A 144,179-nucleotide genomic window follows, 5' to 3' on the forward strand; every position below is an offset into this window, starting at 1 on the left:
TTTAATTATATGGATGAGTTTGAGAGATTAGCAGTAATTAAGCCCTGGAAAAATATTAAGTTCAATCTCGATAGAGTCCTCAAGGACACACCAAAAGCGTTAATAAACGATAGAACCCTGTTGAATAAAATACGCGATTGTATTAATGAATTCAAGCGTGATGGTGCATCTCATAGTTGGTCAACATTTCGAATTGATGGTGTTGTTGATGCAACCATGAACGACAACCGCGCAGCAATGATAATATCACAACTTGACGGTAAAAAGTATTTCTTCAGAGTAAAATTCATTGTCCGGGTGGAATCAGGTGATTGGATCATACGTGATAAATTTGAACCAGTTCTCAGCGACAAGAAAACAGTCATTGTCAGCCGCGACTCCAAGCCGGGGTTGTTAACCGGAATTGACAGACCATACTATGAACGAGCGTATCCTGAAACAGCAGTTGTTTATGGAATATACCCGTTAAATAAGAAACCTGATATCGGAAAACTGAAACCGATGAAACAGTCAACGGGGATAAATTGTGTAGCAGAACGAATAATAGAGCATTTTACAAATGCATGTCGAGGAAACAAATTGACTGATTTACGACGTAGCAAAATCAACCAGTGGGAACTAACCGTAAAAGAGCGTGGAGCGACCATCAGCGACATAGCGAGATTAGAAACGTCGTTGAGATTTCCAATAACCGTTACAACGATAACCGGTGAAGTATTATACGAATCGAAGTATAAATCGAAGGGAGCCCCAATCAAAATTATTGATCATAACGAACATGCATGGACGCCCGCGATCACAATATTTCCACGGGATAGAACAGTAAAGTATATACCCGAAGAATTCTCCCGGGATGGTTTTCTCGCGGAGAGGAAACTATTTGATGCTATTGCCTACTTGTGTAAAAACGACCCTGTATCAGTGTGGTTACTTCGCAGCGCTGAAAACGATGCGGATACCTTTGATCAGTTTGTAAGACCAAACGGCGAATTATATCGTACTGAAGCATTTCAGAACAGGATGAAAAAAACCGCCATGGAATTTGAAGAGCATGATGAACAACTGCTAACAAATTGTTTTACGATTCCATCGGTTGTAGCTCATGTTGCAGCAAGGAAAAATGCGTGGAGACCAACGCGCAAGGAATTTCTGCCGGATGTACAATCCAGTTGTTTGGAATACTATCACGGTGGACTATGGAACACTGAATACAGCCGCGACGCTATGATCTCGGTTGATATGGTTGCCTGTTATCCAGCGAGTTTTCTCGGGTATGGATCCGCAGCTGAGTATTTCAAACGATTTGGACACCCCAGACATGAAATGACTCGTGTTGCTATTAATGGACCACTGCCTGATTTTGATTTAACCGGATTCGCTCGCATAGTATCATTTGAATTCGCGGCAGGACTCCATCGCTGTTGCTATATTTGGATCGGTAGACACATGGCTGAAAAGAAGTGGTTGCCAATAGCGCTGCTACGGTATATGATTGATTGTAGCATGCTAGTTTCGTTGATTGTCAGTGACGCAATAATATCATACCGGGCGCAGACTGAAGTCTGGTTACCAGAACCAGAGCGTCTAGATAGCATAATTGATGAATCCAGAAAACACATTGATGCCGACGAGGAATATATCATCGAATGGTCCAAAAAGATATTCAACCAACGAAACCGCGAGGCAAAAGATCTCGGTAGAAGAATAATCGGTAAGTTCACACAAGGTGGAAAAAACCACGACTACAAACGATATTGCTCACGGCTGATTATAGATGACGCAGAATATGATTTCGTAATCAAGGACGCAGTGGCAAAAAATAGATACGTGAACTGCAAAACAGCTTTCTTGTCCAATGGAACGAGGTTGGGTACAGTTGTTACCTACAGCGATGGAGACAGCCCAGCATACCCGCATTTGAGGGCGTCTATGCTGGGTTATGCTTGCATAAATTTATTCTCGATGATAAATAAATTTCCCGACACCGCGGTTAGAGTAGCCGTTGATTCGTTTTATGTTGACGTAGCGTATAAGGAAAACGTAGCCGGGTTTACTAGTCCGAACGAGAGTTGAGATACATGGAGAATTAAAAATGAAATACGACGCGATTATTCCCCGTCAGCAGATGTCACCGTTGAGAACAACTACTTACGCGGTGATAAATTGTCAGAATGGTCTAATGCACCATCGTGTTCTGATCCAATTTGTAGACACAAAACAGTTTATTTAAGCGGCTGTGGCGGGTCGGGAAAGACGACTCGGGCAATTGAGTTATTTCGAACGCGGGCAAGTATAATCGTGCTTACACCGACCCATAGACTAGCGCGAGAGATAAAACAACGAAATGTTGACGCCGTTACTTATCACAGCTTTTTTCGATACAGCGGCGGTGAGTGGACTCCTGATCGAATGGGTGAAAAATTTATTCCTGAGGTTATCATCTGGGACGAAATATGTACTGTTTCGTTAGATGTTTTACAAATGTTTCTTGATTGGTTGCTGCTCGCGAATACAGCGGTGATCATGTGTGGCGACCATGGTCAACCACCACCATTTGTCGGCGAGGGTCCACATGATTGGTTAAAGGGTTTTGTGGACTATTATGAAGAAACCGATACTGATTACCGGGCACTTGATGAACAACTGCGCGAGGTTAAAAAATTAATCAGATTACAGCCGGATAGAATTCAGTGTGAAATAATCCGCGAGGTGATTCCGGAAACGCCGTTAAATGAATTCTGGGAAACATGGAGACCAAATGATTTGATTGTAGCGAGTAGAAAGATAGTCAGAGACACACTTCAGCGAAAGTTGTTTACGTTGCATAAGGAAAAGTTTCCAACGCGCCCAGTGCCGTTATGTTATAGACCCGCGGACACACGGCGGCAGAACACTGAAGTTGAAATCCCGGCCCCGACAGCGTCAGGGACAAAAAAACAAATTCTCGTGCTGAATGATATCGTGCTCGTTGATATCAGCGTCGTCGAGGACGCGCTACGTGCTGATAAATCCCCGTGGACGCTAGGATACGCAACAACAATACATTCCTCGCAGGGACTAACCATCACGGACACAATTGTTTGGATAGTTGATAATCGCATCGAATGGTCGAATCTAGTCTATCTTGCAGTGTCCCGAGTACGAAGGATAAATCAGCTTCTTCGAATTGTTATTGACGAAGTCAGTGACAGAGTCACCAATGACAACGACATCATCGATGCAAGCGTCATTGATAGAAAACTCTCGGGTTACCGTCAACAGGATAAAAAAAAACAGCGGCGTTTTGATATTGATGCCGAATTAATAATCTCGCTACGACAACAACAGAATAATCACTGCGCGAGTTGTAATTGTGTAATGCGCTGGCGTTATTCGGATAAAGACGCTCGCCAATTTACCGTGGACAGAATCGATAACAGTCTCGGTCATGTTAAAAACAATGTGAGGTTGACCTGTCTTGAGTGCAATAGACGCAACGGCGCTAGTTAAGACCACGCGGGGGTAATTGAGTATCGTCAGGTATCACTTGTAGTTGCTCGCGTGTAAATCCGCGCTGAGGAGCAGTTGAATCCAGTCTGTTGATCGGTGGTCTACCAGTTGATCGTGTTATCGTTGATATGTTATGCGTGGTAACACTCCAAATAGGATCAGTAGCTCTTTTTTTACCACCTTCAAGCTCTCCTGGTTCATATAGATATCTCACGGTGACATCGCCGAGAATCGGCTTGGAAACGCTATCTATTTTTGATCTTTTGGGTATATACTCGTATTTAATCGCGTCGCTGGGCTTCATGTTGATTGCTCGGGTAATCTCGTTATTTAACGCTGCAATTACGCCTGGCAACCTTTTGACCCATTCACGAGATCGTTTTTCTTGTATGAATTCCTTCGCGTATTGATATCCAAATAACCGTTCAGCAAGAGTCCGATTGAATCGTTCAACAATTGCCTGATCACGATGTAGCGCAGTATGACCTCGTCGTATCGCGACGCTATGATGTTTCAGCGTTGATAAAACAGCGCCGCGAAATTCACTACCAGGATCAACTTGTAATAGATTTGGCCAGCGCAGAGGACCTCTTTGATAAATCCGCTCAAACGCAGCGGCTACTTCAGTTGCTGACTTTGTTTTTAACGGCTCCGCTTGTTTGTATCGACTCGCAACATCAACTACGGTTAGCGCGTATTTGTAACCGTTGTCATGCGGCAAAAACAGTATATCAGCCTGATGAACTTCATTCGGTACGCTGACATCAAAGCGCGAGAAGTTGATTTGTTTAGGCGGTGGTAGATAGATTTGCCATATAGCCTGTTTGGATAACCAATTAGCCGCAGTGGCCTTTGTTACTTTTGCAGCGCTTGCAAGCTTACCAATTGCGACCTTCCCCTTCCAGTATCCTCTCGGAGAATAATAGATGGATTCCATGTTGTTATTAATTACCAGCGCCCATCATTAATTTACCTTTCATAGCCGATTTTACCAACCATGAGGCCAATTTTTCTTTGACGGATTTATCAGGAATAGCATTTAACGCGTGAATTAATTTTACGTCCGCGATATGACGCTGTTGCAGATCGCTACTTTTGTAAGCAACATCATGAGCATGACACGCCTTATCGATAGCGTTTATTGGATACTCACCGGGTTTGGGCTGATTTTGATCATCGAGTCTGATATCTAATCGTGTTCCGGGGCCACAGTAGCTATATCCTGGGAGGTGCTTTTCTCCTGGATACTTTGCCCACGGTGTTCCGGGGAGTTTTGATAACCTGGCTGCAATATCACCTCCTCGCTTTTTTTTAAAACATCCCCGGGTTTAATAGAAATAAATCTAAATTTCTTTGTACCGCATTGTGCACACTTACCAGTAAGGGCCGATCTGTTATTTCTTGTTGTAGCGGTTGTCATATCATTTGTGCCAGTACGTACTCTACACTTCACACAATATAGATCCATAATTTATGTATAGAGATATGAATATAATTGATTTTTCGGCGACTAAAACAAGAGAACCAGTTAAGCATGTTGCAGCGTTACCAAACTCGATCCGGATGATTATCATCGGACCATCTGGATCCGGCAAGACGCAATTGTTACTCAATTTAATAATGAGATGGATGAAGTGGGATAAGTTGTATTTGGTTGCTCCTAGCGTAGATGATCAACGATGCTACGAGGTGTTGAAAGATTTCAACGAGAATGCATCAGCGATCGCTAAAAAAAATGTTATTGAGTTTATTACAGATATCAATGATGCACCAGGTATTGATGATATTGATGGCGACGTTAACAATCTAGTCGTGTACGATGATGTTATGTTAGACAATCAAAAAAACCCAGCTAGGATATTTTCCAGAGGCAGGCATAAAAACACTGACGTGATATATGTCACTAAACGGTATACTCAGATTCCAAAAGTAATCAGAGATAACTGTAATATTCTTGCTGTATTCAACGGCGTTGATACACACACGCTACGAAATATTTGGCAGACATGGTGCGGCGGTGACATGGACTTCAATGTTTTTCGAAACTTTTTTAGTCATGCTCAGTCGACCCCACATGGATTCGTAACGATAAATTTACATGATCCTCGGACATGATATCGTATCGGACTTGACCAAATATTCGGTTAGTTGTAAATAATTTTCATTGTAAATAGCCACTTAGCAGCAGGGGGGGCGATGACATCGACGCGGTCGTCGATGTGCTTACCGGACGCTGACGACGCTGGGGATCGGCGCGCAGAAGGTGTTAATTAAACCAAATGACGTCACCATCGTGTAAGATGGACCGACGTCGTTTTTTTTTTACCAGGCGCTGACGACGCTAGATCGTTGAGTGCAGAAAGTAATAATTAAGCAAAATAACGATTGGACAAAATGTCCGATTCGCCCCCCCTGCTGCTATATGTTACAATAATATGTAAAAGTAATCTTTATTTCATAAATTTTTATTTTTCTTTATGACCGGAGGTGTTATGTTGGCATTTATATTGTTAAAACTATCTTTATTATAATTTATAATATAGCTTTATTTAATTCATCTGGGTTTATGATGTTTATATTTTAATTCTTTAAAGTCATTGGCTGGCTTGTGTTACAGCAAAAATACATGTACATGGAGAATTTCATTTATAAATCAAGGCTGACTGCCATGGTCAACAACCATTTCTGTCAAGTACACTATGCACTGATTCGAATGGAGGTCAGAAAAACATCACATCAAACTAGGAGTGCATTTGTCCTGTAGAGATATCATGCATGCCACTGTTGACTGGCCCAACACTTGGGAATATAAGAACATGAGTTAAATTATTTCACAATCTAATAATTTAAATGTTCAAGAATCTTTTCAGTGATACGGATATTGTTGATTTGGCGCATACATAGAGACTATATAAGAGAATTAAAGCAGCATATTAGGATTCTTCAGTTGAGTGTAGTTTTTGTAGGAGAGAGGATGTTGTGATTTATTTATAATTGCTTTTTGAATTTAAAGAGCTGAAAATATTTATTCTAAAACAGATAGTACCTAGAGGATTATGCGAAATGACTCAAGGACTTGAACATTTAAATAATTCTGTTATATTATGTGAAATTTTCAAGGACGTTAATGACATTTTACTTTCATGTGAAGTAAAAGCTTTTAGATTTAGAACTTTGATTCTTCAGTGGTGCTAGCATGTTAGCACATATGCATAGCAGAATAACCCTGAAAAGTTTCAGGATTGATGTGAAATTGATAATTAATTTTAGGATAATATTCTAGGTATTCATACACTGTGCATTATTTTTAATTCTTTCATTTTGTTTGATTTTATAGTATAAGCCTGCAGATGTAATATTTACTGGCTTTTTTAATGCTTATATGTTACATACATCTGTATTTTGTACCCAACTTTGTCCTAATTTAGATATTCAGATAATTATATTTGGAAGTAAACATGTTTACTTGAATATAAATAAAGGACATTAAGTTTTTCACTTGGAAATTCTAAAACCAGTTGACAACTTTGAATGTTTTACAGAGGAGGCTGCCCTACATCCTGGCTCTATTATTGTGTCTTAGCTTTTCATATAATGTTGTTTATGTGAAAAATGACTCATTCTTGCCTTAACATCTGAAGCTGAATCAGTGTTATTGTTGTGTTCAGTTTTAAATTTGGATGGTTTTGGTTATTCAAATGATTAGTTGCTGGATTTACAAAGTGCTCAATAATATTCCTGGAATGGAACAATAATTCAGAACTATAGTGAATTCAGATCACATTCTGAATTACATTATTGTGATACATCAAAAGAGTATTAATAAATCATTACACTCCAGGCCACTGGCACATTAGCATGTTCAAGACTACAGACATATCAATATATTCAATATTGTAACTTATGTGGAATACCACTGGATATCATACATTTCGACTTGTGCTTGAACGTCTTGGACTATTTGGGATTTTATTCACAATACTGTAAGTCTGGTTGAAATTTTCACTTTCTATTCTAGAGAAATAAATTATTTGTTGAATTTTTTTTAAATTGTTGGTTTTCACACTTTTCTTTTACTTACTTTAAGACCATAGTCATGTGTGGGTGTGATTTAGATTTTTAATGTAGCTTTAACAATTTTTGAGTCATATCGCTACGATGTCTGCAGTGTGACAGTTTATTGTGATGTCTAGCACTGAGGCATCATGCCGCAGACAATAAGCATGATGTCCCACCCAGTCACATTATCCTGACACCAGGCCAACCAGTCCTAACACAAACTTCTTAATGATGAGCACCAAGCGAGGCAGCTGTTAGTACCATTTTTGTAAGTCTTTGGTATGACTCGGCTTGGGTTTGAACCCACGACCTCACACATCCGAGGCAGATGCTATAACCACTAAGCCACCGGAGCGGGAAGACCATTGTTGTAACAACGTATATACTGTGGTTTCACTTTTGGTGTGTCTCTAAAGATTGCATATAATTTATAAATAGGTAATGACAGTATTTAATATTAAATGTAATAAAGAACCTGTTGACAAGTTTGGGGTAATTTCCCACTGGATTGTTCAGTCAAAGTTGTGATGTTGGGTACTGTGACAAATGTCATGTAGTAAGTATTACAACGTAAGAGTTGCAATACTGCCAAGGTGTGTATAGAATGAGAGAGAGCTGATCAATTCATTTATTCTTATTTCCCATGTTCTTATTCTAATATCAGTTGCAAATGTGTTTAATGTTGTCTTTTGATGTAATCTGAGTGGAAATCATTTGTCAGGATTATTAATTGGAATTACAAAGTGCTCTTTGACTCTGGGCTTAAATATTATTTTGGAACTAATGTGAAATGACTCAAAGGCTTTGTGTATAATGTGATCGTGATTCATCAAAACTGTAGGCATACCTGCACATTAAAATGACCTGGATTTCATGTGCAACACTCAATCCTTTGGGATTTGCATATAACTTTTTATGATAATTTTGGATTTAATTCAAAATACTTAAAGTTCCTCTAAAATATTTCATTTTATAACTGAGAGAATTAAATTACTTAAGTTTTACACAAACCCATTGTATTTGCTTCTTTCAAGTTTAAGACCACATAATCATATACAGATTTAAAACAATAGCTAAAGTATGTTTCTAAATTATTCAGTTGAAAAAAGACAAAAACATTTCTTTTTATGCTTTAATTGCACTGAAAATACTGTTTATGAGTGAGGTGTGATCATGGCACATTTAGCTGCCTGGCCCCTACAATACTATTCCTTTCTTAATTACATGACTGCCATTGTTTATCTGGCTTTGTCATGTCAGGTGTTAGAAACATTATAACTGAACTAGTTTCTCAAGTGGACCACACAAATCGAATGCTATAACAAACTAAATATTGTAACAAAGGAATGTTATAACAAAGCCTTTAAAATTCTCACTAATTAGAAACTTAACCTGGGAAGTTAAACTACTACACTTTAAGAGAAAATATGTTGTATCCAAAAACATAATAAATAATCTTTACTGTACACTAAAATCTGTTTCATGTAATATTTCATTTGTGTCCTCACTGGCTTCTAAAATACCACTTTTATTCTTATACTGGAATGATTCCATATAAAAGCTGTTGTTGTTGTTGTTGTAGGGTTTAACGCCATTTTTCAGCACACGATAGGCTATAAATGGCAGCCAGTATTAATGGTGAAGGAAGAACCCAGGAAAACCCCGGAAAGAACCACCGACCCACGATAAGCTACTGGCAAGCTTTCTCACTATAAAAGCGGGGCCCCGAGTGGCCGAGTGGTCTAAAGCGCTCACCGTTCCGGATCACTGCCATCTCACCTCTGTCTGCGTATGTTCGAGTCCAAGGCTCGGCTAGCGTGGGTACGTGGGAAAGCCTGCCAGTAGCTTCTCGTGGGTCGGTGGTTCTTTCCTGGGTTTTCCAGGGTTCTTCCTCCACCAGTTATACTGGCCGCCATATATGGTCTATCTTGTGCTGAAAAATGGCGTTAAACCCTAGAACAACAACAACAACACTATAAAAGCTGTCAAACCATATCAAGAGAGATAACCACTGAGTATAATCATTTACTCACTGGGATAACAGTTAAGTTATGTCCCTTTATCACCAAGACTTACTTTTCAAGGCTAAAAAAGCTAAGTAGAGAAAAGTGTCAATTATTAGAACTACAAATTATTCTCAGTAACTGAAGCACACAGCAAGATAAAGGCCTGAGAGAAGTAAATACCTCCAAGCCAAAGATTCTCTTTATTTCATTTAAACAAGTATGAACTGACCAGCAGTCAACTTCAATAATTAATAATATAAAAAACCAATACCAATATGTGTGTGTGTGTGTATATATATATATATCCAGCATTTTATAGGAAAATATCAAAACGCAAAGAAATTTTCATCTGTATCAAAACCTTTGTTTAAAAAAAGTGAGTCACATGTAATACATGTATATTTCTAACATTTCCCATGGCCACTAGCTTAAACTCATTAAACAAGCATAGAAATGCCAACACTAGTCCCAATCTATAAGGATTTTATGTGTCTATTAAGGTTTCTTCTCCAAGAAATACTGAGCATGACTTTTTGTAGTGAAATATAATAATATCTATCCTTCATAAGAATGTTCAGATAAAATTACCTAAACCTGAATGCTAATAGAAAAATGTGAAATTCTGGCAACCAACTGAAAATGTCAAAACATGATCCTTTATTCAGCAAAAGTGTTGTTGAAGCAGACCATTTGCTATTTTTTTCCAGATTCACTGATGATCCTTACTGATTTGGCACATACTTCTTTATGAATTATTTACTGCTTGGCCTCAGATGCAAGAGGTCACAGCTTCAAATCCTGGCCGAGTCTTACTAAAGATTAATAACAATGGCAATATCTGTTGCCTCACTTGGTGTTTTACTAAACAGTTACAACAATGTTAATATCTTTTGCCTTGCTTGGTGTCTTACTAAAGAGTTATAACAATGGTAATATCTGTTGCCTTGCTTGGTGTCTTAATAAAGACTTATAACAATGGTAATATCTGTTGCCTTGCTTGGTGTCTTACTAAAGATTTATAACAATGATAATATATGTTGCCTCGCTTGGTGTTTTATTAAAGATTTATAACAATGGTAATATCTGTTGCCTTGCTTGGTGTCTTACTAAAGATTTATAACAAAGGTAATATCTGCTTGGTGCTCATCATTAAGACGTTTGTTTTAGGAATAGTCAATCTAGTGTCAGAACAATCTGACTGGGTGATGCATGATGCTACATGTCTGCGGCATGATGTCCCATGGTAGACATCACTACAACCTGCCACAATGCAGATAATGTCTAAAAAATGTGTAAAAGCTACATTAAAAATCTGAATCACACGCACACACACTGCATGAATTATTATGTACAATTTTATACATCATTATTAAGTTACAATTTTTAAATGGGACCGTTTTATTTATTATAATGACAAATTAATCTTATTTAAAAACTTACTGGTAACATAATCTGCATGTTCACTCAAGCTATACAATTTCTCTTCTGTATATATTTTGCTATGCATAAAAGGACTTCTAAAAATATGTTATGAAGATTGCAGCAAAGGCATTGTCATATTTAACCACTCCAATGACTATTTTGTTTGTGTCATAGAAAGCTATGATCAATTTGTCCATTATAGAATTCTATCTATAATGGGCATTGATTGATCGCCCAATCACTAGCCGTCGAATTTCACTGGTTCCTGCCCCAATCTCATACAATTTGGCATCACGTAGAAATCTTCCGGTGGGATAGTCATTTATGTAACCATTTCCACCTGTAACGAAGTAAAATTCAGCATAAAGCAAATGAGGAAATTAAATCTTAATCCAAATAATTAATGCAGGAACAATATCAAAATACATAATAATCAATATAAATGGCTCTCATGAAAGAAAATTGGCATTAATGTCTTATTATACCTCTTCAGATTATTCAAAAGAAGGGGAGTCAACTCTAACTTAGACCCACAACTAATAAGCACAACTTTCCCCTCAATCTCACTCATATAATGCAGTAATTTTGCTATAAGAGTATAAAATAAAAGACATAACTCGCCTTCAAGTATGTTCCTTGATCATATTAATGTTAAGAATATAGCCAAACTACCTCCCGAACCCAGTCCTATAAAAGACAAAAAAATTGTCTTTTCAGTCTACATTACATAGAAAAAAGACAATAACTCATGTCCATAGCCTCCCCTTTCCATCCAATTCAACAAAACTCAGGTGGAGTAAGTTCCCCTGCATGTCCAAGGATGGTCTTAAGGCTTTTGGTCCAGGAAGATGGTGTTAATGAATCAGCTGTGCCACACCTCAGGTTTGATGCCGCCTCAGTTGATAATTGTACCATCTATCCATCTGACTCTCTATCCCATTACACGATGTTCTGCTCGGCTGAGCACTGCCTGTAGGTGGCATTTGGAGTAATGGGCAAGAACATTCCTCTTTGTCTATATAATATAGACTGAAAAGACAAAATTTCGTCTTTTGGATGGCTGGTGGTTGTTGTTGTTGTTGTTGTGGGGTTTAACGCCATTTTTCAGTACACAATAGGCTATACATGGCGGCCAGTATTAATGGTGGAGGAAGAACCTGGGAAAACCCTGGAAAGAACCACCGACCCACAAGAAGCTACTGGCAAGCTTTCTCACATACCCACACTGGATGAATCCTTGACTCGAACCGCCACAGACAGAGGTGAGATGGCAGTGATCCGTAACGAAGAGCGCTTTATACCACTCGGCCACTCAGGGCCCCATTTGGATGGCTGGATTCAGGAGGTAGAAGGACTTATATTTGTAACATTAACATGATCAGGATCTAGAATAAATGTAATTTACTGAAATTTTTAGCTTTTTAATACTTAGCACAATGCGCTATTTATCCATTCGCTGAGAACACTGAGCCATTTATGTTCTGCAATAACATTTTAAATAATGAAAGGCCAATACATTTTAAGTATAACACTGTGTATTGAAAGTTTCTATTTTAAATTAAGGTAACATCTGGCAGAATTGACTTTATACAATAGTTACCAAACAAATATAGATGAAATACTTTCAATAGTTAATTGAAGATTTTGTTTTAAATTTTTAAAAATAAGTACCTAGAATTTGTATTGCCTGTAGGGCCATCTGTGTAGCTGCTTCTGCAGTATACAGGATCACTCCAGCACAGTCCTAAATGAAGAAGAAAAAAAAATGAAAAAAAAAACTCAGTGGCATTTTGAGTATAGTACACTGAACTTAAATCTCCATGGCAATTCAAGATGCACAGTTGGTAAAGTAAAGGATTCTAAAGATGCTTGGTAACTATAGAAACAACTTAATGAAAAGCAAACATAAAACTAGAGTTCTATGTGATACTATTTATCTCATTCTTATATGTGTGTGATACATTTCCCCATGTAAAAAGCTATGTGGGATACATCTCACAGGAGTACACTTGGTGAAATTGTAGATAACATCATTATATTTATGATGTCAGGAATGCCTGCAATGTTTTTAGAACTGAAATAAAATTAGTTTTATAAGCATTTATTCTTAAACTCTCAGCAAGGGAAATTTTGCAATATGGTCTATATCAAGAAAACTGGAAAATCAAACCATTTGGAAATTTCTCTATGCAGTGAAACCACACTGTAACATGCTTCATTATAACATGAATTTGGATTCAACAAGGTCATGGCACAGCTCAATACTAAATGCAATCATTTAAACAATTTACCACAAACCTTCAGTGCCAGAATAAGCAAGAACTTGATATTAAATTTATAATTTGACAAGATGGGTTGTGTTTTTGAGGATTTTTTTATTGCAAGATGTGTTGTATTCTTGGAGAAAAAAGTATCTGACCACTGCCTCTTATTAAGATGTTAAACTGTCCATGTTGACTATATTCATTCAGATTCAACACCAGATGCTATGTGAAAGTTCTGGTCTTGCATTTATACTTATTTGGACTATCATGTCACCTTTAAAATATGCAATGTCCTGCGTTTATACTTATTTGGAATATCATGTCACCTTTAAAATATGTAATGTCCTGTATTTATATTTATTTGGAGTATCATGTCACCTTTAAAATATATAATGTCCTGTATTTATATTTATTTGGACTATCATGTCACCTTTAAAATATGTAATGTCCTGCGTTTATACTTATTTGGAATATCATGTCACCTTTAAAATATATAATGTCCTGTATTTATATTTATTTGGACTATCATGTCACCTTTAAAATATGTAATGTCCTGCGTTTATACTTATTTGGAATATCATGTCACCTTTAAAATATATAATGTCCTGTATTTATATTTATTTGGAGTATCATGTCACCTTTAAAATATGTAATGTCCTGCATTTATACTTATTTGGACTATCATGTCACCTTTAAAATATATAATGTCCTCTATTTATATTTATTTGGACTATCATGTCACCTTTAAAATATATAATGTCCTTCATTCATACTTATTTGGACTATCATGTCACCTTTAAAATATGTAATGTCCTTCATTCATACTTATTTGGACTATCATGTCACCTTTAAAATATATAATGTCCTTCATTCATACTTATTTGGACTATCATGTCACCTTTAAAATATATAATGTCCTTCATTCATACTTATTTGGACTATCATGTCACCTTTAAATTATGTAATGTCTTGCATGTATACTTATTTGGACTATCATGTCACCTTTAAATTATACAATGTCCTGCATTTATACTTATTTTGACTATCATGTCACCTTTAAAATATATAATGTCCTGCATTTATATGTATTTGGAATATCATGTCACCTTTAAAATATATAATGTCCTGCATTTATACTTATTTGGGATATCATGGCACCTTTAAAACATATAATGTCCTTCCATTTATACTTTATTTGGACTATCATGTCACCTTTAAAACATATAATGTCCTGCATTTATACTTATTTGGACTATCATGTCACCTTTAAAATATGTAATGTCCTGCGTTTATACTTATTTGGACTATCATTAAAATATGTAATGTCCTGCATTTATACTTATTTGGACTATCATGTCACCTTTAAAACATATAATGTCCTGCATTTATACTTATTTGGACTATCATGTCACCTTTAAAATAGATCATACCTCTGAGTCCAAATTAGAATTTACCAAGACAATGCATTGTAATTGTTTGGCACATCAAAGCTTTAGCTGATGATGATTACTTTTATTACTCACTGTATTGTACCATACTGTGTCAATTAAACATTACTCACTGTACTGTACCATACTGTGTCAATTAAACATTACTCACTGTACTGTACCATACTGTGTCAATTAAACATTACTCACTGTACTGTACCATACTGTGTAAATTAAACATTGCTCACTGTACTGTACCATACTGTGTCAATTAAATATTACTCACTGTACTGTACCTTACTGTGTCAATTAAACATTACTCACTGTACTGTACCATACTGTGTCAATTAAACATTACTCACTGTACTGTACCATACTGTCAATTAAACATTACTCACTGTACTGTACCATACTGTGTCAATTAAACTTTACTCACTGTACTGTACCATAATGTGTCCATTAAACATTACTCACTGTACTGTACCATACTGTGTCCATTAAACATTACTCACTGTACTGTACCATACTGTGTCCATTAAACATTACTCACTGTACTGTACCATACTGTGTCCATTAAACATTACTCACTGTACTGTACCATACTGTGTCCATTAAACATTACTCACTCTATTATACCATACTGTGTCAAATTAAACATTACTCATTGTACTGTACCATAGTGTGTCAATTAAACATTACTCACTGTATTGTACCAAAGAAGTATCAAATGCTGTGGTTTAAACAAGAAATAAGACAAAGAACCTAGTTTTGTATTCTTCTGAAAAGTAAATAAATTACAAATTTACCTAGACAAAGTAACAGGACTTTTTAGCACATCAAAGCTTTAGCCAGCACCAATTATCCTGAAAGACCATAATGAGTCAATGAAATGCTGATCCCAAGAGTGACCAATATAAAATACTATGATTTTAAGTGATAAACAAAAACAAATAACAAAATTTATTTTACAAAGAAAAAAGTCTCTGCCAATTCATACATGAATATCTTAATCTGTTCCATGACAGAATAACATACAAACCATAGTCCCAACTTGAAAGACATGCCCCCCATAAATGTGCCCCTGATCTTAACATTAACATGGCTTGCATTCTAAATACACCTCTTCCTCGATAACTCGCGCACAATGGGGTCCACAAACAAAGACTGCACTATAAGCGAGGCGCGAGTTACCGAGGGACCTCCAAAAATCGGCGTTTGGGAACTGGGCTGTTTAATGACTGAATCCTCATTTTACAATCACATCGATAATAATTTTTAATAATGCGCTTTTCTAATGAAGTTGTTCGTTATTCTGTTTGAGTAACTTTTTCCTTCAAAATATCCAACACGTGAATGATAGTTCCAACTGGTTTCAACAACCATCACGTGTACGCAAAAAATCTGTGTATTACATCTCTGCTGTTTGTTTTCTTGATGAGTCTGGTTCCCGTAGTGGTATTTAATAGTATCTTGCCAAACTGGTAGTCCACAATTTGGGAACTAGACTAACTGTTGATACACCACCAAACAAGATTCCTTTTTTTTTTCAAAAACATGCAACATTTATTTCATGACAGGTATACGTCGAAACTCAATTTTTTATTTTTCAATTAGTACAATGTTAATGTCGTGATTTCAATGGAAGTAATAATGAAATTTCTTATCATCCCTGAGGATATCTCTAAATGCCAGTTCAAGAATTCTCTGAAACTCACTTGCCCACAATGGTCCGCATTTGTGACATCAAGCTCTTTATTTTACGAAGTATTCATTTCGCTTTGCTGCCTTGATCTCTTTGATCACAGTTATGAAAGAGTCGGTTAATTTAAGGTAGTTTCTGTTACATACACAATAACGTTTATTACAGTGTTCGATTGATCAAATGAAGTGAGTTCACCCGACATACAACTGAGGCCACTAGATTTTAAGTTAGTCCGATTTTTTTTCCTTTTAACTTTTCTTTTATTTCACCTTCTTTTCTTTATTCAAAAGACATAATTAACGTGATAATATAAAGGAGGACAGCTTTTAATTTAGTGCAACAATACAACAAATACTTCCACAAGTCAGTTATCAAAACACGGTCGGCACTTAATTAGGTTCTCAGAGAAATGCTTGCGGACATAGCTGTTACGGTAGGTTGACACATTTTACGTTTAATTACAAGAGGACACATTGCACTTATGATGATTACATTTAAAAGGAACTAAAAGATGGAACTAGAACACAAATTTCAATTGATAAAATAATTATTTAATTTGTATTTATTTATTAAAGTACGGCCTCCACTCTACGTAAGTGACATTTTTATTGATTGAAATTTCCTTACATATCATTAATTGCTGTGTACTGGGAAAGTTGTTTGGAAAGAAAATGTAAAAAATTGTAAGAGTTATTTTTAAATTTGATATTTCATTGTGTTGATTAAAATTTCCAGGTCCTATCTACCGTTTTCAACGATAAAACGAGCAATACATCAAAGTTTCCATTACCAATTTTTGATTGCGATTTTCTTCAAGTTCAACAAATAGGGATACATTTTTGGGGTATTTTTGGGTTTAAAAAATGGGATCCACGCCTGACGCCGCCTTATAAGCGGGTTTGTGAGTTATCAATGCGCGAAAAATCGAGGGAGTGGTGTATTATATTAAAATTCACACAATAAATAAATTCGTAAACAGACAAATCTTAGCAGAGCCATGGTTATCAAATACTAAATTCTTAAAGGTCTGGTAATCATATATTTGTTCTGTTTCAATTCAGTACTTTGCAGTTTTAGAACAAGAAGTTGTTATGACCATGTATTTCTAGTTGAGTCATGAGTTTATTGATGCAAGCAATCAAAGAAAAAGGGCTATCAAAGTTTGTATACATTTTTTCATTAAGGCTAGTACCAATCAAAACCTGTTACAATGCAATGTGCAATGGATGATATATTTCACAAGGAGTGAATGTAACATATGCAGGCAGATTTAGCAAGTTCATACTTTTATCAGATTGACTGGAATTTTTTTTTTTTAGTTCTTTGATAAAATGTGCTACCCTTCATAAAAATGAGAGAATTAGGTAATACAGTCCTGTCCTACCTGGCATCCCTCTCCAACGAAGAAGCCGGGACTAACCTTATTAACTTCCACCAATGCAAATAAGATCACTGATCTCTTCTCAACAGTCTTGGAAGTAAGAGGTAGCCTGCCTCGTTATTGTTGGACAAGACTGGAGGTGACTGAGCATATCTCCAGCCTGCTGCATCCTTCACACATTCAAACCAAGGCAGGTATATCAATGATCACATGGGCAGGGGAAAGAAGCCTTACTATCTGGAAAAAGGGGTCCTGACATTAAATAGGGATGAAATGGGGACACAGGGAAGGGTTGGGGGAAGTCAATTCAATCCCATTTCTGTAAGGCAGGCGAGAAAAACCAAAGGGATTGGACAGTAATGTAGGCCAATGATCAAAGCCTGGTTTCTCACTTCTCAATTGCTGTGATCCAGTAGCCAGCAGTCAGTGACTGTCATCCAGAGCCATGTGACCAATAGTTGACCAGTACCTGGTGCCCAGTGGCTGATTACTGGTGACCAGTCACTGGACATAGACTGGTATAAGGACAAATATCTGACAAGTACAACTCGGATTTATCAGAACAGGAATTCTCTATTCTGCTATTCTCTGTCACTGGGAAGGTATAAACTGTTTATACTGGTTACAGGCACTCAGTTACCTTGAGAGAATAATGCATCTTATTTATAAAAACAATACATACTTACAAACATCACAAATGATACATACATATAAAGTTCACAAATATTTCGTTGCCACTTAAGTTTTGGGAAAATATGTCCATCGCCACAAAAAAAGCCCCAGCCAATGACAAAGTAATGACTGTAAATGCCATGCTACGTAACCTCAATCACTCTCATGGAAGGACAGGAAGCCATGTGACTCAAGCAAACAGCTTGTATCCATGAAATTTTTTTATGTTACTATTATGTTTTTATGACAGAGACTGGAAAAATCAATTAAATGCCTTAAATTGATGGCATGACTCATTTCCTGTTTTTTGTTTTTCTTGAATTGTAAGCAAGTCAGTTTAATATGTCTTGTGATGTCAGTAGGTACAAAATGGTTGTGTCTGCTGATTAGAAATGCTGCTAATAAACATTAAAATATTACTTACAATTTCACCAGCTTAGCACTGTTTACATTTCACTGCATTTCTCTTATGTTTGTATTTTGTCTATCATCTCATCATTTTCATTTCTGTTTTCAAAGATTTTGCACTTATATCTTTTTACCACTATATTTTTCTTGCTTATACATATTTGGAATGAAATGGAATTTACAGTCTGGTCTTCTGTTTTCTATAGGAAGTGGACTACAGCTCCATATCTTGCCTCATTTAAAGCATGAATAGCAAATGCATACATTTCAAAAGACAGCAGTGAGTTGATGATAAAATATAACCACAACTATTTACAAGAATATCTGTCAACAATTTTTTCATTATTATGTATTGTCCGAATGATGACTGTGCAGACTCAGCCGGTGACGACATCATCACATAAATGGCAGTTGTTTCTAATTCTGCCTCAACATAACCAACATCCCAGTTTAAAGGTGTGAAAAATAATCTTTAATTGTAAATATATTAAATTTAATAAATTCATTCTATGTTTGTGTATCAGTCATCATTCTATTTTTGTGTATCAATCTTCATTCTATTTTTGTGTATCAATCATCATTCTATTTTTGTGTATCAATCATTTCTATTTCTGTGTGTCAATCATCATTCTATTTTTATGTATCAATCATCATTCTATTTTTGTGTATCAATCTTCATTCATTTTTGTGTATCAATCTTCATTCTATTTTTATGTATCAATCATCATTCTATTTTTGTGTATCAATCTTCATTCATTTTTGTGTATCAATCTTCATTCTATTTTTGTGTGTCAATCTTCATTCTATTTTTGTGTATCAATCATCATTCTATTTTTGTGTGTCAATCTTCATTCTATTTTTGTGTATCAATCATCATTTCTATTTCTGTGTATCAATCATCATTCTATTTTTGTGTATCAATCATCATTCATTTTTGTGTATCAATCTTCATTCTATTTTTGTGTGTCAATCTTCATTCTATTTTTGGGTATCAATCTTCATTCTATTTTTGTGTGTCAATCTTCATTCTATTTTTGTGTATCAATCATCATTCTATTTTTGTGTATCAATCATCATTCTATTTTTGTGTGTCAATCTTCATTCTATTTTTGTGTATCAATCTTCATTCTATTTTTGTGTATCAATCATCATTCTATTTTTATGTATCAATCATTTCTATTTTTGTGCATCAATCATCATTTCTATTTTTGTGTATCAATCATTTCTATTTTTGTGTATCAATCATCATTCTATTTTTGTGTATCAATCTTCATTCATTTTTGTGTTTCAATCTTCATTCTATTTTTGTGTGTCAATCTTCATTCTATTTTTGTGTATCAATCATCATTCTATTTTTGTGTATCAATCTTTATTCATTTTTGTGTTTCAATCATCATTCTATTTTTGTGTATCAATCTTCATTCATTTTTGTGTATCAATCTTCATTCTATTTTTGTGTATCAATCATCATTCTATTTTTGTGTATCAATCTTCATTCTATTTTTGGGTGTAATCTTCATTCATTTTTGTGTTTCAATCTTCATTCTATTTTTGGGTGTAATCTTCATTCATTTTTGTGTGTCAATCTTCATTCTATTTTTGTGTGTCAATCTTCATTCTATTTTTGGGTATCAATCATCATTCTATTTTTGTGAATCAATCTTTATTCATTTTTGTGTTTCAATCTTCATTCTATTTTTGGGTATCAATCTTCATTCTATTTTTGGGTATCAATCTTCATTCTATTTTTAGGTATCAATCTTCATTCTGCATTCTACATTAGTGCTCTCCAATTCTTTCATAAAAAGTCACCATCTGTTTGCATTTCTGTTGTACTTCATTTGTGTTCCTTCTGAATTTCATTTGCATTTATTTTGCACAGTTTTCCACTGATAAAATTACTCTTTTAAGGTCCATGTATATGACTGGTTACTTACAGTGGGACCTATTTTACCAGCACCAAGAGCACAAGCCATACCATACACATACTTAAATTGGGACCAATTTTACCAGCACCAAAAGCACTAGCAACACCATAAACATACTTACATTGGGACCTATTTTACCAGCACCAAAAGCACAAGCCACACTATACACATACTTACATTGGGACCTATTTTACCAGCACCAAAAGCACAAGCGACATACATACTTATATTGGGACCTATTTTACCAGCACCTAAAGCATAAGCGACTCTGTATGCATACTTAGACTTGGACCTATTTTACCAGCACCAAGAGGGGCCCCGACTGGCTAAGTGATCTAAAGAGCTCACAGTTATGGATCACTGCCATCTCAACTCTGTCTGCTTCGGCTGAAGTATCGGGCTTGGCCAATGTAGGTACTGTATGTGACAAAGCTTGCCAGTAGCTTCTTGTGGGTCGGTGGTTCTTTCGGGGTGGGTGGGTGGGGGTGTCCAGGTTCTTCCGCTACCATTTCTACTGTCCACCATGTACAGCCTATCTTGTGCTGAAATATGGCATTAACCCTACAACAAGAACAACAACAATCAGCACCAAGAGCATGAATCACACTGTAAACATACTTACATTGGGACCTATTTTACCAGCACCAAGAGCACGAGCCACATTGTACACATAGCACCTGCTTGCATTAAGGGTCACATACATATCTGCTAACTTTGCTTGTATCATCTGAAAGAAAGAAAAAAGTCACATAGGTATCAGTCATACCCGACAGTTAGTTTGAATGAATTTAATCTAACGACACCATTCTTAAAGACACAAGTTGAACTTGTATAACTGTGATAACGGACTGTCAATCAAAACAATCACAATGAGTTCTCATTTAACACTCCTATTATACACCCTACTTTGTATTGATACTAAACTTGTTGTATCAGTTCATGTCATACTATAAGTACTTACAAGCACATAATGTACTGGCAGATGTGGGTCTGCGATTTGCCAGAATCAGTAAAACATTTGACATGGTCATTATGGTGCATTATGCAACAGCATACTAGGATCAATGTTGCTTGCAGTGGAATTTAACTTTAAACAAGCACAGATGGTGGATATCTATGATGGGTGATGACTTTTACCTTAAAGTCATTTAGTTTCTTCAAAAACAAATCTGCAAATTTTATGTAATTTTCTTCCCTGTTAAAAACTACAATCTATAACTAAAGATTTTTTATTTTTAAATAATGACAGCTGTAGAGTGCAAGCTTCCCTGAGTTTCAACCCTTGAGCAGAGAATTCACATATACAGCCAGTCTAGTATAAATAGATAAAGTGTGACCCCGCTATAACACGGTAGGTGGGAGCCGTAAAACCTGACCGCATTATATACCGAACTGTGTTATATGCAACCAAGTCTGTTAACTGAAGAAAATGTACCCCAAAAAAAATTGTGGGGTGGGGTGGGGAATAAATGTGGGCAGTAAAATACGTGCTTAGTCAGCACAGTTACCATCTTAAACTGATGCATATTAAATGAGATATACACCTGTAGTGATAACAGAGAAGACATAATATAATGGTTTACTTTATTTAGAGAACCATAAATTGGTATATATATGTGAATCCTGTTTACACATAAATGTCTAATGTATAGCATAAATCAAAATATCAACACAGTGTACTCACCTGTGAACCTCATCATATACAATGAATCCACAATACAAGTGATTCCATCAAAAATATGCACACACGCTGCTTTAAAGTATTCATTAATTTTGTAACAGGTCATATTAGTCTGAATTTAGTGGAAAAACATAGCACAATCACGTAACGAATAACGAAACTCATTTATTTTAAAGTACGTTCCAAGTTGGTAAAAGTTAGTTTGTGTTTTAAGCCGCCATTGGTAGCGTTCGTAAGCATAAACTTTTGTCCTACAAAAAGGAAACTTTCACAGCACAGTAAACATGTTCGAGTCACGTTGGACAATGCCAAAATCCATCAGATTCCATCACTTTTATTTAAGTTTGGTACTAACTTCCTTTGAAGAAAAGTTCTTTGCTGTTATTGAAAGATTGTAGTAGGCTTTCTTTGATGAACGGTGCATGTGCTATTGAAGTCACCGTTAAAGAACAGCTTTGGAGAACCAAACAAATGCCCATTTCTTATTGTGGCAGCAACATCAAATAATTGTATTGCATGATTGAGACTGGTATTTTTTCCATTTGCTGAATATGTTTTCATAACAGTCGGTGCTTCAAAGGTAATCTGTTTCCTTTGAAATTTCAGCAAACTATTTTATCTGGGTACATTTTTAAAAAGGAATTGGCCGTCATTTAGACTATTCTAGTTAATGTCCGTCCATGCCTACTGAATAAACCAATAAGTAAGAATTTCTGCACTCCAAACTAATGGTCATATATAAAATTCTAAACAGCCAACATGGTCGTCAATAAATAAAAAGCCACATGGTATGTTTTGCAGCCAGTAAGGAAAAACAATCCAAGTTTGCAACATTGGCGAAGACCTATGCGATCCCAGAATAAACGTTTCATGCGCTATTTTCTTTCTTACTTTTAAGAAGAAAAAAATACTTTTTCGTGTACAAGAATAAAGCATACAAAATTACAGGAGCCAAGCCACGATCGTCTTGTGTTATTCATATGCGATCTCTTTCCCAAAATGATAAGCATCCTTTTACGTTTTTTTCGTACTTTTTAAGAATTTTTCTTTTGTGCACAAGAAAAATACACATATAATGAAATTTCGGGAGCCACGCCATGACCGTGTTATATCTGAATTCGCGTTATAACGGAGCGTGCTATAGCGGGGTCACACTGTACTACCTTTTCTTCAATAACTACATATTAATCTATGTCTTCCCTCATCCAGACATTTTTCCATCCTGTCAATGGCTGCTTAAATGAAGTTACACTGTATTCACAACTCAATGCAGCACCGACTCATGATCACACCCTTCATCATCATGTGGTTTATGTTATGATGTATTGTGATGGATTCCATTTAATTATTCAGAAGCTGACTTACATGTATTATGTGTTTCATTATAGTGCAATCTCACTATAAGTCAGTATACTCTATGGGTTTCATTGGACAGAGTACTGTATCACAGGCTTAATTACAAGGTTACTATAATCAATGGCTCTCTTGGACAGCATTATGAGTGTATTGTACATATGGTCAAAAGATTCTAAAGAAATCCTGTTCAAATACATGCTTTATCTTTTCTGTGATACTTATCGTAAAGATTTTTGTGATTTTTTTTAATCAACTTTTCTAAACCTTCTACTTCTGTTAAGGAAGTGAATGATGAATGCAGAAGAAAATTTTTCGTAATATAAATATGAAGTAAAATCTATTTCCAGCCACTACTTCTTTTTAGAACCGAGCCACACAATAAGTTTTGTTTTATTCTAGAATGTGATAATGAGAATATCAATAATGTGTCTATTGAAGCTTCCTTTCTACAAGGTAGTAGTTAGTTTTCCTTCTCCAACATGTGTTTGCATGGACAATGTTAATGTATAATGAACTAGAAATGTGAGGTAACATTCTAATTGGATCCAATATCTCATCTATCTTCTATGATTTTACATTTAAGTCAAAAATAGTGATAGATATTACTTTCTGATACAATACCTAAATAAAACCTTTACAGAATAAAAACAATTTCAAAACCTACCATAGCAATGACAAGTTCTTTCCATTAATAACACTATCAGCATCACTGTGCTTTATATTTTATTTCACTGTATCTTCATTTGATTTAATTTAATTTGTCAGAGACAAAATTCAATTAACTGCTGCTTGTTTTGTGGATTTAATGCCATTTTTCAGCACATGATAGGCTATACATGTCAGTCAGTATATTTGATGGAAGAAGAACCAGTGATCTTTTACTGACCTACTGGAAGCCACTGGCAAGCTTTCTCATCTACCCACAATGTTTAAACCAAGACCTGAACCCATATTGACTGAGGTGAGACAAAAGTGACCTGTAAAGGCAAGTGCTGTAAACCACTTGGCCATCCTGGTCCCCTAATTCCTGGTCCCCTAATTCATTAAACTATCAACTCTCCTTCCGAAAACCCCTGAAATAAAACCACAATTTCACTGGCCCAAATATTTGGTATTAATTTATATGAAATTTGATCTTCTAAATTGCAACCAACACTATATTCATAATTATAATTGTGATTTTCAGTCTCAATCACCCCTTACACTCTACAATTACGGCAATAAGCAAATACAAAAACCCTAAATCCAAGCTACTTACAAAGTTTTGTAATGGTAGATGGTTGTATCCTCAAGTTGTGTGGAATGAAACATAAATGAACAGAAAGACTAAAATACATGCATGATAGATGGATGCAAGGACAGATGGACAATATCATATCATGATACACAAGGCCTTTTGGGAGGCACATAAAAAGCAATATCATTTCTGTATATACCTGGTAATGTCCTATTTTCTCACCAAAGCACTCTCTTTCATGAGCATATTTGAAAGCCACATCACAGCAAGCTTGCATGAGTCTGAAACAAAGAGATTTGTCATATATGATATCTGCTGTTCCTTGCATCGTCTTCTATTATATAAAATACACACTGCTAAGGTGGCCTAAGTGGTTAGAGTGTATACCTCTGATGCAGGAGGTTGCAGGTTTAAACCCCAGCCGAGTCACATCAAACACTTATAAAATGGTACTAACAGCTGCCTTACTTGGTGCTCAGCACTGAGGTAAGTGTTCGGACTGGTCAACCTGGTGTCAGAATAATGTGACTGGGTGGGACATGATGTTATATGTATGCGGCCTAATGCCCCAATGCTAGATAGAACCTTCAACTTTTTTATCATCAGAACTGAAATCAGAAGTTCAAAACTGGCCGTATTCTTTTGCATCATCGGAACTGAAATCATAAGTTCAAAACTGGCCGTATTCTTCTGTATCATCAGAACTGAAATCATAAGTTCAAAACTGGCCGTATTCTTCTGTATCATCAGAACCGAAATCTGAAGTTCAAAACTGGCCGTATTCTTCTGTATCATCAGAACTGAAATCAGAAGTTCAAAACTGGCCGTATTCTTCTGTATCATCAGAACTGAAATCAGAAGTTCAAAACTGGCCGTATTCTTCTGTATCATCAGAACTGAAATCAGAAGTTCAAAACTGGCCGTATTCTTCTGTATCATCAGAACTGAAATCAGAAGTTCAAAACTGACAGTAGTCATTTGCAGCTATTTATATTATGTATCCAGATGTAATAAACGTAAACAAAGACCTGCCGCTGTAAAATGCACCAGCAGATTTGGGTCTAGGCTGTTCATTTCTAATCAGAAGTAGAAATATAGGCAACAGAAGAGAATTTCCAAGAATTGCTCTTTCTTCTTGTAAACTGTTGAGCACAGAAACTATATTAGATACTGCTGACAAAGTCCAACTTATCAAGTTTGGTAACGAAACATTTTTTTTATGTTTGAGTTCACAAGATACCATATTAAAAATATGGCATCCATACTTCTGGAGTGGCAATAACAAGATTTATAAAATGGCCCCATAGCACTCATGTCAGATCAGCATAATTTTCATTTCGGACTAACTAGACACCATAAGATATCTTTGACTGAAAACTCCATGATGATATAACCATTTGTTCAGGTATAGTGGCAATAAATGTTCAAAATGGCATGTAGCCATACTGAATGTCTGAGGGACAACATTTTCGTTTCCATTTGGACCAAACTATAAGTTTGCAATGAATGTGCTTGCAAAGTGGCATTTAACAAAGAAAAAACTAAATTTGTCTTTATGATGGAGAAAGAACTCCTCTGACATGGCATATATGGTATTGAAGTTACAGATAAAAAGTAAGATTAATCAGTCTCAGGATTGGTCAGAATAAACTGACTGTAAGGGTCTGACATGGCATATATGGTATTGAAGTTACAGATAAAAAGTAAGATTAATCAGTCTCAGGATGGGTCAGAATAAACTGACTGTAAGGGTCTGACATGGCATATATGGTATTGAAGTAACATAAAAAGGAAGATTAATCAGACTCAGGATTGGTCAGAATAAACTGACTGTAAGGGTCTGACATGGCATATATGGTATTGAAGTTACAGATAAAAAGTAAGATTAATCAGACTCAGGATTGGTCAGAATAAACTGACTGTAAGGATCTGACATGGCATTTATGGTATTGAAGTTACAGATAAAAAGTAAGATTAATCAGACTCAGGATTGGTCAGAATAAACTGACTGTAAGGGTCTGATATGGCATATATGGTATTGAAGTAACAGATAAAAAGGAAGATTAATCAGTCTCAGGATTGGTCAGAATAAACTGACTGTAAGGGTCTGACATGGCATTTATGGTATTGAAGTTACTGATAAAAAGTAAGATTAATCAGACTCAGGATTGGTCAGAATAAACTGACTGTAAGGGTCAGAAGGGTGTTTTTTTTAATACTCCGCTACACATCAAATTTTAATTTAACTAGTCAACATGAAACAGTAAGAGCAATCTGGATAATTCATCAACAACACCAACCCCAGATTCAGTGCCTTTCAACCCTCCAATGATTCTAATTCCAGAAAAATTCTAAACTCTATCCACAAAAGCTTAATTTTTACAAGCAACCCTTTTCTCTAAAGTCACAGCTGTGTGTGACTTGAAAAAAAAACACAAGAAAAATCGAATTTTAACTGACCATGGAAAAATAAAACTGTATGATATTCATATGAATAGAAGAATTTTTTAAAATTATTTTATACAAGTCATTAAAAACCAAAAATCCTGAGTTTAGAATATGTACTAAAAAGCATTTCTAAATCCAAAGCACCCGATTTACCTATAAAGTAATCAACAATACATTTTAGCCAAATGTTTTCTTTCCATTCTGGAAATGTTTTTAAATGAACATATTTTAGGAATATAATGAGGAAACATACATTTTTGCATCAATATATGATGTCCCAAAAACACCATGATGCCAAAAAACATTGTAATGCCAATGCCAAAAAACCACCATGATGCCCATAAACACCATGATGCCCCAAAACACTGTAATGCCAATGCCAAAAAACACCATGATGCCAAAGAACACCTTGATCCAATGATCTTTTTGTCATATTATTTTTGTGAAAACAAAACAATTTCATTTGTACTTAAATTATGGATTTGGAAAGGAGTTCAATCAGCATATGTCAGTCAAACCACAATAAATCACCAATACTAACGCTAGCCATGGAGTAGGGCATCACATGATTTACAGGCACACTGGAAGCCTATTGGACATTTAGACCCAGTGTTTGCCACCTATCCAACTGCCAATATATTTCAAAAATTATCCACTATATATCATAAATTATACAAATTACATTCTTCATAAGTTCAATATTCTGAACTAATTTTCATGCAATTTTCAATATACACAAAAGACGAGTCACTCAAAGAGACTGTTACTATACTGGTGAAAAGGAATTTCCAGACATCCATGATAAAGTCCATTTCTTCGTTTCAACTGTGGAGTACTGCTTACAACCAATAAGATATCACAAGAATTATTTCAGTGGAATGTCAATACGACCATTCTCATTCAGGCTGAACAGTAATAACAATATTTTCAACCAAGCAAACATAGTGATGATATTTGATGTTGGCTGGCAAATGGTCAACAACTGGATGTATTGAAGTAAATTTTCATGTTGATATAACTCTTTTAAGTCAAAACTCTTTTAGTGAAAACTTCATGTCAACACAATCGTTTGTTCAGGAGGAGTAGTAATAGCAATATTTTCAAGATGGCTACCAAGGCAGCTATACTGGCAGTAATTCTGGCACCATTACTGATATGCTCTACATCACAGGAAGTCAATTAGTGAAAACACATGTTTATACAACTATCCAAACTGGTGGAGTAGCAACAAAAAAAATCAAAATGGCCACAATGGCAGCCATACTGGATGTCAGGCTCCTTAAAACAATAACAAGAAAAGAGTGAAGACAACAAGCTTTGCAGAAATTTAACAAATAATTTATTTCCCTATAAAACAAGGTAAAAATGAGAAAAAGGTCTTATGGTTTTACAAATCAAATCCAAAAATAATCCAAGAATTAAAAAATAGAAGTCCTTGAAATAAAAAGTCCTAAATGAATCTGAGCTGGAATCCTGAAAAAAATCCAGGATGGAGGATGATGATGTATGCAATAGTCAGTGTTGTCCTGATATGTCAACAGTTCCTTGCTGAACCACAGAAAATAATATTCCAGTTTTGAATAAAATTTCAATAAATGTCTTTGTCCAAGAATTCTGTATGAGCACTTAAATAGTTCCAGGGAAAAGAATAAAACATTTCATAAAATAGAACTGGTCACAACAAAAAGCCTTTAAGCATCAATGATTTATAGCCCAACTGACTAAATTCTCTATAGAAAATAGTTATACACTAATTTAAGATGCAAAACAGATTCCTGTATGAGGGTCACATGATCATGTTTCTAGAAAAAGACAGAAGCTTTATATGCCGAACATTATGTACTCCCAGTATGGCCTCGATTTCACTTTATGAATCTATACTAAAAAAGAAAAATAAAAAGAAAATAGTAGTTTACTTCACTCTCACTGATTCTAAATCAAGATCAGGAACTAGGTCAGCATTTTATACAAAGTTTCTATCATTAGTTGTTTACGAAAAAACAGTCATATCAAACTATTACTTGAAAAATGTCAAATCCAGTAAATAAAGTTACATTACAATATCATGTAATGGAATAAAACAAAAACTTAAAACTAACACACAAACAATGAAATTAAATCAAATATAAATTAAATCAAAAATACATATCAGGGTCAAGAAGACATGATAAGAAGACTTTTAGAAAAATCATATACTGATATGACCATTCTTAAAGGGTATTAACAATAACAATATTTTCAGAATGACAGGCATGGCAGCTATACTGGATGTCCTTAGGCCAGATGCCAGACAAAACACCATTGCATACTTAACAATAATTCATCTCAGGTAAGTCTCAATATAATACACTCTTATTTTAAATAATATCCTAGAGGTAAATTTGTTGCCAAAGAATATGTGTTCACTGGGTCTTACAATTTGTCATTTGTAAAATCCACAAATTTAAATCCATGAAAATTAGCAAACCATAAAAAAACAGTAAATTTAACTGAATAATATATTTAGCTTAAATAAATTTGCAGACTTTTACTTTGCAAACACACTGATTGGACTAGATTGCAAAACTTTCATTATTAACACAAAAATATAATGATTTACAATAACTGGTGCATTCTGAAATAAGTTTATTTTTTACTTACCCAATAGGACCGGCAGCTAGAATACATCGCTCGATGTCAAGGCCACTCATCAGTACATAAACACCCCGATTAATTTTCCCTAGCATGTTCTTTTCTAGCAAGACAGGAAAGAAAAAAGGAAAGAAAGATATAAATTTCATTGCTATAATGTATTTAGGCAAACATACTGGCTGACTTGAAATCCATTTTAGTTCCAAGATGTTTCAAGTAATTAATGGTCAAAACTCAAATGTGCTCCAGAAATTAAGACTTTTATGTCAAGTAGTTGTTAAAAAACAACTTCCATCCATCTTCAGTGATTAAAACAGTGCAGTGAGCTTATTTGAACTCTGGACTGCTTTGTCTAAAACTAATATCAAGGTTAAACACTTTATAAAATTGCTTCAAGATACAAACATTACCAAAATTATAGAGACTACTGTATATGCTCACTATCAAGTCCACCTGCAAATGGCATGGACCCAGTTATGCCATCAAATAATTCACCAGCAGATCTTAGTCGCTGCAGTTTGTTAGAAGCAGTGAGTACATACAACAACACAGACCCTGATGTGTTGGCTAATTAAGTGATGGATCTGGGTCTATTTAGTTGGTCAGAAGCAAGCAGTACAAAAACACAGACCCTGACATGACAGCCCATTATGTAATGGCAGATCCAGGTATACTTAGTTTGTTGTTGTTGTTGTTGTTGTTGTTGTAGGGTTTAACGCCATTTTTCAGCATACGATAGGCTATACATGGCAGCCAGTATTAATTGTGGAGGAAGAACTCGGGAAAACACCAGAAAGAACCACCAACCCACGAGAAGCTACTGGCAAGCTTTCTCACATACCCACATTAGCTGAATCTGAGACTCAAACCCTAGCAGACAGAGGTGAGATGGCAGTGATCGGTAACGGAGAGCGCTTTAGATCACTAGGCCACTTGGGGCCCCCATTTAGTTTGTTAAAAGAAATCAATACAACAACACAGACCTTGATATGTTGGCATTTAATGTGATGGCGATGTGGGTTTATGTTGTTAACAGTTGAACTCAACTTACAAGCAAATATGTATGATAAGTAATGGAGTCAAGAATAGAATGCAATAGACTTGTTGATAAATATCTGTAACTAAGTCATCATGCTATTGTTTATTACACTGGGTTTCAGTAAGCCTTAACGATGCAGGGCAATATGATGCATGTATACATAGGGCAGAGTTTAATGCCATTTCAACAATTCCATCATGCATGTATACATAGGGCAGAGTTTAATGTCATTTCAACAATTCCATCATGCATGTATACATAGGGAAGAGTTTAATGTCATTTCAACAATTCCATCATGCATGTGTACATAGGGCAGAGTTTAATGTCATTTCAACAATTCCATCATGCATATATACATAGGGAAGAGTTTAATGTCATTTCAACAATTCCATCAATAAAACAATTAGTTCAAAATATATGTCGGTTGGGAAGATATATGTGGAAAATGTAATTAAAACTTTTTCTTCAGTTAAATTATTTTCCATATGAACTGGAAAAAAGTTTCAATTATTACAGTGAAATTACAAATAATGGGCTGTATGTAACTCATTTTAATCCTTAACGAAGATAAACAAAAGCTTATTTCAACGCAAATAGGTATACCGTTCAAGTTTTTAAAAAATACACCCTTCCCCAATGATAACAATAAACTTTAAGAAGACACTTATATTATGCAGATAAAATGAAGTTCAGTTTCAGTTACAAGTATATCTAGATAATAATAAATGAAAAAATTTGTGCAAAAATCTACCATTTTTTGCAATTTGCTGTGGACAATTTGATGCAAGACATTGTGAATGATACGATGATATTCTTGTCTAATTCACCCATATACTAATGACAGCTGACTGCTTCAGCACCAGTGATACCCATACCAATTTGCAGAAACAATTACCCACAATGACTGGTAAACATGGAGTCTGTCTAAACTGGAATTTTCATAAAGTAGCTCATCATCTGCAGAAAGTCATTCTTCAAGCTCAAAATGAGAAAAGAAAGCTAACATATTGTTTAGGTCTGCAGTAATCATTCTAAATTGGTGAAAAAATGAATGGATATACATGTATCAACTTGATCATGCCATAATTTTTAGGCATTCAACCAAGTACATTCTTAAATTGAACATTCAAATGTCACATGCTCAATAACTAAGACATTCAACAACTCTAAAGTGGAACAAAGTGTGTGTGTATTTGGCTTCATTCACGAGGTGTAGTGACAAAACCATTTTCAAGATGGCTGCCATGGTAGCCATACTGGATATCAGATTGGCACTACTTTCGTTCTGGGCCAACCAGACATAATTTTAAAAAACGTTCAGTGAAAACTCCATGCTGAAATGACTGTCCATTCAGTGAAGTAGCAATAACAAGATTTTCAAGATGACCAATGTCTTGACTATACTGGAAGTCTGAGGGGTACTATTTTCATTTTGGAGAAACAAAACATCATAAAAAGTCCTCTAGAGGAAACGCTATGTCAATATAATTTTCTGTTCAGGAGCAGCAATATGATTTTCAAGAAGACTGCTGTGGCAGCTATATTTGGACATTAGGTCAGCACCATTTACATTTTGGGTCAAGAAGAGGTTATCAGAGTTCTATGAATGAAAACCCAATGTTGATAGGACTTTCCATTTAGGATGAGTAGCAATAACAAGATTTTCAAGATGGTAAGTGTTGGCTATATTAAATGTCTGAGCAGCAACATTTTATGTAAACCAACCAGACATAAACCCCATATCAATTAGGCCTTCAGGTGTAAACCCCATATCAATATGGCCTTCAGGTGTAAACCCCATATCAATATGGCCTTCAGCTGTTAACCCCATATCAATATGGCCTTCAGGTGTAAACCCCATATCAATATGGCCTTCAATTGTAAACCCCATATCAATATGGCCTTCAGGTGTAAACCCCATATCAATATGGCCTTCAGGTGTAAACCCCATATTGATATGGCCTTCAGGTGTAAACCCCATATCAATATGGCCTTCAGGTGTAAACCCCATATTGATATGGCCTTCAGGTGTAAACCCCATATCAATATGGCCTTCAGGTGTAAACCCCATATCAATATGGCCTTCAGGTGTAAACCCCATATCAATATGGATTCAGTTGTTGTTGTTGTTGTTGTTGTTGTAGGGTTTAACACCATTTTTCAGCACAAGATAGGCTATACATGGCGGCCAGTATTAATGGTGGAGGAAGAACCCGGAAAAACCCCGGAAAGAACCACCGACCCACGAGAAGCTACTGGCAAGCTTTCTCACATAACCACATTAGCCGAATCCGAGACTCGAACCGACGCAGACAGAGGTGAGATGGCAGTGATCCGTAACGGTGAGCGCTTTAGACCACTCGGCCACTCGGGGCCCCTATGGATTCAGTTGTAAACCCCGTATCAATATGGCCTTCAGGTGTAAACCCCATATCAATATGGCCTTCAGGTGTAAACCCCATATCAATATGGCCTTCAATTGTAAACCCCATATCAATATGGCCTTCAGGTGTAAACCCCATATCAATATGGCCTTCAGGTGTAAACCCCATATTGATATGGCCTTCAGGTGTAAACCCCATATCAATATGGCCTTCAGGTGTAAACCCCATATCAATATGGCCTTCAGGTGTAAACCCCATATCAATATGGCCTTCAGTTGTAAACCCCGTATCAATATGGCCTTCAGGTGTAAACCCCATATCAATATGGCCTTCAGGTGTAAACCCCATATCAAAATGGCCTTCAGCTGTAAACCCCGTATCAAAATGCCCTTCAATTGTAAACCCCATATCAAGATGGCCTTCAGCTGTAAACCCCATCTCAATATGGCCTTCAGGTGTAAACCCCATATCAATATGGCCTTCAATTGTAAACCCCATATCAATATGGCCTTCAGGTGTAAACCCCATATTGATATGGCCTTCAGGTGTAAACCCCATATCAATATGGCCTTCAGGTGTAAACCCCATATCAATATGGCCTTCAGGTGTAAACCCCATATCAATATGGCCTTCAGTTGTAAACCCCGTATCAATATGGTCTTCAGGTGTAAACCCCATATCAATATGGCCTTCAGGTGTAAACCCCATATCAATATGGCCTTCAATTGTAAACCCCATATCAATATGGTCTTCAGCTGTAAACCCCATATCAATATGGCCTTCAGGTGTAAACCCCATATCAATATGGCCTTCAGGGGTAAACCCCATATCAATATGGCCTTCAGGAGTAAACCCCATATCAATATGGCCTTCAATTGTAAACCCCATATCAATATGGCCTTCAGGTGTAAACCCCATATCAAAATGGCCTTCAGGTGTAAACCCCATATCAATATGGCCTTCAGGTGTAAACCCCATATCAATATGGCCTTCAGGTGTAAACCCCATATCAATATGGCCTTCAGACCATGTGAAATAGCCATAACAAGATTTTCAAGATGCCTGCCATGGTGTCCATTTGACTGGCAACATCTTTCATTTACAACTAACAAGACATCATTAAAAGTCTTTTAGGGAAAACCCTATGATGATATGATCACTCATGCAGGAGAAGTAGGAATAACAAAATATTCAAGATGGTGGCTATGACAACCATACTGAATGTTTCAGCAGCACCATTTTCACTTACGACCTTGAGATGGTGTGTGTGTCTTGATTCATGGCAGTCTTCCAAGTAGCATACAATGAGTAACAATAAGGAAATAAAATGGACAGATGGCTGCTAGATGGCAGACAAAAGGCAATACCAAACACTCTTCACTAAAAAGCAAACTTGAAGTCAAAACTGTGGACATTTCTTCTGGAAAAATACCTTTCATATGTTGTATTGCATGGAGATTAGCAAAAGACAGAAAAATCAAATACTAGCAACTGAGCAGAAAGGTTTGCACAAGTCCAATTTTCATAAAATAAGAAGACCTGAATTTTTGTAAGGTAGTCCACTTTTGTTAATATTTACTGCACAGCTTGAAATGATGTGGTTATTGAATTATAATGTCAGTGATATGACATTATCTTTTACCTGGATAACTGTACCGCTATGAACTCTGGGAGAGACTGAATATAAATGACATTGTTGACACTCACTCTTTTATTAAATAAAGAACAATGAAAATTTTTATTCTATGCACTCAATGAAAGTCCTGTAAAAGAAAATAATAAAGTCAACAGAAAGTAGAAAAGAACTGAGGAAATATTTAGTGATTTACATCTAGATGTAATTCAGCTGCGATGGATTTCTATTGTGGAAAGCTGATGATTTCAACAATGGTGTCACAGTAAAAAATATTCACTCATCAAAATACATTTTTCTTTGTGTACCTAATCCAAGGAGTTTATTATATTTAATGTGTGAAACTCACTCAGCTATCATTTTATGGGTAATTAGTTAATAGTACTTTACTACAATTTGCAAAGAAAAGACCCTAACTGTGGGGAAATTAGTTATATAGCTTGTTACTATAATATTCCAGGTAATGACCTTAACCGTGGGGTAATTAGTTATATAGTTTGTTACTATAATATTCCAGGTAATGACCTTAACTGTGGGGTAATTAGTTATATAGTTTGTTACTATAATATTCCAGGTAATGACCTTAACTGTGGGGTAATTAGTTATATAGTTTGTTACTATAATATTCCAGGTAATGACCTTAACTGTGGGGTAATTAGTTATATAGTTTGTTACTATAATATTCCAGGTAATGACCCTAACTGTGGGGTAATTAGTTATATAGTTTGTTACTATAATATTCCAGGTAATGACCTTAACCGTGGGGTAATTAGTTATATAGTTTGTTACTATAATATTCCAGGTAATGACCTTAACTGTGGGGTAATTAGTTATATAGTTTGTTACTATAATATTCCAGGTAATGACCTTAACTGTGGGGTAATTAGTTATATAGTTTGTTACTATAATATTCCAGGTAATGACCTTAACTGTGGGGTAATTAGTTATATAGTTTGTTACTATAATATTCCAGGTAATGACCCTAACTGTGGGGTAATTAGTTATATAGTTTGTTACTATAATATTCCAGGTAATGACCCTAACTGTGGGGTAATTAGTTATATAGTTTGTTACTATAATATTCCAGGTAATGACCTTAACTGTGGGGTAATTAGTTATATAGTTTGTTACTATAATATTCCAGGTAATGACCTTAACTGTGGGGTAATTAGTTATATAGTTTGTTACTATAATATTTCAGGTAATGACCCTAACTGTGGGGTAATTAGTTATATAGTTTGTTACTATAATATTCCAGGTAATGACCTTAACTGTGGGGTAATTAGTTATATAGTTTGTTACTATAATATTCCAGGTAATAACCTTAAACGTGGGGTAATTAGTTATATAGTTTGTTACTATAATATTCCAGGTAATGACCTTAAACGTGGGGTAATTAGTTATATAGTTTGTTACTATAATATTCCAGGTAATGACCCTAACTGGGGGGTAATTAGTTATATAGTTTGTTACTATAATATTCCAGGTAATGACCTTAACTGTGGGGTAATTAGTTATATAGTTTGTTACTATAATATTCCAGGTAATGATCTCAACTTCGGGGTAATTAGTTATATAGTGCTTTACTATAAATTTCCAGGTTATGATACTAACTTAGGGTAATTGGTGCTTTGGGGGCACTCTACAGATATTATGAACGTCTGAGAGAGTGGCAGGTGTAAAGGGAAGTTGTTTACATTTGTAACATGCACAATGGAGAGAATTTTCTTATAGTTCTAAGTTACTTTTATGCACTGTGACTGAAATTTCTTTCGATATTGTACTTGTGGAAATTGCACATGATCTAAGCACATATGTAACTTGAATAACTGCTCCCTTGTGTTACAAAAATCACCCTGAATAAGTCTAGAGTACACTAGCAGTTATTAAAATAGGGAAAACAAATTTTGCCAGACTAGATGATACAAGCTTCTGAAAGCGCAACTGATGAATTACCAAATATATAAAATGTATAAAAAATTATGAGCTCTAATTTTTACAATTTTCCTCTGAAGTGCAGGAAGTGAATATGCCCAAGTGGAGTTAGTAAATTTGTTGTAAGGTGTACATCTGATGTAAGGCCAAGCTGTATACTCTATAATCCACGTTACAAACATCAATCATACACCAAAATAAAGGGAATTAAAGGTTCTTTGAACAATACCTAAGATATACAAGGTCTTTATTAAACAGCCATTATAACCAGTAAGGAAGAAAGGGTAAATTCTTTTTCTTTAAATTTTAACCTTGTGCAAAATATGAAACTGTCAGTGCCACCTTAAAACAAATATGAAAATTTGTGCAAAGATTGTTTTTAATTTCTTATCATCATGTATAATGTTCTGAATAAAATTCTACATTAGTACTGATATTATGCATGAAAATAATTATGCATATTCTGCTCATGCTTGAACATGATGCCTTGAAAGAGTATTGCATGTGTAATGACCTTAAAATTAAGGGGTAATTAAAAGTCTTTGAACACAGGAGGAGTGAAGTCTACTTCAAGTTAAAACGGTTGCATTTAAGTGAATTGAAAATGTTTCTTTCATTTTTTTGTAATGAAATTAAACAATAGATGATGACAAAGGAAATTTGCTTTCTTCCATATTCTAGTGTTAGAAGAATATGCAAATAGTTTAACCTTTGACATTTTGACATCCACAAACCTCACCTGTTCATTCCCATTACAAATTGTAAAATTTAATGATTTCATCTCAGGAATTATTGTGACAAGTTTAATGTTCCTGTCTTTCAGCATAATACTGGTTGCTATATTGAGAAAGTGCAATTTGCATTTTTAAAATAACTCGCTTTTCATTGGGGGTGGGATGGGATGCTGGGCTTGTGTGAAACTTTGACATAATAAATACTGTTCTAGGGGAAATACAGGACTGTTTTGATACTTGTGACATAAATGCTTCAGCAAAAGTAAAAAAAATCTAACCCTATGCAAAATATGAATCTGTACAGTGCCACCCTTAATTTTTCCAGGTAATGACCCTAACTTTAGGACAGCAATTTAATTCAGAGTAGTACAAGAAATGCATACCAACACATACAAATGTTGCTATTCTATATTGGTCAAGCATATTAACAATGTAAAACTATCTTTCTGCAAAAGTAAAAAACGTAAAATTTTCCAAGTGATCATCCTTAACTGTACTTGAATCAGCCACTATCAATGCATGAATCAGTCATTATCACCCCATCAGTCACTATCAACCCATGAATCAGTCACAATCAATGCATGAATGTCATTATTACCCCATCAGCCATTATCAACCCATGAATCAACCACTATCAATGCCTGAATCAGCCATTATCAACCCATGAATCAACCACTATCAATGCATGAATCAACAATTATCAACTCATGAATCAACCACTATCAATGCATGAATCAACAATTATCAACCCATGAATCAACCACTATCAATGCATGAATCAGCCATTATCAATCCATGAATCAACCACTATCAATGCATGAATCAACAATTATCAACCCATGAATCAGCCACTATCAATGCATGAATCAGTCATTATCACCCAATCAGCTATTATCAATCCATGAATCAGACACTATCAATGTTTGAATCAGTCATTATTACCCCATCAGCCATTATCAACCATGAATCAGCCACTATCAATGCATGAATCAACAATTATCAACCCATGAATCAACCATTATCAAAGCATGAATCAGTCATTACTACCCCATCAGCTATTATCAACCCGTGAATCAGCCACAATCTATGCATGAATCAGTCATTATTACCCCATCAGCCATTAAGAACCATGAATCAGCCATCAGTCATTATTACCCCATCAGCCATTAACAACCATGAATTAGACACTATCAATGTATGAATCAACAATTATCAAGCCATGAAACAGCCACTATCAACGCATGAAACAGTCATTATTACCCCATCAGCCATTATCAAACCATGAATCAGCCACTATCAATGCATGAATCAGTCATTATTACCCTATCAGCTATTATCAACCTGTGAATCAGCCACAATCAATGCATGAAGCAGTCATTATCACCCCATGAATCAGCTACTATCATCTCATGAATCAGCCACTATCAACCTATAAAAAAGTCATTATCATCCCATGAATCAGTCACTATCAATCCATGAATGTACCTATTATCAACCCCATGTATCAGTCACTTTCAATGCATGAATCAACAATTATGAACAAGTGATTCAGTGACTATTAACTCGTAATTCAGTCACTATCAACTCGTGATTCAGCCATTATTAACTCGTGATTCAGCCATTATCGATTAATGTGCAATTACAGAGCTTGCATATTCTGGCTGATATTTCCCACCAAAATGGTTTCTTTTGCTACAAAGAGCAAAGTATCATTCAGGTATTCATATTTTATATATTAATTAGCACACATAAAACAATGATATCATTATCCATGAAAAAGAATATTACTGTGAATAGATGTTACCTGGAACTTTACAATCTTCAAATATAAGCTCTGATGTATTGGAACCTCTCATTCCTAGCTTGTCCAACTTCAAGCCAGGACGAAAACCTGGCATATCCTAAAAGAGTTAAAAGAGAGACATTCTCATCACCGTTAGCTTCCTTTAAATATCTTCATACATTAAGACTGAAGTCTACAGTCTACTGCTTACCCATTGGGCATACTGAATTTATGGTTTTGTCTAGGTACTATGTCTTGAACATATACTGTTTTGTCTAGTTACTATGTCTTGAACATATACTGAATTTATGGTTTTGTCTAGGTACTATGTCTTCAACATATAACGAATTTATGGTTTTGTCAAGTTACTATGTTTTGAACATGTACTGAATTTATGGTTTTGTCTAGGTACTATGTCTTGAATATATACTGAATTTATGGTTTTGTCTAGGTACTATGTCTTGAATATATACTGAATTTATGGTTTTGTCTAGTTACTATGTCTTGAACATATACTGAATTTATGGTTTTGTCTCTAGGTACTATGTCTTGAATATATACTGAATTTATGGTTTTGTCTAGTTACTATGTCTTGAACATATACTGAATTTATGGTTTTGTCTAGTTACTATGTCTTCTACATATACTGAATTTATGGTTTTGTCTAGGTACTATGTCTTGAACATATACTGAATTTATGGTATTGTCTAGGTACCATGTCTTGAACATATACTAAATTTATGGTTTTGTCTAGGTACTATGTCTTGTACATATACTGAATTTATGGTTTTGTCTCTAGGTACTATGTCTTGAATATATACTGAATTTATGGTTTTGTCTAGTTAGTATGTCTTGAACATATACTGAATTTATGGTTTTGTCTAGGTACTATGTCTTGAACATATACTGTTTTGTCTAGGTACTATGTCTTGAACATATACTGAATTTATGGTTTTTGTCTAGGTACTATGTCTTGAACATATACTGAATTTATGGTTTTGTCTAGTTACTATATCTTGAACAGATACTGAATTTATGGTTTTGTCTAGTTACTATATCTTGAACATATACTGAATTTATGGTTTTTGTCTAGGTACTATGTCTTGAACATATACTGAATTTATGGTTTTGTCTAGGTACTATGTCTTGTACATATACTGAATTTATGGTTTTGTCTCTAGGTACTATGCTTGAATATATACTGAATTTATGGTTTTGTCTAGGTACTATGTCTTGAACATATACTGAATTTATGGTTTTGTCTAGGTACTATGTCTTGAACATATACTATTTTGTCTAGTTACTATGTCTTGAACATATACTGAATTTATGGTTTTGTCTAGGTACTATGTCTTGAATATATACTGAATTTATGGTTTTGTCTAGTTACTATGTCTTGAACATATACTGAATTTATGGTTTTGTCTCTAGGTACTATGTCTTGAATATATACTGAATTTATGGTTTTGTCTAGTTACTATGTCTTGAACATATACTGAATTTATGGTTTTGTCTAGTTACTATGTCTTCTACATATACTGAATTTATGGTTTTGTCTAGGTACTATGTCTTGAACATATACTGAATTTATGGTTTTGTCTAGGTACTATGTCTTGAACATATACTGAATTTATGGTTTTGTCTAGGTACTATGTCTTGAACATATACTAAATTTATGGTTTTGTCTAGGTACTATGTCTTGTACATATACTGAATTTATGGTTTTGTCTCTAGGTACTATGTCTTGAATATATACTGAATTTATGGTTTTGTCTAGTTAGTATGTCTTGAACATATACTGAATTTATGGTTTTGTCTAGGTACTATGTCTTGAACATATACTGTTTTGTCTAGGTACTATGTCTTGAACATATACTGAATTTATGGTTTTTGTCTAGGTACTATGTCCTGAACATATACTGAATTTATGGTTTTGTCTAGTTACTATATCTTGAACATATACTGAATTTATAGTTTTGTCTAGTTACTATATCTTGAACATATACTGAATTTATGGTTTTTGTCTAGGTACTATGTCTTGAACATATACTGAATTTATGGTTTTGTCTAGGTACTATGTCTTGTACATATACTGAATTTATGGTTTTGTCTCTAGGTACTATGCCTTGAATATATACTGAATTTATGGTTTTGTCTAGGTACTATGTCTTGAACATATACTGAATTTATGGTTTTGTCTAGGTACTATGTCTTGAACATATACTGTTTTGTCTAGGTACTATGTCTTGAACATATACTGAATTTATGGTTTTGTCTAGTTATTATGTCTTGAACATATATCGAATTTATGGTTTTGTCTAGGTACTATGTCTTGAACATATACTGAATTTATGGTTTTGTCTAGGTACTATGTCTTGAACATATACTGTTTTGTCTAGGTACTATGTCTTGAACATATACTGAATTTATGGTTTTGTCTAGTTATTATGTCTTGAACATATATCGAATTTATGGTTTTGTCTAGGTACTATGTCTTGAACATATACTGTTTTGTCTAGTTACTATGTCTTGAACATATACTGAATTTATGGTTTTGTCTAGGTACTATGTCTTGAATATATACTGAATTTATGGTTTTGTCTAGGTACCATGTCTTGAACATATACTGTTTTGTCTAGGTACTATGTCTTGAACATATACTGTTTTGTCTAGGTACTATGTCTTGAACATAAGCTGTTTGGTCTAGGTACTATGTTGTTGTTGTTGGGTTTAACGCCATTTTTTAGCACACGATAGGCTATACATGGCGGCCAGTATCAATGGTGGAGGAAGAACCTGGGAAAACCCCAGAAAGAACCACCGACCTACGAGAAGCTACTGGCAAGCTTTCTCACATACCCACATTAGCCGAATCCGAGACTCGAACCCATGCAGACAGAGGTGAGATGGCAGTGATCTGTAACGGAGAGTGCTTTAGACCACCTGGCCACTCGGGACCCCTCTAGGTACTATGTCTTGAACATATACTGAATTTATGGTTTTGCCTAGGTACTATGTCTTGAACATATACTGTTTTGTCTAGGTACTATGTCTTGAACATATACTGAATTTATGGTTTTGTCTAGGTACTATGTCTTGAACATATACTGTTTTGTCTAGGTACTATGTCTTGAACATATACTGAATTTATGGTTTTTGTCTAGGTACTATGTCCTGAACATATACTGAATTTATGGTTTTGTCTAGTTACTATATCTTGAACATATACTGAATTTATGGTTTTTGTCTAGGTACTATGTCTTGAACATATACTGAATTTATGGTTTTGTCTAGGTACTATGTCTTGTACATACACTGAATTTATGGTTTTGTCTCTAGGTACTATGTCTTGAACATATACTGAATTTATGGTTTTGTCTAGGTACTATGTCTTGAACATATACTGTTTTGTCTAGGTACTATGTCTTGAACATATACTGAATTTATGGTTTTGTCTAGTTATTATGTCTTGAACATATATCGAATTTATGGTTTTGTCTAGGTACTATGTCTTGAACATATACTGTTTTGTCTAGTTACTATGTCTTGAACATATACTGAATTTATGGTTTTGTCTAGGTACTATGTCTTGAATATATACTGAATTTATGGTTTTGTCTAGGTACTATGTCTTGAACATATACTGTTTTGTCTAGGTACTATGTCTTGAACATATACTTTTTTGTCTAGGTACTATGTCTTGAACATATGCTGTTTGGTCTAGGTACTATGTTGTTGTTGTTGGGTTTAACACCATTTTTTAGCACACGATAGGCTATACATGGCGGCCAGTATCAATGGTGGAGGAAGAACCTGGGAAAACCCCCGAAAGAAGCACCGACCCACAAGAAGCTACTGGCAAGCTTTCTCACATACCCACATTAGCCGAATCCGAGACTCGAACTCATGCAGACAGAGGTGAGATGGCAGTGATCTGTAACGCAGAATGCTTTAGACCACTTGGCCACTCGGGGCCCCTCTAGGTACTATGTCTTGAACATATACTGAATTTATGGTTTTGCCTAGGTACTATGTCTTGAACATACACTGTTTTGTCTAGGTACTATGTCTTGAACATATACTGAATTTATGGTTTTGTCTAGGTACTATGTCTTGAGCATATACTGTTTTGTCTAGGTACTATGTCTTGAACATATAATGAATTTATGGTTTTTGTCTAGGTACTATGTCCTGAACATATACTGAATTTATGGTTTTGTCTAGTTACTATATCTTGAACATATACTGAATTTATGGTTTTGTCTAGTTACTATATCTTGAACATATACTGAATTTATGGTTTTTGTCTAGGTACTATGTCTTGAATATATACTGAATTTATGGTTTTTTCTAGGTACTATGTCTTGTACATATACTGAATTTATGGTTTTGTCTCTAGGTACTATGTCTTGAATATATACTGAATTTATGGTTTTGTCTAGGTACTATGACTTGAACATATACTGAATTTATGGTTTTGTCTAGGTACTATGTCTTGAACATATACTGAATTTATGGTTTTGTCTAGGTACTATGTCTTGAACATATACTGTTTTGTCTCTAGGTACTATGTCTTGAACATATACTGTTTTGTCTAGGTACTATGTCTTGAACATATACTGAATTTATGGTTTTGTCTAGGTACTATGTCTTGAACATATACTGTTTTGTCTCTAGGTACTATGTCTTGAACATATACTGTTTTGTCTAGGTACTATGTCTTGAACATATACTGTTTTGTCTAGGTACTATGTCTTGAACATATACTGTTTTGTCTAGGTACTATGTCTTGAACATATACTGAATTTATGGTTTTGTCTAGTTATTATGTCTTGAACATATATCGAATTTATGGTTTTGTCTAGGTACTATGTCTTGAACATATACTGTTTTGTCTCTAGGTACTATGTCTTGAACATATACTGTTTTGTCTAGGTACTATGTCTTGAACATATACTGAATTTATGGTTTTGTCAAGGTACTATGTCTTGAACATATACTGTTTTGTCTAGGTACTATGTCTTGAACATATACTGTTTTGTCTAGGTACTATGTCTTGAACATATGCTGTTTGGTCTAGGTACTATGTTGTTGTTGTTGGGTTTAACGCCATTTTTTAGCACACGATAGGCTATACATGGCGGCCAATATCAATGGTGGAGGAAGAACCTGGGGAAACCCCCGAAAGAAGCACCGACCCACGAGAAGCTACTGGCAAGCTTTCTCACATACCCACATTAGCCGAATCCGAGACTTGAACCCATGCAGACAGAGGTGAGATGGCAGTGATCTGTAACGGAGAGTGCTTTAGACCACTTGGCCACTCGGGGCCCCTCTAGGTACTATGTCTTGAACATATACTGAATTTATGGTTTTGCCTAGGTACTATGTCTTGAACATATACTGTTTTGTCTAGGTACTATGTCTTGAACATGTGTTTACATCTGCAAGTGTGTTTGTTCTGTCATTGACTATTTGAAATCAATATATGGGAAAAATATGAAGTGTTTCAATTGCAATTGTCAAAAAGATGCTAGTGAATTTGATGTTTACAGTACAATTTCGAAATGTGTAATCAAGCTTGAGAACTCATGATATGGCTCATGTAATTTGGATTTGCAGAACTAAGAAAGTACATTTTGAGGAAATTCTGGATGTAAAACTGTAAATATATTTTTTTGCCATTCTTATTACCAGCTAAAGGAGACAGTTTATGCCTTTACAGCTTGCATGTTATTTGTAGGTACCAAGCAATTTTATGAAATCTGGTGACTGTCGCAAAATCTGAAACAATGTATCAAAACGTTAACGTGGAATGTAGCAAAACAGTCGGTATGTTGCAGTCCATGAAACATCTGCTTTACTTCATTCAGAAACAAATTTAATCAACTAAAACGAATTGCGCCTACTATGCGAATGTACATGATTTGTTTACAAAGTAGTTCCTAATACACTATTGGGAACATGTGTCCTGTGCGTGGGTGCAATATGAAGGTGTGCAATTTCATAAAATATTGAATGATTCTGATAGTGTAAACTTAACGGAGAAAAAATAAGCATATAATAATTTGCGATATTGCACACCTTCATATTGATCTCATGTGTAGCGTCTTTTTGATAACTGCAATTGAAACACTTCATATTTTTCCCACATCATGATTTCAAATAGTCAATGACAGAACAAACACACTTGCAGATGTGTACTCGCTTCTCCCAGGCTGCTTCAGTCCGATGTATTTCATGTACAATCTGCACAGATGAATCCAGTCCATAATCACGAAATGTCGTAGAATCGACAAAAATACCAAAATGTATTCATTCCAGATCAAATGGGAAAATTTGTTGCAGTGTGCACTCATACACAATATGACTCCAGATTTTAATTTTAAGTAGACAAAAATGCCATTTTCTTTCAAAACTTATGTCTAGCGCACAACAAGTTCAAATTTATCTGGGAGGAGTTATGTGCACATTAATAATGTTGTTGTATAATGATGAATGTGTGCTTGTGCATTTAGTTTGGAATAGGGCATACATTCATTTACATTGTTTCTTGTAGTGTATTTTGTTTATATAATTAAACCTTAGGTAGAATTAGAAAATGAGCATATAATAAAAAGGTAACTGCATTTGTATGGGAAAATATGAACTTGTTTTGTCGGATGGATATACTGCACTCCCAAAGTCGTGCAGTATTCCATCCAAAAAACTCGTTCATATTTTCCCATACAAACGCAGAAATCTATAAATACTGAATGATTCTGACAATGTAAACTAATGGAGAAAAAAATGAGCATATAATTATATTTCTTGTACAGTTACTGAATTTATGCTTTTGCCCTCTAAGGTACCATTTCTTATACAGATACCAAATTTATGGTCTTGCCTAGGTACTATATCTTATAAAATAACTGAATTTATGGTTTTGCCTAGGTACTATTTCTTATACAGATACCAAATTTATGGTTTTTGCCTAGGTACCATTTCTTATACAGATACCAAATTTATGGTTTTTGCCTAGGTACCATTTCTTATACAGATACCAAATTTATGGTTTTCCGTAGGTACTCTATCTTATACAGTTACTGAACTTATGGTTTTGCCTAGGTACTATTTCTTATATAGTTAGGGAACTTATGGTTTTGCCTAGGTACTATTTCTTATTAAGTTATGAAATGTATTGTTTTGCATAGGTACTATTTCTGGTATGGATACCCAATTGATGGTTTTGCTTAGGTACTATTTCCTACACAGTTATGTAATTTATTGTTTTGCCTGGGTACTATTTCTGATACTGTTACTGAATTTATGGATTTGCCTCAGTACTATTTCTTATACAGTTACTGAATTTTTGGTTTTGCCTACGTACTATTTCTTAAACAGATACCAAATGTACGGTTTTGCCTAGGTACTATTTATTATAAATACAGATACCAAATGTATGGTTTTGCCTAAATACTATTTCTTACACAGTTACTAAATTTACTGTTTTGCAAAGGTACTATTTCTGATAGTTACTGAATTTATTGTTTTGCCAAGGTATTATTTCTCATACAGTTACTAAATTTATGGTTTTGCCTAGGTGCTATTTCTAATACATGTATTGAATTCTGAATTCTTCTAGGTACTATTTCTCATAAAGGTACTGAAATTAGAATTTTTTGTGCGTCTTATCCTTAGGACATCTACGAACCTTTACCTACAGTATCAGCATCATCAGTGTGTCATATCCTTGAGACAGATATCTAGAACTATTATTATTATTATTATTATTATTATTATTATCATTATTAATATATGTATACATGCATTCATATTATATATATGCATCCATCACCATTAGTGTGTCATGTCCCTGAGACAGAAATGTAGGACTATTACCTATGGTACCAGCATCATTTGTGTGTCATATCCATGAGACTGATATGTAGGACTTTTACCTACAGTATCAGCATCATTTGTGTGTCATGTCCTTGAGACAGCTGTTGTTGCTGTTGTGGGGTTTAACGCCATTTTTCAGCACAAGATAGGCTATGCATGGCGGCCAGTATTAATGGTGGAGGAAGAACCCAGGAAAACCCCAGGAAGAACCACTGACCTACAAGAAGCTACTGGCAAGCTTTCTCTCATACCCACATTAGCCAAATCTTAGACTCGAACCCACACAGACAGAGGTGAGATGGCAGTGATCTATAACGGAGAGCGCTTTAGACCACGCGGCCACTCGGGGCCCCTCCTTGAGACAGAAATGGAGGACTATTACCTATGGTACCATCACCATTAGTGTGTCATATCCTTGAGACAGAAATGTAGGACTATTACCTATGGTACCAGCATCATTTGTGTGTCATATCCATGAGACTGATATGTAGGAATTTTACCTACAGTATCAGCATCATTTGCATGTCATATCCTTGAGACAGAAATGTAGGACTATTACCTATGGTACCAGCATCATTTGTGTGTCATATCCGTGAGACCGCTATGTAGGACTTTTACCTACAGCATCAGCATCATTTGCATGTCATATCCTTGAGACAAAATTGTAGGACTATTACCTATGGTACCAGCATCATTTGTGTGTCATATCCGTGAGACAGACATGTAGGACTTTACCTACAGTAGCATCATCATTTGTGTGTCATATCCATGAGACAGATATGTAGGACTTCTACCTAACACCTGCATTCATTTGTGTGTCCTATCCTTAGGACATCAATGGACTTTTACCCACAGTATCAGCATCATTTGTGTGTCAAATCTTTAGGACTTATATAGAAAACTCTCCTTTGGCATATTGCTCAATTTTAGTTTAGATCTACTGAGTCACCAACAAGTGAGTTTGCTGGAGGGGGAGAATATGTAAATTTTAATGGCAACTAATGCAATCTGTTTTTTAATAGCTGTAATAGTAGGAGTTGTTATTGTTGTAGTCTGATATTTTCTAGAAAATGTAAGATTTTTGTGAATGAAAATGGTATCTTACTTCAACTTAAGTGGGTGGTATTTTCTTCACTGTTATTGCACATTTGTTTTAAATATTAGGTGATGCTACCACATGTGACCCATGCTGTTATCAAACTTTGCCGGAGAGTGAGTGAGTGAGTGGGTGGGTGGGTTGGTAGATAGGTAGGTAGGTAGGTAGGTATGCATGCATGTAATAATATAAATGGATGGATGCATATATATAATATGAATGCATGTATACATATATTAATAATGATAATAATAATAATAATAATAATAATGAGGGCTTTGTATAGCACCTAATCTTTAGAAGCTCTAAGCGCTTTACAACATTAGACAACATCTATAACAAAAAAAACCCCATATATAATGATATGATTACAAAAAACAAATGCCATGAAATTTGAAAATATAAAAGCATGCTAAAAATATTTTAGGTAGGAAACATTATTAGGTCTTTATGTTTGTTCTTGCAGCAGAAATAGGTGAGTTTTAAGACCACTCTTAATGGGATCACCGTGTCTTTGTTTCTAAGTGGGCAATTCATTCCACGTTGCTGGGCCCTGGTATGCAAAAGACTGTTGTTCATTCTTCTGCAGCTTGTTACATGTCATCCATAATTTCACACCAGAAATGCACCTCTCTACACCTTGGATGGTAGGATCAACTTCAGATGGGTGGCTAGATTTGTATACTTGGGTGTCATCAGCATACAATTGGTGAGATACTGGATGATGATCTATGACACTTGAGAGCGGATAAGTGTACAGAATGAAGAGAACAGGTCTAAGAACAGACCTCTGTAGAACACCACTAGATAGATGAATTGGGCTGTAGTGTATTCCATTTGGAAACACAATTTGTGTCCTGTTGACCAAGTAGGACTTGAACCACAGTAAGGCTGTATCATGAATGCCAAATACATGCTGGAGACAGTGAAGTAATATATCATCATCTATTGTGTCAAATGCTGCAGACAAATCAAGGACGATGAGGACTGTAATCTTTCCGCTATCCAAAGCAGAAAGAATGTCATTAACTACTTTTAGAAGAGTAGTTTCAGTACTCTGGCAAGGGCAATATTGCTAAAAAGACTGTCTGAATTCAGATGAGATACAAGTTGGGATAGAACAACTTTTTCTAAGATTTTTTATATGAATGGGAGATTAGAAACTGGGTGGTAGCTCTTTCAATCGTTTTGGTCGAGTGTTGGTTTCTTCAGCAGAGGCTTTACAATGGCAGTTTTGAAAAATGATGGGAATTCCCTGGATGAGAGAGAGTTATTAATAACATCAGTTAGTGAAGGCAATATTGGATCTAAGCACTCAAGCAGCAGTGATGTTGGCATTGGATCAAGTTCACATGACTTTGGTACACGTTTCATCATGATTGTATGTACTAAATTTATAGAGACATGTTCAAATGCTGCTAATGGTTGCCACTGGAATTCTGTATTACAACTGTATGGTGATGACGAGTCAACTGAAATTGTGTTGTTGAGCTTATACCTAATAGTTTGTACTCTGTCACAGAAAAGATTTGCCAACAGGTCCGGAAGGTCAACTGGAGAGAAGGTAGTTGAAGTGGTGTACATTTGTTCCTTGACAATAGCTTGTTAGAGATCTCAAAGAGCTCTTTGCAGCTGGAACTTTCCATGCTCTTAGTAGTGTAGTGGGCTGATTTCGCTGCATGGACTATATTTGTGACGTTCTTCTTAGCAGCTTCATCTATCTGCTTATGAATAGTGAGTCTGGTGGAAGGTTAAAGCCTCTCAGCTTTACGGCGGTCTCTTTTAGCAGTTCGAAGCTGGTCCTTAACACTACTAAACCATGGAGAACACCTTTGAATTGATACTCTGCGCTTGTGGCTGGGGCATGTTTGTCAAACAATGAATACAGGCAGTTAATGAGTTGTTCTGCTGTAGGAAGTAAGTTGTTAGGTTTGCTTCGATGTCATGCATTAGTTTGGTTCTATTTATCATACGTAGGTTTCTCTTTGTAGCGAATAAAGGCGGAGGGTTAGGGACTGATAGGTCAAGATGGTATATATTGCAGAGGTGATCTGATGCAAGTTGGTGGGATACCAGGGAGGACCACAGAATATTATCATCAGGTCTATGAAGAATCCAGTCTAAAATGCAACCATGTTTATGGATGGGTTGGTTAACTGACTGTTTGAGGTTGAAAACATTATTGGAATCTAGGAGTTTTGATGTGCATGGGTTTCCAGGACAGCCAAAGTGAAAGTTGAAATCTCCAAGAATAATCAGGTTGCCACCTACCAAATTTTCATACTCCAGGAGATTTGGAAACTGCTCCAAAAGAGAGATCCATTCAGCTTGTTTTTTTAAACTAGGAGAAGGCGGTAGAGGCAGAAAAATTGTTCCAGTGTGATTGTGGTTTTGACTAGTTCAAACAATGTGTGGTAGAAATTGAAAGTTGTGGGGTGGTTAAGACACTTAATCATGAAGTTCTTTGTGATGACAGCAATTCCGTCTCCACGAGAGTGGAGGGAGGAACGACTTGATGGAGTAAGCAGTGGGTGTTAGATCCGTGCACATGGGCTAATCACTATGTTTTTAGCCATGTTTCTGTCAGGTAAAAGTTGCCAATACTCTGATCATTGATAAAATTAACTATTTCTGTGCACTTTTCATACATGCATATAGTTCAATGGCATGTCATCAAAATCCTGGTTAAACACTAATGTGCAAAAGTTTGATTGTAGAAAGAATTGAATTAAAAACAGCCAAAGAAGTAGGGAAGATTAACCCTTCCTAATAAAATGTAACATAGATTCGACCATGACAAAAGATTTAAGGTAAAGGTGTTGAAATTCTTTCAAAGGTATAGATAAGAGAAAAAGACAAAGGTAAATAAGTAATGGACAAAGGTTAAAAAAAGAATCCTTAAAATGCAAGATCAAAATCTGTTATATAAACAGCATTCTGTCAACTCATGAAATGGCCGACAACTGTGCTGTGCAACTATTCATCGCTCATAACAAAAAGCATAGATCCAGATTTGCCAGTGCATTATGCAATGATATTAACTTAACTCATAACAAAGTATATATGGTAAACAGGCCAGAATTACCTATTACAGGTGATCACTACAAAAATAAATCCCTGACACTCACCTTTTCTACAAGGAAAGCAGTGATCCCATGCTGAGGCTTGTCTGCAATGAAGTCTGTTTTTGCATACACCACAAGGACATCAGCATCTGGTCCATTTGTAATCCAGAACTTACTTCCATTCAGTAAATAGTAATCACCTGTGATCAAAACAATACAACATTGTATGCAAATGAATTTTGAGGATTTAAAATATAAATTTGATTGCTATTAATCTAAAATATTAATGTTGAGACTACAGCTCTTGTTAGTCAAGGAATGATGATGAATATGGTGAGATTAAAGCTATTGTTAGTAATTACACAGACACACACACATACACACACACATACATACATACATACACACACACACATACATATATATATATATATATATATATATATATATATATATATATATATATATATATATATATATATATATATACGCACACATATATCTGCATTAAGAGGTTAGTGTTAGGACTGGTCAGCCTGGTGTTAGGATAATGTGACTGGGTGGGACATCAGGCTAGATGTCTGCGGCATGATGCCCCCCAGTGCTAGACATCACTATAAACTGCCACACTGCAGACATCATAGTGATATGACTGAAAAGTTGTTAAAGCTACCTTAAAAAATCCAAATCACACACACACACACACACACACACACACACACATATACACACACATCTAATTTATCTTTATGACTCTATAATCATATGTTTGATATGTGTCGCTTATGCCAACATGGTGATCTAGTGGGATGTTGTGAAAATTTTTTAGGTCAAATCAAACTTTTGGATTAAAAAAATTGTATTTCATTTAGTTATCTACTTGGACATGTCAATGTGTTAAGTAATGCACTTCTTTTCTTATATAGCAAATCATTCTAATATTTTCAGGAAAGCAGTTTGAATTTTATGTCATTTCTCAAGTCCAATAACTATTATATCATTTGTTGAATAAGTGTGCTTTGTTTTGACTGGTCCTCTTGGACATATATCTTGCTGAGGTGTTTGTATCCCACTCAAAGTTATCGTGCCTATTATAAGAATAGTGCAGCTAGCAGACTGTAGGCTTTAGTGTCAGTACTTCCTATCCTTACCAACAAGCTATCTAATGTCTGCAGTGTGAGCATATTCATCCCACTTTCTATATTGCAAATTATACAACAATTAACATTCACTTAGCAAATTCATCTACTATAGGTAACTCTCCATTTAATGGGAGTGGAGGGTTTCAATTTTCTTATTTTTTTTTTTTTTTCTCAAGATAATTATTTTGCTCCAAATTAAAGCAAGATATTTTCCCAGCTATTGACAAATGGAAATTGGTAAAAAGAAAGTGTCAGACCACTGCCTCAGAACATTAAATAGCTGTTGTTGTTGTAGGGTTTAATGCCATTTTTCAGTACACAATAGACTATACATAGTGGTCAGTATTAATGGTGGAGGAAGAACTCTGGAAAACCCCGGAAAGAACCACCGACCCATGAGAGCTTTTTCACATACCCACATTGGCTGAATCCGAGACTTGAAGCCACGCAGATAGAGGTGAGATGGCAGTGATCCGTAATGGAGAGTGCTTTAGACCACTCAGCCACTCGGGGCCCCCATTAAATTGTTAGGTACTTAATATAAATGCAGTATGATGTGGCATGTATCACATCATGTTCATAAATACCAAGATATACCACTGTACAAAATTTGTTGTGGTAACCAACTCTAATTGTTTTCTCTAGACATTAATTCTTACTTTATGAGTATTTATCATTTAAATTGTACATTTGTGAAAAATGTAAAACTTGATGAAATTCTAATGTATTGTAATCCAGCTGTTGAAGTAAAGCTTTGAATGGAACACCTGTAAAATAACCTTTACTGCCCTCACTCAATAAAATAACCTTTACTGCCCTCACTCAATAAAATAACCTTTACTGCCCTCACTCAATAAAATAACCTTTACTGCCCGCACTCAATAAAATAAACTTTACTGCCCTCACTCAATAAAATAACCTTTACTGCCTGCACTCAATAAAATAACCTTTACTGCCCTCACTCAATAAAATAACCTTTACTGCCCTCACTCAATAAAATAACCTTTACTGCCCACACTCAATAAAATAAACTTTACTGCCCGCACTCAATAAAATAACCTTTACTGCCCTCACTCAATAAAATAACCTTTACTGCCCTCACTCAATAAAATAACCTTTACTGCCCTCACTCAATAAAATAACCTTTACTGCCCACACTCAATAAAATAAACTTTACTGCCCTCACTCAATAAAATAACCTTTACTCCCCTCACTCAATAAAATAACCTTTACTGCCTGCACTCAATAAAATACACTTTACTGCCCGCACTCAATAAAATAACCTTTACTGCCCTCACTCAATAAAATAACCTTTACTGCCCGCACTCAATAAAATAACCTTTACTGCCCACACTCAATAAAATAACTTTATTGCCCGTACTCAATAAAATAACCTTTACTGCCCACACTCAATAAAATAACCTTTACTGTCCGCACTCAATAAAATAACCTTTACTGCCCGCACTCAATAAAATAACCTTTACTGCCCGCACTCAATAAAATAACCTTTACTGCCCACACTCAATAAAATAACCTTTACTGCCCACACTCAATAAAATAACCTTTACTGCCCTCACTCAATAAAATAACCTTTACTGCCCTCACTCAATAAAATAACCTTTACTGCCCGCACTCAATAAAATAACCTTTACTGCCCACACTCAATAAAATAACCTTTACTGCCCGCACTCAATAAAATAACCTTTACTGCCCACACTCAATAAAATAAACTTTACTGCCCGCACTCAATAAAATAAGCTTTACTGCCCTCACTCAATAAAATAACCTTTACTGCCCACACTCAATAAAATAACCTTTACTGCCCTCACTCAATAAAATAACCTTTACTGCCCTCAGTTAATAAAATTACCTTTACTGCCCTCACTCAATAAAATAACCTTTACTGCCCGCACTCAATAAAATAACCTTTACTGCCCGCACTCAATAAAATAACCTTTACTGCCCACACTCAATAAAATAACCTTTACTGCCCACACTCAATAAAATAACCTTTACTGCCCTCACTCAATAAAATAACCTTTACTGCCCTCAGTTAATAAAATAACCTTTACTGCCCTCACTCAATAAAATAAACTTTACTGCCTGCACTCAATAAAATAACCTTTACTGCCCACACTCAATAAAATAACTTTATTGCCTGCACTCAATAAAATAACCTTTACTGCCCACACTCAATAAAATAACCTTTACTGCCCACACTCAATAAAATAACTTTATTGCCCGCACTCAATAAAATAACCTTTACTGCCCTCACTCAATAAAATAACCTTTACTGCCCTCACTCAATAAAATAACCTTTACTGCCCTCACTCAATAAAATAACCTTTACTGCCCACACTCTATAAAATAACCTTTACTGCCCACACTCAATAAAATAACTTTATTGCCCGCACTCAATAAAATAACCTTTACTGCCCACACTCAATAAAATAACCTTTACTGTCCGCACTCAATAAAATAACCTTTACTGCCCGCACTCAATAAAATAACATTTACTGCCCGCACTCAATAAAATAACCTTTACTGCCCGCACTCAATAAAATAACCTTTACTGCCCACACTCAATAAAATAACCTTTACTGCCCACACTCAATAAAATAACCTTTACTGCCCTCACTCAATAAAATAACCTTTACTGCCCTCACTCAATAAAATAACCTTTACTGCCCGCACTCAATAAAATAACCTTTACTGCCCTCACTCAATAAAATAACCTTTACTGCCCGCACTCAATAAAATAACCTTTACTGCCCTCACTCAATAAAATAAACTTTACTGCCCGCACTCAATAAAATAAGCTTTACTTCCCACACTCAATAAAATAACCTTTACTGCCCACACTCAATAAAATAACCTTTACTGCCCTCAGTTAATAAAATAACCTTTACTGCCCTCACTGAATAAAATAACCTTTACTGCCCGCACTCAATAAAATAACCTTTACTGCCCGCACTCAATAAAATAACCTTTACTGCCCACACTCAATAAAATAACCTTTACTGCCCACACTCAATAAAATAACCTTTACTGCCCTCACTCAATAAAATAACCTTTACTGCCCACACTCAATAAAATAACCTTTACTGCCCTCACTCAATAAAATAACCTTTACTGCCCGCACTCAATAAAATAATCTTTACTGTCCGCACTCAATAAAATAACCTTTACTGCCCTCACTCAATAAAATAACCTTTACTGCCCTCACTCAATAAAATAACCTTTACTGCCCTCACTCAATAAAATAACCTTTACTACCCTCACTCAATAAAATAACCTTTACTGCCCGCACTCAATAAAATAACCTTTACTGCCCTCACTCAATAAAATAACCTTTACTTCCCTCACTCAATAAAATAACCTTTACTGCCCACACTCAATAAAATAACCTTTACTGCCCACACTCAATAAAATAAGCTTTACTGCCCTCACTCAATAAAATAACCTTTACTGCCCGCACTCAATAAAATAACCTTTACTGCCCTCACTCAATAAAATAACCTTTACTGCCCACACTCAATAAAATAACCTTTACTGCCCACACTCAATAAAATAACCTTTACTGCCCACACTCAATAAAATAACCTTTACTGCCCTCACTCAATAAAATAACCTTTACTACCCGCACTCAATAAAATAACCTTTACTGCCCACACTCAATAAAATAACCTTTACTGCCCACACTCAATAAAATAACCTTTACTGCCCACACTCAATAAAATAACCTTTACTGCCCTCACTCAATAAAATAACCTTTACTGCCCACACTCAATAAAATAACCTTTACTGCCCTCACTCAATAAAATAACCTTTACTACCCTCACTCAATAAAATAACCTTTACTATCCTCACTCAATAAAATAACCTTTACTGCCCTCACTCAATAAAATAACCTTTACTGCCCACACTCAATAAAATAACCTTTACTGCCCTCACTCAATAAAATAACCTTTACTGCCCGCACTCAATAAAATAACCTTTACTGCCCTCACTCAATAAAATAACCTTTACTGCCCACACTCAATAAAATAACCTTTACTGCCCACACTCAATAAAATAACCTTTACTGCCCGCACTCAATAAAATAACCTTTACTGCCCTCACTCAATAAAATAACCTTTACTGCCCACACTCAATAAAATAACCTTTACTGCCCACACTCAATAAAATAACCTTTACTGCCCACACTCAATAAAATAAACTTTACTGCCCGCACTCAATAAAATAAGCTTTACTGCCCTCACTCAATAAAATAACCTTTACTGCCCACACTCAATAAAATAACCTTTACTGCCCTCACTCAATAAAATAATCTTTACTGCCCTCACTCAATAAAATAACCTTTACTGCCCTCACTCAATAAAATAACCTTTACTGCCCGCACTCAATAAAATAACCTTTACTGCCCTCACTCAATAAAATAACCTTTACTGCCCGCACTCAATAAAATAACCTTTACTGCCCACACTCAATAAAATAACCTTTACTGCCCTCACTCAATAAAATAACCTTTACTGCCCTCACTCAATAAAATAACCTTTACTGCCCTCACTCAATAAAATAACCTTTACTGCCTCACTCAATAAAATAACCTTTACTGCCCACACTCAATAAAATAACCTTTACTGCCCTCACTCAATAAAATAACCTTTACTGCCCTCACTCAATAAAATAACCTTTACTGCCTACACTCAATAAAATAAACTTTACTGCCCGCACTCAATAAAATAACCTTTACTGCCCTCACTCAATAAAATAACCTTTACTGCCCACACTCAATTAAATAACCTTTACTGCCCTCACTCAGTAAAATAACCTTTACTGCCCTCAGTTAATAAAATAACCTTTACTGCCCTCACTCAATAAAATAACCTTTACTGCCCACACTCAATAAAATAACCTTTACTGCCCTCACTGAATAAAATAACCTTTACTGCCCTCAGTTAATAAAATAACCTTTACTGCCCTCACTCAATAAAATAACCTTTACTGCCCGCACTCAATAAAATAACCTTTACTGCCCGCACTCAATAAAATAACCTTTACTGCCCACACTCAATAAAATAACCTTTACTGCCCACACTCAATAAAATAACCTTTACTGCCCTCACTCAATAAAATAACCTTTACTGCCCTCAGTTAATAAAATAACCTTTACTGCCCTCACTCAATAAAATAAACTTTACTGCCTGCACTCAATAAAATAACCTTTACTGCCCACACTCAATAAAATAACCTTATTGCCCGCACTCAATAAAATAACCTTTACTGCCCACACTCAATAAAATAACCTTTACTGCCCACACTGAATAAAATAACTTTATTGCCCGCACTCAATAAAATAACCTTTACTGCCCTCACTCAATAAAATAACCTTTACTGCCCTCACTCAATAAAATAACCTTTACTGCCCTCACTCAATAAAATAACCTTTACTGCCCACACTCTATAAAATAACCTTTACTGCCCACACTCAATAAAATAACTTTATTGCCCGCACTCAATAAAATAACCTTTACTGCCCACACTCAATAAAATGACCTTTACTGTCCGCACTCAATAAAATAACTTTATTGCCCGCACTCAATAAAATAACCTTTACTGCCCACACTCAATAAAATAACCTTTACTGCCCGCACTCAATAAAATAACCTTTACTGCCCGCACTCAATAAAATAACCTTTACTGCCCGCACTCAATAAAATAACCTTTACTGCCCACACTCAATAAAATAACCTTTACTGCCCACACTCAATAAAATAACCTTTACTGCCCTCACTCAATAAAATAACCTTTACTGCCCTCACTCAATAAAATAACCTTTACTGCCCGCACTCAATAAAATAACCTTTACTGCCCACACTCAATAAAATAACCTTTACTGCCCGCACTCAATAAAATAACCTTTCCTGCCACACTCAATAAAATAAACTTTACTGCCCGCACTCAATAAAATAAGCTTTACTGCCCTCACTCAATAAAATAACCTTTACTGCCCACACTCAATAAAATAACCTTTACTGCCCTCACTCAATAAAATAACCTTTACTGCCCTCAGTTAATAAAATAACCTTTACTGCCCTCACTCAATAAAATAACCTTTACTGCCCACACTCAATAAAATAACCTTTACTGCCCGCACTCAATAAAATAACCTTTACTGCCCACACTCAATAAAATAACCTTTACTGCCCACACTCAATAAAATAACCTTTACTGCCCTCACTCAATAAAATAACCTTTACTGCCCACACTCAATAAAATAACCTTTACTGCCCTCACTCAATAAAATAACCTTTACTGCCCGCACTCAATAAAATAATCTTTACTGTCCGCACTCAATAAAATAACCTTTACTGCCCTCACTCAATAAAATAACCTTTACTGCCTACACTCAATAAAATAACCTTTACTGCCCTCACTCAATAAAATAACCTTTACTACCCTCACTCAATAAAATAACCTTTACTGCCCGCACTCAATAAAATAACCTTTACTGCCCTCACTCAATAAAATAACCTTTACTACCCTCACTCAATAAAATAACCTTTACTGCCCGCACTCAATAAAATAACCTTTACTGCCCTCACTCAATAAAATAACCTTTACTGCCCTCACTCAATAAAATAACCTTTACTGCCCACACTCAATAAAATAACCTTTACTGCCCACACTCAATAAAATAAGCTTTACTGCCCTCACTCAATAAAATAATCTTTACTGCCCGCACTCAATAAAATAACCTTTACTGCCCTCACTCAATAAAATAACCTTTACTGCCCACACTCAATAAAATAACCTTTACTGCCCACACTCAATAAAATAACCTTTACTGCCCACACTCAATAAAATAACCTTTACTGCCCTCACTCAATAAAATAACCTTTACTACCCGCACTCAATAAAATAACCTTTACTGCCCACACTCAATAAAATAACCTTTACTGCCCACACTCAATAAAATAACCTTTACTGCCCACACTCAATAAAATAACCTTTACTGCCCTCACTCAATAAAATAACCTTTACTGCCCACACTCAATAAAATAACCTTTACTGCCCTCACTCAATAAAATAACCTTTACTACCCTCACTCAATAAAATAACCTTTACTACCCTCACTCAATAAAATAACCTTTACTGCCCTCACTCAATAAAATAACCTTTACTGCCCACACTCAATAAAATAACCTTTACTGCCCTCACTCAATAAAATAACCTTTACTGCCCGCACTCAATAAAATAACCTTTACTGCCCTCACTCAATAAAATAACCTTTACTGCCCACACTCAATAAAATAACCTTTACTGCCCACACTCAATAAAATAACCTTTACTGCCCGCACTCAATAAAATAACCTTTACTGCCCTCACTCAATAAAATAACCTTTACTACCCTCACTCAATAAAATAACCTTTACTGCCCGCACTCAATAAAATAACCTTTACTGCCCTCACTCAATAAAATAACCTTTACTGCCCACACTCAATAAAATAACCTTTACTGCCCACACTCAATAAAATAACCTTTACTGCCCACACTCAATAAAATAAACTTTACTGCCCGCACTCAATAAAATAAGCTTTACTGCCCTCACTCAATAAAATAACCTTTACTGCCCACACTCAATAAAATAACCTTTACTGCCCTCACTCAATAAAATAATCTTTACTGCCCTCACTCAATAAAATAACCTTTACTGCCCTCACTCAATAAAATAACCTTTACTGCCTGCACTCAATAAAATAACCTTTACTGCCCTCACTCAATAAAATAACCTTTACTGCCCGCACTCAATAAAATAACCTTTACTGCCCACACTCAATAAAATAACCTTTACTGCCCTCACTCAATAAAATAACCTTTACTGCCCTCACTCAATAAAATAACCTTTACTGCCCTCACTCAATAAAATAACCTTTACTGCCTCACTCAATAAAATAACCTTTACTGCCCACACTCAATAAAATAACCTTTACTGCCCTCACTCAATAAAATAACCTTTACTGCCCTCACTCAATAAAATAACCTTTACTGCCTACACTCAATAAAATAAACTTTACTGCCCGCACTCAATAAAATAACCTTTACTGCCCTCACTCAATAAAATAACCTTTACTGCCCACACTCAATTAAATAACCTTTACTGCCCTCACTCAGTAAAATAACCTTTACTGCCCTCAGTTAATAAAATAACCTTTACTGCCCTCACTCAATAAAATAACCTTTACTGCCCACACTCAATAAAATAACCTTTACTGCCCTCACTCAATAAAATAACCTTTACTGCCCCCAGTTAATAAAATAACCTTTACTGCCCTCACTCAATAAAATAACCTTTACTGCCCGCACTCAATAAAATAACCTTTACTGCCCGCACTCAATAAAATAACCTTTACTGCCCACACTCAATAAAATAACCTTTACTGCCCACACTCAATAAAATAACCTTTACTGCCCTCACTCAATAAAATAACCTTTACTGCCCTCAGTTAATAAAATAACCTTTACTGCCCTCACTCAATAAAATAAACTTTACTGCCTGCACTCAATAAAATAACCTTTACTGCCCACACTCAATAAAATAACTTTATTGCCCGCACTCAATAAAATAACCTTTACTGCCCACACTCAATAAAATAACCTTTACTGCCCACACTGAATAAAATAACTTTATTGCCCTCACTCAATAAAATAACCTTTACTGCCCTCACTCAATAAAATAACCTTTACTGCCCTCACTCAATAAAATAACCTTTACTGCCCACACTCTATAAAATAACCTTTACTGCCCACACTCAATAAAATAACTTTATTGCCCGCACTCAATAAAATAACCTTTACTGCCCACACTCAATAAAATAACCTTTACTGTCCGCACTCAATAAAATAACCTTTACTGCCCGCACTCAATAAAATAACCTTTACTGCCCGCACTCAATAAAATAACCTTTACTGCCCGCACTCAATAAAATAACCTTTACTGCCCACACTCAATAAAATAACCTTTACTGCCCACACTCAATAAAATAACCTTTACTGCCCTCACTCAATAAAATAACCTTTACTGCCCTCACTCAATAAAATAACCTTTACTGCCCGCACTCAATAAAATAACCTTTACTGCCCACACTCAATAAAATAACCTTTACTGCCCGCACTCAATTAAATAACCTTTCCTGCCCACACTCAATAAAATAAACTTTACTGCCCGCACTCAATAAAATAAGCTTTACTGCCCTCACTCAATAAAATAACCTTTACTGCCCACACTCAATAAAATAACCTTTACTGCCCTCACTCAATAAAATAACCTTTACTGCCCTCAGTTAATAAAATAACCTTTACTGCCCTCACTCAATAAAATAACCTTTACTGCCCGCACTCAATAAAATAACCTTTACTGCCCGCACTCAATAAAATAACCTTTACTGCCCACACTCAATAAAATAACCTTTACTGCCCACACTCAATAAAATAACCTTTACTGCCCTCACTCAATAAAATAACCTTTACTGCCCACACTCAATAAAATAACCTTTACTGCCCTCACTCAATAAAATAACCTTTACTGCCCGCACTCAATAAAATAATCTTTACTGTCCGCACTCAATAAAATAACCTTTACTGCCCTCACTCAATAAAATAACCTTTACTGCCCGCACTCAATAAAATAACCTTTACTGCCCTCACTCAATAAAATAACCTTTACTACCCTCACTCAATAAAATAACCTTTACTGCCCGCACTCAATAAAATAACCTTTACTGCCCTCACTCAATAAAATAACCTTTACTGCCCTCACTCAATAAAATAACCTTTACTGCCCACACTCAATAAAATAACCTTTACTGCCCTCAGTTAATAAAATAACCTTTACTGCCCACACTCAATAAAATAACCTTTACTGCCTACACTCAATAAAATAAACTTTACTGCCCGCACTCAATAAAATAACTTTTACTGCCCGCACTCAATAAAATAACCTTTACTGCCCACACTCAATAAAATAACCTTTACTGCCCGCACTCAATAAAATAACCTTTACTGCCCACACTCAATAAAATAAACTTTACTGCCCGCACTCAATAAAATAAGCTTTACTGCCCTCACTCAATAAAATAACCTTTACTGCCCACACTCAATAAAATATCCTTTACTGCCCGCACTCAATAAAATAACCTTTACTGCCCTCACTCAATAAAATAACCTTTACTGCCCTCACTCAATAAAATAACCTTTACTGCCCGCACTCAATAAAATAACCTTTACTGCCCACACTCAATAAAATAACCTTTACTGCCCACACTCAATAAAATAACCTTTACTGCCCACACTCAATAAAATAACCTTTACTGCCCTCACTCAATAAAATAACCTTTACTGCCCTCACTCAATAAAATAACCTTTACTGCCCTCACTCAATAAAATAACCTTTACTGCCTCACTCAATAAAATAACCTTTACTGCCCACACTCAATAAAATAACCTTTACTGCCCTCACTCAATAAAATAACCTTTACTGCCCTCACTCAATAAAATAACCTTTACTGCCTACACTCAATAAAATAAACTTTACTGCCCGCACTCAATAAAATAACCTTTACTGCCCTCACTCAATAAAATAACCTTTACTGCCCACACTCAATTAAATAACCTTTACTGCCCTCACTCAGTAAAATAACCTTTACTGCCCTCAGTAATAAAATAACCTTTACTGCCCTCACTCAATAAAATAACCTTTACTGCCCGCACTCAATAAAATAACCTTTACTGCCCTCACTCAATAAAATAACCTTTACTGCCCGCACTCAACTCTTAATGGTCTGACATTTTAAAATACAAGTCCCTGGAAGGGGCTGACTGCTGAGGTAAAGCTTTAATCTGTTTATCAGAATTGGACACTTAGACACTTATGTGAAGAACTTTTATGTGGCCCATCAGTCTGATAATGGAAAAAAAGAAAAAAAAAAATATTGACCATATAACAAGTTAAGTCCAACAAGTACTAATTAATGCAACAGCAGATCAGGGTCTATGCTGTTATGTAATCAGTAGTATCTTGATCTGCAATCCCATTATGCGATGGCAGATCATTGTCTATGTTGTTGGCAGTTGGACTTCATTCATAAATGATGCACAAAGACTGAGACACAGAAAGTGCCATGCATACAATATTTATATTTTGGTAGAGAGAAACTATCCAAAATAATGACGCATAATTAAAGAAAAGGAACAAAATAATAGATGAAATAATGACTGGACTTGAAAAGGAACTATCATCTGGAATCAGGGTTTAAAAATCAGGATGCAAGCTAGAAGTACAACACGCTACATCACCATAACTGGTTTTAAACAAGGATAACATGTCAAAAAAAATTGCACGTATGCATTTAAGTAATGCTCTGCTGTTATTATTACAACTCTATGGTCTTAAACTAAGTAACAGAAAAGATCAAAATCCAACAAGTAAAATTCAACAAATAATTTATATCCCTAGAATACAAAGTGAGAATTTAAAATGAATTTACAGTATCGTGAATTAAATTCAAAAGCAGTTCAAAAAGTTCTATCACCAGTCCAAATAAATATAGTTCTAATAAAATTAAATTCCAGTGGTTTTCCCAAACAAGATTCAACTCTGAATGTGTTGATGTGACAGTAGTGGCCTGTGATGTGTAGATGTGCCGACAGTCTTTTGATGATTCACAATAATATAATCCAAGATGTACTTGTCTACAATCATTATAATTCCAAATTAATGTCCCAGTTCAAGAATATTACAGATGAACACTCTGTATTTCCAGTTAATATTAATTTGAATAAATAAATAGTTCCAACCAATTAAAATACTGAACACAACAATTAGGTTCTGCCTCATATGTTAAATACAAGAATGAGTAATGTATCAAGTAAAGAACATAGTAAAAAAGCTAAGACACAAACACAGAACCAGGATGAGGGTCAAAAGTTGATTTCTAGAATATTCTAAGTTGCCAACAAGATAAAATCTGTTATTAAAATTATAATAAAGAACATGGGAAACATAAGGCACAACAGGTTCTTCATGGGAAAATCCAATTTCCTAGACCCAAACCCCAAAAAAACATGTTAACTTCCATAGATAATGATCCTAATTTTTAACCCACACAGACAGAAATATTAGCTATGTATTGTTTCATTATAAAAGTTACTGATCAGTACACAATGAATTTGATTTTGGACAAGGTCAATTCCAAAATACAATTTTACATAGCATATAATCATGGAGAAAAATACTAACAAACAATACAATTTAAATATGCATGATACTATAAATAATGAATATATGCTGATAAAATGTAACAACTCTAAACAGTAGGCATTGAATTAGAAATGTTACCATAGAAAGTTTCTGACCTTTTTTATCTGCCCGTAGCTTCATGGATACCACATCTGAACCAGAATTTGGTTCACTCATTGCGAGAGCTCCAATAAATTCACCGCTGACCAGCTGTTGAAATAAAAAAAAAATCAATTTTCATGTTACTAAAACAGAATTAAAAAAATAGAAATGTGTTTACAGAACATAGGTGCTTAAAGAACTTGAAAGGACAACACTATGCACTCTACTACTATCATGACCGAAAACTGTAAACTAAATCTGTAACTTCTTTTACTTATAAATTTTTACATTTTTGCCATTTGAAAAAGTTGATTATATATTTATTGAAATATCTGCTGGTGTCTTCACTTTGGTGTGAAAAAGGCATCGATAAAGGTGAATAATATTCAATATTGTGGTGATCTGCTTCAAGCGTAGCACTGTTCAACCAAAAATGACATAATTCGGACATTTTCTGACTCTTAAATTCTATTTTGTCTAACTCATTAAGATGTGTCATAGTTCATTGAAAAGCAAATTAAAACACCAATTAGATTACTGAAAACTGTCACTATAAATGCAAAGCCATTAGGAATTTGAAAATAAGGTGTTAAACTGCAATTTATTAAGTTACAAAACTTGTCTCCTGTTACTGATTATATGCAGGCTATGAATTAAACTGTTTTCACTCTGAACATAATATTTCATGGTTTCTACCCAGTTTTGTATCAAGTCTGCATCAAGTACCAGTGGAAATTTTGGTAAGAGCAAAGGTAATGTAGTTGATAAGTGTAATATGTTGAGTAAAGTGATTATTTGGACAAGTACTTATTGCAGCTCATTTATCTATGGACGAGTGCTTAAAAGCTGTCCTTAGCCCTGCATTATGTAACACATGCTGCATGAGAGGAGATTGGATAGCACATTGATGTTGGCATTAACAATTACCACAATTACCAATGACATTCAAAGTGTTCAGGCAGTGATTCATAACTCAATCTATAAAAACGATGTGGGGACTAAATTTCTTACCAAGAGGTAATGCATAAATCTGGACTAAATCAAACTTATATTTATCGTAAGAAAACAAATCTAGTGAGAATGGGAAGATACTCTTAGTTAAAAGAGTCAGATCTGGAATGAAAACTTTTGAGCTAAATCAATTACTGGAACACATGATAATAAAACATATCAGTATTTTCAAGGCAAAATTTTTCAACTACTAGAGAAATTCTAATGACAGCCTAGGCAGCCTACTGAAGTTTCAAATGAACACTTAACTGATAGCCTAGGCAGCGCATTGAAACTTCAAATAAACAGTTAACTGACAGCCTATGCAGCCCATTGAAACTTCAAATGAACAATTAACTGGCAGCCTAGGCAGCGCATTGAAACTTCAAATGAACAATTAACTGACAGCCTCTGCAGTGCACTGAAACTTCAAATGAACAATTAACTGACAGCCTATGCAGTTCATTTTAACTTAAAATGAACAATTAACTGACAGCCTATGCAGTGCATTGAAACTTCAAATGTACAATTAACTGACAGCCTATGCAGCCCACTGACAGTTCAAATGAACAATTAACTGACAGCCTAGGCAACCCATTGAAACTTCAAATGAATAGTTAACTGATAGCCTAGGCAACCCATTGAAACTTCAAATGAATAGTTAACTGATAGCCTAGGCAACCCATTGAAACTTCAAATGAACAATTAACTGACAGCCTAGGCAGCCCATTGAAACTTCAAATGAACAATTAACTGACAGCCTAGGCAGCCCACTGAAACTTCAAATGAACAATTAACTGACAGCATATGCAGCCCACTGACAGTTCAAATGAACAAATAACTGACAGCCTAGGCAGTATACTGAAATTTCAAATGAACAATTAACTGACAGCCTATGCAGCCTATTGAAACTTAAATGAAACTTCAAATGAACAATTAACTGACAGCCTATGCAGCCCATTGAAACTTCAAATGAACAATTAACTGATAGTCTGGGCACTATACTGAAATTTCAAATGAACAGTTAACTGACAGCTAATCAAAGATGGGTGGAGTTTTGGAATGTGTTAATTATGATGTATGATCACATGAAAACCTAATTTTGAAGTTAATTATGTCTTGAATAGTATTATCTGATAATAATTCATTGGGAGTACATTCACTACCATGCAAATCCAGCCCTCCAAAGCTAAACAAACACATCTTTTGGGGCTTGTTTTAGCAAGAAAAGTGCTCAAAGGTTATTTGCTTGCCTTGATGGCAGTCAGACTAGAATAGTCTCCTTTTGAATAGACTGTGTGCCACTAATCTATTGATAATCAGTTACTGCTTGAAATGGATGTGCATCAAGACTGTAACTGAGGGGAGGGCTTTGGAGGATGTACCAATATTATGAATAAGTAAGTATTATTAAAGAAATTAATTTTGTGTCAAAAAATGGTTTCTTCTTCGAATACATTACCTATTAAGAGTATGTTAGTGGAATAGATAAAAGGTGGAGGGAGGTATATCTTTTCATCCCAGAGCTTGCTGTCTTTAGTCTTCTATTATATGTAAAGCAGCTTTAGTCTCATATGAGATATGGACTAGGGTTATGACATGGTCACTTACTACCAATCCATCAAAGTATAATAACCTACATCATTATGACTGTCCACACCAATCCATCAAAGTATAATAACCTACATCATTATGACTGTCCACACCAATCCATCAAAGTATAATAACCTACATCATTATGACTGTCCACACCAATCCATCAAAGTATAATAACCTACATCTTCACAAAGCTCCCAACAAATCTATCAAAGTATAATGTGTTGTGGATTTTTGATGTAGCTTTAACAATTTTCCAATCATATAACTATGATGTCTGCAATGTGGCAGTTCATAGTGATGTCAAACACTGGTGCATCATGCCGCAGACAGTCACATTATCCTGACAACAGGCTGACTAGTCCTAATACTAACCTTTTAATGTTTAGTACTAAGCGAGGCAGCTGCAAGTAGCATTTTTATAAGTCTTTGGTATGACTTGGCCGGTCTAACAACTCAGACAACTGGTGCAGTCTATCAAAGTATAATACTGTTATTATTATTATACTTATCAAAGAATAATAACCAACATGATTACAAAGGTCCCCACAAATCCATCAATGTATCATGACATACACCATTACAAAGGTCCCCACAAATCCATTAAATTAAAAGCACAAAAACCCACATCATAAAATCTCCTCCATGACCTGGGAGATCTAAACAGGGTGTAGTACTAACTAAGTTTCCTGAACCTACATTAAATAATTATACTGGGTAAAAAAATAAAAACTATCTGGTTATGACCTACATGCAAAAGTTCAACCTGAAACAGTAAAAGTGAAAATGTCATAATAAACTTACTCTGTGGTAAGGATGTGTCACTGAAGGAGATATATAAAATCATATAGTTTGAATATAGGTTGAACAGATTTTGAGAAATAACCTAAACCATACAATTTAAGCAAAGTCAGGGAAGCATGAAATACAGGTCACAATTACCCACTTTTCTAATGAGGATGTAGTACTCATCAAGATGCATCACTCACCAAGCTTCATGATTCAAAGAATAACAGCAGTCATAGTGTGAAAAAAAAATACAAATGCAATAGCTTAACCACAAATGCATGAGTATTATACATGCATGTTCTCAGTAACTTCCTCTGGGGTAGATGTTATAAAATCCACTCCAAGCCTTGGACCTAAAATGAAAGAATGGCTACCATTCAGTGATGATGTACTCTTGTCAGTGTAAATGCCAATACCAATGCTGATTCCAGGGTGTGATGCCAGTACCAATGCTGATTCTAATGTTTTAATAATTGATTAAACTGGCTTTGTAAAAGTGTACTAATCAAGTTACCTTTGGAAGGTATTTCTCCTTCTGTTCCTCATTTCCATTCCTGACAATCTGATTCAAACAAAGGTTGGAATGTGCACCATAACTAAGGGCTATGGAGGCTGAGGCCCGGGACATCTCCTCCATAACCAAAACATGCTCCAGGTACCCCATCTCAGACCCTCCATACTTAGCTGCAAACAAAAATTGGCATCTGATACTGATCATCATAAAATATTTGTGATCTGTAAAGATTCACACATTGTGCTTGATAAATTTATCCATTGTACTTGATTACCCATTGTACCTGATTACCCATTTTACCTGATCCACCCATTGTATATGATAACCAATTGCACTTGATGCACCCATTGTACACCTCTCCCTTGATAACTCGCACACAATGGGGTCCACAAACATAGACTGCACTATGAGCAAGCCGCGAGTTACTGAGGGACCTCCAAAATGTTTTAAAAATCACTTTGACATAGAGAAAACCATGGAGGGAGAAGCCGCGTTAGGGAACTGGGCTGTTTATTGACTGAATCCTCATTTTACAATCATGTTGATAATAATTTTTAATAACGTGCTATTTCTAATGAAGTTGTTTGTTATTCTGTTTAAATAACATTTATTTTCAAAATGTCCAACATATGAAAGATTGTCCTAACTGGTTTCAACAACCATCACGTGTACGAGAAAAAATATGTGTATTACGTCACTGCTTTTTGTTTTCTTTATGAGTCTGGTTCCCAGAGTGGTATTTAATATTATCCTGCCAAACTGGGAGTCTCAAGAGCAGGGAACTAGACTAAATGTTGATAAACCGCCAAACAAGATTCCTTTTTTTCAAAAACAAGTGACATTTATTTTATGTGACAATTGTCTGCGTCGAAACTCAATTTTTGTATTGTTCAGTTAGTACAGTATTGATGTCTTGATTTCATTGGAAGTAATAATGAAACATCTTATCATCCTTCAGGATATCTATAAGTGCCAGTTCAAGAATTCACTGAAACTCGCTTGCCCACAATGGAACGTATCTGTGAAATCAAGCTCTTTATTTTATGAAGTATGCATTTCGCTTGGATGCCTTGTTATCTTTGATCACAGTTATGAAAGAGTTGGTTAGTTTAAGATAGTTTATGTAACATGCTCAATAACATTTATAAGTGTTCGATTGATCAAATGAAGTGAGTTCACCCAACTGGGGCAGCTAGATTTTAAGTTTGTTGGGTTTTTGTTCCTTTTAACCTTTTTTTATTCCACCTCCTTTATTTGATTCAAAAGACATAATTAACATGATAATACAAAGGAGGCCAGCTTTTAATTCAGTGCAACAATACAACAAATACTTCCAGAAGTCAGTTATCAAAACACGGTCAGCCCTTGATTGGGTTTTCGGAGAAACGCTCGGGGACATAGCTGTTAGGGTAGATTGATGCATTTCACATTCAATTTCAAGGGGACACATTGCATTTATGATGATTACACTTAAAAGGAACTAAAAGATAAGAACTAGAACATAAATTTCAACTGATAATTTTTTTTATTTAATTTGTATTTATTAAAATACTGCCTTCAATTGGTGTAAGTGACATTTTCATTGACTGAAATTTCCTTACATATCATTAATTACGGTGTACTAAGAATGTCATTTTGAAAGAAAATGTAAAAAATTGTATGACCTATTTTTAAATTTGATATTTCATAGATTAAAATTTCCATGTCCTATCTACCGTTTTCGATGATAAAATGAGTGATACATCAAAAGTTTCCATTACCAATTTTGATCGCGATTTTCTTCAAGTTCAACAAACAGGATCAATTTTTGAGGTATTTTCTGGTTTTAAAAAATGGATCCGTGCCTGACCCCATGTTATAAGCGGGTTTTTGAGTTATCAAGGTGCAAGTTATCAAGGGAGTGGTGTTACTTGATTGACCCATTGCACTTGATCCACCCAATGTACTTGATCCATCCATTGTACTTGATAAATTTAAGTTTTCATAAGAGAAAATACCTTCATTAAACAAGCAGTTTGTCAATGTCAGTCAAGTCAAGAGTTGTTACATCTCATCTCAATGGATACAACTGCCCCAAATGATCATCACTGTCAATACAACTGCCACATAATCATCTCAACAGATACAACTGCCCCACATAATCATCTCAATGGATACAACTGCCCCACATACTTATCTCATTGGAAACAGCTGCCCCACATACTCATCTCAATGGATATTACTGCACCACATACTCATCTCAATGGATACAACTGCCCCACATAATCATCTCAATGGATACAACTGCCCCACATAATCACCTCAATGGATACAACTGCCACATACTCATCTCAATGTATACAATTGCCCCACATATTCATCTCAGTGGATACAACTGTCCCACATATTCATCTCAATGGATATAACTGCTTCACATGATCATATCAGTAGTTACAACTGCCTAACATGATCATCTCAATAAATATAATATTAACTATTTTAGCCTAATCCATGTTGAAACTGTCAAAGACTACTATCAATCCATCAATAATCAATCAATCATTGTTTTCTCCATTGGGAGGGTTCATTTACATATAAAAAGAAACAAGAAAGAGGTTTAAAAATTTACACTGATGATTTCAGAAAGTGTTCCAGAAAGCCATGAGACATGAAGTTGATTCACATGAGGAAGGAACCAATGGGATATCAATAATCAGGAAATACATGTGAACATGCAAAATGGCACCTAAACATGGTTGGTTGGTTGGCATCCATTAATCTCAAGAGATGATGGAAGTGTGCCCATGAAAGATGCCCTGGTTGGTGGTTGTGCAGCATCTGCTGTGGCCCAACATGGAAGTGGCAGTCCTTGCTGCACTTGAAGGCCGAGTCTGGTGCAGGTTGAAGCTGCTTCTTCCTTAGCGACCACTTTTTATCAGCTAGCTTGTCCTCGCTGGCTTTCAAACCAGTGATCAGAGCATGTTGCCAGCTGGACCTGTCTAGAGCAGGCTCTTCCCAGGTGTTGACACTGATGTCAAGGGCTTTCATGTCATGCTTGCAGATGTCCTTGAAGCGGAGATGTGCTCGTCCGATTGACCTTTTGCCAGAGGCAAGTTTCGAATCAAGAATGTCTTTGGGGATCCGTCCATCATCCATCCGACGAACATGGCCCAGCCATCTGATGCGATGTTGGCAGAGGAGTGTGACCGATGGCACATTCAAGCATCTTGCTGTTTGTTACTCAATCACTCCAGGTGATCCTGAGAATGCATCAGAGGCATCGCATGTGAAAGGTGCTCAGTCTTTTCTCTTGTGAGGTGTACAGATGAGAGTGTTTAGCATGTAGGCATGGTACACAGAGGCCTTAGTGTTTAGTGTCAGCATGCTATTGTTCCACACTCTGCGACAAACTGGAGACAGTTGATGCCTATCCAATCCGCTTGCTGAGCTCAGCATTGAGCAAGAGGTTTTTGGTGATGGTAGAGCAGAGGTACGTGAACTGACAGACTACCTCAAGTTCATAGTTGTTGATGATGATGCTTGGGGACTCCACGTCCTGAGCCATCACATTTGTTTTCTTTAGGTTGAGGGTCAACCCAAACTCATCGCATGCTTTAGTAAAGCAGTCCATCAGGCACTGTAGCTCAGCTTCTGTGTGAGTGGCTAGAGCAGTATCATCTGCAAAGAGCATTCCCTGATGGCTGGTTCATGTACTTTGCTCTCTGCCTTCAGTCGTGTCAGGTTGAACAGTCTGCAATCTGATCGCATGTGCAGTTAGATCCCTTCTGTGGATGTCCCAAAGGCGTGCTTGAGCAGGACAGCAAAGAAGATGCCAAAGAGCGTGGGGGCAAGGACACAGCCCTGTTTCACTCCGATGCAAATGTCAAAGGGGTCAGATGTTGAGCCATCGTACTGCACTGTACCTTTCATGTCATCATGGAAGGACTAGATCTTGCTTAGCAGCTTTGGAGGGCATCCAATCTTCACCAGGATTGTGAAGAGTCCGTCTCTGCTGACCACATCGAACGCCATTGAAAACCTCCCTCTCATCACCGAACGGGACAAGAAACCTACTGCAGCTGAACTAAAGAAGGCCTTAGAGAAACTGTCCTTAGGTAAAGCCCCAGGGAAGGATGGCATCCCAGCAGAAGTCATCAAGTGTGGCTGCAGCGTGCTGCTTACACACCTGCATGACTTCCTCTGCCAGTGCTTGGATGAGGGTACAGTGCCTCAGGAAATGAGATGCCAACATCGTAACCCTGTACAAGAACAAGGGTGACAGAAGAGACTGCAACAACTACAGGGGCATATCCCTTCTCATCATCGTGGGTAAAGTTTTCGTTTGTGTCATCCTGAACAGACTGCATACACTTGATGACAGAGTGTATCCAGAGTTGCAGTGCGGATTCCACGCAGAAAGGTCTACAATCAACATGATCTTCTTCGTCAGGCAACTGCAGGAGAAATGCAGAGAACAACACAGACCCCTTTTACTGGCCTTTATAGACCTCACCACCTAAACAGATCTAAATAAATATCTTTTTAAAAGTAAATAAAAAAAGGAAATACAAAGTTTATTATTAGAACAAGATCCATTAATAATAATGACTTAGCTTTTAAATGAGGTCTTTTATCTACCAAATTTGGTAGGAGCTGATCTAGGAAGTTCTGCCTTTGACAAATGTTCAATCTTCAGGCTATGAAGTGATGCAAGGATGAGAAACTGGAATGAAGAGATCTGAAAATGGTGAAGTTGTGTTTTGTACAGTCTACTTTCAAGGCCAACTGTTAAGAGCTTTATTAACTTTGACTAACCTGATGTTACTTTGGTTAAAGTCTATGTGTAGTTCTAGTTAAAACTTGTCAACCATGTACCTGTGAAAGTTGTTACTTTGGTTATGTTCTATATGTAGTTCAAGTCCAAACTTGTCAAGCAAGTACCATTGAAATTTGTCTTGTTAACATACATGATGCGACCTGAAGGAGGTTGGTATATTGCTGACAATGATCTGCATCATACACTGGCTTTCATACTCCCATGCATAGCCTACCATGATGTATGTAACAATTCTGACACATAATGAACCAACAGCCAATCAGTGCTTGCACTCTAACAGACCAGAGATATACAGTTTTAAGTATGTGTTTGTGTAGTAATGTTTAGAGCACATTAGCAAAACAGTGTTCACATAGTGCAAACCAAAACATTAAAAAAATGAATTGACAAAAATTTATGAAGAGAAAGTTTTCCAAGCAAATTAAACATTAAGTACAAGATAAATAAAAAACATGATGCTAAAATTCTTCACAATGCAGTTTTAAACTTATTATGAATCCAAAAAATCAAGATAATATCAGAATGGATGTTTGGGCATTGTATAAATTAATACAATACACATTTTAATTGCAGCCATCTCTTCTCTCATCATTTTGCACTGTTTATCTCTCTCTGTCGATCAGCAAAAAGTAATGATACACAACCACAACCTCAGCAACAACATAACGGTAAGCCAGAAGGACAACCCAGTTGACACTCAGCAACTCACTTGGTCACAAAGTCAGTGACCCAGAAGGACAACCCAGTTGGTGATTCAGTGACTCATTCAACAGCACAGTCAGTGACTCAGAGGATGACACAGTCAGTGACCCAGTCAATGACTCAGTGGATGATACAGTCGGTGACCCAGTTGACAACTCAGTCACCCATATGGATGACCCAGACAATGACTTGATTACACATTCGGCAATCAGAAGATGACCTAGTTGGTGACTAGAGGACAACCAGTCCGCGACCCAGGTGGACAACTCATTGACTCAGTTGGCAACAAGATGCCAGGAATAAAACAGTATCCTGCTGGGGCACCAATCTGTTGCACTCTGGAGTACAAGTCCATGGACAGATACAGCAGGGTATCACTCCAAATACAAAGACTTTTAATGAAAAAAGCTGACAGCGACACTCGGGGTAGTGTAACTGAGGGAGAGAAAGAGTTTCTGCTAAATAACCATCTAAAAGAGTCACAATGAGGTTGACAAATGATGGATTCAAATGATTTTCAACATGTAAGCAATTAACAATTTATGAATACCCATTTTATCAATTTATCCTTATTTTGTAGCAAATACAGTGTGACCCCGCTATAACATGGTAGTTGGGAGCCATAGAACCCGACCGCATTATAGACCGAACTGTGTTATAAGCAACCAGGTCAGTTAGCTGAAGAAAATTATGCATGTACCCACACAAAAATGCAGGGAAGGGGTGTAGGTAATAAATGCGGGCAGAAAAATACGTGTTTCATTGGCACAGTTACCATCTTAAATCGATGCATATTAAATGAGAAATACACCTGTAGTGAAAACAGAGAAGACATATATAATAGTTTACTTTATTATAGAGAACCACGAATTGGTACATATACGTGAATACTGTTTATATATACATGTCTAATATATAGCATGAACAGTATCAACACCGTGTACTTACCCGCGAACCTCATCAAATACACTGAATCCATAATACAAGTGATTCCATTGAAAATATGCACACACACAGCTTTCAAATATTCAATAAGTTTGTCACAGGTCATACTGGTCTGAATTCAGTGGGAAAATGTAGCACAATCACGTAACGAATGACAAAGCACATTTACTTTTCAGTACGTCCCAAGTCGGTAAAAGTTTGCGTTTTAAGTCGCCATTGGTAGCGTTCGTAAGCATAAACTTTTTCCCTACAAAAAGAAAACTTTCACGGCACAGTTAACGTGTTCCAGTCACCCTGGAAAATGCAAAAATCCATCAGATTCCATCACTTTCATTTAAGTCTGGTACTGACTTCCTCTGATGAAAAGTTCTTTGTTTTAATTGAAAGATTATAATCGGAAGGGTCCACGCGTTATTGAAGTCACCGCTAAAGGACAACCTTGTTAAGCCAAACAAATGTCCATTTCTTATTGTGGCGGCAACATCAAATAATTGTACTGCATGATTGAGAAGATTTTATTTTCATTTGCTGAGTACGTTTTCATACCAATTGGTGCTTCAAATTTAATCTGTTTATTTTGAAATTTCAGCAAACTGTTTTATCTGGGTATTTTTTTAAAAAGGAATTGGCCGTCGTTTGGACTATTCTAGTTATTGTCCCTCCATGCCTACTGAATAAACCAATAAGTAAAATGAAGTGGTTTTTTTTAATTATTTTTTATTATTTTTTTACATTTGTGGTAGAAGCATGATGCTGCCTTTCACGCATGCGTCTGAAAATTAACAAAGGGTTAACGGACGATAGAGACACAGGTGTTCTGGTCTGATGACAGGGATTATTACAGAAAATTTGAGTCTTCTGAAGGATTTAATTCTGAGTGAAAAGAAGAGGAATTTTACTTGCCATCCACACACAAATGTAAGTCTTTGTAAATATATTAATTACTAGTGAGCGGCCGAAAATCCGATGAAATATAGATTAAGAGATAATACCTCGTCCGGTTGGTCTCCGTTACCATTAATGTCAACAACAAAAAAGCGGATATTTCACAGCATACAGTACTCATGCTAGATGTCATGATAAGCGGATTATGATATAACAATGCACTGTTTAAATGGTTTGTCAATATGGACAAAGAATTTGTTTATGTAACAATAGATACATTTCAGTGCATTTTATATCCAGTTTGCAGCTTCCTTTAATGGGGCCTCTGAATTTCTGCACTCCAAACCAATGTTTGTATATAAAAGTTTAAACAGCCAACAACATCGCCAATAAAAAAAAAAAATCGCCACATGGTCTGTTTTGCCGACAATAAGGAAAAACAATCCAAATTTGCGACATTGGCGAAGACCTACGCGATCCCAGAATAAACTTTTTATGAGTAATTTTTCTTACTTTTAAGAAGAAAAAACTACTTTTTCATGTGCGAGAAAAATACATACAAAATTTCAGGAGCCATGCTACGATCATCTTGTATTATTCATACGCGATTTCTTCCCCAAAATGATAAAAGTTTTACAGTTTTTTCGTACTTTTAAGAAAGATTTTTTTGTGTACAAGAAAAATACATGTACATGAAATTTCGGGAGCCAAACCATGACCACATTATATCCGAATTCACGTTATAACAGAGCGCACTATAGTGGGGTCACACTGTACTGTGCATTTTTCTCAGGAAAGCAATTACAAAATGTCTTTACACAGATAATAAACATTTCTATTTTATTGTGATCAAAATTAACTTGCAAATAATAACAATATATCATATAAAACTTGGGAAACCTCAATTTCCTACAAGGTATTAATGTACTGTATGGTTGATAATATTAAAACAGCACCTACAGTCTTTAACTGGCAATTTGTGTTGACGGTGTTTTCATTTTTCAAATACCAAGCACCTTCAAGAATTAAAAACATCATCCATTTCTTAACACCAATATGATGTATTTCATAGTCTAAAAATTGTAATAATAACAAAATTACACACCACAAATGAAAAAAAACTTAAGGTGCATTCACAACATGTTCAGGTGAAAATTAAGGGTGTCCAAATTTTCTTGGTGTCTGAAAACATAAGGTGTTAAATGAACTCTTTCCTTACCTGGACATGTGATACCATGCAGACCAAGGTCTCCACACTTTTTCCAGAATGACTGTCAAAATGGAAAGAAAAAAATTATTTTGCATACACTAAAGTTTGTGCAATAAGGACCTAACACAAGACACATGAATGTAAGTATAAATGGACCATTTCCAATGGCAGCTACAATCTCAGGTTTCCATGATTTGAGCCATCTCTATAAGGGAGATATGGCAATGATGGGAGACCCCAATTTCATTAAATTTGCTCAGAAAAACAAGAGTATTGATTGATGACTTTTTGAACTGGCAACGATCAAATATTCTTTGGGGTGGGGAAATAATGAAGATAAAATTATAAGAAGTTTAAATGTTTTTAAAAATCCTACAAGCGGGGACCAATTCCTGTTAAACAGTTAAAAGCTGGGGCACCAATCCTTATGAGACATCAAGTAGTTTTGATTTTCAAAAAGAACAATCATCTTGATAAAAGTAATTATAGACCCTGTCAGCATCTTACCTAGCATATCCAAATTTCTTTGAGAAATGAAATGAGACAACAGTTAGGTGTTTTTCGTAAAGGTCACAGATGTCAGACCAATAAGTTATACTTGATTGAAGACTTTTGAAAGGCCCTTGATGAAAACAAATATGTAACTGCTGTCCTGATGGACTTATCCAAAGCTTTTGACTGTCTCCCTCATCCATGATATTCTGATTTGAGAGTTAATGGGTTATGGTTTGTCTGATGACTCATTAGGCGCTTACTGAGATGTCAAATGGTAAGGAGCAAATTAGGTTTCAGGCTGTCTCATGTAGTTCATCTGAAATTCAAAATGGGTTCCTCAGGGATTGATGATTACTTTTTAATGTTTTCATCAATGATATCTTTTATTATATTAGATATGACTCTTTATATAACAATGACAATGATAACACTTTGTCTTTTTCCTCATCAGATTTTGACACTCTGATGAAAACACTTGATGCACAGTCAAACATTCTGCTTGACTGGTTCATTGCTAACAAAATGCAAGCCAACCCAGAAAAGTTTCAAGCAATAGCTGTAGCTAAAATGACATTCAGGATGAAGTATGTACTTAACATAAACAGTGCTGTCATAAATTGTGAAGAAATTATTAAACTGCTTGAAACTGAAATTGACCATCAAGTGCAATTTGATTCACACATAAAAAAATCTCTGTAGGAAATCTTCAAGGCAACTGTCTTGAAATATATAGGTCATAGGCTAACTAGACTCAACAAACTAATAATCTTATAAATATTTATCCTCTCCAATTTCTATTTCAGTCCCTTAGCCTGGTATTTCTGCAGCAACAAGAACACTACAAAACTTTTTTTAAAGAAAAAGAGTGTCCTTTGGGATTTGATAACTTTAGAAGCAGTGACCATGAACTCTAACTTATGGCAAAAGTGCCAACTCTAAAGGGTGAACAGACTTCAGGTTATGGCTCTAAAGACTTTCAAAATACTGAATAAGCATGCTCCCAATTGTTTAGACAATTCATCCAGTTTTAAACACAATGTAATTTTAAATCATTTCATTATTCTATCTTGGAATAGTAAAGACTGCAAATGTAATATATGTAAATAATACTCTACCACCACCCCCAAACTATGATGACAGTTAATGTTTGTGTCTTGTTATCTGCCTTTGTTTTATGTACTAATCAAGTGATCTACTTTTAAATCCTTTATGTACTAATCAAGTGATCTACTTTTAAATCCTTTATGTACTAATCAAGTGATCTACTTTTAAATCCTTTATGTACTAATCAAGTGATCTACTTTTAAATCCTTTATGTACTAATCAAGTGATCTACTTTTAAATCCTTTATGTACTAATCAAGTGATCTACTTTTAAATCCTTTCATTTTAAATAAGGCATAAGCTGCATAACAGCATGCATTTTTTTAGCCCTAATTTGGTGCTTCTACATTTATTTTAAATCTAAATTCTATTAATTTTTTTACTTATAAATTGAGTTTATTTCATTTATCATAGGAACTAAATTTACTCTTACTCACAGACTTTTGAAATTTGTTGCTTGCTTGTGTCTTAAATCATGCATTGTGTGTTTTATCCAACTCTGTATTTATGTTTTATGATCTGTTGGATGTCTTGCTAATAATGTTTGTTGTAATGCCATATTTGTTGTATGTCAATAAAAAGATCATCAGAGCTTATTTTGCCTTGCTGCTTTAAATCATGCCAATGTTATATAAATCATATCTTATGGTGATCTGGGAAAACAGAATATTGTATTTCTGGCAAGATTCATTTTTGCTCGTCTAAATGAGGACAAATGGTGAAAGGCATAAGAAAATTTGGTTTCTGAGCATACAAGGTTTGGCATTTTGGTCCTGGAGATGACTATACATGCAAGATTAGAGGGATTCATGGATAGCATACTGAAGAGAGAATTTTGGCCATCTGAGATAATGTTACGGTTCATTTGCCTCAACACAGGGGCTTAATTAAGCAGAACTTCTAAATGCACACAGAAAAAGTCCAAGTTCTGTTCATGTACATATTACTCATTTAAGTGTCTAAGATGTATCAGTGGAACGTATGACTCGCTTAAGTGGAGATTAGTCTCCGAGATGTACCAGGGGAACAAATGACTTGTTTAAGTGGAGATTAGTCTCCAAGATGTATCAGGGGAACGTACGACTCACTTAAGTGGAGATTAGTCTCCAAGATGTATCAGGGGAACGTATGACTCACTTAAGTGGAGATTAGTCTCCAAGATGCATCAGGGGAATGAATGGCTCGTTTAAGTGGAGATTACTGCAAAGATGAAACAGGAGTACATTTTACTTACTTAAGTGGAGATTAGTTTCCAAGATGTATCAGTGGAACATATTCTTCATTTAAGGGGGAGATTGGTACCTAAGATGTATCAGGGGAAGATATGACTCAGATAAGTGGAGATTGTAGCACAAGGCACTGTGAAAGATGCAAACATATTACATGCTTATGTGAAGATCACTGTGAAAGATGCAAACATATTACGTGCTTATGTGAAGATCACTGTGAAAGAAGCATCAGGCAAACATATTACATGCTTATGTGGAGATCACTGTGAAAGATGCAAACATATTACATGCTTATGTGAAGATCACTGTGAAAGATGCAAACATATTACACGCTTATGTGGAGATCACTGTGAAAGATGCAAACATGCTTCAGCAGATAATAGGAGACTGGTGAATGGAAACAAAAGTGATTCTGCTGCAATTTTGTTAATTTTGTTACCTACAGTCAATATAGTTGTCAACTGCTACAGTACAAAGTAAATGATTAATTTTATACCTACAATCAAGTAAATGACTAATTCCATACCTACAATCAATATAGTTGTCAATGGTAAAATAAAAATTAAATGACACAATTATTGAGAATTACATGAAAACTGTGCATTCCACTGTATTAGCTCAATCTCGACTTAAGGATGTACCCTACACATATTATATAACCTTTAGATCAGAGGTGGGAAAACTTTCCAGTGCAAGTGCCGCATACACAAATTTACACCTTGTCACCGGCCGCATAGTTCATTAAGTAAAATAATTAATATCTGAAATAGCAAAAACAAAAGGTTTTTCTAAATAACATCTAATTAATTTTCAGTTGTTAATATGTTGTTAATATTTAAAAACTTAAACTTAAACTTCAAAAGAAGCACATTTATTTGATAAACAGAGTAACATAAACAGAGTCAGTGAGAATGATGACTTGTTCCTAGGCCGCATGAAAACCCTTAGCGGGCAGCATGAAAGCCCTTGGTGGGCCGTAGTTTGTCCACCCCTGCTTTAGATCATCTACATATTGTATAACATTTAGACCATGTACATCACAAAGAGAAATTAAGTATACACTGCCTATTTGTAGCCAACATTATTTACCAAAACAAAAACTCTTTCAGAAAACACTGTACTTAATTGAGATGGTAAGGACTTCCCAATCTAAAATGTCACATCCTAGTTCCCAACATAATTTATGAAATGTATTACAAGACTGAATTTACTTCTTACTTCATTGGAACCTAAGCCAGCAAAGAAAACCAATCTATGCTTTTCAGTTTGTATCCTATACCATATGAAACAAGACTTTTTCTCAAGTGTTATAATCTGGGCATCCAGCAGGATGAGTGGTGGCATATAGCAGTAGCATTATAATTTGGGCATCCAGCAGGGTGAGTGGTACCATATAGCAGTAATGTTATAATCTGGTTATCCAGCCAGGTGAGTGGTGGCATATAGCAGTAGTGTTATAATCTGGGCATGAATTTGGGTTGTGACACTTGTGTTATAATCTGAGCATCCAGCAGGATGAGTGGTACCATATAGCAGTAGTGTTATGTAGCAACACATTAAGCAGTAGATCTCATCTTGGGATGAAAATTTCACAGCGAATGACTAGTGTATCATATGTACCATGCTAATACACGTAAAGAAATGATTGAAACCATTTGGACAGACAACCTCATCACATTTAATAAGCAAAAACATATTCAAGAAAAAATGCAATAAATGTGCTCCAGTGACTCTCAATTTATTAGCGTAACAAAATTGTTTCTTTTACTATGCCTCTGTGGTCCTGAACTATGTAACAGAAAGAAGCAAAAGTAACAAGTTTTGTAAAATTAACAAATAATTTAATTTTCTAAGTGATAAAGTGAAAATTTAAGTGGAACTTGTACAGAATTGTGAATTAAAATCCAAATAACCCTAAATCTTCTATCACAACTTCCAAAAAGTATACAATATTCTGAATGAATTCCAAGTCTGATGTGTTGATGCATCAACAGTCTTCAATGAACTGATGTACCAATAGTGCTGATGTACCACAATGATAAAATCCTGAATATCTTTGACTGAATTCAAAATAATCCCAAAATAGTGTATTTGCCCAAAATGTCAATGAGCACTTTATACTTCCACTGAATAATCTAACTAAACAATATATGAACATAACTGTAAATTATTCAGCAGACTGAAATTAAAACAGTATCAAATAATTTTACCCACGACAATAATATCCAAGTTGACAGGCCACTGCTTTTGAATATGCAGGATGAAGTTTTATAAGCATTATGGTAATCAGAAAATATTAGAAATGTATAGAGCCTTCTAAGCAAAAGATGCATAGACAAATGCTCAATTTTTTGTGATCAGGCATAAAATAAAAATTAAAAATAACAACAAAAAATATAAAAAAGTATATCTTTATTTCTCATGAAAAATGTTGTTTTTATGTTATGATAATATGTCAGATTCAAACAAAAGTGAGAAAAATTAATTACTGGCATGAACATATAATCTGACATCTAAACATGCATATCAAGTTGCTGTCTACCCCTTATGGTACTTCACTTGATTTAGTATAGGTGATACCCAGTTACTGCTCACTTTAACAACACCTACTCCACCAATAAAGATCAAGATTTTTTTAAATGTTCAGAAGGCTATTAAGTTCCAAATTTTTAGTATGATACTTTTTTTACTTGTCCATCAAAACTCACTGAAAAGATATATGGGATTCCTGCCCTTATACCCAGGTCTGCCCTACAGACAAGATCAAATTCATTTCAAAATCTCAGTTCAGTTTTGGGCTGAAATATTATTTATGCTCTTTGTTAACAAGCAATTTAAATGGATAGATAATATGACTTAGATGCACATTGCCATTTAATGTTCTCCACTCCCTTCATTCCACATCATGTCAAATTTATTCAAAAACATTGCTGAAGCAGTATCAGGTGGGGAAACAATGAAAGATATTATCTCAGATTTAGCCATTTTACCAAGGTTTTAGTCTAAAATATATGACTGCCAAAATGCAAAACTTTAGCAAAACATTGGAAAACACCAAAGTAAAACCTTAATTTTTTTAATTTCAAATATTTCTTTTTTTTGTTATTCATTAGGTACCACATATCTTACTAGATGTGGAGTGACTGATGTACTTTAAACCCAGTGAATGTGGAAGAAATATATCTTAATATTGGTGAAAAAGGCAAAGGGACCATGTGGGAATGAAGAAGAGAAGTCGCTGTATTTGATATAAGAATGGACAAATATCTGACTCCTAATCGTCATCCACTATTGTGCTACTGTTGTAAAGAAACTTGTCTTTCACAGAAACAAGGCCAATCTAGAAGCTGTATAGCCAGTGTATCATGGTACTTGTCTTTCACAGAAACAAGGCCAATCTGGAAGGTGTATAACCAGTGTATCATGGTACTTGTACCGTGCACATCAGCTGGGGATAACCACTCATTCACACTAGTTGATCATGCTGCCACAACTCAAACTTTCTATATTCTGCATGACGATTTTCTTTCCTCATTTAATCTTTGGGCAATACCTGCACATTTCAGTATATGCGTGGACCTGGGTAAGAAATCCTCATCAAGATTTGCCTGTCCTGTCAAAGAATGTTAAAAAGAGTATTAAGATAGGTATGCATACCTACTCAGTTATCGCTCAAGAAAACGTGCAAAGAACTGTATTTGAATATTCTTATTGCTACCAAATTACCATTAAATTCATACATGACTCTTGCTTTGTCTTCTAATTATGAAATATGAACCAATTCAGTACCTATCAATATTTCTTATATATCTTTTTTATTTGTGTGTGTGTGTGTGTGTGTGTTGATTTTTTAACACAGCTTTAGCCATTTTTCAGTCATATCACTGCAATCTCTGCACTGTGACAGCTTAAAGTGATGTCTAGCACTGGGGCATCATGCTGCAGACATCTAGCATTATGTCCCACCTAATCACAGTATCCTAACACTAGCCTCTTAATGCTTAATGCCTAGCATGTCAACTGCCAGTATGTTTTTAATAAGTCTCTGGTATGACTTGGCCATGGTTTCAAACCCTCGACTTCCCACATGTGAGGCAGACTCTCTAACCACTACGCCACTGGAGTGGTAGAGAGAGAGAGAGAGAGAGAGAGAGAGAGAAGAGAGAGAGAACACTTCAAGGACAAATTGGAATATATATAGTTTATTTAAGCCTGAAATATCTTAAAATTCCTAAAGGTTCAACTGTTTCTAACTAAGCTCATATTATTATTAAGTTATGGAAGCAGTTGAATTTATGAAGTATGAAAGCTTCTCTTTGTACATTAAACTTGCAAGAGGAAATCCTTTGGAAAAAAGGAAGTGTAAACTGACAAACTGTTTACTGACTCAGTTTCAACATAGGTTCTACAGAAAACTAAAATTAAAATATGGACTAGACTTCAGGGTAATAATGTCACAAAAGTTATTTTTTATCCAATTATGCAGCATGCCACAGTTCTGTTCATTTAATTGACTTTTAACTGTATGATCAAATAAAGTATGAAAATAATGCCACCACCTGCAGGGAATGGTCAACCTCATTTCTAGTTGTTATTGCAATCAATCATCATTGGATTTATGCACATAAAAAATTATCTCTTCCATCGACATTTGCGAATCTCACGATAAATGAGGTACAAACAACAACAGGTATTTCTGCACAAAAAAAGACACATTTGAAATTGTAGTGGCAGTGGCACTTTGGGGGAGCCACCTAGTGAACAGTTTGAGCTATCACAAGACTGATTCCACAAGACTGATGTGATGAACTGTTTACAAGTGAAATGAAACAATGTGATGTATGACCACTTTTAATAACAGATCAGATGGTATTAGAGAGATTAAAGTATGCACCATGATTTTAATCTTTTAATATTTAAACGTTTTTACAGCTGCACACTGCTTCTAAAAGTTCTGGGGGGATGAGGGGGCTGGTTAGCTGATAAAAGGATCAGCAATGTTAGAAATGGCCAAATTCATAGTGGAATATTGATGGCAAAGTTTAAATGCAACTGCAACAAATCCTTTCTGCTTCTGTTGGTACCTGCATCATACACACCAATCTGGGTGTGGAGATCCCTCTGAAGGATGGTCCTGTACTGGTTCAGTGATGTTGAAGATCCCTCTGAAAGATGGTCCTGAACTGGTTCAATCATGTTGAAGATCCCTCTGAAAGATGGTACTGTACTGGTTCAATGATGTTGAAGGACAGACTTGTGATGATCCATCAGCTGTGGCAGAGTATCCTTCATTTGCTCCACTGACATACTCCAAAATGTTGCCTGTCACATATATATAGAAACGTTTATAAAGTAACCATTGTTTATGTAATAACATAGAAAAATATTGTCACAAACACTGTGAATATGCAAAGACCAAAAGCAAATTATAATGAAAATTAATGTTGCCATCAGACTAATGATATGCATGACATTTATTAACACTGAGCAAATTTTAGACCTGATAAGTCAATGGATCAAATAATATGTTTGTTGTTCACTTGATAGTCACTTCTCTTTAACTATTATTCTCACCTTAGAAAACACAGTTTAAACAAAAACAAACTTGTAAACAGTTTATTTTGCATATTTCCAATTGAACTGTCTTTTGCTACAAAAATCGTTAATTGTGCTAAGTCCTGCTAATAGATCACTGGTGTTTTCCCACAATCCCAATGAAGCCTTTGTTGGGTGCATATGACTTTCTGTTATCAAACCTACTTAACATAAACTTACAACCATTAACTGACTTAATAATAGTGTTATCAAAAGGTGAGTCAGAGTGTGATTTGGATGTTTAATGGTGCTTTAAAAAAATTTCTGTCACATCACTATGATGTCCGGAGTGTGACAGTTTATAGTGATGTCTAGCACTTGGACATCATGCCACAGACAAGCAGCATGATGTCCCATGCAGTCACATTATCCTGACACCAGGACAACCAGTCCTAACAGTAATCTCTTAATGCTGAGTACCTAGCAAGGCAGCTGTATCTAACATTTTTATACATCTTTGGTATGACTCAGCAGGGATTCAAACCCGCTAGTGATGGAAATCAGTCAGAATTTCATAATGGATAATTGGTTGCACTTAACCAATTGATAATCGGTTACTAAGAGCAAATCTTAGTTTTTGCTTGCTATACAGTTATATCTTTGCTCAAAAGTTCAAAATGTTAACAAGTGTTTGGAAGTAATATCTTTCAATGACATGTATATGTAACTGAAATAATGTTGTAATCCATCGAAGCCCATTTATATGTGATGTGTCTATAATTTAAAGTACAGAAGGACATTGTTTTCTTCTTTGTCATTATTTACAAATACTACACAGGAATTTACATGTAAGCTGAAGCAAATCATCAAAATTTGTTTACATTTATTAACTCAACAATTTCCCAGCATAACCATGTAATCATGACTATATGTTCCCAATTATGAAAGTCTGCACCTTCATATACATTGTGGTTTTATATCTGCAACGGAGTAAATAATTCAGATCAATTTTAGTGGATTGGATGCCCTATTTAGCAGCTTATCATGTGACAGGAGTTTTACTAACTGTTGTGTTTTGCATGCAACTATAAAGAAGTGGTCTCCCTTTACACACAATTGATTATAGAGTTTCACAATCAATTATCTTATTGGTTCGCTCAACCAAATGGTGACTGATTATAATCGATAATTATAAAAACACTAGAACCCGCAAATTCCCGCATCAAAGGCAGATGCTCTAACCACTAAGCCAATGGAGTGGTCAATCCAGCAGAAGTTTGAACACCAGGACCATCCAGTCCTAACTGAGTGTAGTGATAAACACTAATGACATTTGCATTAATGTCAAACCCATTGAACTCTATTAAATTTATATTTGAGTTGTAGCTATTGCAACACTGTGTGACAATATTAAAAAAGGTGAAATTTTAGCCATGTCGGAATTGGAGTCTGGGCTTGTGGAATTTAAGTCACTAGCCCTGGGCTTAAATTTTTTTAATCTGAGCATAGTACAATATACCTGTAATCAAACATCTAAAGTACCTCCTCTGCTGTTTGGTGGTGAGTTCTCTTGACTCCTCACCATCTTGTTTCACCACCTCTTGTTCTTACTTTATCCTTACTCTATGTCTTCCTTTTCTAGTGAACACAAAGAGGATGCATTATCCTTCTGAAATTATAGTAAGAAAGATCTAAAAGCTATATTATCAATGATGCACTAGATCTGTTATAGAATTATATACGATTGCTGGAATCAGCAATTTTTCAACAAGTTATGCAATAAAAATTCAAATGAAGGTCAACTGCACATTATAATTGTTATGTCTGTGTTGAATGCCCCATCATTTTAATATAACACAGCTTAAAAGTGCATACATTATTCCACGTTTGCCAATGATATTGTACACAAGTGATGGTCATTATCAGAGTCACACTATGAAGGTCTCACAACATTTGTTAGTTGCATTATTATACTGTAACATAACTGTCAAAGAGATTTCACAAATCAGGCTGCTAGCTCAAAAAATGGGGGCATTATGAAATAAATATCGGCTTATATCGACTACTTTCCAATAATATAACAAGTATATAACAGTACATTTAATCATTTTCTCTAATAAAGCTGTACAACAACTATGATTCACATGGGATCGAGGGTTCTCAATTGACGTGTACCTTTCATTTGTCTCAAGCATAATTTCCTACTGAGCTTATGATGTCCATAACAAACTGACTGTATGTGACATTTGCTACACCTTTATTTACACTTTATTGGTCTCAATGCTAACTCATATGAACTGTACAGAGCCAATAGATCACTGATATCACACTCTGATGGGGATAACTGAATCAAGGTTAGATTGTTTCAAAATTATAAAATTATCTTAGATGTTTATGGTAGAGGAAAAGTGAATCACTTGATTGGATTATCTTCTGAACCAAATATCAGCAATTGTTTTGTTGCTCATCAACTTACATGTAATACTACCATTTTAAAAGTTGTCTAAATCACATACAATTTGATATTTACATATTTACAATCATTTGCTCTAAAAATGAAAATAAATTTTTTAGGTATTTACAGTCTGGGAAGACAAAAACACAGTAAAATGTGTGCATATTATTCCCAGATTAGAATGGCCAGTAAGAACCAATCTAATGATGATACAAGGAAGACATTCTACATTCTTTGCAAAACGATTATTTTCATGGTGCAATCTGGAGCAGAAAATTGAGATCCTGTTAAGTATGAAACTTAGTAATTATAATTCATGTCATCAGTGGTAACCAGTCAGTGATCTTGTTGATGCAACTAAACTTGCTTGTGGATTTAATGTTTTTAAAATGTTGGCAATGAATGAGATATACACCTCTACTTGTTCATTAATTTGTCATACACTGGCTTGAATGAATTAATCAGTGTCTCAGTCTCAGAAATGACCTGCCTGTGATGATCATTCTGACTCTAAAGAAAAAGAAAGTAATGACTGAAAGAGAATAAATCTGCTGAAGTTGTAAGAACTCTTAACACGTTAACCCCTAGCAACGACTTTACGGGGCAAGAGGTAGTAGCCTACTGCCGAGCTCTGTAGCGTCATGGTCATGCATGATACACTAAAGTGGGTGGTATTATAGAAAGGTAGACAGATGTAGCTCTACAACGATACCAAAATCATCTGGAATGTCTAGTCGCACTACAAAATACAGTTAGAAAAACCTCATTTTTTGGACCCGACATTTTTTTTACGCAAAATTCGCCCGTGGTCGGAATCCCATTTTGTGTCTGGATTTTAGACCTTTTGTGTCTCAGACCTAAGGCAAACCAGTATGAACTGCAAACAGACAGATGAGCCTTTGCAAAAAGTAGGTTAAGATGGGCATTTGGAATAAAGAGTGGTCTCCATATAAAAATAATGGCTCCGTTTAGCAAAAAAAAAAACAACAAAAAAAAAACAAAAACCTTTTACCCTTCTGCCCATGCACGAGTCAAATAGCCAATGAAAAATGATGTTTCTAACACAACTAGGCAGTATGATACTGAAAGATTGAAAGATGACCGGGGATTTGGTGTTTTCGAGTCTATTCAGAAATAGCTTTCAAAATGTGTTTCCTACTTGATTTTCAGGCAACAATGGCAAAACGTTCCAGGGGTTAATGTGTTAAGCATCAGTTACAAATTACTGTACAAGTGTATCAATTTATTCAACACAAGAAATTGTAAGCTTCAATTTGCATTACAAATAACAATTAACAAGAAATTGTAAGCATCAACTTGCTCCATAAATAACAACACAAGAAATCATAAGCATCAATTTGTTAAACAAACAATCTGAGCCACAAGATTACAAATAATAAAAAAAAATGACTCTTGAGATCTCATTTTGATGATTGAAATTTTGGTGTCAAGCATCAAATGACTCCTCAGTTTTGAGATCTACTGAGAACCCTCGGGACTCCTACAATAAAAATAATGAATATCTGGCCAAACAAAGAGAAGAACATGGCCAGCAAGACATGAAAGTAATGGAGGCCCCAAGTGGTCTAGAGCACATGCCTTTACTAATCAATGACATCTCAGCTCTGTCTGCATGGGTTTGAGTCTCACGCTCTGCCAGCATGGGTATATGAGAAAGCTTCCCAGTGGCTCCCCACAGGTTGGATGTTCTTCCAAGGATTTCTCTAGGTTCTTCCTCAACCAAATATACTGGCTGCCATATATAGCCTTGCATGTGCTGAAAAATGGTGTTAACTTAAAACAACAATACCAACAAAACAACAACATAAAGACAATCAAGACTTTACCATTTTGTATGCATGACTCTCATAGCAAAAACTCTATAAATTACAAAAATAGAAACCCTGAAGACTTAAAAGGAGTACGACATGTATGCTGTACTAATATGCCTTCAGTTAACAGTTTATATCATGTTCAACTGGACGATAAATTAAGCAAAGACTTAAACTATGCAATGTACATGTTTACTTTGTGACAAGGTGCAGTCACATCTTGTGCTTTAAGGTTACATGTGATGTACATGTTTACCTTGTGACAGGGTGAGTATTACATCTTGTGCTTTGAGATTACATGTGATGTACATGTTTACCTTGTGACAGGGTGAGCATTACATCTTTTGCTTTGAGGTTACATGTGATGTATATGTTTACCTTGTGAAAGTTTACAATGTTAAATCGTGTGCCTTGAAGTTGCTAGAATAATTGCTTTGCATGGGCTATCATATGCATGGGTTACTATTTGCTGAAAAGAGGCAGTGTACTGTTATTATAATTTGCAAAATGGCTTTTAGCACATTTATTATGAGGCCTTAAACTTTCCAAAATGGGAGATTACTTACTGACAAACCCATGTAGGGAAAAAAGAATATGTTACCAAATCATTCTACAATAAGCATAAATTTGTTTGACATACTTTCTGCACGAATGCTAGTTGTCTGAGTCACTATTATAGAAATATCTACGACTTTTTATATCGCCTTAGGAAAATTAAACACTTTAGTTCACCTAAAAATGCTGAAACAAAATGGGAAACATTTTCTTCAGTCTGAAAATAAAAGTTTCAGTTAAGATTCAAGATCTAATTTATTATTCCCCTAGATGGAAACTTATAAATTATTTGTTTGTGTTGCGTATGCATACATGGAAATAAAATAATTTTAAAATGCCAAGTCACAAGCCAGTGAGCTTTGCAGAGCTGTTTGACAAAAGTTCTGCAACATGTCTAAGATATAACAGTACTAATGCCCATGAATAATTTGTAGTTGACTGTTTGAACAGAAAAGGTTTGTGCAGCAATTAATTTATTTGGGTGAAAAATTCAAAAATAACAGATTCCTCTGTATATTTTAGTGCCAACATTTAATGGGATGAATAAATGAAGAATAGCATCCAAGTTTGGAATTAAACAAGTCTATATAAAAATCATAAACAATATGCTTTCCCTTCATCCTTCAATGTCATTTTGAATACATTCAATTTTATTTGCAACAAAATAACTAAAAAAAGAGGAGAACCTACCGTATCAGATATAGCGTGGTGTTGGGTTCTCATACTTACAATGCAGATATCATCGAATCACATGTTCCAGCTTTTGGTTGAAATTAGTTGACCCAGGGATGTCGCTGCACAAGCTCAGCTCCATTCGTACACATGAGAAAAATGGCCGCATTTCTTGATTCAAGGGAGATATTACACGACTCAAAATGTGATGAAATGTTGATACTTGTTTTAAAGTCATCCAACGATGTTTAGGACCAATATCTTCCAAGATTCAGTATTATTTTGACAATTTGTATTTGCAACTTTTTACATGTAATGGTGCTAATGGGCCTTAAATGACATAATAACATGTTTGTCACATACTAAAGTGCCTTCTATGGAAAAATGGGATTAAAATGGGACAAAATGTTCTTTTCCTGATGGCACTAGAGGCTAACATAGCAATTTACAATCTCTTAGAGCCTGAATATTGGGCTGCGTCAAGCAATGATGTGAAATGCACCAACCATCTCTGCAATCCTAAGATATACTTTAATTAGGAAAGTACAGGAATGGAACTAATTATTCAGACTCAGGACTAAAGTTGTGCACTTACCCTTAAACCTTTAAATGTATTTTCTCTATCTATTTCTGCTGCATGTGGTGCCAACTCTTTCTGTGCAAACTGAAAAACAGTCTCTCTCAGCTGAAAACACAAAAAACATGTATGATATGTTAGAGAAAAGTATGAAATTTTAAAAAATCTCATGGCATTTCTCGTACTAAAGCTGAACACCGATCCAAATGGAAGAATGAATTTGCTTAAATGATGAAGTCAACTGTTATGAAAACTTGGCTATTTGCTGCATTTTTCTTGTAATTCCCAAAAATCAAGTCAAGTACATACTGAAGATTCTGATCTTGATGATTTATCTAATATATGTCATTTCACTTTACGACAGTTGTAAGTAGAACAACTTGCATTGCACCTTTATCTGTGCTGGATAAACAATTGAGAGAGTCCCCATGGCTACATGGTTAGTCCATGGCTACTGTCAGGTAACCAATTTCACAGAACTATAGTTAGCATCAGCTAAGTCAAGTCAGTACTTGAGGACCATTCATATATGATGCATCAAGGGGGGAGTTGGTACAATGTGTGTTGATGTGGAGATTATGTGGCTTGAAAAATGTGATGTCACGTAATAAACTACCATCTACCAAAGAAAATGTAAGCTACATAGCGTCAATGTATCACAATGGAAGAAAGAGACCATTGAGAAATAAATTCATGAGATGACATGTATACAACTTTATTTCTTGGATTTCAAGTCTTTTCTTCCATATTTTTTCTTTCTTGTATAGGTTTCAGAGGACTAAGCCCGGATTGATCAAGATAGTTTTAAAATATTAAATAATTCAGAATGCAGTACTGTATTGCTGTGTGATTTTCCACACCAACTGATTTCAAACCAATTTTTTTTTATAAACTTTTTTTGCATGGGGCAAATATTTGTGACATTATATATGACAGGGTCTGAGTTTTGTGACAAAATGTGATGATTCAGATGGGGGGGGGGTTAAAAACTGCAGTAATTGCATGACATTATTATAAGTGAGACATATCATAGGGGTCATTTCAATATTTTAGTAACTAGTTAAACATATTAAAACTAGACAATCAATGATAAGATGAATAATCAAATTCGAATATTCACCATATATTATTCTTATTTGAATATTTAAATATTCATTTCTCTGGTGGCATTGTTTACCTATATCACTGAGATCAGCTCAAGAATTAATTTAATAATGCAAACACTATAAACACCTGGCAGATGGTACACTCATTTGTTTAGAAAAAGGTACAGTACAGCAAAATAAGAGAACTCACTAGAATAAGGATGTCCTTGGGAGAAACACAAGAACAATGTTCCTGACACTAGATAAGAACAATGTTCTTGACCTAATAATGATGTACTTGACACTAGAACATTCTGCTTGCAGTTCTTCTCGCTAACGTCATGAACCTTGTTCTCATCTTGATAATTTCCCCACCACTTGTTTCGGGACTGGACAAGTACAACAGATTTCCAAAACATGCCAAACATTAATGCACCATGTTTCAGTTTTACGTTGTTTTTTTGGGGGGGGTAGGGTGGAGTTGCTCTGACACAAATTTTGTTATTGTAAACATACTTAGGAACATTAAAGAAGGAGCTCATGACGTCTGGGCGATTATATCAAAACCAGTATATGGTATAAAGGTATCAATTGTACAACCCCAGGTGGGCGGAGCTTAAGGTGTAGAGAACATTGTATTCAGAAATAAACAAAACTAGCTGTGATTGGTGCATTATGTAAGAGTTGTACTTTCTGTAAGGCTTTAAAAAAAGTTAAACCTCTTGGCAACATGTGAGATTATGTTAATTCATATCTAGATCATATTTTGTATTTTTGTTGGTCATTTTTTTAAAATGTGGTACACATGGCTGAAAATGTGTCTGTTGTGACTAGATAACTCTTACCCCTGTCTAGTTCCAGAAGAGTTATCTCTTTTAAATGCAATGGAGTACCTGGTTCTGTCCTAGTCCTACAATGTAAGACATAGCACACGTTGGTTTTGTTTCAGTGCTATGTCTTACTATCCAAATAATGACCTTGTATAGCGTGTTCTGATGTCGTTGACATCGGACGACATCGGAATAAGTAGTCAAAGTTTCAGGAATATCTCACACATTTGGCAGCATATATTGAAACTATTCCAATAATTTATGTGTAATTAATATACTTACTGTGCTGTCTTTATCCTGGCAGAATGAAAATATGTCACTAGCAAATGGACTCATTTTCATGTTCCGCTGACATACATTTCTAGTCGAGGTATGCCAAAGTATGTTTAAACAGGTTCATGTGGCAAATATGTTTCTTGAATGAAACAAAATGTTGCTTTACAGTTTCAATGGGCATAATATATTTGTATTCGTTTCGTCAAAGAATAGTATTTTAACTTAACCCAATTTCGGCATTCTCTGCTTTCATCGATTTCCAGTCAACTGAAATGTAGGCCAACAAAACTTGAAAACAGGTCCATTTCTTTTGCGAGAATTTCAATTTATTAGAGAAAAGACATCATAGTAAGTAAAGTCTGATTAAAACATCATGACTTTACTTTGTAGAAAAGCGCTGTTACTTTAGTTGCCAGTTGTGTCAGGTATTCCTGAAAATTTTACTTCCGTTACCATGTTAGTCGACATCAAAAGACACTACACAGCGATGTTAGCTAAGCAGTGAGACCCTGACGCCCAAAACATAAATATCAGCGTCAAGGTCTTACATCTAGGACTAGTTATGTCCTTGTCAAACTGACAATCTAACATTGTTCTCTAGGACAGTGTGTGTCATGCATGCTGAGGTAGGATAGAAAGTATATTTATTTTGCAAAACATCAGCATTGAGGTCTATGGAAAAACAATTGGTACCGTGATACCATAGGTGTCACCTGGCCAAACGCAAGTCGACCTGGCATCGACTTCACGTTTTACTTTGATAGTTCAAAAAGAGTTGACGATTCTTTCCTAGTGCAAGTTGCTTAGTATTTGTACCTGTTTTTGTTCCTCAGTTAAACCGAATAATGACTCATTTATTGGATAGTAAGAAGATGCTCGAGAAAGTCCAGAAAACACCGGTACTCTGCAAAGAACTCGACGTCCCAGAAATAGTCCAAATTGTCCAGCCATGTTAGACAGTCGTTTATAGCATCAACCAAAGAAAAACATGAGCCAATTCAGATATATCTTCGTAACTTCAGTTTGTTCGCAAAATTAAAGCAAGCTATGTTTTACAAATACAGCAGAAATTAATTGAGCCAATAATCTGTCCCATGGCAAGAAAAAAAATCACACTACATAAAGTATTAAATATTTTTAATGTTTTAAGAACCAGTGTTGAGGTTCAAATTTTCTGCAAAATATTTTATCTGTGCAAATAGTGTTTCAAATTGTTATGTGAACACAATTTGTTTTCGTTATCTTCTTCTTTTGTACAGTTCTTTCTTTTTGTCTTCTTGAAATAATCTGAATTTTATATATCGTTGTAAGATATCTGTTTATATTGTAAATAGCTCATAAAGGTAGATGTTACGTAAGACGAGATATTGTGTCAGTGTTATACTGTCTAACGGGCTTAAGGTCTAGTTTTGCTTTCGGTGCTTATAATTTACCTATAAATCGTATGTGTGGTATATAATACTTCTCTATGTATTATTTTAGGTAAAGTGTAAGCAACGATACGAGCCCCTGTACTTTCAGTCGGGTCGATTCGGCTGGGTTGTTTCGGCCCACTTACATTTTATTCATGATAAACTGTTCTACTTTAATAAGGATAATTTTTATGGAGGCAAAGTGCCAGTGGTCACGGCTACATATCAGCTGCTTGTTTATTTTAACATTTTGGCATTGTTATTGCCATGGGCGTACATCACCCCACCCCATTTCACCTCTAAACATGTTTTGACCAGCATCCGTAAAACTGAATAGCTGACCACTACACGATATATGGACAACTTTCTTTTGCATACCAGGGACCAGCAACGTAGAATGAATTGCCCACTGAACTTAGACACAAAGACACGGTGATCCCATTCAAAAGTGCTCTTAAAACTCACTTATTTCGACTGCAAGAACAAACTTAATGCCCTAATAATATTTCCTACCTTTAATATTTTCAGCATGTTTTTTTAATTATGTTTTGTAATTTCATGGTGTTTGTTTTTTGTAATCATATCAGTAGTGAATAGGGATATCGTAGGGACTATGGGACTTACCATTAAAAACAATACAGGGACAATGTAAATTTAACACGGGAAAAATGGCTGGGTCAATATAGGGACAATGTAAATTTCACATGGGAAAAATGGCTGGGTCAATATGGGGACAATGTAAATTGAACATGGGGAATAGAGTGTGGGTCTGTCTAGGGACAAGGGGAATTTAACATTGGAAAAAATCTTGGGCAAGTTGAGCCTCAAGGGAAATGGAACAGAGTCGGACCCTATCTTAATAGGGTCCCGACCTGATAGTAGTAAGGTGGGACGGTCTAGGGACTAGGGGAGTTCCATGTTAAAAAGGTAATATCCACTCTGGGGACTACGTAAATTTAACATGGGAAGCAATATCCACTCTGGGGACTATATAAATTTAACATGGGAGAAAAAAGGTATCCACTCTGGGGACAAGGGAATTTAACATGGGAGAAAGGAAATATCCATTCTAGGGACAAAGGCAATTGAACAATGGGAGAAAAAATATCCATTTTAGGGACAAAGGCAATTGAAACATGGGATTTTTAAATAAAAAAAATATAAAAAAGGGGGTAGGCAATGGAAAGTCAATCTCTTTTCGAGAAATGTGGGTGGCCCTGAAAAGGGCCTTTGGGTTTCTTCTTCTTTTTCTTCTAACTCCTTAACTTCTTTATCCATCCCCTTATTTTTTCCATCATTCCTTTCTTCTTCTTTTCTGTTTCCGGTATCCAGTCCGGGTGACCCATGGCTCGGAACTTCTGTTGGATTTTCATCCAGTTAGCGTTTAGTTTCTCTAGTTCTTCCTTTTTCTTTCTATTTTCTTCTTCTTTTCTTTCCTTTGACCACTTTTCTTTGATGTTCTTGACCTCTTCGGTCAGCACGTTCCTCATTACTTCTTCCGCTTTCTTAAGCTTGTCTAAGCCCCACTTCACAAAAGACCAATCTGTCCATTCTACAATGTCTTCTAAAAAACACCTTACACTAGTCACATAAACTATGGCTTCTTTCAACTTGCCCACTTTCACATACGGTGGGTTAATGAAACCTCTAATTCTCTTCTCCTCATCCTCTATCATTTCTTTCACAATATCGATTGCTAAGTGGAGGCTGGTTACTTGTCTTGAGACGAAGTCTTTTGTCACTGCATGCCTCCATTCCTGTTCAAGCCTTTCTGCTACATTCAATCCATCCACCATCCAATACCAACTTCCCATAAGATTGTTATAGAAAGCTGAAGCTGCTGACATCTTCTTGTTTGCTTATTCCGTGGAATGGGCTCCAATGGCAAACACTGTTAGTTTTATAGTTAAAGCGCGGACGTGAAGGAAAACATCACCCTAAGACATAAAATTGATATTACCTAGATCATAACCTAACAACGCGCGGACGTGAAGGAAAACATCCCCTACTTTTCTCATTTCATATGATCTACTATCCACATACGTAAAGCAGCAATACACAAACCCCTATTCTACTATTTACACACGCAAAGCATTAAAATGAAACCCAAATCTACTATCCACACAAACCTACGTCAGCGCTTACAAACACAAACACAAACACTATAAAAAAAAAGAGTCAGTGTTTATATTCACACTACTCTACCTACACACATTGGCAAATCGATTGTTATTTCTTTTCTAAAGGTTTGGGTAGCCCCGAAAAGGGCTGTTTGTTTGGGGTTTTTTTTAACGCCATGACACCTGGTTAATGATGGCACCTTCCAGGCCTGGCACCACACACACATCTTCTTCCCTAGTCTCTTTTCACTTTTTTGGGGGAAACTGCAGAGGCCGGATAAGTGGCTTCAGAATCCCAATTTAATGTCTCTGGGATTCTGAAATTTCCTCTCTCCTCTTCTTTGTTTCTTCTCTCCTCCTCTTCTTTGTTTCTTCTCTCCTCCTCTTTCATCCTTCCCTCTTCTGCTAGGGCCTCTGCAGCCAGCTCATTCACTATACGCCTGGCATATTCCAGGTGTACATGAAGTTCAAGCAGTTTTGCTAGTCTGGTGTTCATTCTCTTGATCAATCAACAAGGGTAGCTAGACTTCCGAACGAGTTTCAAATTATTCTAAAAGCGCGGACGTGATGGAAAACATCCCCCTAAAACAAAATTGATCTTACCTAGATCATAACCGAACAAACGCGCGGACCAAAAAGAAACACTCACTCACTTTTTATACTGCCCATCACTATTCTAAAAAATTTATTAAACTAATAATATACTATTCACATACGCAAAGCAATCCAATCCATCCCCAAATCTACTCTCCCCACACCTCAAACAGCAAAACAAAAAAACATGATCTTAATCTACTATCCACACCAACGTACGTGAGCACTTACAAACACACAATCCTATACACAAACACATACACTCACACTATAAAAAAGAGTCAGTGTTTATATTCACACTACTCTACCTACACACATTGGCATATCGATTGTTATTTCTTTTCTAGAGTTTGGGGTAGCCCTGAAAAGGGCTGTTTTTATGTTTGCTATGGCAATCTTTTAGTTTCTAAGAATGCGACGTCCTCTGAGGATAGACTTTATGACGATAGGTCTGCTTCTTCTGAAAGAGAAGAAGAACTCTTTGGTGTCGATACGACAATCGACAAAGCCTCTGTCAGGTTCAGGTTCCTGCTGCTGCTGCTGTTGTTGCTGCTGCTGCCTCTGAAGTCTGTACTTCTCTGTCCATTCTTCTTTCTCCCTGTTCACTTCTTCTCTGAAGAGCTCTTCTATCAGGTCTTCAGTGACCTTTAGCATTCTCACATTTTCTATCTCTTCAGCTTTCGGTATCAGACTATGTCTGACCCTATGCAAATTCACGTAGGCTTCGTTTAGCTTAGCTAGTTTGGAGCACATCTTCGTAGGAGGATGAGTCGACAATGGATGGTTAGACTGGAAACTACCCCCGGTTCTTAAAGTCAAAGCGCGGACGTGAAGGAAAACATCCCTCTACGGTTTTCGAGCCGGAACGTTCAATGAGTGTCATGAGAGGGATAGTAAGAAGTCAAAGAGCATGAATCAACATTCTTATAGGCAAACAAACCACAAAGGCATTTGTTTTCAAAACACAACATTTTTTATTCAAAGATCACTTAACACTAACCAACAACTCTAACATTTTTAACAATAATCCAACAATATAACATCAAACATTTTTTTTCAAATGACAAACATTTTTTTCAATTCACACTCTATTTTAAACAGGGTTGACAACATTGTGAATGAAATTGTGATTTCCACTGTTGGAAGTCATTAGGACATTGTTGGTCACTACGTTTCCTAGCTTGAGACAAAAGATAAGCATAATGGTCACAAAACCATCGATCTACTTTCACATCGTTTCTAGAAGAAGAACGAGGATCAAAATGAGTCACTAAATGTTCTAAGGAATAGCCCAGGCTGCGATGATGCAGAAAATACACACAATATTGTCCACACACCAAGGAATCTGTGCCTTGTAATTTCACATTATTGAATCGGGTGGTCTGAGCATATCTTCTCATAAAGTCAATGATATCCTCTTCCAAATGGGGCAATCCGTACGAATCGAAATATTCCACACATTCTTCTTGAGAAAAGTAGACGGTTACCCAGTGGGTTCCTGGGAGATGACTGTCGTCCGTGTTGATCACATAAGCTTGATGGTCTTGAGGTTTGCGATGAGGGAGTTCATCTTTAGTACAGACCACAGGACTCCAAGAAGCCGTGTACGAACTGTGGTTCAAAAGGTAATAAAGTTCCCAGGTATCCATTGATTTGTGTTGTTTTTTTTCTTCTTCACAGGTAATAATAAGTCATCAATTCGATCCTGACTTTTTGCTTGAAAATGTCTGACAAATAACCGTTTCTTCGTTTCGTCTCCTCACTCTGATTCAGGAGAGCTTCGATACGATGGATCTCTTGAGTGGTTAATGGTGGACAAGAATGTTCACGCAAGTCTTTATACCACTGGTGCAACACGACTTCGTCCGAGATGAGACTTCAAGCTTCGTCCAGATACTCGTCCAATTTTTCTTCTTGACTCAGCATCAGGCATTTTTCGTGTTGAATTTGACAGGGATGATCATTTTGACATCCATAGCAATTTTTCTTGATCAATTCCATCATTTTTTCGACCAAGTGTTTGGCAAAACAGGAGACTAAATGCGCTTCTTGTTCTGGCCATCTTGACTTCATCATGATCACTTCTTCTTTTTCCACGGTCTCCTCACATTCCATGTCCAACGTTTCTCCACTAGGTAAAGAGGGATAACAGTCTTCCATGGCTTCTAATAGTCTAGAATGACTTCTCTCAAACTGTTGATTTCTATCGTATTATCGAATTCTGCATACAGGATGACGTTCAACGTTACATCAGGGTCTCGGTCTTTAAACTGAATTTGCACACGAATCTGGCCGGATTTTATAGGGTGGAAATGTCCCTCGTCGCTGCCTTGGTCTGGAGTGAAATCGAAAGCCCACAAAGCATAACCTCCTGCATAATCCTCGTACGTAATACCGTGACTGGTGTTGGTTCCTAACTGACCGGTGGCTTCGTACAAGGACAAGTACGATCTCAAGTAATTCTTCTTGTCAAAGTTGGGTTCGAAAGGTCGGGTACACAAGGTCTTGCCATCGCGACTGACTTCGATCTTGGACACGCCAAAGTGTCGAAAGTAGAAAGGATTTTTAGCGATAGCTCCGTTGAAGGCTTCATTCTCGACCATACCAAGGATTAAACGTTTGGGTAGTTGTCCTTGGAACAGATGATCTTCGATCATGGATCGTTGCCCCTTGGGAATAGTGAAAGTTTTCACTTCCACGCGTCGGATCGGATACTTGGCGGTCGTTCTGCTCAACGTCTGACTGATGTCGTTTCCCACTTTAGGTAACACTTCCACGCGTCGTACGTAAAGTCTAGCTTCTTGGAATTTGGTTTTGTAATCGTCAGCACCAGCCATTAAATGGAAAGCGGTACTGCTACGATTCAGTCTCAGGCGGACATCCACCCAGTTCAGCAAATACTTTTCTTGCAACCACATGTCCAAATGCAAACGATCCATCAGTTCTAAACTTGTGTCGACTCCCATGATTCTGTTTCTTCGTTCTAGAAATCCCTCATTTGTTGATTTATTTTTATCCTTTGTATCAGTTTCGAATGTTTCAAACTCGTTAGCTTCGTCAGCTTCCCATACCACGCAGGCATTGAGATGAGTGTTCTTGGCGTCTATTCCGTACGTCAAGAGATTTTCCAGGTAGGCGAGATAAGGGTAAGTATCCATGCTGCTACTGACTAGTTTGTTATTCAAGTACAAGTCCACTCCACTAAACAAGGAATGCATGAAATTGTTGACGGGAGCTACTGCTTCAGTGTCTATATCACCTCCTGTCTTATCTAGAACTTTGACTTTCAGGTACAAGTAACTGCTATTCAGATCGATGTAATCTTCGGGCTGTCCTTTGATTTCAAACTCGATGGGAGCGGAATCGGTCAATAAGGAGACGGGATGAAATTCCACCCATTGGGATTCTTGCATGGTCATCATGGTGGGGGGCATGGCAAACAGATCCAGATCCGACTTGGAACAGGCGCAAGACTCTCGGTGCATCATTTTTTTCTCTTTCTCAATAATCAAAAACGTCTAAGTCTCGAACGGTTCTTCTTTTCTTTGTCTTCTAGCTTTATACGTGTGAAATCTGGTGAAAGGGTGTTTTCTTCGTCGTCTCCTTCTGCCTTGTCCTTGCTGAATGCCTGACTCGGTAGCGTGCAGGGCATTTATAGGTGTTTCTCGTCGACCCAAAAGGTCTTTGCCCGTTTGCAGGAAGACATTTTTGCCAGCCCTCATGAAGGCTTCTTTAGGATTTTGTTTGTCGATGATGACATTTTGGAGAAATTCTTTGCCTTGTGTCAGTGCTGCATCTTTCAGGTCGTGCAATCCGCGTGTCACCATCGGTTTCAACACCGGGGCCACCGAACGAAAGGCCGATTTTAATATATCTCCTAAACCGTGTCCTCGCTGTCGAGCAACCCCTCGGTACACTGGATACATGACTTACGAGTCGTGAGAGAACCGTTTTCGAAAATGGAGTTTCACCGTGACTTTTCCTTTGGTGAATGGAATATTTTGCCCCAGATCTCCTTTTATAGCAATGTTGACCGTGTCCAAATACGACTTACTGACGGGCAAATAGTGAGGATGTACAAATTCGCGGTGAACGTGATAGGTGTTTCCACCTTCCTGGTCACTAGTCGTGGTACTATCCACTTTGAAAGGAATGACACGCAGTAACGGCACAGAGGTGTGTCCCACCACGTTGTACTCCACCACATCGGAATACACAAAGATCAAATTCAGTCCTTGGTTCAGTTCTACAGGGAATCGAAAAAACTTGTAAAATTCCGTATTGCTGTTGATCTTCGGTTTAAAATTGGAGCCATTTTTGTGTCCCCACCTAAAATATCAAACAAGTCACGATTAAAACTGATGGACAACGTTTGGGTATCCTGAAATTTCATCGGTAAGCGACGAGCCACTTTATGGTACTCCAGGGTGACACTTTTTTTGATTCTGTTCAGGGCTTTGTCAAAGGCTAACTCGAACCTGGAAGCAATGGAGTCCACCAAATGTTGGCCACTAAAATAAAACCCTGACGGAATTTTCAAGGTGTAGGTACTGAAGAGTGGATTGTTGGCTGGTTTTATGCAGCCTGAAAACCCGATTTCATTCATGGTTTCTTGCAATTGTTGGTTCAGGATTTCGACCTCAAAAGTGTTTTGCTTTTCAGTGATGTTTTGGATTTGTGTAGGGTGAATCATTTCTACCAAAGCCACTTCCCAATGGGCTTCGTGATCTAATGGGATGAACTGAGGTAATTTGGCCGTGTAACAGCACAACGTGTTGTGGGGCAACACCTCCATGGAACTGTCACTGGGTAAGGTTAAGTAAAATTGGTTTTGGTGACTCATAATTCCAGAGTTCTGTGGCTGTCCGAGGGGTTACTGGACGTCAAAGGTGTGTCTCCGCCCAAAATGGGGTTGTTGTTGTGGTTGGAGTGGTGACTGGCACTGACACTGGACACAAGGTTCCCGTTAGAGGAGAATTTCAGGGAGGGATTAGGATGCAGGTAACCGATGCAACTGCTCAATAAAATGGTCCACAATTGTTTGTCTCCTTGTTGCAAACTCAAATTGGCAATGGCTGCCCCGATGACACAATACACCACAAAGATTTGGCAGAAAAAGACGATTTGCGTTTTAGGCACACGTTCTCCACGCCACACCCACAAGGGTTGTTTTTGTAAATCTTGCACAGAAGAACTAGGTGAAGGAGTGGTCGACGTAGCTGCGTCTGTGTGAAAGGGCATGATGGACACTTCTTTTTATAGTCGATGACTTGCGAAGCGTCGATCCAAGAATCAAAACTGGGTGGATATCCTTTCCAACGTACTTTGACTTCTTTGACACGTCGTTTGCCCACTTTACGGGTTATGCGTTCGAGAATGCTTTCGATGTCGTACACGTCGTCTTCTTTTTTGGTGACACGTTGTTACTCGGGCAAATAAAACGTTCCTTTGAGCACTTCTCCTTCATGTCTTCCAATTTATAGACGGCAGGATGACGGCCATGCACTCGTCCAGTGACACGAAACAATTCGGTCGTCCAGTTAGGTAAGTAACCTTTGTAGAAAGTGCGTTTGGTTTTGCCAATGCGCACCCAATCTCCTACGGTCAACTCTTCACTTTTCTTGGGGACAGCCCTCGTCGGGGACGTACCAAACAGGCGCTCAAACACCATCACTTCGTTCTCGGGAGTCACTTCTTGCGGGGCACGTCCAATGCTTCGATGGTAAGATTGGTTGCACGCTTGCACCAGGTGCGATAAGATGTCGATGTACTTCAGAGTGTGGTGATGCGTAAAATATTTCCACATGCGTTCTTTCAAAGTGCGTTGAAACGTTCCACGATGCTGGCTTTGGTTTCGGGATTCTCGGTGGTAAGAAAATGAATGTCACGTTTCTTTAATTCTTTTTGGAAAGCTTGGTTCAGAAATTCGGTACCTTTGTCCGTTTGCCATCGAAGAGGGTGACGACCGCTTTGATTCAACACCCGTTGCAAGGCTCGCACTAACTCGCTCCTCGATTTGGAAGTCAAGGGCACGACCCAGGCAAATTTGGAAAAGACGTCGATGACACAAAACAAATATTTGTAACCGCGATTGTAGCTGGCCAAATGAGAGACATCGGCTAAATCGGCTTGCCATTGATGATCGATGCCTTCCACTCGGGTGCGACTTCTGGAAAACTTGCGTCGAATGGGTTTATGTAAAGTGCAGGTAGCTTGTTCTTGTAACCATCGTTGCACTTGAGGTAAACGGAGACTTTTCAGTCGCGTTTTGGCAGCACGATACAATTTTTGAACTCCTGCGTAACCTTCAGGATGGGAGGGATCGAGGGATCGTAGTAAATGCTGGCTAAGACTGTTTCCATTTTTTTTTTTGTGTTTGTTTGTGTGTTAATAAGTCACCCACTCTTCGGTGATGCTACTTTGGGTGGGTCGAAAGGGTGGTTTAGAAACGTATTTACGTGTCCGATGGGCTACGGGAGTAGAAGTCGAAGGTAGTGGTGGTGGAGGTGGCAATGGAATGGCCTTGGTCTTCTTTTCTTTTTTCACTTCTGGTTTCCCTTCTTTCTTTTTCACTTCTGTCGAAGGAGGAGTGGACATCGTCTTTTTAACCCAAGCTTTCATTTCTTCTCGTTGGGGTGTGGGGGACGGGGTCAACAAGGATTCTGCAATCTTACTCGAAATGGGAGCTGCTGGCGGTGTTTGAAACACTTCTCGCATCTCTTTTTCCTCAGGTCTTCGTGGCGTAGCATCTCTAGTGACCCCTGGGGATGGTAGTAGTGGTGGTGGTGGTGGTAGTGATGATGGTGCTGGACTTTTCATCAAGGTCTTAAAATCTTTCAGAGTTGGTAGGGCTGTTTCGTCTAAAGCTTTCTGGTGAAAGAGCCGCAGTCGTTGCAAGAGTTGACCGTACTTTTGCGATTTTTCTGTTTCGGACAAATCTTGGCGATGCATCAAGGACTGCAATTCGTGTTGTAACTGGGACATTTCGCTCAAATTGGGATTGGGAGGTAAATGCGGGATGCGTTGTTCTTGCCAACGATGGTATTCCATCCATCGTTTGTAAGGCACTAAAGCTAGTTTTCGTCCTTCCATGGGGTTGTCAGGGGTCGATTCTGAGATATTGGGACTTCAGAGGGCCTTTTCATCTTGCTCCCACCACTCCTTTCAGTAAGGGGCCTAACAAGAGGGGTAAACTGCCTCCACGTTGGACCAACATCTTCTTCTTTTGACGAATGGGAATTTTCTTTTGAACCATTTGGCGAAGAACGTGACTATGTTTGCCCTAGCATTGTTTCTGGTGTTTGGACAAAGGGATCGTGCCTTTCAAGACGTTCAAACAACATTCGCACACGGTATCGATGACCTCTTTGGAGGCCGATTGAATGAGTTTTTTTCGTAGAGGTGGAGAAGCTTTGGACAGGACAGATAACATGTCCCCATGTTTGACTAAACGAGGAGGCAGTCCTTTCCGTTTCTTTCATTGGGGTTGTTAAGAAGAGGGATTTTTTCTGGAGGGTGACATCTTCAGGAGCACCAAAACACTGATACCCTACTTGGTCACAGGCCTTTTTTATACTGGAACGCGTCGCCACTGATTGTCTTTACGTCGTATCAACTTCAGGACAGGCATGAAACGTCGTGCAGGGGTACGCAACGGACTAAATCGAGCCAGTTCTTGCTTGGACAAATCCAGTAAACTTTGTAACATGCCCGATCTTTCTTGGACTTTGATTTTGGGAGAAAATACTTTGTGAGCAGCAGCCACTGCCACTAAATTGGAGGGTCCTGCCACTGGGGAAGTTCTTGGGGTCATCAACGGAGAAGTTCTTGGTGTCATCAACGTCTCCAAGTACTCTTCAGTTCTTGGTGTCATCAAGGGAGAGGTGGATGAACGTGAGGATGCCGGAGACACAGTCACCGCCGTGGCAGGTCGTGGTTTGCGAGTGTAAGGTTGCGTCCTGGCCGAAGTGCCTCTCTTGCGACGAGTTTTCTTCTGTGGGCTTTTCTCTTTCTGGGGACTTTTTCTCTGTTTCTTTTTCTGGGGGCTTATTTTCTTTTTCCGGGGTGGTGTCTGGTAAGAGGAGGGTCCCGCCACTGGAGAAGTTCTCCTTGGGGACCTGGTCTTTTTCTTGGAGCTTCGCTTGACTTTTTTCTTGGGGAGATATTTGGGGGCATTAGGATCCCATCTTAAGAGAGAGCGAATGATGACCCCTCCAGGTTTCAAAATGATTTGTTATTTGATTTGAGTGTCGATGCGGAGATCGGCCAGGTGGGTCAAAGCGACTTTGTTTCGATCAAAAAAGCGTTTGGCTTGATGAGGAATCTGAATGATTCCTTGGAGTAATTGACGTGCCGTCACCGTGAACCATCGTAAGACTTGTTTGAGACTAGCTTCTAAGACACGAGCTCGTATTTGTGTATTTTTTTCTCGACTGATGCCATACAAGGCACGAATCAATTTGACGGGAAAATGCGACTGAAGGGACGTCATGTTCAAAATGTGTGTCAGACAGAAGAAAAGGGTCTGAGGTTTTTATAGATTTTATTTTTGTGGAGTGAAATTAAGTCGAGGACGGAGACGTGTACACTACAGTACCTCCGTCTTGGCACCAGTGGTGAAACAAGTGGGTACGAAATCGCAAATCATCGGGGGTCGTAGGTTTCAAATCGACGAGTAAATAGGCGTGTGGAGTTTGAGTGGCATCGTCGTACGCCTGAGTCAGCCAAGGCGTTCCTAACTGTTTGGCTAAGACTTGCACTTGCGATTTATCTCGAGGGCTTTTAAACAAGACCACGTAATGCGCATTGAGACTGATGGTGCGATGGGCTTTACTTTGTTGAAACAAATTTTGGGTGATGTAAACGACACTGGCATTACGGTGATGCCCTTTGCGCGTGAACCACAGTTTAATTTCTTTTTCGTCTTCTCCTAACATGTCGTCAAAAATGACCAAATGGGTTTGACGGGAGTCAGAGACGATGCCGTCGTCTTCTTTAGGAATACCTTCCACAAACACGATGGAATCGCCTTGACTTTCTCGCAAGAGGCTGTACGCCGATTGGCACTTTTTGTAACACCACCCGATGCGCTGAGGTGGTCGATCGATCAAATGATGTTTATGCTCGATCAAACGTTTGACGAATTCGGTTTTGCCTGAACCGCTAGGTCCAGCAATGAGCATGTTAAAGGGATGGCGAAGATACAAAGCCTCCCAACTGGCACGATCTAAGTGTTCGTCGATGACTTTGACAGTGGAGGAAGAGGGAGCAGAGACAGCAGAGGTAGCCATAGTGTTAGGAATGTCACTTGTGACACGAAAACAAACAAGACAAGAGTTTATATACTTTTTTTCAGGACAACTTTATTGAATGTTTTAAACATGAATACGAAAGACAAAAATACATAAAAGCTAAAGGCTTAAGTACAACGATAGAAGGCACATGATAACTATCAACGTGGAATAAACACAAGTGTCTGTACAACATGTTTTGGGTAATGTTCTGACCAGTTCTATAGAGGGTAAGGTCACACAAGTGTCCTCCCGAAAGGGTCTTTCAGGCCTGTCCACGACAGTCCCGTCCTGGGTGACGGGTTCTTCTGGTACCGTCACTAACACTGGTTGAAAAGTAACTTTTTTCCTTGAACAACTCTCGTGCATACTGGGCCACTTCTTGGGTCCAAGCCTCAAAATCCCATTCTTTCCAGGCACGGACATCTGTCCAATGGGCGTGTAAGTCACAAGCTACACACACATCGTCATACACGTCTTGGGTAGCTAAAAGTTGACAAATCTTTTTTTCCCGTAGAGTTCGAGAAGTATCCAGATGAAACCGCAAGGCTTTGAGCAAAAGGAGTCTTTCGTGACCATTTAAGGCCGTTGGGGTGGTAAGTACTGTTCGTAAAGAGTCCACAAAGAATCGGCTGGTAAACGAAATCCCAGAAAACAAGTCACTAAGACACACACCACTTGTCGACCCAAATTGAATGGATATAGTTCTTGTAATAATCGATGGTAATGATCCACGGTTTGAATATGGTCATTGAGTTCCTTCCACGGAATCTGTTGGATTACATGCGATAAAAGTCGTGGCATGGCAGCCTGTTTTTATATTCTCTTTGTTTCGGAAACAATACACGTACTTTCTAGCCATAGATCTTCGTTCTCCAGTGGGGAATTTAAATGTTGCATACTGTAACCGAAACGTCAGACTTCGTTTAGAAGTTTCCTCTTCCGCTAAGTAGATTCCACGTAAAATATGTCGGTAATCCTTTACCTTGTCTTCCTCAATGTGTTGTACTAGGTGAATCTCGAAGTAACCAAAATGATCAACAAGTGGATCATCGGGGGCTTGGAAGTATTGAACAAGGTCTGACCGCTGAAACAATTTCTGACGAATCAGTTCTCTTATACCATTCAGGTACCAGTGGTTAAAGATCTGGTAACGTAACGGATGCAATTGTTCTTTACTTTTGACTTGTATTTTGACCAGCCCTCGGTAAATGCGTTCTCTCAACTCCACAAGCAAAGCACGAATGTTCTCTTGTAAAGTATCCATAAACAGGTCATACTAAATCCTCTTTTGTCTGACAGAAGAAATGTACCGTTTGCACAGACATGGTTTTACTTCAGTGCCAAATTTAAATCGTTTAGTCACTAATTTACACATTACAATTCGTTCAGAAGTTTCCTCTTTTACTAAGTTGACATTGTGTAAAAGATGTCGGTAGTTCGTTAACTCTTCCTCTGGAATTCGATGCAGTACGTTTACATTGTAGTAGATAGAATCGTCAATAACAAACCAATCCTTTTTAAAACCAGGGGATCGTTGATCAATGTCTGTCCAATGGAACACTTTCAACTGAATCAGTCCTTTTATAGCATTCAGGTACCAGTGGTTCAAACACCAGTGACGTAACGGATGCAATTGTTCTTTACGTTTGACTTGTATTTTGACCAGCTCTCGGTAAATGCGTTCTCTCAACTCCACAGGCAAAGCACGAATGTTCTCGTGTAAATTATGCATGAACAGATTATGGTAAGTTACTTCAATGTCTCGGTCCCACTAAGGGTAAGTAATGACAATTCGGTGAACATCGAGCGTGTTCTACGTAGGCCGAATCTTGCGGTTCCCAGTGGTGAAGTGACACACCGCAACTGAAGCACTTGACTTTATCTCCTTCGCCCAAGTAGAACAATCCGGCTCTGGCTAATTCTTCCGGGGTCGGTCCTCCCAGATACTTAGGCCATTTTCCTTTGAACGATTGAAGACGATTTTCAAAGTCGCAATATTCCGACAAACGCACAGGAAGCGAATATTCGTCTTTCACAGGTTCGTTTCGATGAGGGTTGGGTGACATGAAGAGGAGTTTGCTCAGGGCTGGATGACATCCGTAGGGAGGTAAACGTGAAGGTCGACATTCCCCTTTAAAACGAAACCTAGTAAAATGTCCAAGAGGACGAGTGGCATCGCTTTCGCATCCCTCAGGTTTGACAGGCACAGCATCACTTTCCATGATAGGGGTAGTGAGAACAAGTTCCCATGATGCTTTACGGCATCACTAAGGTCACAGCGTACAGCATCGTACCCATCGCAAGGCTCACAATCGCATTCCACTTCCGAAGCTCCACACTTGAATTGTGCCTGTCTAAACTTGTTTTGTGTTTCTCTGAAAGTATTCATCTTGTTCGCTTGGTCTTGCTAGTCACAATGAACTATCGATCTTGTCAAGGGTTTCTTTTTATATACAGACCAATACCGACGTGTCCATACGGTAAGGAGAAATGATTGGGAAGTCGCACTCGCTTCTGGTACACGATTTGATAGACTTTTTCCAAGGGTCGACTGACGATGTGGTGAGTGGGTAAACGTACAATCTTGTTCGGTTGATAGGTGATAACTTTAAAGTGTTGATCTTTTCCAGACTGCAAGGCTTCTTTCAGTACCTCAAAGTTGACCACTCGACTGGTACGAATCCTTTCACTTTGCACTGCGTGTGCACTTCTTCTTGTGGGTCCCGGTATTCGTAACCGTAATTTTTAGGACCACCACTGGCGAAACTTAGAATCTTGTCGGCAGTATGCTCGTCTGTCCAGGCTCCTAAACGGTCTCCTTCGATGTCAGGGTGCTGTTGACTCGGGTGATGGATGTAAATGCAACTGTCCGTGTCAAAGTACAGGACGCGTTCCCTTAACAGTTCTAAAGCTTCGTACAATTTTAAGCGAGCATGAGCTGTCACGTAAGCCGCAATGATGATATTTCCAAAAGGGTCGACTTGTACAACGTCCAGATCTTCTTCGTAATTGACCAAGATCAAATCCTCGCGAACGACGTCCACGAGTTTCATGTATTTGGTTTTGTCGTGAATCATCTGGAAGTAGCGGGAAGGTTCGGTCAAATATTCCGTCTTGGGTAAACACGGCCGTTGTGCCATTTTACCCCACAAGCAATTTAACATCACTTTGGCAAACGATCGCCTGCCTTCGTTTTTCTCGATGTGGTCTAAAGAGATGCCTTCTTGTTCATAGTATTTCTCTTTGAATTTTATTTGGTCTTCGGGAGTGTGACACCAGGAAGGATAGCCGCTGGCTTCTTGCTTCAGTTTCAAAAAGGCATCCACGTAGTCGGCGAAAATGCCTTTCTGAGTGTTGTCACCCTTGTGATATTGTTGTGTCTTGGGAAAGTGACAAATTTCGTACACTTCTAACAGTTGATATCCCATGTCCAGAGCTTTGAACAATTCTACGCTGACCCAGGTTCCTGTCAAGGAGCGTTCTTCCTGAGTGTGCTGGCAAGGTTGATCTTGGTTGCACGTTTCGGCACAAGTGCGGCACAAAGGAAACATCAGTTTGCGTTGGCAATGGTGAGGGAACACGGGATGGTACAAGTCCGTGGCAGGCAAAACTTTACACCTGATCAGACCTTCGTATTGTCGAATGTTTTTCAGGTCGATGTGTTCCGTGAACAATTGTGGGTGCCCTGCAGGAAAGCGACAATATTTGCACACTTAGGGATACAGCGAATACACGTCCAAGTATTTGATTTCTTCTCCTTTCTCTTCGTCGGCTTGGTACAGCAAACAGGTGGCATTGGTCCTTCCTCCGTACAAACTATCCCTCGGGTTCAGCGGGTCCATGAACTGGTAACTTTCCACGAGGCGTTTAAACTCGGGATCGGTTTTCAAACGGTGATCGTACTCGTGTTCCCACATTTCCACCACTTGGTATCCTTCCTGTTCTAACTTTAGGCGTCGCTGACAAGTGTCCTGGTACAAGTCTTCCATGGTTCGTTGTAAAAACTGATTTTTAGTGTCACGGTCAGGGTAAGAGACGGGACATCTGTGAAATAAGCAACCGTTAAACTCGTACACGATCTTTGGGTTTTCTAAGTCCCAACCATCGACCGAATGCGTTCCGATGGTCTTTTCATCTCCTCCGTTGCGGGCATGCTGAATCCATTTGTCTTCCTTGTCGCACAAGTAATGTAACCAGCGTAGGGCTTTGACCGAGTATTGACGTTTGACATAGTGGGTCGTTTGAGGACTGATGACAGCCACGGTGTTTTCAGGCATGAATCGTTGGCGGTACACTAAGGAATACGCTTTGGCAATGGTGCAAGCTTCTTTCAAAGGATCGACCCCTCCGTGTTCCATGAACAGTTCTCGAAATTTTCCACAGCATCGCCGTAAAATGTCCACGTCGGAACGACAATACTTTAGCATTTCTTCCTGAAAGTCGAAAGGGTCCGAGGCGTGAGCCTGGTACCAAGCGTAGAAAGCTTCTCGTTTTTCGGTACGCATGTTGTCGGGGTCGTAATAATGAGCCTCAGGTAAATGGGGTAGTACGGCGTGTTGATTGGCTTCCGTATTGAAGAAGTGTGGAAAGTACCCTTTAGCCATTTCTGTCATTCCAAACGTTTTAGGTATTCGACTCAAAGGCATGGCCAAGTAACTCATCGAATCTTTAAACTGCACTTGTCCCACTTGCATGAAAATGATTTTGGCTCCGTTCAAAGTGACTTTAGGACGTTCGGTGCCTTGTTCCGTATAGTATCTCAAAAGAAACTGTCCATCGTATCCGTAGAAATTGTGAGCCATCACTGTGGCATGACGATGACAATCTCCGTAACGTTCGATGTCCTCTTGGCTCCACGTCTTGTCGATGGGGTCTAAGACCCATTGGGCAAAATCGGCTAGCGTGTTCGGTCCTCGAAAGATTTTTTTCACGTCCTCCAGGAATCTTGCTGCATTGAGGGCAATGACTGAAAGATAGGTTCTTGAATGCACTTCTCGCACGCTCGATGAGCCACGCAGAAATTTGGAATGTGAATACCGGTCTCTTGCATACATTCGAAATCAAAAATGATGAGATTGCCTTTCTTCTTGTGACCGTCCTCTTTCTCTGGTGGGGGCTGGTATTTTTGCACGTAGCATTCGTGTTCCAAGTCCACGATGTGGTGACAAATGTGACATTTTTTCTTTCCTGAACATACGTGTGTCTTGGCATTATTGGTACGTAGGCCTTGTCCATACGTAGGGCACAATCTCAGGAGTTGACAAGCACATTTCTTCTGTGAACCTTGCGTCTTCAGATGTTGTTGGTAACAGGCAGGGCTGACAAACGTGCGCAGACAAACAGGACAATGTACTCTTTCTTCTCCTTCGCTCAGACAGGGTGGAGAGGTCAAATATCCTGAGCATTTCCATCCTCAATGTTTGTGTTGCTCTCGATTGTTATAACCATAGTCACATTTCTCACAGTAATATTTGTATCCCAGGAATCCGGTGATAGTGGTAATGGTATCTAAATGGTCATCGTGATGATAAAGGTGAATGTATTTTCCATACTTAAAGTCTTGGCCTCGAAACAACAGAGGTCAGCGCATTTCTTGAGGGTGCACTTTCAAGGTGTAGAATGGAGCTAGGACATCTTGCAATTTTGGCATTTCAGGAATACCGCAGGGTATGTCTTTGGACAGGTCAGCTTGTTGTAACAGGAGTTCTGCTTCACATCGTTGTTTGGCTTGGTTCGATTTTCGAATGTTCTCCCAGGCTCTTTTCCATTCTACCGTGTCGTTCTTGTTGGCATAGGTACGTCCCACCCAAATACATCTGGTCTTGAGGGTTGCGAATTTGGACGAGGCTCGTTTTGGTGATGCGAAGGTCGTTCACCAGTAACACCTTATTGCGTTGTCCGGTCCCTTGAGGAGGAGAGACGTGGGTCATGTCCAGTGTGGCTTTTCCATCGGTGATGTCAAACTGGTCATTGGATTGTTGCACGTTTTGAATCTTGTCCATGACTTTGGAAGCAGTCAATTCTGCAGGGGTGCTAAACTCGATCCAAACAGGGGATTTCAAACCGTCGTGTTGTATGGAAAATCTCAAGCGATCGTCTTCTTTGGGTTGACATTGTCGCTTGAGTTCGGTGAGCAAAGAATCCCACACCCCAGTGATGAAACCTTCTGCTTTCTCTAACGGTACTTCAGCCTTGAAATCTTTAAACTTCACCGTGTATTTGTAAGCCGTGGATCTAAATTTTCTAGAGGGTGGCTTTTCCGTCTCTCGAATGGAATAGTACTTTTCAGGTTGACTAAGGGTAGTGAACTTTGTTTAGAGGGTTCGGATTCTGGTTCACTCATGTCCTCTTCAAAATCACTGGCATGAATTTGTGCCAAGACTTCACCCCTAGTACGAGGCGATAGATCACGTTTCTACCTCTTACTTTCTTCTTATTTCTTCTCGAATGAATAGGATCGTTTCATCTTCAGTGTAAAACGTCAAAATGACTCAAGTTTAAACACCATAGACCAATTTATAGTCATGGCAGACCAGCGTATATAAAAGGGTGTGTGTCTTGTCCTTTCACTATTCATTTCACTCTCAAACCGAGCACAACGATGGAAGAGACTACCCAAATCGAACGTTTCATCAGAGCTTTGCGAGGGGTCATTATAAAATTCTCTTCAGACCAGCCGACGGACTACTCTCCTTCCTTTCAAGATAAAAGTCAAGATACTTGCTATATCTGTCAAAAGAAAGGGCATTGGTATTCAGAGTGTCCAGACCGTCAAAAATGAAAAACAGGGGCTAGAAAAGACAAAAGTCAAGATACCTGTTATTATTGTAAAGAAAAAGGACACTGGTCTCCAGATTGCCCAAAAAAGAAACAAGAGGAGTCAGAAGAAAAGAGGGATTCTTCAGAAGAAGAGAGGGATTCTTCAGAGGAAGAAAGCAGCCAGGTGCAGAAAAAAGAAACAGGAGAAGAAAAGAAGAAGGGAAGAAAGCGAGGAGGAAGAAGAGGAAAAGACTGTGACGGTGAAGAAATTGAAAAAACAGAGAGAGAGAGTAAACAATGAGATAGAAGAAGTCTATGAACTTTTTTAAAGTGTTATGTTGTGAATTGTGAATTGGATTGTAACTATTGAGAAAAGAATACATTAATTATATAAGGTAAGTGTCTTTGAGTTTTGATTTTAAAATAAGAAGCTACACTCACGCACTCATATACACGTACTAAAGGGGTAAAATGTTTTTTTTTTTTTTTTTTTTTTTGAGTTATTGGCAATTGAAAGTGTATCTCTTTTTGAGAGACGTGGGTGGCCTTTAAAAGGGCCTTTTTGGTGTAGGGGTGAGTTTAAGCAATCAACGTTAGCTGCCTTAAGCCTTTGCCACGGCCAAGGCCTACTTCTGGACTGCGTACTGTTGATGATGATGATGATGATTTGGTTGAAATCACTAAGGGTGGTACGGTAGGCTTAGTCACAGGGTTGACGTGTTTAGCTCGGGAAGGTCGTATTCTCTTTGGTCGTAATAAAGAAGTCTGATACATTTGTTTCAGACTTCTTAACTCCGCTAAAATGTCCAACAGTACCGTGACCGTTTGATTTTCACCCTCTTGTTTCTTTGCTGCTACTTCTTCTTGTTGTTTTTTTCTTACCTCTTCTTCTTGCTGCTGTTGCTGTAGGAGAAAAGCTTGTTCCGCTTCCTTTTGTCGTTGTATAAATTTCTCCAATTCTTCTTTCTGTCTCTGTCTAAAATTCTCCACTGGTGGTAATGAAGGTGACGAAGGTTTCGGAACAAATTCTTGCGAGGTAAGAAAATCCACAAAATCCCAATTTACCTCTTCTGAAAGTAAGTCCGGGTTCCCTTGGACGGTCTCCACTGCTGGTGCACCCCAATGAATAGTTTTCTGAGTTTCCGTCATGTTGAATCACTGTCGCATAGATTGACTGCACACAGGCGCTAGCAAATCTATATAGACCACGTGACGTCACAGACTGCTCTCTTCGGATTGGATGCGAGCTGACTGAATTTTGTAACGCGTGTTTGGATTGGTGAATGAACTCAATCCGTTTCAATCATTCCTCTACCTATAAATAAGCGCAGTTCAGTGCATTGATTCACCTGTTCTCGGCGCCTCAAGGTGTGGACTGACGTACAATCTTCCACGCTTGTGTCTTCATTGATGTTCCGGACGGACATACCCATGTATGTCCGATCCAACTGGGCAGTTATCTATAGGACAGACACGAGTCTATGGATACGTAGGATCTGTGTAGAACGTCAAGGATGTCTCAAAAGAGTGTTAATGTATGGTCCTACAGTGAGACGTAGCCTAAGGACAAGAAGAAGACCAATGCGGTGCCCTTTATGTTAAGGGATACATTAACATAAACCCAAAGGCCCTTTTCAGGGCCACTTCAATCTCTCGAAAAGAGATAGACTTTCAATTGCCTAGACCTATTTTTTTATTTTTTTAAACAAAATCCCATGTTCAATTCCCCTTGTCCCTAGACAGACCCACACTCTATTCCCCATGTTCAATTTACATTGTCCCCATATTGACCCAGCCATTTTTCCCATGTTAAATTTACATTGTCCCTATATTGACCCAAGGGTGTTTTTAATGGTAAGTCCCATAGTCCCTACGGTATCCCTATTCACTACTCATATCATTATATATGTTTTTATGTTATATGTGTTTAATGTTGTAAAGCTCGTAGAGCTTCTAAAGATTAGGCGCTATACAACGTCCTCATTATTATTATTATTATTATTATTATCCCTCCCACCCACCCCACCTTCCGCTCGTTTCAACATTATCCCACATATCTGTGATGAAACATGCTGATTTCTCGGGCGGTACTACTGATTTGAGATCCTTAAAATACACCGCGTAGGTGTAGGCCGTGGTTAAAATATTTCTGAAGTCAGTTTTGCGTCTCTCGAATGTGAAAGTAATCGTCGGAAGCTAACGAAGGACTTTTCTTTTTGATGGATCTGGACTGTCTTAGTCTTGGAACAGAAGTTGTTGGTGCTGGTTCAGTCTCACTCATTTTATCTTCGAAATCAGTGACATATACTGTGAGCAAATCTGTTAGCATATGAGGTGTCAACGAAAGTCATCGTCGTCATCTCTTGGCTTCGTCTGGTTGCTCATCTTGATGTTCAATCAGATGTTATTTTAACTTGGTTAATTCTTTCTTTGTATACCCTGTCTCCACAGCTATTGTGATAATGGCTAACTGAAACATTGCTGAAGTCAAAATGTCTATGAACAATATAAAAAAATCTATGTGAATTTATTTTCAAATATTCTCAACTTTACATGTGTCACGGGAAATATTTCTGTCGGATATTCACCGTTTTACAAAACACACAAACTTGCATCTTTAACAGAAATATTCATTTCATACATACCACCAAAATTCACTAGTTTAAGAAAAATGTGGCACTAAATAGTGTAGCCCTTCTCTTTACTTATCTGTATGTTTATGTGCAAATGACGAAGTGACAACATGTTTTGTTAGTTTCTAATCCAATTGTGTTACTGTTCAAAGTAGTGGGCGATGCGTGAAAATGTTACAATACACGAGTTCTTAAATTCTCTATAGTTTTGTTATGTGTAGTCATTTTTGGCTCTGCAATGTGGAAGCAGAAAAAAATCCTAGCATTAGAGCTACCGTTTAAAGATAACAATAACAACATCAACAAAATAAACAAACACTCAGCTTTACAGTGTAAGAATAACTTGAGTAAGACCAATCTTATTGGTCTGCCCCCTCATTATAGATCCAAGACATGCGTTTAGGAATAATAATAAAAATTCAAGTAGATTTAATAATATATGCCCTATTGGCAGTCTTTAGTCAGCTGATTTCATGTGGTGGATAGGACAAGACCTTTTTTTTTTGTTCTCCCGTCTATACATTAAGGACTTTTCCATCACTGTTTGTAGCCTCATGACGTGTGCAGAAAAACATGACACATCGTAAATTTAGGAGACATACAGCAAATATTACTAGTCATTTGACAATAAATATAACACTACTTGTTAGCAACTGATAAAGAAACAAAATTGCCAATGGACATTTCTAACAGAATTTACTCTTGCCTTCAGAAACTTATAAAATGAGTAATCTAATGTTAATTTCTCCATGCCCTTGCTTACTCCCTCTCTCTCTCTCTCCAGCTTAATGCCAATTCCGTGTCTCTCGATACATCGTAATGTTAATTTATCTCTCTCTCTCTCTCTCTCTCTCTCTCTCTCTCTCTCTCTCTCCAGCTTAATGCCAATTCCGTGTCTCTCGATACATCGTAATGTTAATTTATCTCTCTCTCTCTCTCTCTCTCTCTCTCTCTCTCTCACACACACACACACACAACACACACACACACACACACGTCGCGAAATAATAATAATAATAATAATAATAATACAGTGTGTAGAAACCTTGTGATGAGAAATTGGTAAAAAGGGGATCCTCCCTACTGTTTTAAACACACGCACACATTCACATTTATTCGTATTTAATCATAATTGTATCTGGCTCCACTGTAACATACCATGCTAAAATTGTATCTTAGCAAAATGTGTACATGGAATAGGTTTGGTGATACACATGTATTATTTTAACTACATGGCTTGAGCCATAGGTTTTGGCACCTTTGTACTACATTCGTTTAACAATATTTAAATTTGTGCACTGTGTTCACAGTAGTACTCGAGTGGCTAGGTCAGTCGGTATGAAACGACCTGTGTGAATGACTGTTGTTTTATTTTGCTGAAAGTTAGATTGTCAAACACCCAATCGTTATCGATAAAATCGGTCAAAATAAGCCTGAACGCTTGGTATGCATAATTCAGTTAATCGTCGGAAACCGAGCGCGTGTAATGTCAGAGGCTGGATACTGCCTGTAGCGCGTGGCTGCTCATGCAATAAGTTGATGTCGGATGAACGCTAGTTTTAAGATGAGAAATGCCAACACACTTTGCATCCTACAACTGTTAAGGGGTCAAAATTCATTCATTCCGATTTCCTTTGTGATGTATTAATCTGAAAATGCACTATTTGTCAGTTTAAAAAGTCATTGCATTATACGTTTGAAATGACTAAAACATTTTATACGTGATGTTTTCCTATTACTTTAGTCATGTGTATGTACAGGGAAGTACTGATGTTACATTACAGGATTGGGCTGAGATGACTATACTCTTTATAGCAAGTATCAGATACGTTAGGCATATTGAATGTAGTTAAGTATCTGTACAGTCTACAAGACTGTTAAGTTCAACAGCATTCGGTAGTGCACACATGTACATTCATGATTCATATACCCTAAAGTTTTTAATATCTTTGATCATTTTGATAGTGAACAGTTTTTTTTCCTTTTCTTTGATATTGCTGATATTCATTATGTGTAGCTGTCACTAACAATAGATGCACTCCTTCCGAGGACCACCGAGTCTGAGGGCAGGTTAACATTATCAGGATCCTTCCCAGTAAGCATGTTCTAACAGAAAATACAAAACACTTATGAAAGAAGTAACTGAAGAAAGAATGTCTGATACATAGGTTAAACAAAAAGGGCTGTATATCAGTAAAAGGTAATATGAATGTCCCATTTTATGAGGCTGCCTGTTATTGAAAACCAGATTTTTAGAATAATGCCTGGATCAGTTATTAAATATTAAAAAACTTGATTGATTGCCCGTCTTAGGATGGAAAAAAGTATTCAAAAAATGGGATGAGCTAGTTTAAAAGAAAGTTTGAACATAAAAGTAAAAATGTCTTTAAAACAATTGGCAGTCCGCCAGGAGTTTTGAACTCGCAACCTCTTCTTTGGCAATCAGGACACACTAAGAAAGACAAATGTGGGTGTTTATATAATATATTGCTCTTTTGAGAGACCGCATACAACGTAGTCGACATTGTGCTGGCAAAGGTGTTAGCAGGTTTTAATTATCTAAGCAAAATTCTATATAATGGAGAAAGGGATGGCATTGATTTAGGCACTTAATAAGGTGCATGACGTACACTCTGTTTTGCATATGACAAGCACAACTCTCATTTAAAAAAGGAAAATTTAACATACACACAGATATATCACACGTATCTGCATACAGATGCAAACAATTAAAAGCAAAATGTTACACACTATCTTATACAGAATCTGCGATATACTTAAGTGTTGTCGTAAACTAACCCTGATTTATACATGCATATTTGCAATCGTAATGAATATCCGACCTACTAATGTGTACAATCTTAACCCACATCTAATATATTGTGGAACTAAAAATAAAATTGAACTTTTATTTTCGAAATATGAATATTAAAATGTACACAAAACAATTACATTTGAAGAAAGATAAAAAGGAACGTACCAGGTCCTGGTCTTATGCATGCTGACGTTGATATCGTCTTATATCATCTTTCACATCAGACGTTGATATCGTCTTGTATCATCTTTCACATCAGACGTTGATATCGTCTTATATCATCTTTCACATCAGACGTTGATATCGTCTTATATCATCTTTCACATCAGACGTTGATATCGTCTTATATCATCTTTCACAACAGAGTTCTCAAGTGATCCGCCAGCTTCAGAGCTGTCAAAGAAGAAGTTCGTTTGACAACGGTTCAAAATGCTATGGCAAATTTTTTTTAGGGATCAAAATGTCGGTCCGTACTCTAAATATGTTTATTTTCAAAATTACTATATTGAAGCACAGAAAGTTTACAACAACTGTGGCTAGCCATGGCTTCAGGAGTCCTGTCTCTGACGTTACCAAGTCACTAATCATTAATCTTCGTAACAGTCGAAAGATCTCGTATACTATAGTCGGTATCCAGACACCTACAATGATACGGATGTCTCTATGCATATGAGACGTATTTAATCACAGTTTTAGTGTTGTATATCAGCAAAAAACCAAACTTTTGCAACCCATGAAGAAACCATTTGAACTCGTTTTTATTACGTAAATGAGCTGAAATTAATATTATCTTTATAGAAAATGTTCAGGTGGTGCTACTTTAGCTCTACTTTGCTCATTGTAGAAGGTCAAAACGAGTCATAATAAAAGTCAGTAGAAAAGTGGTTTCAGAAACGTAGCGTGCATCGAAGGCAAAACGACATTGTCCCAATTGATTGGAGCTATAGACTTACATTACAGCTTTGTTAACCTTGAATCATTGCCATTGCTTGTATGTTTGTATATTTGTGTATGTCCATCTACATGTTTACAGCTGAAACTTAAAAGCTCTCACCCCTCTCTTATGTGCGATTGTATAGTATGCTTATGTGCAATTAAGTATAGATTGTATATATAAAACTCGTATCATTTTGTGTTGGACTGTATGGGGGTGGGTGCGTTTGGATTGCAAACAAGAAGCAGTGATGGCTTGTATGTGTAGTGAATTGGATTGTAATCTAAAAGTGGGTACTGGATTGTAGAGATTTGTGCTTGGGTAGTAATCAAAAACCTAATTCTGGATAGTACATGCAGCATTTGATGGATTGTAGATGAAATCTTTAGCATTCCCGTTTAAGAATATAAATTCTTCGTCTCCATAGCTTTATCTACCTGAGACTATGTGGCCTCAAATATGTATATGGTGTATTAGAATATTAGGTGCGTGCTGGATTGTAGGTTACAAATTTAACGTTAGCATTTTCATTTGAGGCTATAAAACCATTTGAGGCAATACGATCGCTGATTCCGTATACTTACATGGGGGTGGCGATATCGCCTCAAACCTACAACCTAATATTATGTTCTCTTATTTGGCTATAAACGTTTAAGTGTTTGATGATATAATATAATTTACATGATACAATTATGGACGATTTTAACATACGATTTCCCTTACTTGCCTAGCATGGCGCATATTGAGAACAACTCTAGCAATGTTACTCCGTATCCCCATTTGAGATCAGCTATTTATAAGAGTGTTACCGTTTATCCACAATGGTAATAATACGGACCATTTTAACGTAGGATTTCCCGTCTGGCTCTATATCAACACCACCCACACCCTCCCCGCCGCATGTTAGATTTATATATAAAGCATTACCAAGACCTGAAATCTTGCTGGGGTGTTCAAAAATTTGCATATTTGTAATGATGCTATAAATAGCTATAATCAAGGAAATGTTCAACGACAAAATGGATGTGACTAAAAGTAACGCTAAAATGACGAAATTGTCCCAGAATTTAAAGGAAAATAAACATATCCCCGAAAATTAAGTTACAATGGTTTAGACTAAAATGGATAAAATTAGTAACTACTTACAATATCAATTTCTGTGACGATCGTGGATAAACACCCATGTATCTATTTATAGCTATAATCAGCTAAAATTCATATGAAATCCCACTATCTATTTATACTACAACTTGTGGGTTATTCCTTTGGAAAATCCCACTATCTTTTTATAGCTTCAGCTTGAGTGACGTTCCTGTTTATGAACTCTAGTACATATATATACCTACAACCTATGGAAATCCCCAAGTCCATATTTATAGTCTCGAAATTTCCAGCGTCAGTGACGTCACTGTACTAAACACTAGGGGATAAATGTCAACAGTGTTGCAAGTGGCTGACCTGAATACACGCTACTGCAGGTAGATAGGTAGAGTGTATCTGATAGGCATAAAGTGAGTTTTTATAGGGACAAACACAGACCAATACACACACACCCACACACACAACGTACGCGCGCAGACATACGCACACACACACACACACACACACACACACACAGAGGGAAGAGGAAAAAACAAACCCCAAATATACTATCAACACATAAGGGAGATAATACAAACCCCAAATAAACTATCCACACAAACGTACGCGAACGCATACAAACCCCAAATATACTAACCACACAACGTCGCTAACGCATACAAACCCCAAATATGCTATCCACACTCGGGAGGAAGAAGAAAAAAACAACCAAATATACGATCTACAAAACGTACGCGAACACACACACACACACACACACACACACGCGCGCGCGCGAGCGCAGACATACGCACACACACACACACACACGCACACACAGAGGGAAGAGGAAAAAACAAACCCCAAATATACTATCAACACAGAAGGGAGATAATACAAACCCCAAATAAACTATCCACACAAACGTACGCGAACGCATACAAACCCCAAATATACTATCAACACAGAAGGGAGATAATACAAACCCCAAATAAACTATCCACACAAACGTACGCGAACGCATACAAATCCCAATTATACTATCAACACAGAGTGAAGAAGAAAAAGTTTTTTGAAAGTACCTAAGCCCTCACCTGCAATGACCAACTCTGCCAAACACCTACACCCCACCCCCCACTCCCAACACTACAAAACCCATTTAACCCGTTATTTTATGGCATCAGTGTGTGATTTAGGAAACATCAAGACACAAAATGATGGATGAATAGACTGACTATTGTTTACCGACTTGCATGCCTAAAGAGCGTGCATGAAGGAAAACATCCTTCCATTTCAATTCTAACTAAAACATGATCCAGATGGATAAAGAGAGGTGAAAGAGCACAATTTCATAAAGTGTGAGTAAAAACAAAACACGCCATCCTTATTATACAATGTCAAGACCAAGAGACACTTACGTTTTCTTTCTGGTCTATTCTCTTTTAGAAGGTAGTATGAAATTTCACATCAGGGCCAACGCATCGGCTCACATTGTCAATTTTTCCATTTCCATGTCTTTACTGGAACAAGTTCTTCATCATCTTCAATTTCTTCTTCTTCTGAATCCCTCTTCTCTCTTTCGTCTTGTTTTTGTTTTTTCTCTTTTCTCGTAGGGCACTCTGAATTCCAATGTCCTTTCTCCTGACAACGATATTAGGTATCTTGACTTTTGTCTCTCTTTCTTAGACGAAGCAGGTATTCTGGAGACAAATACCCATTTACCTTTGCAGATATAGCAAACTTCATTAGCACTTACACACTTTCGTATGACTCTCATCAAATCAACGACCAAAAGAGTAAGTTTTGTTGCCACTTTCGCATGTGAATTATACTTTCGTATGACTTTTAGCAAATATTTGACCAGCAGGTCGATCTGTGCTGACTCTTCCATCTTCTTGATCGTTTGAGAGCGGAATGAATACTCTGACGCTAAGACACTCTCCTTATATACAGGGACCTGCTGCGTATGAAACCTAGTCAAATGTAATTTTGCAATAAGATGAAACGATTTCATTGAGGAAGTAAAAAGCAATGATGTACCGTATCGCCTCACACAAAACCTGAAGTGTTAGTTCAAATCCGTGTCAGCGATTTCGAAGACGACATAACTGAGCTTTAATCAATGCTCTCCAATTATGCCACGAAACCACGAGTCCTGATTCACGCCAAAAGAAATTTCGTTCGGTCCATAAAAAATAGTATCACATCTGAGAAACGCAAAAACGAACTTCCAGAATACTGAGAACGACGGCTTACACCTACAACGTAAATGTATGAGTTCAAGTAGTGCGTAAAACTTAGTCAAATTAAATTTTTATAGTCAAGACGAAACGATCTCTTTTCGAACAAGAAAGCAGACACCAAGCGACAATGGCGATCCGTGTCACACAACACTTTTCAAAATGTATATTATCAGAGGTTTGTTCTAGCGATCTGCACGGTTAAATTAAATGTTGATGTATTTTGCAATAAGACGGACACAATTTCCATGGGATCGCCCATGATATGATTGTTCGTTCATTAGTTTAATTTTTAAAAATATTTTTTTATATAAATCGCCTATAGGATAGACCCAGTAAAGCATGGCCATTCTCGTCACTGTCTGAATAGCTACTCAAATCAATTCGAAGCGAACGCGGTAAGAAAATAAGTATAGCCAATGAAATGGCTTACAACGGGTGATGCATTGTTTCGTTCTAGGACTGTGTGGCATAATAATCCCTATGTTCTTGCGTTGTTACCATTACAGTGCAGACAGACTGAAATGTGAACTTACAAGCCCTCTTTGTGTGTGTTGTACAATTTCCTCTTACCACATCAAAATACTGAGTGTCACAGTATTGGTTCGCGTTTTCAAGCTGACCATTTTTTATATCTCACTTAAACATTTCGACATAAACACTCACACTCACATCGGTAGAGTCAGAACAGACGTGTTACAGTATTGAGGGGCATGCTATCTTTTTTTTTTCAAACTAATAAATTTGGGGCTCGTATGAAGTAAAGAACCGAAAGTACAGTGAAACTCAAGGATGATGACCCAATCTGTCTGTCTATTGATGCGTGTATTTACTTAAGAAGAAATATGACCTCTAAAACACAAAGAGATTCGGCAAGCATCATTAGATTAAACACAACGATGTTTTCCTTCACACCCGTGTAATTTAGAGTTTCAATCGTCTTTGAAGACAAACTTGGTCTCCTTTTGTAGGGCTTGAAATAATAAAAAAAAAACTGAAAAATCTTAAGCACTTTGCTATAGATAATTTCATCAACAGACTAAACAACATAAATACCGTTACAACAATAGAAAGCCTTAAATCTTCTATCAAAAGAAATGCATGAAAAAAATTAAAGATTAACGATAACTAAACAATGAAACCGAATTTAACAAAGGCAATGACATGTGAAGAAATGCCTCTCACTTTGGAAAGGTAGGCGAATGTACTCTGTCATGCACCATCAACTTGAAAAAAATTATAAACAGAGAGAAACCTGAATTCAAAATTCAGTTGTTTCTTTTTCTTCAAAATTGTTTCGTTTCTTTTTTCTTTTTTTTGTTTTTTGGAACAAATCTAAGCACTAATATAGTGTGGAAAAGGGCAAATGCACATACAAGCTTTGATATTTCTGAAAAAATGAGGGGATATTCCTAACGTTCATAACCACCTATATATGCTTGGACTTGTCTGTGCCTTATCCACAAAACAAGATGTACATATTTCTGGTCAAGCTGCAAGTGTGTGCGTGTTTTTGAAAATGGTAAAAATGGGATATACAATTTTCTCGTGACACTTATAAAGTGAAGAGTCTGTGCAAGTGTCAAAAGCCAAAGTCATATAAGTTTTGTATTTTGTACGACTTATAAAGATTTCCACTTTAGAAAATGTGAAGTATCACAAGTTATTATCACAAACAGAAGTGGAACATAGGGGCTTGCAAGAAAGAAAATAACCCAGACAGTTGGTGTCATCAAGAGTGCTAGAGACGGTACCCGAACTTGCTTGCCTGCTTACTTGAATTAAAGTGATTTTCGCTCTAATGGAGCATATATCACTGGTTTAATAACGCACCGCGTGATTTTTAATTACTCCTGGGGAAGGAAAGAGAGCCTCATCTCCCAGGCTTTTATGTACTCACAGACTCCTTTTAAATTTAGCCACTCAGGTGTAGGACTAACTAGTCCTTAACAACCTGACTGAAAGGCTTTAAACACGAGTGGGAATAGTCTCACCACACACTCATTTTTTCTGTCCGAGCGTGGTAAAGGAGGAAAAAGGTGCTCAAAAAGACAGCCATGGGTGTTAAGTACTCCCCAAAACGCCAGCCCGTACTTATTTCAAATCAAGTCGTGTCACCAAAAAAGACGACGTGTACGACATCAAAGGCATTGTCAAACGCAGAAACCGTAAAGTGGGCAAACGACGTGTCAAAGAAGTCAGAGTACGTTGGAAAGGATATCCACCCAGTTTTCATTCTTGCATCGACGCTTCGCACTATAAAAAGAAGTGACCATCATGCCCTTTCACACAGATTCAGCTACTGCGATCATTCCTTCACCCAATTCTTCTCTGCAAGATTTACAAACACAACCCTTGTGGGTGTGGTATGGAAAACGTGTGCCTAAAACGCAAATCGTCTTTTTCTGCCAAACCTTCTTGGTGTATTGTGTCATCGGTGCAGCCATTGCCAATTTGAGTTTGCAACAAGGAGACAAACACTTGTGGACCATTGTATTGAGCAGTTACATCGGTTACCTGATTCCTAATCCCTTCCTGAAATTCTCCTCGAACGGGAACAACGGGAACCTTGTGTCCAGTGTCAGTGCCAGTCACCACTCCAACAACAACCCCATTTTGGGCGGAGACACTCCTCTAACTTCCAGTATCGCCTCGGAGAGCCACAAAACTCTGGAATTATGAGCAATAACAACCAATATTACTTAACCTTACCCAGTGACAGTTCCATGGAGGTGTTTCCCAAGAACACGTTGTGCTGTTACACGGTCAAATTACCTCAGACCATCCAGTTAGATCACGAAGCCCATTGGGAAGTGACTTTAGTGGAAATCATTCACCCAACACAAATCAAAAACATCACCGAAAAGCAAAACAATTTCGAGGTGGAAATCCTGAATGCCCAATTGGAGGAAGAAATCAATAAAATCGGGTTTTTAGGGGACACAAGACCAGCCAGCAATCCAGCCTTCATTCTCTACACCTTGAAAATTCCTTCAGGTTATTATTTTAGTGGTGAACATTTTGTGGACACTATTGCGGACAGGTTCAACTTAGCCTTTGGCAAAGCACTGAACAGAGCCCAAAAAAGTGTGAAGATTGAGTACCATAAAGTGGCTCATCGTCTCGTGATCAAATTTCAAGATACGGATACATTGTCCCTCAGGTTCAACGGTAGTTTGTTTGAAATGTTGGGTGGACATGCAGAAATGGTCGCAAACAATTTGAGCCCCAAGATCAAAAGTAATATGGATTTTTACAGAGCTTTTGGAAACCCGGTAGAACTGAACCAAGGACTTAATTTGATCTTTGTGTATTCCGATGTGGTGGAGTACAACGTGGTGGGACACACCTCTGTTCCGTTACTGCGTGTCATTCCTTTCAAAGTGGATAGTGCCACAAACAATGACCAGGAAGGTGCAAACACCTATCACGTACACCGTGAATTTGTACATCCTCACTATTTGCCCGTCAGTAAGTCGTATTTTTAGACACTGTCAACATTGCTATAAAAGGAGATCTGGGACAAAATATTCCATTCTCCAAAGGGAAAGTTACAGTGAAACTCCATTTTCGAAAACGGTTCTCTAACGAATTGTAAGTCAAGACAGCGAGGAGGGGCATTTTCACCATATAAAATCCGGCCAGATGCGTGTGGAATTTCAGTTTGCAGAAAATCTACGCGCAGATAATACGGTGAACGTCATCCTGTATGCTGAATTGGACAATACGATATAAACTAACAGTTTGAGAGAAGTCATTCTAGGCTATTAGAAGTCATGGAAGACTTTTATCAATGTTTGTATAGTAGGGATTCTTTGGACATGGAATGTGAAGATCCTGAGGAAGGAGAACCTCAAGACAAAGACGAAGAAGTCATCATGATGAAGTCTAGATGGCCAGAACAAGAATCACATTTAGTTTCCTGTTATGCTATAGTCTTGACAGAAAAAAAATTAAGGAATTGATCAAGAAAGATTGCTATGGATGTCATAACGATCATCCCAGTCAAATTCAACACGATAAATGCCTGATGCTGAGTGAAGAAGAAAAATTGGACGAATATCTGGACGAAGCTTGGAGTCTCACCTCGGAAGAAGACGTGTTACAACAGTGGTATAAAGGCTTGCGTGAACATTATTGTCCTCCATTAACAACTCAAGAGATCCATCGCATCGAAGCTCTGTTGGATCAGAGTTGGGAGACAAGGCGAAGAAACGGTTACTTGTCAGACATTTTCAAGCAAAAAGTCAGGATCGAATTGATCACTTATCATTACCTGTGAAGAAAAGAAAAACAAAAAATGGATACCTGAGAACTTTATTACCTTTTGAACCACAGTTTGTACACTGCTTCTTGGAATCCTGTCGTCTGTGCTAAAGATGAACACCCTCATTGCACACCTCAAAACCATCAAGCTTATGTGATCAACACGGACGACAGTCATCTCCCAGGAACCCACTGGGAAGCCGTCTACTTTCCTCAAGAAGGATGTGTGGAATATTTTGATTCCTATGGACTGCCCCCTTTGGAAGATGATATCATTGACTTTATGAGAAGAAATGCTCAGACCACACGATTCAATAATGTTAAATAACAAGGCACAAATTCCTTGGTGTGTGGACAGTACTGTGTGTATTTTCTGCATCATTGCAGCCTGGGCTATTCTTTAGAACATTTAGTGACTCATTTTGATCCTCGTCATTCTTCTAGAAACGATGTGAAAGTACATCGATGGTTTTGTGACCAGTATGCTTATCTTTTGTCTCTAACTAGGAAACGTAGTGTCCATCAATGGCCTAATGACGTCCAACAGTGGAAATCACAATTTCATTCACAACGTTGTCAGCCCTGTCCAAAATAATGTGTTAGTTGAAAAAATGTTTGGTATTTGAAAAAATGATTGATGTTATATTGTTGGATTATTGCTAAAATTGTTAGAGTTCTTTGTTAGTATGAATAAAAAAATGTTGTGTTTTGAAGAAAAAATGCCTTTGTGGTTTGTTTGGCTATAGGAATCTTGACTCATGTTCTTTGACTTCTCTCTATCCCTCCCATAACACTATTTGAATGTTCCGGCTCGAAAACCGTGTAGTAATGTTTTCCTTCACGTCCACGCTTTGACCATAAAAACGGGGCAGTCTCCAGTCTGACCATCCATTGTTAACTTATCTTCCTACGAAGATGTGCTCAAGATTAGCCAAGTTGAAGGAAGCCTATGTAATTTGCATCGGGTCATGACTAGTCTGATACCGAGACCTGAAGAGATAGACAATATCATAATGTTGAAAGTCACTGAAGACCTGAAAGAAGAGCTCTTCAAGGAGGAATTCAAGAAGGAGAAAGAAGAATGGATGGAGAAGTACAGACTTCATAAACAGCAGAGAGAGCAGCAACAGCAGCAGTATGAACCTGACAGAGGCTTTGTCAACAGTTGTATCGACACCAAAGAGTTCTTCTTCTCTTTTCCGAAGAAGCAGACCTTATCCTGTGAGAAAGCCTGTCGTCAGAGGAGGCCGCCATCTTATAACCTAAGCGATCGCCATAGCTTCAAGTTCCAAAAAAAACAATTTCAGGGCTACCCCATACTCTCGAAAAGAAATAACATTCCATTGCCTATGATATGTTAGTCAGTTAGAAGAAAAAATACAGAAGTGAGTCTATCAGCACATGATTTCTTAATCTTGGTTAGAAAGTGCGACTCTAAGTCCTTCGTTTCCGTCGCTTCACAAAATTTTAAAAATAGTAATGTTCTGTAAAAAAGTGAGTGAGTGTTTCTTTTAGGTCTGTGCGTTTTTTTTTGTTGGTGATAATATGGATAATGTAAGTTCGGGTACAACGAAATTAAAAGAATTAGGCCCAGAACTCGGTGTGGAGGGAAGAAATATACGCAACAGTAGCGGGAGCAAGAAATGCAGACCTAGCCTGTTAGCACTCCACCCACCTCGAGAACACAAATAACATCTAGTCAACAGCCGACTATACCTAACAAACAACCTGCCCCGGAAAGAGTGGTGGAAAAACAAAGGGCCAATTATGTTAGACAAACGGTATGGCAAACTCAAATGTAATTATCGGAGGCACTACGTTCTTTTCTGGGGCCCCGAGTGGCCGAGTGGTCTAAAGCGCTCTCCGTTACGGATCACTGTCATCTCACCTTTGTCTACGTGGGTTCGAGTCTCGGATTCGGCTAATGTGGGTATGTGAGATAGCTTGCCAGTAGCTTCTCGTGGGTCGATGGTTCTTTCCGGGGTTTTCGCGGGTTCTTCCTCCACCATTAATACTGGCCGCCATGTATAGCCTATCGCGTGCTGAAAAATGGCGTTAAACCCAACAACAACGACAACGTTCTTTTCTCACTCCGATACTACAGGCAATCTCAGCTCAAAGAACAACCACAACAACAATAACAGCGACAGACACCATAGCAGCGGATTTGAAACTATCTACCTCAACTAAAGAATTAGTATCAGAACCAGAAGAGGAAACTGAGGCGGTTGAGGAGGAGGAGGAGGCGGACGCTGACCCTCGTTGAGAAGTACACTGAAATGGGACTAGATCAAGCATTGTATGACGTCAACAAAGCAGGGCAGTTTATTAGAGCCATACAATACGTTGCCTACAAATCTCTAGACACCTTTAAACCAAGACCTTCTCAATGGGGATTAGGGTCAGAGTTCTTCCCCAATTCTACAGACAAACCTACACTGGATACGCCCTTAGTCAACTGGTAGAAGCCGCTGCTTACATTGCCGCCCATCATGGCTACGCATTTCCTGATATCAAGAATCATGAGACTAGGAGTGCGGGAAAGAACGTGAAAGCAAAAGAGAGACGTGTTACCTTCTAACAGAAAAACAGCCCTTTTTAGGGCTCCAAAAGATTGCTTTTTTATTAAATGGGGAACCATATTTGGCTTGGTATCCCTCCTTGACTAAACTATTCTCGAAACAAACTTGACCCATTGGAACACCGCAACAAACTTAACTTTTTAAACCTAACAGTGACCAAACTGGTATATGTCTCTTAGACATAATAATTTAAATAAGATCAGTATGGCTATTTTTATGTACATTAAGTACTAATATTAGATAGATATGTTAGGAAGTAGGAAATTTAACAGACTCGTTAGATTTGAACTAATTGCACAAGTGGGTAACACATTATTGGTACTTTTTACTGTCCATTAGCAAAAACGGGACTTGATTTGAAATAAGTACGGGTTAGCGTTTTGATGAGTACTTAACACCCATGGCTGTCTTTTTGAGCACCTTTTTCCTCCTTTACCACGCTCGGACAGAAAAAATGAGTGTGTGGTGAGACTATTCCCACTCGTGTTTAAAGCCTTTCAGTCAGGTTGTTAAGGACTAGTTAGTCCTACACCTGAGTGGCTAAATTTAAAAGGAGTCTGTGAGTACATAAAAGCCTGGGAGATGAGGCTCTCTTTCCTTCCCCAGGAGTAATTAAAAATCACGCGGTGCGTTATTAAACCAGTGATATATGCTCCATTAGAGCGAAAATCACTTTAATTCAAGTAAGCAGGCAAGCAAGTTCGGGTACCGTCTCTAGCACTCTTGATGACACCAACTGTCTGGGTTATTTTCTTTCTTGCAAGCCCCTATGTTCCACTTCTGTTTGTGATAATAACTTGTGATACTTCACATTTTCTAAAGTGGAAATCTTTATAAGTCGTACAAAATACAAAACTTATATGACTTTGGCTTTTGACACTTGCACAGACTCTTCACTTTATAAGTGTCACGAGAAAATTGTATATCCCATTTTTACCATTTTCAAAAACACGCACACACTTGCAGCTTGACCAGAAATATGTACATCTTGTTTTGTGGATAAGGCACAGACAAGTCCAAGCATATATAGGTGGTTATGAACGTTAGGAATATCCCCTCATTTTTTCAGAAATATCAAAGCTTGTATGTGCATTTGCCCTTTTCCACACTATATTAGTGCTTAGATTTGTTCCAAAAAACAAAAAAAAGAAAAAAGAAACGAAACAATTTTGAAGAAAAAGAAACAACTGAATTTTGAATTCAGGTTTCTCTCTGTTTATAATTTTTTTCAAGTTGATGGTGCATGACAGAGTACATTCGCCTACCTTTCCAAAGTGAGAGGCATTTCTTCACATGTCATTGCCTTTGTTAAATTCGGTTTCATTGTTTAGTTATCGTTAATCTTTAATTTTTTTCATGCATTTCTTTTGATAGAAGATTTAAGGCTTTCTATTGTTGTAACGGTATTTATGTTGTTTAGTCTGTTGATGAAATTATCTATAGCAAAGTGCTTAAGATTTTTCAGTTTTTTTTTTATTATTTCAAGCCCTACAAAAGGAGACCAAGTTTGTCTTCAAAGACGATTGAAACTCTAAATTACACGGGTGTGAAGGAAAACATCGTTGTGTTTAATCTAATGATGCTTGCCGAATCTCTTTGTGTTTTAGAGGTCATATTTCTTCTTAAGTAAATACACGCATCAATAGACAGACAGATTGGGTCATCATCCTTGAGTTTCACTGTACTTTCGGTTCTTTACTTCATACAAGCCCCAAATTTATTAGTTTGAAAAAAAAAGGTAACATGCCCCTCAATACTGTAACACGTCTGTTCTGACTCTACCGATGTGAGTGTGAGTGTTTATGTCGAAATGTTTAAGTGAGATATAAAAATATGGTCAGCTTGAAAACGCGAACCAATACTGTGACACTCAGTATTTTGATGTGGTAAGAGGAAATTGTACAACACACACAAAGAGGGCTTGTAAGTTCACATTTCAGTCTGTCTGCACTGTTATGGTAACAACGCAAGAACATAGGGATTATTATGCCACACAGTCCTAGAACAAAACAATGCATCACCCGTTGTAAGCCATTTCATTGGCTATACTTATTTTCTTACCGCGTTCGCTTCGAATTGACTTGAGTAGCTATTCAGACAGTGACGAGAATGGCCATGCTTTACTGGGTCTATCCTATAGGCGATTTATATAAAAAAATATTTTTAAAAATTGAACTAATGCACAAACAATCGTATCATGGGCGATCCCATGGAAATTGTGTCCGTCTTATTGCAAAATACATCAACATTTAATTTAACCGTGCAGATCGCTAGAACAAACCTCTGATAATATACATTTTGAAAAGTGTTGTGTGACACGGATCGCCATTGTCGCTTGGTGTCTGCTTTCTTGTTCGAAAAGAGATCGTTTCGTCTTGACTATAAAAATTTAATTTGACTAAGTTTTACGCACTACTTGAACTCATACATTTACGTTGTAGGTGTAAGCCGTCGTTCTCAGTTTTCTGGAAGTTCGTTTTTGCTTTTCTCAGATGTGATTCTATTTTTTATGGACCGAACGAAATTTCTTTTGGCGTGAATCAGGACTCGTGGTATTGTGGCATAAATGGAGAGCATTGATTAAAGCTCAGTTATGTCGTCTTCGAAATCGCTGACACGGATTTGAACTAACACTTCAGGTTTTGTGTGAGGCGATACGGTACATCATTGCTTTTTACTTCCTCAATGAAATCGTTTCATCTTATTGCAAAATTACATTTGACTAGGTTTCATACGCAGCAGGTCCCTGTATATAAGGTGAGTGTCTTAGCGTCAGAGTATTCATTCCGCTCTCAAACGATCAAGAAGATGGAAGAGTCAGCACAGATCGACCTGCTGGTCAAATATTTGCTAAAAGTCATACGAAAGTATAATTCACATGCGAAAGTGGCAACAAAACTTACTCTTTTGGTCGTTGATTTGATGAGAGTCATACGAAAGTGTGTAAGTGCTAATGAAGTTTGCTATATCTGCAAAGGTAAATGGGTATTTGTCTCCAGAATACCTGCTTCGTCTAAGAAAGAGAGACAAAAGTCAAGATACCTAATATCGTTGTCAGGAGAAAGGACATTGGAATTCAGAGTGTCCTACGAGAAAAGAGAAGAAACAAAAACAAGACGAAAGAGAGAAGAGGGATTCAGAAGAAGAAGAAATTGAAGATGATGAAGAACTTGTACCAGTAAAGACATGGAAATGGAAAAATTGACAATGTGAGCCGATGCGTTGGCCCTGATGTGAAATTTCATACTACCTTCTAAAAGAGAATAGACCAGAAAGAAAACGTGTCTCTTGGTCTTGACATTGTATAATAAGGATGGCGTGTTTTGTTTTTACTCACACTTTATGAAATTGTGCTCTTTCACCTCTCTTTATCCATCTGGATCATGCTTTAGTTAGAATTGAAATGGAAGGATGTTTTCCTTCATGCACGCTCTTTAGGCATGCAAGTCGGTGAACAATAGTCAGTCTATTCATCCATTATTTTGTGTCTTGATGTTTCCTAAATCACACACTGATGCCATAAAATAACGGGTTAAATGGGTTTTGTAGTGTTGGGAGTGGGGGGTGGGGTGTAGGTGTTTGGCAGAGTTGGTCATTGCAGGTGAGGGCTTAGGTGCTTTCAAAAAACTTTTTCTTCTTCACTCTGTATTGATAGTATATTTGGGGTTTGTATGCGTTCGCGTACGTTTGTGTGGATAGTTTATTTGGGGTTTGTATGCGTTCGCGTACGTTTGTGTGGATAGTTTATTTGGGGTTTGTATTATCTCCCTTCTGTGTTGATAGTATATTTGGGGTTTGTATGCGTTCGCGTACGTTTGTGTGGATAGTTTATTTGGGGTTTGTATTATCTCCCTTATGTGTTGATAGTATATTTGGGGTTTGTTTTTTCCTCTTCCCTCTGTGTGTGCGTGTGTGTGTGTGTGTGTGTGTGTGTGTGTTCACGTACGTTTTGTAGATCGTATATTTGGTTGTTTTTTTCTTCTTCCTCCCGAGTGTGGATAGCATATTTGGGGTTTGTATGCGTTAGCGACGTTGTGTGGATAGTATATTTGGGGTTTGTATGCGTTCGCGTACGTTTGTGTGGATAGTTTATTTGGGGTTTGTATTATCTCCCTTCTGTGTTGATAGTATATTTGGGATTTGTTTTTTCCTCTTCCCTCTGTGTGTGTGTGTGTGTGTGTGTGTGTGTGTGCGTATGTCTGCGCGCGTACGTTGTATGTGTGTGTGTGTGTGTGTGTGTGTGTATTGGTCTCTGTTTGTCCCTATAAAAACTCACTTTATCCCTATCAGATACACTCTACCTACCTACCTGCAGTAGCGTGTATTCAGGTCAGCCACTTGCAACACTGTTGACATTTATCCCCTAGTGTTCAGTACAGTGACGTCACTGACGCTGGAAATTTCGAGACTATAAATATGGACTTGGGGATTTCCATAGGTTGTAGGTATACATATATACTAGAGTTCATAAACAGGAACGTCACTCAAGCTGAGGCTATAAAAAGATAGTGGGATTTTCCAAAGGAATAACCCACAAGTTGTAGTATAAATAGATAGTGGGATTTCATATGAATTTTAGCTGATTATAGCTATAAATAGATACATGGGTGTTTATCCACGATCGTCACACAAGTTGATATTGTAAGTAGTTACTAATTTTATCCATTTTAGTCTAAACCATTGTGACTTAATTTTCGGAGATATTTTTTTTTCCTTTAAATTCTGGGACAATTTCGTCATTTTAGCGTTACTTTTAGTCACATCCATTTTGTCGTTGAACATTTCCTTGATTATAGCTATTTATAGCATCATTACAAATATGCAAATTTTTGAACACCCCAGCAAGATTTCAGGTCTTGGTAATGCTTTATATATAAGTCTCACGCTTGTACTAGTGTATGTATGTCTCTGTCTCTGTTGTGTTTGACCCTCTACCATCATTGTCCCTAGACAGTCCCACCATGTTCAATTCCCCTTGACGCTATACAGACTCACCATGTTCAATTTCCATATGTTAAATTCCCTTGTCCCCAGAGTGACCCAGGGTTTTTTGCCCATGTTAAATTTCCATTGCCCATGTTAAAATTCCTTTGTCGCTAATCTTACCCAGGGTTTTTTGCCCATGTTAAATTTCCATTGTCGCTAATCTTACCCCAGGTGGTTAATGTTAAATTTCCATTGTCGCTAATCTTACCCAGGGGGTGCTTTTAATGCTAATTCCCATTGTCGCTAATCTCACCCCATTCACTACTAACATGACGCCTTTAGTCCGTAAGTTTAACATGGATGAGATCAAATGGAAATGAACATGACGCCTTTAGTCCGTAAGTTTAACATGGATGAGATCAAATGGAAAAGAACATGACGCCTTTAATCCATAAGTTTAACATTCAATATGACGACTAGGGAAAAGCATATCTTTAAAAACATCCATCAGATTAACATATGTGAGTCAGTATAGGTCTAACGCGAAATTTCACATTACACCATTAGTCCACATGCTTAACTTGCATGATTATGTATCGGTTCTAACCGAAATTCAACATTACACCATTATTCCACATGCTTAACTTGTATGATTATGTATCGGTTCTAACCGAAATTCAACATTACACCATTATTCCACATGCTTAACTTGTATGATTATGTATCGGTTCTAACCGAAATTTAACATTACACCATTATTCCACATGCTTAACTTGTACGATTATGTATCGGTTCTAACCGAAATTCAACATTACACCATTATTCCACATGCTTAACTTGTATGATTATGTATCGGTTCTAACCGAAATTCAACATTATACCATTATTCCACATGCATAACTTGTATGATTATGTATCGGTTCTAACCGAAATTTAACATTAGACCATTAGTTCACATGGTTAACTTGCATGATTATGTATCGGTTTTAACCGAAATTTAACATTACGTAGTAAAAGTCTAACATGTATGGGTTAATACGAGGTCAAACTGGGAATTAACATTAGGTAATGGTTTAGCATGTGTTAGCCTCTATATGGTCTAGCGGGAAATGCAATGCTAAACATGTATATAGATTAAACACGTTCGAGACTGTTGGGGGGTGGGGTGGGGGGTGGTAATTTAACATGACGTTACTATACTGAAAGACTTATAGGGTCAAACAGAAATGTAATATTTAAATTGCGTCTACTATCAATCACTCACTCATATACTATTCAACATATAGCCATTCAACACTGATTTATCTATTAATTTACTATTCAGCATCTAGCCATCTATAATCTAACACTGACTTATCAACCAATTTACTATTCAACATCTAGTCATGTATTATCCAACACTGACTTGTCAACCAATTTACTATTCAGCATCTAGCCATCTATTATCCAACACTGATTTGTCAACCAATTTACTATTCAGCATCTAGCCATGTATTATCCAACACTGACTTGCCTACCCAGTAATTATTCAACACGTCGTTTGGAGTGATCAATAAAACATACAGTCATGACCTAGGTATTTATCATCCAAACTGGTTTCGGTTGCCTATTATCCATCACCCAGTTATATACAATCCACCCACACTATACAAACGAAACATGGGAGTAGTAGTACGGTGTCATAAAATGATACCGTCATTGATTCACAGTCATAATGTGGATAAAATCACTTTTCTATATTTGCAGAATAATATATTGTAATGGGAATGCATGCTATGCGGACGTGTCTGTGCGCTTGTTAATTAAAATAATCTATAACCTCTTGGCATCCGTCCGTCTACGGGAGACGATGGCGTAGCTCCAAAGTAAGCTTTTGTCTATCCTTCTTTCTAGCTCTCTTTTCAGCTTGTTTTATTCTTCTCTCTTCCTCTGCATTTTGAACTCCCTGTCTGACAGCTAGGCGCCAGCTGGAACGGTTGTTTGCACAGCTCTCCCAGTCGTTGACATTGATGTTTGCCGTCTTCATATCCTTCTTGCAAACATCTTTGTAGCGCAGATGTGGTCGTCCAGTTGGTCGTGCACCTTCTGCTAACTCCCCATATAACAGGTCCTTGGGAATGCGACCTGGGTCCATTCTTTTGACATGGCCAAGCCAGCGAAGGCGCCTCTCGCTGAGATTGGAGAACATGCTGTTCATGTTGGCGCGTTCTAGAACCTCTGTGTTGGGTACTTTGTCCTGCCACTGGATGTGCAGAATGCGCCGGAGACATCTCACCTGGAAGCTGTTGAGTTTCCTCTCGTGTCTTGCATAGGTGGTCCATGTTTCGCTGCTGTAGAGAAGTGAGCTGAGTACGCAGGCTTGGTAGACACGTAGTTTGGTCTTCTATGTGAGGTTGGGGTTGTTCCAGACTCTCTGGTTAAGTCTGGCCATCACTGCTGCTGCCTTGGCAATCCTGCCGTTCACCTCAGAATCAATGGAGAGTGAGCTGGAGATGTTAGACCCGAGGTATGTGAAGTTCTCGACAACTTCCAAGTTGTACCCATCGATGGTGACAGAGGGAGGGGAGTCTGTGTCCTGCGCCATGACGTTCGTTTTCTTCAAACTGATGGTCAGTCCAAATTCCTTACAAGCATGGGAGAGGCGGCATACCAGCTGCTGCAGTCCATCTTCCGTGTGTGATGTCAAGGCTGCATCGTCGGCGAAGAGCAATAAACTTATGAGTACCTCTGTGACTTTAGTCTTAGCACGGAGACGGGCGATGTTGAACAGCTTGCCGTCAGCCCTGGTATGGATATACACTCCCTCGCTGCAGTCCTTGAATGCGTACTGGAGAAGCATGGAGAAGAAGATGGCAAAGAGCGTCGGCGCAAGGACACAGCCTAGTTTGACTCCGCTGATGACTGGGAATGCTTCAGATGTTGCGCCATTGAAGCACACTGTGCTGTGCATGTTCTCGTGGAACGACATAATGACAGCAAGCAGACGTGGGGGGCAGCCGATCTTCTGCAGGAGTCTGAAGAGACCACTCCGACTAACCAGGTCAAACGCCTTCGTCAGGTCTATGAAGGCAATGTAGAGGGGCATCTGCTGCTCGCGACACTTCTCCTGCAGCTGACGCAGTGAGAAGATCATGTCTACAGTTGACCTGCCGGCTCGAAATCCACACTGGGACTCTGGGTAGACGCGGGAGGCTAGGATTTGCAAGCGCGACAAGGCAACACAGACGAAAGACTTTCCAACGATGCTGAGAAGGGAGATGCCCCGATAGTTGTTGCAGTCGCTACGGTCTCCTTTGTTTTTGTACAAAGTGACGATGTTGGCGTCACGCATGTCCTGTGGGATGCATCCCTGTTCCCAGCAAAGGCAGAGGAGTGTGTGTAGGGGCTGAAGCAGTGCTGGTTTTCCGCTCTTGAGGACTTCAGGCGGAATGTCGTCGCTTCCAGGAGCCTTCCCACAGGCAAGGCAATCGATGGCTTTTCCGAGCTCTTCCAGGGTGGGCTGTGTGTCTAGCTCCTCCATGACAGGCAGGTCTGGAATGGCGTCCAGGGCAGTTCCAGTGACATTGTTTTGGGTTGTATATAGCTCGAGATAGTGCTCAACCCATCGCTGCAGTTGTTTCCCCTGGTCTGCGATGACTTCGCCCGTCTTGGACTTGAGGGGGGCGGTCTTGTAGCTGTGGGGGCCTGTCGCCTTTTTGATACCCTCATACATTCCTCTTGTATCCCCGGTGTCAGCAGCTGTCTGTATACTGTTGCAAAGGTTCAGCCAGTAGGTGTTGGCACAGCGGCGGGCAGTCTTCTGGGCGTTGTTCCTTGCAATCCTGAGGGCTTGAAGTGTTCTGGGGCTAGGTGCAGCCTTGTATGCCAGAAGGGCTTTCCTCTTTGCCTCAGTCACGGGCTCCATCTCCTCCCAGTTTGCCTCATACCAGTCGACATTCTTTCGCTCCCTCTTCCCGTAAGCTGTGATGGCTGAATTGTACACAGAGTCACGGATATGGGACCACTTGGAGTCAATGGTGTCATCAGGTGTCACTTTGGTGAGAGCTTCCTTCAGTTTGCTGATGAACTGCTGTGTTTTCTCTGGGTTGCTTGCACAGCAGGTCTTGATGCATGGGTGACCCTTCTTCTTGGCGTGGTGCAGCTTCTTGGGTAATATTCGCACCTTGCTGGCCACGAGGGAATGGTCCGTGTCGCAATCGGCACTGTGGTAGCTGCGGGTGAGGAGGACACTGGCCAGTTCTGCACGCCTGGTGATGACGAGGTCTAGCTGGTGCCAGTGGCGTGAACGTGGGTGTCTCCACGACACCTGGTGGATCTCCTTGCATTTGAAGAAAGTGTTGGTCACACATAGGCTGTGGGAGCAGCACATCTCCAGCAGTCGCTGACCATTCTCGTTGATTTTGCCCCTTCCGTAAAAGCCGAGGCACGTGGACCAGGCCTCATGGTCAGCTCCCACTCTAGCATTGAAGTCTCCTAGTAAGTAAAGGCTTTCATTGTTGGGGATACTGGATATTGCCTTATCCAGAGCCTCATAAAACTTGTCTTTCTCCTCGTAGGTGGAGCAGAGGGTTGGGCGTACACGCTGAAGATGTTGACTGGGCCTAAGGATGTTGACAGCCGGAGGGCAAGAATTCTCTCAGTACCTGATGATGGAGGTTCAATGAAGGAGATTAGCGTGTTCTTTACGGCAAAGCCTACACCATGCTGCCTAGGTTCATCCGAGAGCTTCCCCTGCCAAAAGAACGTGTAATTGGCTTCCGTGATGGTGCCGCTGTCAGCCAGACGGGTCTCCTGGAGGCAGGCAATGTCAGTGTTCAGTCGGGAGAGTTCTCTGTCAATGACGGCAGTCTTCCGTGCATCGTCGATCTGCTGTAGGTCAGCGGTCAATCCAGGACACATGGTCCTGATGTTCCAGGTTGCAAAACAAAGAGTTGGAGTCTTTTTATTTCTTCTTTTAGTCTTTCCTGGTGCGGAGTTTTGTGGCCCACTTGTCGAGATGGTTCTCTAAGCTCCACGTACCCAGTGAAGCAGGCAGGCCATGGCTGACTGGGGGGTGCCCAGCATGAGGCGGGCGGTAGCTGTCCAGTGAGACCTGGTGATCTCTCCCACCGTCAGAAGTAACCCCTGGCGCTAAGCTCTACGCCAATCGAGCTTTGACTTAGAACCGGTAAACTGCTACTTCTCGTGTTGTGCCGACGCCGTACGACGACGCTGGAGTGTCCTCTCCAGTGGAGCTATGAAGCTTGGGCAGGGTGGTATGGAGAATCAGCTGTTGTCCATGCAGCAGATCCCCCTCTCCACGCAGCTGGTGTGCCCAAGGGAACGACGAATGCCGATACAGCTTGGCACCAACGGCGTCGCAGGAGTTGCCGGAATGACATTGAAGTCAATGTCAGACCGCCTTAGGGACTCCATCTCCGGATTTTCTGTCGGGGTTTACTCCCTTAGCCTTTCCCATGAGTGGGTATAGCCACAAGGCAGCAGAGGTGTGGAATCGGAGTTTTCCTTCTCCTAGATGAGCTACCATACAAGGTTTACGAGTCCCATCTACCCGAAGCAACTTGTTTTAAGGCGCCAGTGGGCCGCCTTCACCCCTTCTCCTGTTAGTAGAAAACATGGTCTGCCGGGTTTCAAATCTAAGCCACTCGCGAAGGCCAGGAGCTGGATTTTAGTTGACAGAGGCAGTCAGAGACGCAAGCCGCATGGGGCTTTTTTTTGGAGGATTGGGGCGCTTGTCTCCCACTCCCACCCCGGGCAATGTCAACCTTAGACCACAATTAAAATAATCCATAACCTGATTGCCTTCTATCACAGTGTGTGGCGACAGTAACTATTACTGTCACTCCAGCAATTCCAACGTGAGAAAGGTGTAAGAGAGTTGCAGCCATTATTGTCAAATCTGTATTTTGTTACACGGTCTTTTCATAGCATATAAATAATGAAAAAGAGATACTACCTAAAGGATTGTCAAACTTAAAAAACCCAGTTCTAGTGTGTGTGTGTGTGTGTGTGTGTGTGATTATATTTTCCACAAATAAAATGATACTCAAGCTTAATAGACACTTTCTTTGTGTTTTATACAAATCAGAATCAAACTAAACATACATCACACAAAAATATTCATTTGGCGAGGGATGCGATCAAAATTATCTACTTGATTAAACAAAGCGCAAGGTGGCGTAGCTTTTGTAGCCACCACCCACCACCCACAATCGATATCCGGAAATTGTCATTGCAGATTTACTCTGGACAAGCATAGACTATTTTGTAGCATACGTGTACGTGAACTATTTTGTGGAAACACATTAGTAACTTTTTGGGGCGTAAATGAAACAACCAAGAAAATTCACTCTTGCTCAATTTACATTTGTTAACCATTCCCTATTTATATGAAGTTGATCCTTTCGATTCACTTTCCAAAATATATGAACTGAATGACTCCTCTTTCCATTTTCGTTAATCTTTCACCATTTATTCGATGCATTTATTGTCCAACGTGCGTGAAAAAGTTGACCCGTATGTCTGCCAGACGTGTATTTTAAAACGAAGTTCAAAACCTGAATGAGGCATTTGAGGAAAGATGTTGAGACATTAAATTTTGTTTTTGATTGTCTTACTATTGAGCCTAAAACGACAATAGGGCTAGTCCACAAATTTTCCATTTCTCTTAGAAATATGTTTATTCAAAAAAAATTGTTTTAGAATGTATTTTATCTTATTTTGCTTTAAACCAATTTAAATAAGTTCTTTTTAATTTTTAATTTAAAAAATAATATTTGTCAAATTGTGTTTCCATGTATATAGGTTTATCAAAGCATGCTTAGAGGTATGTAGTTCAAATAATCTGTAACAACAATCGGTGGAAAAACAATGGGATTCTTGCAGATTTAGAAGCAGCAGCCGGTCACGCCCTTTCTAATTGAAGTTTCAATTAAAATTTCCCTTCGTCGCATTAGACTAATACCAATTTACAGATTTTAGTCTGTAGGGAAATAAACTAGTCTCTTACTAACGGGTTATTATTAGTTTCATTTCTTGAAAATGTCTATATAAACACATTTTCAGAATCCTGTATTTAAGTCTGACACTTTTCTAAACAATTTTAATTTCAAATAACATTATTATATTCATTTGGTACCTTGATTAAAGTAAATTTATTATATAATTTGGTATTTTAATTAAATTAACATTATTCTGTGGTTGGTATTTTAATTAAAGTAACAGTATTCTGTAGTTTAGTATTTTAATTAAATTAAACTTATTCTTTAGTTTGGTATTTTAATATTTTTAAACAATTCTATAGTTTGGTATTTTAATTAAAATTACATTATTCTATAGTTTGGTATTTTAATTGAAATAGCATTTACCTATATTTTGGTATTTTATTTAAAATAACATTATTCTGTAGTTTGCTATTTTAATTAAACTTACATTATTGTATAGTTTGTTATTTTAATTAAAGTAACATTATTATATAGTTTGGAAATTTAATTTAAATTAAATTATGTAGTTTGCTATTTTAATTAAAATAACAATTTTCTGTTGTTTGGTGTTTTAATTGAAATTACATTATTCTAAAGTTTGGTGTTTTAATTGAAACAGCATTATTCTATATTAAAATTTTAATTAAAATAAAATTATTCTATAATTTACTATTTCAATTAAAATAACACTATTATGTAGCTGCTTGTTTTGATTAAAATAATATTATTTTGTATTTAGTGTTTAAATTAAATTACATGATTCTATAGTTTTTTTTAATAATTATCCATAGTTTAGGTATTTTGATTATATTGGTTCAATTTTAAGATTTATTTCAATTATATTACAGTTAAACACCGTAAATCGTCTAGGCTGTAAATATATGTTTCTCTCGTTCTGGTATTTAGATTGTTTGTAAATCTACCAGCAATGCAGCCTCGTTTTGGAATTGCAATATTTTGAGAGATAACTCGAACGCTATTTTCAGGCATTGTGGTCCAATATGTGCACAAACTTCCCATGAGGGAACCATACATATTGTAACACGAAAAACCCGTAGACAGTAATTTCGTTTCGTATAAGCTCATTTTGGTTTCATTAAATTTTATGTTTTCCTTCAATTTAAATGTCAGTGAACATTGTAGCAGTGTCTATATTCTTAGTGTTGGGTCACGTGATTCCACCTGGGTATATATACGTCCCAACTGTGGTTGCAAAGGTGGTGTGTTATTGTGTGAAGATATCC

The 144,179-nt window shown here is 37.3% G+C and overlaps 1 protein-coding gene and 1 long non-coding RNA gene across 3 annotated transcripts; both read right to left on the reverse strand.

Annotated features, from left to right (window-relative positions):
* Window positions 1–8,666: 8,666 nt before the first annotated feature.
* Window positions 8,667–95,279, reverse strand: LOC149802400 (isovaleryl-CoA dehydrogenase, mitochondrial-like). Its single transcript, XM_089951610.1, has 12 exons — window positions 95,115–95,279; window positions 92,126–92,215; window positions 77,664–77,715; window positions 69,097–69,266; window positions 65,222–65,315; window positions 51,725–51,861; window positions 39,641–39,737; window positions 30,121–30,214; window positions 25,232–25,313; window positions 21,381–21,485; window positions 12,648–12,720; window positions 8,667–11,316 (listed from the first exon to the last, which is right to left on the reverse strand). The coding sequence occupies exons 1-12, from the start codon at window positions 95,247–95,249 to the stop codon at window positions 11,183–11,185; spliced, it is 1,263 nt and encodes a 420-aa protein (XP_089807736.1). The 5' UTR covers window positions 95,250–95,279; the 3' UTR covers window positions 8,667–11,182.
* On the reverse strand, window positions 82,920–88,244 carry LOC149802401 (uncharacterized). 2 transcript variants are annotated; one of them, XR_016419903.1, is made up of 3 exons: window positions 87,559–88,244; window positions 85,566–85,803; window positions 82,920–84,094 (listed from the first exon to the last, which is right to left on the reverse strand). It is a non-coding gene; the product is annotated as an uncharacterized LOC149802401 (long non-coding RNA). The 2 variants fall into 2 exon arrangements; XR_016419902.1 differs by having other exon boundaries at window positions 87,536–88,244.
* Window positions 95,280–144,179: the final 48,900 nt, after the last annotated feature.

This window comes from Sinohyriopsis cumingii, chromosome 3 (assembly GCF_028554795.1).
Source record: "Sinohyriopsis cumingii isolate HCF-2022 chromosome 3, ASM2855479v2, whole genome shotgun sequence".
NCBI classification, from domain to species: domain Eukaryota; kingdom Metazoa; phylum Mollusca; class Bivalvia; order Unionida; family Unionidae; genus Sinohyriopsis; species Sinohyriopsis cumingii.

Bases quoted from the DNA above. Each gene is read 5' to 3' on its own strand.
- LOC149802400 (XM_089951610.1), bottom strand. From the start codon at position 95,249: ATGGCTGGACAATTTGGACTATTTCTGGGACGTCGAGTTCTTTGCAGA. The intron at 25,314-30,120 runs GTAAGTAAAAAA...TCTTTGTTTCAG, and splicing joins CTAGCTGCCGGTCCTATTGG to ACTCATGCAAGCTTGCTGTG. The intron at 12,721-21,380 runs GTAAGTATGTTT...TTCTTCATTTAG, and splicing joins CTGGTAAAATAGGTCCCAAT to GACTGTGCTGGAGTGATCCT.